Source organism: Anoplopoma fimbria, chromosome 23, assembly GCF_027596085.1.
Source record: "Anoplopoma fimbria isolate UVic2021 breed Golden Eagle Sablefish chromosome 23, Afim_UVic_2022, whole genome shotgun sequence".
Classification (NCBI taxonomy): Eukaryota; Metazoa; Chordata; class Actinopteri; order Perciformes; family Anoplopomatidae; genus Anoplopoma; species Anoplopoma fimbria.
The window spans coordinates 13,674,172-13,793,208 of record NC_072471.1 but is presented as its reverse complement, the minus strand read 5'-3'; the positions used below and the strand labels follow the sequence as shown (position 1 = coordinate 13,793,208).

Here is a 119,037-nt window from a genome sequence, read left to right as displayed (position 1 = left end):
AACATCCTAACGGTATGCCCGAGGGCTGCTGTACCGCGAAAAATTGAAGGAGTGAGAGCTCTCGCCTTATATCCTGTCTGCTTAAAGCCTGTGGAACAAACACTGCATCACTGCGTTGCGTAAACACACAAGCCCTTTAATTCATGACTCAATCATTACCATACTGTTGCAGGCTGAGAACTTAATAATTACCTTAACATTTCACAACCTTCAGACAGTGATGAGGCAAACACCAGCATTAAAAAAATGATGACTAAACTGTAGTTATGTTGGTTTGACCTCCTGCGTTGAGAGTGTGGCAAAGTAATAAGAAGGGAAGTAGAGGAGGTGCTCTCTAAGTAAATATTTTATTTCTAAAAGTGAAGTAATAGTGCGTTTTAATATTCAGGCCAAGTCTGGCCCTTAGGTAAGTATACTTGACTCTAGCTGAAGTTAAAAACTTTTACATTATTTTTCCTCAATAAAAAGACTCATCTTAATAAATGTGACCTTGTATTTTTTGCTGAAATTACTGCTAATAAACTTAAGAGATAACACACTGGTGCATAATAATAAACTTTACTGAACTATAAATACATCCTCCTTATATTAGAAACTGCTATGGAAAGAGCAATATTACATGGTGGGCATTTTTCTCTCCTTACTTCTGGTCCTGATGCTGATGGTCTCTATTTTGATTGACACACAGCTAGTAGTTTCTTTCAACAAAGCAGTGACAGTCATGACGTCGACAGCTTGCCATGCCACCTACCAGCAGATCTCACTTCTGATTGGCTCACATCGCGGAAGTGCCGGTTCAGCCAATCACAGCAGCGCTTGCTTGCCGACTAGGCAGTATCAACATGGCAGCTCTCTGAGTTTTGGAGGAGGGTACCTGGTGTAAATAAACACAAATTTCACGTTTTACATACAACGACAACGTTTGGGTGTTTGTGTTTGAGTCTGGTTGGACCATAGAAGGAAAATGTCGAATGAGGGAAATAAGAAACAGTTCTGGAAAAGAAACGCAGCGAAGGTTCCCGGCAGGTGAGTGACGTGTTCCCTCCTGCTGGCTAGCTTAGCATAGCTAGCCGTAGTCCACTGACGCCGCACTGTTGAGCTTCAAAACGCAACTTTCACTTTCACTGACGGCCCTCCGATAGTGCGCAAAGTTTGCGAGCCCCCCCCCTTGTAACGAGCCACTGTCTGGGGTAAATGAGTCTCCCACACACGGGTTACGGCTCTCTGCTGTTAGCCGACTTGGAGCTACGTTGCTAACAGCAGCTAACAGTTGAGCGACTTACCCACACCGCTGTCACAGAGTTTTAATTAACAACATAATAACCAGTTTATATTGCGAGGAAGCCACAGTGTAACGGCACAGAGTGGTTTTCATCACACTTAGCCCCAAAGTTACAGTATTAACGTGCATTGTTTCCTGCAATAAGAAGCTAACGTGACTAGCTTGGCTCATTCATTTACAGTCTCTCTTCTTCACTTCCTCAGCATTCAGCATGTATACGGCGCACAACATCCACCTTTCGACCCGCTCCTCCATGCTAAGTAAGTTAAAGTCGTTCACTATTGTAGTTGAATGCACTATGATGTAAATGGAGCAGTTTGGTGTGAGTTTGGACTTTTGCTTACCTCCGGTATTTAAGTTTTTGTGCTGATGCTAACCCTTTGCCTCAGTTGCTGATCTACATAACACCCCAGCTGAAGTTGGCATTCTCGCCTCTCCTCTACATTTGCTCCAAACTAACTTTCAAGAGCTGAAATGATGTATTAATTCTGCATGAAACCAAGGAGGAATATGTCTTTCCTAATCATGCAAGATCAGTTTTCATTAATCACATATTTATTTTTGACAAACAAACAAGTTCATCTGATGTGTATACGGTTAAAGGGTTGTCTTTCTCTTCCTTTACGAGAAATACTTCCTTGATGATCAGCAGCACTGACTTTATGGATGGTTACGCAATACTTTTATTGAACCGTTTGGCCATTGGTGAAAATCAGAGGACATCAGCATAAGACTTATTTTATCTACTCTCTTCAGCTCTTAAAGTTCATTTCAATTCACAATTACCAGTAAAGGATGAATATTTGTTAGAAGACAATAAAACAAGTCAGAAATCTTGGAAGGTAGCTACCGATCCACTCAGAGAAGACCGAACAGTTCTGGTATGGATTGATACAATAAAACATGTTATACTTTAAGTGTTTGTTCTGCTACTTGACAAAGACACCAGCTGTGGCATCATATATGGGGACGTGGCAATAATTGCAACATGCTTAAATGTGTGAAACTGCATACATTGAGTCTCGCAGTATAATTCTGATGACATTTTGTTTGCACTGTATGGCCTAAGCCGTTCTGCAGTGTCCATGGAAGTGCACCAACCGGACAATCTAGTTGTTCGATGGCTGGTTTGACAGCTTAAAAAACTAAATACATGCTTTCAGTTAGTTTTATTTTACAGGGTACCTACACAGGTCTATGGTGTGCGGAGCTATGGGAATGAGTGCATTTTTGATTGAATTAATTAATTTAAAGAAAGAGCCTGGACCTGAAAGAAATGTTGTATGTGCAGCTAAAAAATAACTTGAAATGTTAGGTGTGTACAAAACATTTTTTTTTAATTTAACCATTATTTAGTTCTGCATATGAAATATTTTTGACTTTTTGGTCTGTACCTATCTCATTTTACTCACACTCACACACACAAAGATAGAAAAACACCCTATTATTTCATAAGAATCCCGTTATTCTTCTGACTAATGTTTAATCATGTACATTTCCACAGAAGGTTGAATTCAGTTTGCTTGTTTTTTGTTCGGGGTATATGTTCACACTCCCTTCTAAGTTATGAATGTTGTAAGCTAATAAGGACAAGTCTCTCCCTTTTATTATATTATGAGTAATCCTTGTCTTTGTAAGAAATCAGAGCACCTCCCCTCCTCCCAGCTTCCTTTTTCCGCATAGCATGATAAGGAAAGGTTAAGTTTAATTGAATTCTCTTTTTCTGTTGCATTTCTTGTTCCTGCTGAATGAAATGGTGTCCTTGCACCACAGAGACAGCAATTCAGTTTATTTTGAACATGACCAAGATTCAGTCTTGTTAGGTCTTGAGACCCGCTTTTGACTTTAGTTCTTAAGATTAAAAGTCTTTGTATAGAGGTGTGACTCACTTCATTGTGTGTCTTTTGTGTTGTTAGTGGTAATTATTTCAAAAGCTAATCTCACTGAGTAACGTGCATATTTTGTAGACTTTGACTCTTTTTTTTTTAAAGGGCTAGTGTAATTTAAATTCTTTGCCCACATGTCAGTGTCAAAATGATTCACTTCTCATCTCTGTCTTTCCCCCCCTTATCCTCACTCCTCTCTCTGTTTTCATGGCTCTCTCTCTGTCCTCCAGCCTGATTAAAGCAGGCAACAGGCCTCCTCCGGCCACGCCAGGCAAGCCCAAGAAGGCTACCACCTTCCAGGAGTTCGAGAGCATCACGAGTGATGCCTGGGATGTTGGGGATGATGACGACGAGTTGCTGGCCATGGCTGCACAGAACCTTAACATTGAGGTTGTCATGGAGACAGCCAATAAGGTAAACAGCCAGATGCAGTGGTTTTCTATACTTAAGTGTTTTTCAATAAAACAAATGTTTTTCTGCCACAGAGACTTGGCCTAAGGATTATCACCCACCTACGATAACAACATAGTTAATCATGCAGTCTTGCCACTCAAATAGAAATCATTTTCATGAATGTTAGCGCCATTTAAACAGCTGCCTGTTTAACTACATTGTCCATTTTACATAAAATGTTTTTTACATTGAACTTTTTTTAGATATTATCCATAAAAAAAACATGCTTCAAAATGTTATGCAGACTTGATATCCTGAATATAATCATAAACATTTGCTAAAACAAATTTTCTTATGAAAATATGATTGTTTTGGGGAGGGATTGAAACAACATTTTTGTGACTAAATGTACTTTGTTAATGGTTGTGCTTCACTTTTAAGATTGGTGTATACCAAATAATGTTTGGTATAGTCCCTCATGTGCTTTCTGCTTTAATGTGAAACTTCAGGGGAAATTGCACATTGTTTCCAAAATTTTGCAGTTTATGTTTATCTTAAAGAATACATGCAGGGAAGACATATTTTTTAGGCCAACCCTGGAAGTTAGCATCGCACTGGTTCAGTTCGACAAAAAGGCAATGGGAGTTTTCTATTGGATTCTGGATTATTGCAGATAATAAGCTTTGTGGAAAACTAATGTATATGATACATACACGCTATTATCAGCAACATAACCTTCACAGATAAACAAAACTTTATGACTTTTGAAGTGTGAATGCAATCACCAGAAGGCTAAATTTAGGTTATAAACAAACATCACAATGGTCACATAAGCATGAGTGTACACAAGGGTGTAACTCATTTCTGGGTTTTTTGGACTTAATCCTGCAGCACTCTATTAATTAATACACAGAATCTCAAGTTGCTGACTTAGTTTACAAATGACAGAGTATTGCACACTTTTGTAATATGTTATATGTTGTAGTACGTTCATGGAGTTCTCTCTCTCATCAGCAAAACCTGAAGCTCACCAGTGACACACCTTGTTTTTCTGTCAACTGAACAGGTCATCGAGAATCACAGCAAGCAGCAGGAGAGACAGAGGCTGGATGACACGACAGAGCTGGAACAGAGAGAAGAGGACACACAGGAGGAGGTGGCAGAGGACGAGGAGGAGGACGAAGACGACGAGGAGGACAGGGTGGGGGAAGGAGATGTGACCAGCCCAGAGGTCTCGTTTGCCTCCCAGAGCAGCCCTTACACTGATGGCCGCCTTGTAAAGTCCCAAAGCGAAGCTCCAATTGGGTCACCTAAAGGTTAGTGAGCACCATTGCTCAGTGTCCAAAAAGTTTTGTGGCTCATGTCACCTGCATACTAAAAGCTAGACTGCATTTACTTTTAGTGCACTAGTGTGGTACACTTTCGTGTAACTATAAATAGGGTGTTCAGCCATTGTGTCCTGTTTAAATACGGGCTAACGTAGAGGAAAAACATAGGAAATGTCACCAAAACTAATTTTCTTTGTCTATTTAGTTACTGGGGTCTCACATTCAAATGGTATAAAGGGTGAACGGAACCATCCAGCATCCAAACAGCAGAGCAATGAAGAGAAAATATTTGCACTGCCAGAGCTGTGCTTTGATTGAACTTGCTTGTGGTTTACACAAAGTGTACAGTGCTCATTGTTGAGTTGACACAGTCCCAGCACATGCAAATATGAAAGCCTTCATAACAATAACATTCAGATTTCAAACATTTCACAGTACGGATATAATCGAGATATCTATATAAACATTTTTTTTAATTGATCCTTAATTTATACGAGTGTAGGGAGGTAGAGAGAGCCTGTGACTATAACTGCCTATATAAAAAAGGATTGAAGAGGTGCTGGATTTTTTACACAAATTATGATATATATATATCATATATACATGATATATGTGTATTATTAACATAATATCAATATTTCATTCTTAAATATGACAATTATCGCAAATACCTGTATATTGCAACACCCCTATGCTTAAGAGCTATTCTTCATTCTAATCCCTGAGTCATTTGTTTATGCCCCTTACTCTCTTACCTTCCTTTACTCTTATATATAAATAAATCTTATAAATATATATTTAAAGATGACAGTAGAGAGACAGAGACACTTCCCCTTCAACTCCTCCTCTTCAGTTAGTCTGTTTCCCCTGTAATACACAACAACTGCTCTGTGTCATTGCTCCTGTTGGTCCTGTGTCACCATTCAAGACCTCTTCCAAATGTCACAGCTACAAGTTTTTTTAAAACTTAAAACGGGCACAGCAGCTCTGTGTAGCAATACCATATCCCTGTGTGAAGCCATTTTATCCTCTCCCTTGTAAACACATAGAGGAGACAGATGAGATGGTTCTACTGCTGCTTCCTAGATTATAACATCAGCAGCAATAGCAGCAGACGCTGAACCTAGTGAACGTCTGGCTCACTACTGTCCTGTCTGCCTGGCTGTCTGCCATTCTGCCTTTCTGCCTGTTGCTGCATTCAGATGCAGAAAACATAAGAAGCCCGTTGCCTTCAGGCAATTCCTCTTATCTCCTCGGAGAAGACAACACACACAGGCCTGCATGTACTCCACGTCTACAGATGGATACAGGCATAGGCGCCTCTCCGAACATGTTGCAAAACACTGAAGCTTATATAAAAACCTTATTACATGCACACTCAATGCACTTGGCAGGTGGGTAAACAACTTGATATGCACAGTTCCAGTTTCTTTGTAGATTTGATTTTGCTCTACTTTCTTTCCTCTTCTCTTATTCTCTGTGTGAGATGACAGCCATGAATAGCGTGAACACACTTGCTCCCTTCTAATTAGATAGTGGCACACAGCATAGCTTTCATTAGTGAGGCTCAAACTCCCTCCATATACTTCAACATTACGTACTCTTGCTTGGCACTGACCATCCCAGTGCCCTGCAGAATAAGAGAGCAAACGATGCAGAAACACTCAGCTTGTGGTCACTTGGCTCTGTGAAGCTTCTGGAGAAGTACTCTGTTTTTGTGTACTTCCGTCTAGGTGTTTATCCTTCCTTCTCTTTAATAATGATGCAGTAAACTGTGACCGATAAGTGAACACTTACTTCCTCTATCTTGGCTTTGTCTTTTACAGCCCTTTTAAAAGTTAAAAGTTATTAAATGGACCATAAAAAAGGGCTTATTGTTAAAATCGCACAAAAAGGTTCCACCACAAAGAAAGCCTCCGCAGGCTTTGAGAATCTGTTTTAATTTTTGTAAGTGCAAATAAAGCAGTTGAGAACAGATTTGTAGCTTTTTATTTGTTCTTGTTAAAATAGAAAAGGATAATAAAACCGTCAGCATTCCAGTTTTCTTAATTGCTATGCAGTGTTAGTGTGACTCTACGCGCAGTATATGTGGCGTTTTGCTACAGCGCTGAGAAATGTTGGCAGTGCCGTTCACAGGGATCTTTATGAACCTTTGCTTAGTGCCTAGTGTGACAGAAGGAGCATCCCTCTCCACTAAGAAGTCCCGACCTCACCAGCTTGTTCATAAATTGTCTGTGTGGTGCCTCTGTTTTCGTTCCGTGTCTCGTTCTGTCTTATTTTAGCACATCTGGGGGAACATGTGGCACTCAGCAGACTGAATAAATCTGTTTGTCTACCCGTTATAAAGCCCTCACAGTTGAAGCTGAAGTTTTGCCGTAACCACAACTGCTGCCTTCCTGGAGGCTCGTTGCAAAAATAGACACTAACAGTAACTGCATTCATCGCCAGCTGGTTAGGAACCATATCAAAATGCTAAAGAGCAGTTGTTACACTTGTTTCTAAATTTATGTTACTGTTGCATGATGTAATTCATCGTCTTTGACAAATTCTTAGTCAGGAGTACTTTGTTTAAAACAGATTTCATTTGTAGATTTAAAAATATCAGCTCCCTTAACCTGAAAATGTAGTTCTTCAACTTAACTTTGCTAACTAGCTAACTAGTTAGCATGCTAACATTGAAAGTTGCTGTTCACAGCAGTTTCTGTGCAACTTCTAATCACTGATTGTCACTTTACTGCTGCTGAAATGGTAGCCTAATGTAGGTTGTGAACATTTCTCCCTCCACAGGAAAAGACTAATCAAAGTTTTATACAGCAATACAAAAACTGACCTCCAAACAGATTCAAGGGAATGCTCTGTTCAGGAGAAGCTGGACTCAATAATGTTGGGCCTTTTTTAGTGTCAAGTGCTCAGAGTGATGTTTACTAATTCAAGTGTTTAGCATTGGCATGGGACTAGAGATGGCTGTGACTGTTAGCTGAAATATCTCAATAATCATCTGATGGGTCGCCATGAAATTTTGTACTCGCATTCATCTCCCCTTCAGAATGAATTTTAATAACTTTGATGACCCCTTAACATTTCATCTAGTGCAGAGCGGGAGACCGGCCTCCCCAGGGAGGCTCCAAACAGATTCGGTCCAGGCTCAGTGCGTGGAAGTAAAAAAAAAAATATATATATTACACTAGTTATAACTTTAGTTGTCAAAAGAAGATTAAATATGTGTGATTTGGTTAAATAATAATAATAATAGACTTCAGTAATCAGAAACTAATAAATGCCTTAGGACAGAATGTATTTGTTGTAGTCAGAAGTATTTGGCAAAAATCTTCAGGCCGCAAGATTCTGTGCTGCATCATCTGAAAGCCCTCTGTTTACGGAGTGCGTGTTTTTGTAACCCCTTCGCCCCGTCTCAACACTTTTCTCCTCCCACCAGATGCAGCAGGTGAGCATGCGGGCCTCCACAGACAACGGTCGCTGCCCCACCGGCCCCCCCTCATCCCGCTAGTGGCTCGCATGGCCGACCAGAACACATCAGGCACCCCGGCCATGACCGAGAGGGAAGCATCCCGTCTGGATAAGTTCAAGCAGTTGTTAACCGGCCCAAACACAGATCTCGGTAAGAGATACTCATCCCAAAGATCTCCACTTATCTGTCAGCGCGTATTACACAGTGCACTCTTGCACAGTCCACTTCTCTAAGTGTTGCTCCGTCCAACTTTTGTCTACTTCTGCCTTTTTTCTTTTCGTTTTGTTCTCTAAGCTCTTTCCTTGCACTCTCTTGCTACTCACTCTGAGTTTGCTCACTCTCATTCCGCCAGCTGTGCAGCGCTTTTAACGATGCTGTGAGGGGGGAAAGTCATCCAGCCATCTGGACATGCAGATTACAAGGAAAAAAAAAAAAATACCACCAACAACAAAAGCAAATGACAGGCCTTTGTTCTAACCAAACGACAAGCCTTTATTGTTTATCCAACCCCAGAGACTCTGACTGCTCTCACTGCCACCCCAGTGGCTGTGAAATCCTTGCAGAGCTCCCTGTTTACATTTGACTTTTTGTCCCCTGAAACTAACTTTAGATAACTGCCACACACCGACTTGTTGCATCAATCTCACAGTGTCAGTAGACTAACTACATCAAAGTGGCAATCAGACGAGTTTGCGAAAATGAAGCTGTCTGAGGGTTCACGTTGAATGCTAAGAACCAGCCAGTGACCAATTTATAATCAACAAAAGAATAGCATGTGAAGAAAAGAAAATGCTTGCTGTTAAAGAACAGTAGTAGCTGCCATGAATTTCAAGACTCTTTACATTGTTTTTTAAGCTAAGGTTGAATGGAATGAAGGTGGCAAAGCAATGATTTTTAAAGCCTAAATAAATATCTAAGTTCACAGCAGCGTCTAAAGTTTAAAAAAATGTATATAGATAGTGACAGGAAGTAGTATAATGTCGCCAAACGTCAAAGTTTTTTTTTAAATTTAGCCAGTCAGTAAACGAGTCATAATAACAATAGTATTAAATAAAAAAGGAAAAAAATCTAAAAATGTCGACAAAACATGCAGTACATGTAGTTAAATATTTTATATTACCAGTCAAGGGCCTAGGCAATCATGAATTTGAAATTATGTTTTTATACTAGGAATGTCCACCTCCTACTTGATAAGTTGAATTATAAGCACATTTCTGGTTGATTTGAAGTGATGGTTTTGTTTGATTCGTTTTACAGATCTGTCGATTAATATCATCTAATCGGTTAGTCGAGAGAATTGTATGAGAGTTAGTCGACTAAGAAATTCTTTGGTTGAGGACAGGGCTAGATTATACAGCATGTCTGACGTGTTCCTGAAAAAGAAATGCAGAAAGTAAATTCTAAAGACAGATAATTTGTCCAAGCTGTGTAAACAAAAATAAAGCTAGTGTAAGAAGTGGGATCCAATGAACTCAATCCGTTTTGGTAGAATCACAGAGACTGAATCATTAAAAATATTGGAGTTTTAAATGCTTGGTAAAATATCTGTTCCAATCTTATTTGAGTGCAGATCTGTTCCGTGTTATGAAAAGAAAATGTAAAGGAAGTAGTCTTTCAGTGGTTTTTGTGTGTTTACACTGCATTGTGTGTGTGTGTGTGTGTGTGTGTGTGTGTGTGTGTGTGTGTGTGTGTGTGTGTGTGTGTGTGTGTGTGTGTGTGTGTGTGTGTGTGTGTGTGTGTTGTGTGCCTGGCAGAAGGGGAGCATGAAGCGAGACCAGGGAAGAGAATTAAAAAAGTGCAGTGCTTAGCAAGAGAATGGGTTATGTGCCTCTCTAAATATGCTAAATACAAAAAGAGCGTGTCGGAGATATTTCAGTGCAGAAATGACACAGTTTAAATACCGTGTGCCCCATTCTCAAATAGTGGCTGTGGTCTTTATTTACTACAACTGTAGAGGCTACCGTGCATTAATTTGAGACAGGCTATTATTAGGAACAAGCCTTTTGTTCAGATCCTCTTGTATAAGTATACTTTAGCATATTTGTTTTCTTAGAATCTTCTCAGTTTTTCTAATCTGCTCCGTTTCTGCTGCTTGCTGTAAATGCACACTCAACACTTCCTCATCTGACATCTCACATCTAAAACCGTCCAGTGTTTCAGACGGCATAATCCCGTGACTGGAAGGTTTTATTTTAAGACATTTTCAGTATCGACTGACTGATACTGGATTTTTTTAACCAGATGCAGATATATATATTTAAGGGTTTCAGCTGATGTTATTGTTTTACATTAATTCATTCATTTTTGATGAGGATCCCCTAGATATTGCATTTTGTTTTTTAAAGAATGAACTAGTCAGTTCACTCTGATGGGAAGTAACTGAGACACTTTCTAAGTGACCTAAAACTCTAAAAACAAAACGTTTTTTAGCTGTTCGGCTATGACTGGTGACAGGCCAGTAAGTCTAATTATTTAGAGAATGCTGCTGCAGCATTTACATTTTTTTTTTTACAGCGGAACTTTCCGTTTTTTAAACAGTCTCCGTCTCAAATCTGCTGCTGTGGTCCGGGCTCGGGTCAGGCTTGGACAGAAGCTATGCAGGTTCATGTAGGTTGACCCTTTAATATATTGGGCCGGATCACAGCTCTATCGTCAATACCCATATATTTGTTATAAGATAATATTGGCTGTTATATTAGCGAGGCTGATTGATATGTCTGGCTCTAATTTCCCTTGTATTATGTGCATTTAAACGCTCAGATATTTCTCAGTACATATGTAATTAATATAGTTAATGATTAATGATAATCGCATTTGCATCGCCACCGATAGATTATCTAGACCAGTATGTTAACCTGCATCCACAAATCATATTCTGTCAACAGACACGGCTGATTGGTTTACAATTTGAATAAAAGTGAGAACGTTTTTATCACCCGATGCCACTGCTTTGGCTGCCACATGTAAATTACTTTAAGGTACACACACACACACACACACACACACACACACACACACACACACACACACACACACACACACACACACACACACACACACACACACACACACACACACACACACGAGGAGCGTTGGCTAAGATCCTAAAATGTAAATTGCTGGATTTCATTAAGTTTGAATGGTCTTAGTCAGCACAGTGCTTCACCTCTACGTGTGATCCCCTTGAAAAGTTTTTTTGCAAACAAACCGGTTCGCAAGTTGTCAGCGTTAGTCAACAGCGGTTGCGGCCCGCTTGCGCAGAGTGTACCCTGTACATCAGCAAAGTGTCTCCAGGTGTCAGCCCCCATTAGGGCCTGCCAGGCATCACAAGCCGGCTGTCTAAATTTAGTTTAGTCTCTGCGCCATGATTAGATAGCCCAGAACTGGTGGGCCACGCTGCTGGCTGCTGGCAGCATGAAAGATGAACTTCATTCACGGGACATAATTAAGTGAAGGATTGGGGAGGGGGGGCTATAGGGGAAGGGAGAGGGATAGGGGCAGATAAGATAAGATAAGATAAGATGAAACTTTAATGATCCCCGTGGGGGAATAGGGTCATTGCAGCAGCAAAGAATGGGATATAGATGAGAAAACAAAAAAAGGAACAAAAAGAGCAATCGCCACCATCTGAAGTTAGTTAAATTCTGGGACAAAAATAAATAATAACATTGTTTGCGCCTCATTTTAGGATCTTGGTTTAGAAAGTTGCTCTGATTTTTGTTTTGGAAATATCTGATTTGAAATACTGCTTCCACATTTTAGCAAATTTTTTAGCGTTTTTAGTAAAGAAGAAGATGACCAGACGGATTGAACTCCTTGTCCTTACAGCGTAGGTCATTGTCCCTACACGCTGTCTGTGACACACATATATACTCATACAAAACTCCCACACGTACCAGTGGACTCTGTCAGCGGGGACGACGCCCCCTTATGTAAAAGAGAAACTCGACCGTCTGTCCTTGAGCTCAAAGGAAGAAGGGGGCTGGGATGATCCATCGGTCACGTTCCTCACTTGAACGGTGTAATTAATTGCAGAGGCAGCCATGTTTGTGGGCCAAGCCCCCCGACATGTCAGGACTGCCAGTCTCTGGAGTCCACAGGTGTGTGTGTGTGTGTGTCTCTCTGACCGTGTTGGTCAGTGTGCGACTGTTTGTGATTTTCTATAATGGTAGACATAGCGCAAAACTTAGCATTATAGCTCCACCCACTTTGTTTTGCAGGCTTGTTAGTCTTGTCCGGGTAGCAGAGTGAGATAGGCAGCATAAAGTAACTTTCTTCATGCTTGGGTGATACGAAGCTTTGCCTGGAGAACTGTTCCTCAGAAGAAAACTGGATTGAATTGAGTGGGATAAATGGTGGAAAGACGCAACAATATGCACGCTTGCAGACACGATACCACCTGTTTATTTCTCACCTGTCATTGTTTTTTTGTTTTTTTGGTCTGCCTAACTCGCCGTCATGATCTCCTTTGTACTCGCATCTTTAACATCCTTGTCAGTTCCTCTCTCCATCTCCCCCCTCTCCCTCTCCCCATCCCTCTCCACTGAGCCTTGCGACAGGTTGTGATAGCGGTCTGTTTAGCATGTAAGGTCATGTAGAAGGTCGACGACCTATGCGTGTGTGAGAGGAGGGTGATTGATGTCGGGTTGATTTCAGCTAATTATTCCTGATGCCCTGAGGCGAAGCCTGTCTGTCGAGTGATCCTGATCACAGCACCCACTGAACAGCTCAGTGCGGAGGGAGTAATACTAGCTGGGAAACAGAGAAAAAGCGATAAAAGTCCCCTCACCAGTTTCACTTACCGCAACTGCATTATTTCGGACGGGTGCAAGTTGCAAACTGCCCGTTGGAGAAACGTGCTTGAATAAATAGCCAATTACTTGACTTTTCAGCTTAACTCAACCCAATCCAGGACCACTCTTTTGACGAACAAACTTAAATACAAAAAGCAACAGAATTGATCTGTTTTTGTGGTCATGTGAGCTCTGTCATCTCTAAATTCGTGGTCTAGGAATAGGCAAAAAGGACTTTTAGCTCCTCATTTAGAACTTCTGGTTCCATAGTTCCTAGAACTTGTTGTTAAAAAGGTATATTAGCTGTTCATTGTTGATCGGTAACAGCCCATGACATTTTAACTGCAGGCCAACAACGAGGGGAAAAACTTCACAAATGCAACACTAGATGATCTGATATATTTTCTTATTTTCATATTTGTAATCATATTCAGCTGTTCAGTTTCCTCCTACTAAACAAAAGGTATTATTTGTCTGCCAGCTCTGTTATTATAGTTCAGGCAGTGTTTGTGTATATGATTGACTTTGTGTTCAAGTGTGTTTGTATCCATAGCAATGCATTTTATCCAGAGACTGTGTTTAGTGTTGTATACTCTCTGTAAGCTACTCGCTCTATTATGGGCAATACGTCACAAAGCCTCATTTTACAGACTCCCTGCATATCTTTTTCCTTTTTAATTGATTATAAGACCAAGAGCTGGCATCTGACCTCAAGCAGTTATTGCTGGATAGCAGAAATACTACTGTTGCTATGGCAATGGTCCTTTCCCCCTTCCTCTACATCCTGGCAATTTATCCTTACTCTATCTTTCACTTCCCTTTTTCATTAGTTGCTGTCTTTGTTTGTCCGGCCTTCTTCCTCTCCTTGTCTCTTTACAAAAAAAACCAACCACTTTCTATTTGCTCTCTGTGTGGTGTTTATACGAGTCTACCTCACACATGTACTCCACACATGTTCACAAACATGTGTCAGAGTCAACTTATGGTGTTGATCCATGCACCATCAACCCCATAAATAACATGAAAGATCATACAGACACAAATAACTTGCTAGCCACCAAAAAGAAGGCAGAAAACACAGCAAAAGAATATATACACTTGCTCCCATTGCCTTGCTGTGTGTCGGTGTGTCTCTACTCTCTGTTGGGGGTGCTGCAGCTCTTTGTTACACCTCCACCGCTACAGTTCGCTTCTCCCCAACCACCATCGCCCTCACTGCAGCAACTAAGGTTAGGAGGCCGGCTTCTTTTTGCTAAACAGTTACGCTCGCTCCACACTCTGTAGCGCTACAACCCCGCAATCCTGTTACACAGCAGCCGCCATATGACAGGCTTACCATCAGCGCTGTTTGCAAAGTTAATAGCCGCCATCAAAGTGGGAAGTGGTGATGTAATTCAATTTAACTCAGTCCTAATGCCTCATTTGAAAGCCCTGTCCATGTGTGATAATTCCAGAGGTGCGTGTGAGTGTGAGTGTGAGTGTGAGTGTGAGTGTGAGTGTGAGTGTGTGTGGTGTGTGGTGTGTGTGTGTGTGTGTTAGTCACAGGTGTGGAAAGTGTAGAATGGGAGATAATGAAGCATTGGACAGGTTACATTGGTAAATCTACGGCAAATGTGGCAACATTACAGAGAAAACTTTTCAATGTGAATTTTAAGAAGCTATCTAGAGAGCTAGAGAGAAAAAGGATAACGCACAGTAGGTGGATTTCTATATAAGTGTCCTATCTTGGAAAGTGGATTCTGGGAGAGGCCAACTCTTGACGTCATTGCATGTTGTTATTTCCCTTTTCTTTCTGCTTTAATAAGTGTACACCACTGTGTTTTCCTTGCACTCTGCTATGCATGCGTATGTGCATGGATGTTCATGCGTGTGTGGGCTGATTCCTAGCATGTCCCCGAGCAAAACACCTGACTTAATAAGGTTGGTCCAACCTCCAGCTGTCTCCCGTGTCAGTAGCCTCGCAGCTTGTCAGGCTTAGTTTATTCCGTTGTTACACGCTGGTCTTCCATGTGAATTTTTCATCCTTTTTCTCTTTTATGGGAAGCTTGACTGAACACACTTCAGTCCTTGCAGACCACACCTGTTCTCTGCAGGGCCCTAGGAATATCTGCTTTATGTGCAGGGGAAGTCATATTGTGTCCACTGCCAGCAGTTTCCGATGAATCCGGCTGATGGTTATCTATATTAAGGGATTTAGGAAAAGAATGATGCCTCCATGTGACTACTAAAGCAACAAAACGGCCGAGCGTGGCCAGCTCATGGACGTAGTTATGCCGTTAAGCTCTGGAAACTGCATTCTTTTAGATGGAACAGGGTAAAACAAAAACATATGATTCATCGATTACTCACAGCGTCATTGGAGACCAGCTCAACTTTGACTTGCAATGCATCAAGCCCGTCACACAGCGACAAGTGTCAGCCATCAGTTTGTCGGCTTCCATTGAAAATGGCTTGTAGAATGTTGCCTTGTCGCTTGTGGTGTGAATGCAGCAAAAGCCAACCAAAAACTCAAAACCAACAAATCACATGACGCTGGAATATCCTGTTTTAAATTAAATTTTTGTCAAATTTTTGTAAAACGTCTAAAGTGACTGCTTCAAACAGCTTGTTTGGCCAACAGCACATAATGTGACAATATTCAATTTACAAAAGAATATCTGAAAACATTTACATTTGCCAATGTGGAACCAGTGTATTTCTGTTCAAAACATTGCTGATCAAATGTTTCCAGAATATATATATTCTTTGACTAATTGATTAGGTTGTTTAAGTGTAGAGGATAACATGAGTCGTGTGTGTGTGTGTGTGTGTGTGTGTGTGTGTGTGTGTGTGTGTGTGTGTGTGTGTGTGTGTGTGTGTGTGTGTGTGTGTGTGTGTGTGTGTGTGTGTGTGTGTGTGTGTGTGTGTGTGTGTGTAACCTATTAGCATTACATTATTTTAACAACTACCGGTTGCACTTTGGTAACTCGTATCCTTTGAATCTGCACTAGTTTCATTCAGCAGATGAATGAGGTATCTTTTAGAATAGCTGAAATGTGGAAATTAGTTCCTTAAAATATAACCATTACCTGTAACAGTGACATAACTGAAATTCAAAATGTCTACATATTCCCATCATAAAATTCTGTAAAAACAATAACAAATGTGACCAGGTTAGATATTTTGGAACCTGTTTCATCTAAATCAGTAAACAGTGAGGCATGCCTCAGGGAATTGACAGTGCACGTCTGTGTTATAGCACACAAAAGAACACACACACACACACACACACACACACACACACACACACACACACACACACACACACACACACACACACACACACACACACACACACACACACACACATTGTCACACCTGTACACTCATCTCTGCTCGGTGTCCTCTCCCAGCCATCTGGGCCATCCATCAGGCCTCCTGAGCAGGTATAATCCAGAGGGGAGTATCTTTTTACAAGAGTCCCATTAGTTTATGAGCCGTCTGCTCCCCGGCGCCATCACTTTGTCCTCTAGATGAGTTAGGCCGTTCAGGACTCTCTCACAGCATTCAAGGTTTATAGGAGGGGAGCTTAACTTTTTTAATGAACTGCATGATAAAGGCGTCCGTCCTGATTGTATTGTTTTTCTGACCTCGCCGGCGAAATAGCTTCGGATGACACTGGGACAACGCATTTACCTACTCTTTTTTTTTTTTTTTCTTCCCCATTGCAATATTATCCAAGGCTTTCATGGGTATCACACAGGTGGCAAACATTGTAACAGCAGAGAAGTACTTGTGAGTAACACCTCTAATTGCTGCATTTAAAAGCAGCTTGGGCTACTTAAGGTGAATATGGCAGTAGATGTGAAAAAGTGTCTTGATTTCTGGATTTGCTGAGGTAGCTCCTGCTGCAGAATACAAACCCCAGTTTTGGCAGGTGTGCGTTTTGGTTTTCACGTGCGCGCGTGTGGCCGAGAACCTTGTGGTGTTTTGCCCCAGTGGTCGCGCGCCGTCTGAATGATGCCTGAATAGTGCATGGCTCCGGCCCGCCAACCGTCTTCGCTCCTGCTCCCATCAGCTCCCTGCTCAGCCAGCACTGACTGACAGCGCTACTCGCCGCCTTCTATTCTTCTCCCCGGCCTTCGTACACAACCATGCACACTGGCAGGTAGACTGACTGACTGACAGGCAAGTAGACAGGCAGACATGGAAAAAGTGCAGGATCACACACACACACACACACACACACACACACACACACACACACACACACACTCACAATCAAACTTATACACACACTCTCATACTTACTCCGTTTGATTTTAATATTTTTTTCTCTAACACAACCACCTCATATTGCTCGGTTGCTTACAGTAGGAGCCCTCACTCTCAGTGCTCCACAGTTTCAGTCCACCCAGGAAGTAAAGAGTCCTTTATGAATGCATGCATGATTCTAGGGGTGGCCCCTTGACTGTATATCCATATCCATAATAGAACTGCAACAATCATTCAAGTAATCAATAAGTCGATCGACGGCAAATTAATCAGCAATTCATTTTGATTATTATATGATAATTATTTTGATAATCAAATAATCGTTTGTTATTTTTCAATGGCAACAATAGTGAATTGAATATCCTTGAGTTTTGTACTGTTAACAATAACAAAGCACGAAAGTAAGATTAATCACCTTAGGTTTCGAAATATCTTAAGGCTATTAATCACTACTTTTTGACTTTTTGAATAGTTTATAGATTAAATGAGAACATAATGTACTGTAAATCTATATAATTTTTTTCTTTGGTTGCAGCTGTAATCCATAATATCTGTCAATGCTAGTGCTATAACAGACTGCAGCTGATCCATAATCCCTATGGCACACATGTAAACGCAGACTAGTTACACAATTTAACTGTCATAATGTGAAAGAAGGTTCCACTGTTGATTGTTAGTGGGCGATACACTGGAAAAAATATGCAATCGGGAGATCGGCATTAATGCTTTTTAGTCGCTGTTGACTGATAATGCTACATTGTGAACAACAAATCCGTGTTTGAAACAACAGGAGAGCTAGTTAACTTTGGCAGCTTTGGAGCTAACAGCTTACGTACAGAGGTTCCATTGATTAACATTACGATGCGTTAATGGTCTACTCAGAAAAAAATCTGTATCGGGCGCAGGTAAATCATTAAGTTATCATGATGTGTTCAAATGTTAACTTATAAAATGTAGTTTTGGTGAGAATTTTGAACAGCATTGTATATCTTACCCTCCTCTGTCCTGTTGTCATTACAAACATTGTAACAAATGTCAATGGGATTCTGATTGAGGTGTTCTCGGTTGTGGAAAAGAAGGCCCCTGTTTTGAAAATTGGTTATATAGCCCAAATGGTAAAGAAATGTCCCTGTGACCCACATGTTAATGGTTCAAATTCCCATGTAGGCTCAGTTGAGGTGGTCTTTAGCGAGGCACCCAAACCCCAACTGCTTCACTGGAGCTGCTGTCAGTGCAGACACATGAATTCCTGCAGTAGGAAACTCAATATGATGTTACCTTCCCTCACTGAGCTGCTGCTTTCAAAAATACGTTTGGTTATCTCGGTTGATTAAATAAGTCAAAACGGAAAAACAAACATGGTATTTAGTTCTATGATGCCCTCTGAATGTTTCAAGAGTCATTGAGCATTCATTACCTCTGAGGGTCCCACATCAAAGCAGCTGTTGTTGGGGGTGTTCAACAGAAGGTACATGGTGTCCTAATCACCCCCTGTGGTCCCCAGCTTAACTCCAGCCAAGACAAAGTGCACCCCTGTAAGTTCATGCATAATGGAATACAGTAGACACACACAGGAACGAGTAGCAGCGGCGCCCTTGAGTTGCGCGTTGCTGACGTTACAGGTGTTTTTAATGCCTGTAAGGAATGTAGATCCTTCAGGGTGGTGCCGGTTTCCCCAGACCTAATCCCGGAGGTCTGTGGCTGCCAGCATGATAAACACCCACAATACTGATAACACTAATTCCAAAGCATGTATATAATAATGTGATATTTTATTGGTCCCACAAGGGAAATTCTGTTTTCCGCCTGCCCCCGCTTGCACTTTTTTATGTACATTTTGAAATGATTGCCTGTGGGCTGAATTGACTATAAATTGCTTTAATGAGTTGCCTCTGCATTGTTCCTGTAGAGGCCTGTGAAAAGAATGTCTTAACAGCTTCAATTAGTATATATATATATTTTTAAAGGTTGTACAGATTACTATGTTTAAAGGGGAGTGACAGATTTGTCAGCTAGAAAAAGCTTGTTTGCATTATTAACTTGGCTCACCGAAAATGACGGGGACAGCTAGTCCCTCGTCGCCGGCGGGACGATCGTGGAAAACGTTTTTTTTTTTTTTTTTTTACCCACATTGTGACAAGTGCCTGCTGAGCGAAAAAAAAGAAAGACAACAACAGATTCGTTTTCAAAATGTCACGAAATGCCTTTAATTTATTCCAGTGGAGCTTGGGGCTGTCTCATTCCTAATGCACAGGAGATGCCCCAGAGAGTCAGATATGCTCTCCGCGAGATGAGCCAGCCTCACACTAATGAAACGACATCTGCAATTTAGCCTGCACGTCAACCATGCTCACGCTGGCCTCTCTGTCACTGCCCACTTTGGGGAATGGAGATTAGTGGGTATAGACACATTTCCTATGAGAGTGTATTTGCATTAGAATAAAGCATTACCACAGAGTCTATTCATAGATGGATTATGGATTACATATTGTCTTATGCAGGTCTCCTTTCAAAGCAGCGTTTCAGCCAAGGACTAATTAAAATGTGTGAAACTGGAAACACATACGCTGGATATATCGTACATTGTCCTTCCATGTACTTTACCAGCGCAGTGCATCAGTACTGCGTGGGTCCGTAGGGCATCTGGGCTCACGTTGGGGTAACTGTGATTGGGATTCTGCAGTGGTCCATCTCTCTGCTGGAGAGTGCTTGGAAGACAGTGATTTTCAGGGGGCAGCGGGCTGTGTTTGCACTTTTTCCGTGTGTGATGTATGGCTCTAACAGGCACATCTGCTTGTTCCGCTGGCCCACACGGTGCAAAGTAAATATTTGCCCCTTGCCCTTTTCCGCACTCTTCCACCCACACACAAAACCTGCCTCTTCAGTGCACACATTTGTTCTTCCACAAGCTTTTTCCTGCAATATAAAAGCGTTTGCCCGAAAGGGGGGACAGGGCTTTTTTCCTGGAGATCACTGCAGCATCGGGATGTAAAGACTATTAGCCAACTTGTGCCTCGCGTCCTCTCACCCCTCCGCTCTGTAACCCCCCTATGGTGAGATTAATGCCATGTGGGGGAAATATAACATAGTTTAATTAAGCCCGAGGCCACAAGATTCATGGACTCATTTCTTTGTCTGACAGTGCAAATGAAGGTTCAAAAAGGTGCAAGGCAAGAGGACAGACACCCTTGATTAGCTGTAAGGAGAGTAATGATATAGAGGTGCACAGAGGATAACTCTTTTTTTGGTTGTTAGTGCCTTCTACATGACTTCACTGTGGCTGTCCAGCTCTACAAGGTTGAAGTCATTGCAGTCAATCAGACATAGGCACATGCAGACATGCAAACACACAGGTACTGGCCAAAGGGATTCGAAGGGGTAAAAATGATTCAGGCAGTTTTGCAGTGGGGAGCTGTGAAAATTTGTGCAAATTTGTAAAATGTATGCACATTTTTTGATGTGCAGAAGTTACAGTTAATTGCCACAGGTCTTTGAATTAGTCTTTCATGAGCCAGCAAAGAAGGGATGTACTCTAACGAACCACACTGGGACTGCAAAACGATTTCACCACAGAGACGGGACCATAGTGGCAATTAAACTCTGCCCATTCCGCCATCAATATTGTATAATACTGCGTCAGGCGCATTAGGTATTGCTTGATAAAGAGTTTTCCCAGCTAAAATGAAAAACCAGCAGAGATGATTTGTAAAAAGAGTGCTCCAGTCAATTATGCATTGAACTCTTATAACGTCATCTTATAGAAAGTTGAGAAATGATCAACATTGATGAAACTGAACCAAATTTTCTTCTTCCTTTTCAAAACCGGTTGCCTATTACCCACAATCCATCTCCCAATTTCTGGCTAACGTATTTGCGAGCTTCAAGCAGAGATGGGGAGCAAGTTTTAGAGGTCTAGTAGGCTCAGCGCTTTCTAAGTACAACAGTTTTTTTGCATTTTCAAGCTTGTACTCACCAGACCTGACAGATGTTGAATCAAGGATGCTTCCTTGGTAGGACGGGTCATCCCAAGTAGGGTCCACTTTAAAAAAAAGCCTCAATTCACCGAGTTAGACGTGGAAATACGCTGTCTCTGAAACGTTGTCTCTCTCTGCCATTGCCGGCCTCAGTGCTCGCTCAACGAGTCTGTAACCGACAACGGAAGTCAGAAAAAACTTTTAATTAAGGCCTTATTATATCTAATATGATGATCTAATATGAGTAAAGATTCAGCAACTGGATTGGTAATGTCTCGCCTCTCGCCTTGTTCTGAAACAGTTTTTAGCGGATGGCTGAGGTGAAGTAACTAAAAGTTTACTAGCATAGCATTTCCTCGTTAACAAACAGGCGGACAGGATATGCTTCGTGCGCATTGTATTGTGTTTTTTTTTTAGGAGCACAGTGGCTACACAAATGCATCTTTTGAAAATCTTCTGAACGAAGGACTCAGTCCTCCAGTTGAATTCGGAGGATCCTCAACATAAGAACAGTTCGTAATTCAGCGAGTTAGATGACGTAGCTTCTGTGAAATTCAGCGGTAGAAGGATCTTTCCTCGACTTTGAGAAACACCCGTCGACTCGAGTGACTTCACTTGAGGCAGATTATAAGATTTCCCTCGTCTCTCTCTGGAGCCACAAAAGCTTTACACAACCTTTTCACATATGCAGTGATACTCCCCAAGGCCTGTAAGCATACTTTGATGTGTAAAATTGATGGACTTCACCTTTCTGAGTGTCTCTTCATGCCAATCTCAGGAAACTGGCAAATTGAATTTACAGGCACAGTCCTATCTCTGCCTGAAAGCTACAGATTCAGTGAGAGGCAAAAGCTTTTAATAGACGACAGCTTTTCCTGTTTCTGTACTATGTCTGTGAATGAAATGATGTCTGCACTCACCATTGCCTGGTAGCAATACACACACACACACACACACACACACACACACACACACACACACACACACACACACACACACACACATACACATACATACACATACAAACACAAACTTTCACACATTGCCTTCTCCTCTAGGCCTGAGGTGATGGAAGGGAAAGAGCAAAGAGACATAGAGATAATCTGTAGAAAACCTGCAGCGACTTTGCAACTTTTATGGTCGGTGTCATATCTGGGAGAATTTTTTTTTTTTTTTTTTTTTCATCTGTGCTTTTTAGATGCGACTTGCTGCTGCACAGGTAACCTCGGGGTATTTTGAAAACCCTCCCATAGTGTAGGGCTCTGACTCCCTCCAAACCAACAGAGCCGTGCTTTGCACTACATCACCGTATTGGATTTCTATATAATTAAAGTCACTGGGGGGACTAGGTACGGGAGAAATCTTAAGTGGAAGATGCACAGGAACTATAATGAATAAATAGCTTCTCCTATCAGATGAACAAGCTCTAATGCGTTTCACTCAATTTAGCCAATGGACTTAGCCCATTGCTGTTTAGCTGATTGTTATTTCCTATTCTGCTATCTGTCTCTGGCTCTCCATTGCATTTGCCTTGAAGAACAGGCGAGGCCGAGTCATTTGGCAGCACTAATCAATACCGTTCACTCTGTGCGAAGGGCTTATCAATTTCCAGCCTGTGCCTTGAATACGAGTCAAGGAAGAATTTGGCTTATTCATGAGGTACAGTTGTTGGTTTTCTTTTCCCTTTTTCCCTTTTTTTTAAAAATTTTTTTTACTTAGAAAAGTATATTAATAAGGCAGTGCCATTTCATTTCGCACGGAAATCAATGTCCCCCTCTTCCCCCCCTTCCTCTCTTAAAATGCAGGTAAAACAGTGGCAGCACAATTACAAGTGAAGAAATTTCCATTGTGTTTTTTAAGTTTGCCTCAGTTTGGCCGTGGCAACTTGTCTTTTTGAATGTTAATGGGGGGTTTGTAGACTCGTAGGACCCGGGCATAGGGAGACCTATCTGTGAATAATGGATGAGTTAATGTTAGCGAGAACTCATCCAGAAAGCTCCTAGTCCTTAAGAAATACTAATGAAAAACGAATGCAAATGGACATTGTTTATCTTGACTATCCTAAGCTGCCTGGTCCTGGTAGACAAAGTCACTCAGGGATTTAATTTCCCTCTAGGAACAGTTAATAAAGGTGAATAACCATGTTGTGAAGAAGAAGGCACTGTGTGGGTCAGAATATCATTCTTATTGGAATATAATGAACTGGATGGTGACATCATGGCATTAGTGAGCATGGAGCATAAACTTGTTACAGAAACACAACTATTTTTGTTGCAAGGAAGTGACATCCTACACCTTTATTCTTGTCTAGTTATTATGTGGGATTCACTAGAAGTAGGTTGACAAAGAAGACACAGGTTATATAATGCCACAAGACAAAGACTCCTCTCCTGTCTGATCTGTTGATCCCTGCACCCAACCCCTCCCGTCTTACTGTGTGCGTGTGCGTGGTTGTGGGTGTGTGTGGGTCTTCATGGACCCAAAGGGAACTACTCTTTACTAATTTAAAAGTTCAATTTTCACCTCTCCACATTTATTTTACATTATAGCCTTCCGGATCTCCCAACCGGCCTGGGGAGAATCTAGTTAATAATCCACTTCTTACCAATCAGACGATTTCAGTGAAGTAGAAGAGATCGAGGACGGGAAGTTTTGACAGTGTGGAAATAGTTAGTTCTCTAGGTTGTTGATTGATTGATGATTGGTATCCAAGAATGACTTCACTGACTAATTCAATAATTGTTTTTTGGGCTTAATTTAGTGCCATGGTAAATGGATTCCTTTTATCACAGTAATGCTGCATTCACATGGAATCAGGAAGACGGAGAACACCTTTTAGACAGCACCATATAAACAAACCAACAGTCCCAAAGATTGGCAGGATGGCAAAACAAAACACTTATGTAGATACGGTGTTATGGTGATTTAATAAAACATATTAAATTGAACTATTTTGTGTCTACTGTTTTATGAAGTTATTCTAGTAATGATCTTAATATCTCTTTGGCTGTTAATTGCGTCATTCTTTATCTGTGGTCAGAAAATTCTAAATGAGGGAAGGGAATAGAGTTTTACTGGTGGTGGATTTTTGAGGCTGACGCCAATATCGATATTTGAGATTAATATTTGAGATATTGGAAAATAAGCATTTAATGCAAGGGAATCTGTTAGTTAAAGTCAGTCAGTAAAATAGTATTTGTTTGACAGTGTTCAGCAATTGTTTTCTTTATTATTAATATTATGTACCAACATGTACAGAACAGGAGGACATTATGGTGTTTAGTCTATTGACTTTTCAGAAAGACTTGTCAACACTCTCTGTTGGATAAACTATATAACTAAATTACATCAAGCATATCTTTGGCATTTCTGTACCACAGTCTTCCATTCTGTATAAGTTCCCATATCGACGTATCTCTGATAAGCTTATATTGATGGATACTATTGGTGACAATTTAGCTTTGGTGTCTATTATCGGCCTGGCATTTATTGGTGGAGCTGTAGAGGGAAATCAAAGTCTTTGTATAAAAAGTTCCAGTGGTGAATCTTAAATAACCCCTCTGGAATTTCTGTTCTTGTCTTACAGAGGAGCTACGGAAACTCAGCTGGTCTGGAATTCCAAGACAGGTCCGGCCGATAACGTGGAAGCTCCTTTCAGTAAGTTTCACATACAGCATACACACTCACACACATGCCGTGTGTATACACTGTACATTCAGGCTCCAGCAGACACACATAGAAACACACAAATTTGTGTAAAACATAAAACACACTTGCATACAAACACGCTTTAAGGCAAAAACCTATGTAGCCTCATTGATAAACCCAGATTCATCAAGTGCACACACAGGCACATACACACACTTGTCCGCACACACACAAACAGATATTAGCAAAACAAATGAAGAAGGAAAAAAAAGCATTACAGAGGATCTTAGGCACACACACGCTACACAAACACACAAAGCTGCTGTCATGCTCTCTCCCCTGACTCCCTCCTTTTTTTGATTTATGAAGACTGGTACCAGTCCTGCTTTTTTTTCAAACTTCAATAGGGAAAATTAATTGCGAGGCACTAATAATTTATTCATGAGACACGCAGTGTATTTACTCATTAAGCCATTGTTGTGCTGTACAGCTCCTAGTCTGCAGAGAGAAGACTGGCTTTTTGAACGCCATGACTCTACCATTAATTATCGCACAATAGCTAATGTGCCGCAGAAAAGATGTCATTAAAGGTGTGTGTTTGTACGTGTGTGTCTGCCTGTTTGTGTTTTGTGGTGGGGGGAGGGGTTACCAACTGGGTGCTTTAACCGTTAATGGCTGCTTTGTTTGTTACTCTACTGAAGTCAGGGCTCATATCGCCATATGAAGTTGCAAAGCATTGGGTGCAGTGTAGGCATCAAGGGAGGGGAGGGCAGGGGCACTTTAGCGTGTGTGTGTGTGTGTGTGTGTGTGTGTGTGTGTGTGTGTGTGTGTGTGTGTGTGTGTGTGTGTGTGTGTGTGTGTGTGTGTGTGTGTGTGTGTGTGTGTGTGTGTGATCGAGTTTGTGTTGGACGTGCTTATATGTGTACATCATTTCACAAGGACCCTAACATTTTGCACATTCTAAAGTTAGATGGATAAATCTGGTGCACTTTAAAAGCAAAATCAAGAGGCTACATCTATAGAAAACAATTGTTTGCGTTCTAGCAGTTGTGGTATGTACTAGTTAGACTACTTTGCCTTGTCCCCAGAGGGGCAATCTTTGCAGATTCAGATTCTTAATGAAAAATGTCAATCAACTAATAAACGATGACGTATTATTAAGTAGTATATAGCCTTATTAAGTAGTTTAACTTAGCTCCAACTTTACCAGCTGCAACATTGATATAATGAATACATTAATGCATAAATAATTGTAATTCAATCATATAAATTGTATGACTCTAATACTTTTACGTTAAGTTTGTTTGGATATCAGTCATTTTTTACTATAACATTTTGAATTCCGGACTTTTACTTTTCGTATTATGACAGTGTGCTCTAGTAAATAATAAAATCATAAACGCATTGGTTGTAAAGATATGAATGGCGATGACACAGCAAAAAAGTCACACTCATATTGCATGGTAAACAAGTCGGGTCGGGTGGGCTGCAAGCATTGCCACTGATCGAGTACTGAGGACAGTCCAAACCAGTTGACAGTGGCAGCGGGAAAAGGGGGCTTCCACATTTTTGGAAATCCATCTTTAAGGCTTTAGAGGTGCTGGTAGTCTGTCAGAATTGGGAGCTTTGGAGGGAGTAAGGCTAGCTTTTCCCCAAGCCTACAATCTCTATGCTCAGCTTTGATAATAAAAGCTAATTGCCCACTGGCTCTGGCTCCATATTTATCCTGCAAACACGAGAGTGGTATCGATCTTCTCATCTTACCCTCGGCAAGAAAGCAAATGAGTTTGCCAAAATGTCAAACAATTTCTTCAAAGTCATGCTTCACCCAAAATCTTTACGTATAAAATATTCACTATATATATATTAAATATTCAAGTCAAGTCGATTGGCAATTGGTTGTGCAGCAGTGAAAACGATAATAACACAATATCAAAAACACTAACAAGGCAGTTAAATACAATATATAATAAAAAGTGAAAACATAGAGTGCAAGTAAAAATGTAAAAGCAAAATTCAACATATGTGGTTGGGTGGTCAAGCTGATAATTCCCCTTTTCTACTAGAGTTAAGCAGTGAAATGGCTGAGGTTAAGAAGGCATGTTTGTATCTGTTGGTTTTGGCTAGGTGATAACAAGCGTGATCAGATACCATATATATATATAAAGGCCATATATAATTATTATTATTTTTTTTAACAGCTGTATACTACTTACGCTGTTTGGATGTGGTTTCATTGTTTTATGGCTTGGCTCTGATTAAAACCATTGTAAAACATAAACATATACTGAGAACAAATGCCATAGAAGGTAGAATTCTCTTGATATGTAGTTGACAGATTTCCCAGGGTTAAATATTGCCAAATTGCTGTTATTTTGATAGGGCTGGCTAACATTACACTTTCCGCTAACACCTGCACATTTGCAACTCTCAACATAGATGAGAAATAGTCCTTTTATCGCAAATCAGCTTATGAATTATATGATAATGTGAGATCGAATTGCTGCATAGACTTGCGTATCGCCTCCGATCCAGCATTTTGGCTGTATCTGAGGTTTTTCCAATATTTGTATCGGTATCAGAAAAACTCTTGTTTTTTTTGAATCGGCAACTAGAAAGCAAAGTCTGATTCAGCTGTCTTTAACAATTGTCTGTTATACAGACTTTACTGTTGGGTACCTATGATACTGCTCCAGCCCTTGATCACATTTGTCAAGGCATTATTCTGTTTTAGATTGAGAGAAACAAACCAACAGATTAAGGAAAAATTAAAAATGGACTCAATAACAGATCTATAAAACAAAGAGAGACCTGTCAACCACAAACCTAGCCAGCTTCCTGAGACAAAGACGGTGCTGCTGGCTCTTTTGCACAACATATTGGTGTTGCGATCAACGCACAGCTCACTATTGATTATGATGCCCAAGCCATCTCAACGATTTCTACATCCTGACCATTAATTGTAGTGTTGACAGGGTTGGGGTGATGACGTCTAAAATCAATTCACATATCCTTGGTCTCTGTCACATTCAATTAAATATAATCTGTGACAGGAGCATAGGACGTTTCCTCCTCCTTCAGCAGGCTCACTATAACCTCATCATCTGCAAACTTCACAATGTGGTGGTTTTCGATCTCACTGCGGGAGTCGTTAGTGTACAGGACGTACAGGAGAGGAGAGAGGACACAGCACTAGGGAGAGCCAGTTGATGTTGAAGTATGTCCAGAGAAAAAAAAGTCCATTCACTCTCTGAGATCTGTTGGTGAGGATATCCAAGATCCAGCCAACAATATAAGTGTACAACCCAAACATTTTCAGTGAGGCGTGCTGGTTAAAAGCCATTTTACTGTAGTCAACTCAGGCGTGAAGTTAGTTTTTTGCTGATCGTAGGCTTGGTACGCTTAAGAAAAATGTCTCTGAGGTTCTAAATCTTGTTAGATTGAGAGTCAATGGGCCAACATTCACCAGTATAAACACAGCAGCGTCCAATCCATGTTACCAAACAAAAGCATGATTTTACAGCAGTGCAGGTCGACCAGCGACGTTAAACGATAGCAAAAATGATACGAATTTAAGGACGATACATAAAAGGAAAAACACAATGTAAACTGAACAAACAGAAACCACCTGCCAATGAGTGCGCATGCGCTCAACTCAGGAGAACTTAGAGAAATCAAATGTGGTCAGCTTGACTACTTTGGAGGGGGTTTAGGCTTCTCCTGCTGTAGTCTACTCCTCTGTTGTGAAGCTATGAAGCCACAAAGCCTTGCAGCTCATGAAGAGCTAGTTAATTTCCTCAGTTTAGGAGACACTTTCAGTATTGGATTTACAATCTGTTTTGTTACAAAACCAAGCTGGTGCTTTGCTATCCAACGAAGTCATGGACAGAGACTGATTGGACATGATTTCAACAAGTTTAAATGCAGTACAATTGGAATACAAGTCATAACTTCATTGCGGACGTGTATGTCCAAATGACTTTGAAAAATATATATAGGGGACATTTTGACAACTCAAGATCTATATCTGAGGTTATCTCCGGCTTACGAGTCTTTTTCGATACATGTTCTAGTGTCTCGCGCAGCGTGAATGAATTGTCCCCAGGTTAAATCCAAGATTTGGATTAAAGTGAAAAGTGGGCACAGTGTCAAAAGCAATCATATCTTCTGAAGTGTCATAACACTCGACTGCCTTTTCTGTCCTGTCCGTGGCATGATCCAGTGGAGAAATAGATAGGAGGGATCAAGCTCGAAAAAATCTATTCGCACACACACACACACACACACACACACACACACACACACACACACACACACACACACACACACACACACACACACACACACACACACACACACACACACACACACACATACATTCAGACTCACAGCCCACGCTTGTGTTCCATAAACTTGGCTGAGGCACCTAATAAAACTTCACTCCAGTGGTGTCCCTTGTGCCATTCTCCTGCTCACCAGCGTGCACCAACTTCTTTTTTCTCTTTCTTTCTGCCCTCCAGCAGGCGTGCTTGAGCCACACTCTTCTTTACCTGACAGAGACCAGAAACAGGTTTAGAGCTCTGTAGTGCTCCCCCGACGTTCTGCATTCACCACCGCATCACAGAATACGTACATAACTGTCTTAAACTGTCATTGGCTTGTGTGGAAATAAAACATTATTATTATTTGATCGAGAGGCTCCACAGGTTGCCCCCGGCTTCAGAAACACATCCTGTTGAACTTCCTATAATTTCAGAAGTAATACCGTTTTATTTCATTATTTTGAAGAGCCCCTTGTGTCCGAGCCCAGAAGGAGAATGAAGAAATGAAATGGCTTTTTTGGCTTTGTGAAAGAATGTCAGCCCGTGGCGATATGTACATTTGCTAATGGAGTGTGGCTGTTAAATGTGAAGTGGGAGAAAGTAGAAAACCAACTGGCTGTGGAATTATTGACAAAGCCAAAGGGTTATATGAGATGTATCGGGGAGCAGCGGCAGCAGGGACAGATTTAGATATTGTTATGCTTAACTGTTACCTTACAACAGCACACCTAATTATATTGCCTGAGAGAAAAAGAGCAGTGATTTTTAATTTTCTTTTTTTTCCCCATGTGTCACTGTTTGCGAAATCCTAAAAGGCATCTCACACCTTGGCTAGGACATTTTGTTTCTTTTCTGTTTGTACGCTTCAACTGTAATTCATGAGAACTGTAGATGCGCCTTCAACTTTCAATATCCACCACAGCAAAGTGCTTTTTTTTGTATCCAGATCCAGGGAAATATATCCCTTTTGTGTTTGCGTATCTTTAGTTTGTATATGTGCAGGGAAATGCATTCTCTGATTTTGACCTACTCGATCTGATGAGGGTTCAGAAATCCCTACTGAGCACCTTTATGGATGGGTCAACTTCAATAGAAAACATGAGTGATGAGCAGCACTGCTTACTGTGTAGTATCTGTTCCTCTTCTGGATTATAAAGGAGGATCTTATTTATTGACCAAGCGAAGGGTGAGCAGAATACATGAGATTGAGTCAGATCAGTTAAACAGTGAAGCCCTGCTGGTTCAAAAATAGGATTGTATCAAATATCAGAGAAAGCATTTTAAATAATTACATTTTTTGAATAGATTAACAAATGAATACACACAGTTCTGTTTCATGTAGGTGTATCATGACTCCCCTAATCCATGCTTCAATTTTATTTTCCCAGCACTTATTGCCATCCCAGTGTTAGACTGGTAAACATCACCCGATTTGTTTTTTGCCCTAAGAACAACTGTCATTTACATCTTCATATTCTTCTTTAAAATGACCTGGTATCAAGTCTGATACAGCCATCATTTTTGTGAAGAATATAACACACTAAGGCCATGTGGTCAAATTCAAATAATGAATTTAAAATGTAACGTAAAATTAGCGTAAATAAACAGGAAGGCAAGATGTTGCCTCCACGCTGACTTCAGGGAAGCAGGAGGATTTTCCAGTTCTGTTGTCTCAAAAGGTGCAGCTGAAGGCTACCAGTAAGATATGCTGTATTGTTTTATAAACAAAAACTGGCCCATGCGCAAGGTCAAAATAAAAGGCTAATTACCACCAATATTTGATCCGAGAAAATGGCTTCATTGGAACCACAGTTTTCTGCTCATTCCATATGGTTGTGCAAAGTTTGAGACATCAACATAAACCCTTCTACTTCTGGTTGGGTGATTGCACCTCTTAACTTGGCTCTTATGGTAATTAAGTTTAGAAAGCGATAGATGCAGTCCAGGAAACATCGTCGAACCAAAACTATTCACCCAAATAAGTTTCTGAATAATTTCGAGATAAGAATAAGTCATGCAGTTGCAGACTTGTGCTTCATTTCCTCCGTACAAGTTGCAGTAACTCGCGTTATGAAACTGATTCTCATGTGGATGTTTCCAAACTCAAATCATGCAGTGAAACTCTTTTTTACCAGTTGTAACTATGAAAAATGGACACGTAGAGACAAGAGCAGTTTAGAAAGAAGTAAAGTTTTATGTGTTCAACTTTGTCTGTGCCCGTAGTGGGACAGTTTGTTTCCAGTCTGCTTCCAGAATTATGTGCGCCTGCTAAGTAGAAATCAATTTAAGTAGCGCGAAGACTAAAAAAACAGAAAAACAAAAAAAGACCGATTTAATCTAAACTCCCCAAATGGATTCCCCAAGCATATTTCCCCAGTTATTTTTTTTTTACAGAGAGCTTACTGAAGTGGAGGATCCATTAGAGGGATGGAAGGATGGAGGAGTAGATTGATTCAAGGAAGGATGAAGAGATGAGGTTTATGTAGACTGATTAACAGAGGCAGGAGGAAGCACTTGTGCTGCCACATTTTGTACCACTGGCCGGTCATGCGGACGCGTTTTCGCATTTACACTTCACTTTCTGCCTTCCATCTCTCTATTTAGGAAAAAAAATAAAGTTTCCACTCACCCTTTTTAACCAGCGGACCACAAATGAAATGGAAATTAGTCACTCAGGTTCAAGCGTAATTACACTTGGATCTTTTGCACTTAATGCTCTTTACTGTGAGATATACCCAGTAATTCTCTATTTTCTAAAAGAAAGGCGTGCTGCTTGTGCGGACTGCATCCTTTTCCTTCTAACCAATTATTCTCTAAACACATACAATTATGTTAGAAAAGTACAATTATCTTGCATAGTTTATACCCCGGCTAATCTGATAAACCACAGACCAATATTGACACGTGGCAAATTAAAATATTTTCAGATTCCCTGTTATTAGCGATACAAAGTAGTCATAAAAAAATAAAATCACAGCATAGTGTGTGACCCCGCATGTGTCCTCTTTATAGTCTTCAAATCCCCCCCGAAGTGTGTGTGTGTGTGTCCTATCGAGCAGTAATGCAGCTGCAGTGTGATTGACCTCCACTAAGCTGTCCATTAACCTTCAACACGCACATTCTCTCCTCTCACTCATTTGGCAGAGTGCACACCACGCACTGCTTTGTAGCTGGCCTGTTTTTGGTTCGTGTGTGTGTGTGTGTGTGTGTGTGTGTGTGTGTGTGTGTGTGTGTGTGTGTGTGTGTGTGTGTGTGTGTGTGTGTGTGTGTGTGTGTGTGTGTGTGTGTGTGTGTGTGTGTGTGTGTGTGTGTGTGTGTGTGTGTGTGTGTGTGTGTGTGTGCATTTGCATTATGGAGCAGTTTCAACATGTGACGCATGGACATTTTTTGGCAGAGACGGGGCCGTGAAAAAGTCCCAGTCAGTGCTGAGACTGAGTTCTGTGGGCACGAATGGGACCGTCTGGCAGACTGGCAGCAGTCGGGTGGATGAGTGAGGAGTTTGCCTCTTTCACAGTTTATTTTTTTGTTGTGAAAATATTCTTCAATTTCTATGTTTTTAAGGGTTTATGACCAAAACCCAGGACAAAAATACTTAGAATGACGGTATTATTGAGGTTGGAGAGGATAGATGGGCTGGCAGAGGATGTGGAATGTGATGAGTGTGTTTTATGTGTCATTGCAGACACATATGTTGTTTGGAGTAAGCGTATTTTACCACAATTGATGAGTATGTTCGTGTGTGTTAGCCAAGTGTCTGCGTTTGCAACAGATAAGCCTCTAGACTGTACAGGGTTCTCTAGGGGCCTTGTGTAGGTAAAAAAAAAACACTTTAAAAACTTTTTGCTGCCGCTCTTATTGATATTCCTCTAAACAGCTGCCTAAAATTGATACTTTGTGTCTGTACCCTCAGGATTTTTGATATGCACGCTTGCTTGTTACCAAAAAGTGGCGGCCAGCTTCCGAAAACAACAAACAGCAGAGCCACAACAAAGACAAAGATGCACATAGATAACAAACACACACACACATATAGCACACACACACACACACACACACACACACACACACACACACACACACACACACACACACACACGGTCATTATCAGCCTGCTATTTTTTCGTGTGAGACCGTCTTTGACGCTGCAGACGATGACTTTAGTTTGATGGCGATTTCACTAAAGCCAGTCCAAAACAGAGTGGCTCTCAGATGGGACTGAACAGCAGCCAAATGCGTTCTCAGAAAAAAGGTTTAAATTGAAAGCAATGACAAATAAAATGTAAGAGACGGAAAGAGTGATGAAGAGACTGAGCACTCTCTGCCTAAACATTGACTAGAAACTCTTTAGGTTTTAGTATTGAGGTTTAGTCTTGACATTTTGGAGCTTTCAGCTGCACCGTGAGGTCTTCTTAAGCAAATGGCCTTGGATTTTTTTAAAGCTAATCTAGCTGAACTTAAAGCACTTCTACTCTGCAGGGCAGCACGGAAAAACAAGTCCTGGGAAATGGAAAGGAGCAATTCTTCTCACATTGAACGATGCAGACGGAAAAAGAAAGATCTTTAAATTACTACTTTTAGCGAAAAAGTGGTAAAACCATTTTACATTAGGCTCTACATTGTTGTTTAGAATAGTATTTATTTGAGGTAGGGGGTGCAACTTGCAAAGGTCTTGTTTTCTTCAGGACCCAAAGATATTCACTTGATTATCACAAAAGACCAGCTAGTAATTGATATAGTTGAAATACATTTTCTGTCAACTCACTAATTTATTAATGGACCAACCTCTAATTTCAACCATATATATTGTGGTAAATATTGGTTGAGTGGCAGATATAAAAAGTTTTTAACATAACATATAAATATAAGTATATAAATATATATATATATATATATATATATATAAAAGACACGTAAAGAAAATGGCCTTTTGTAAGTGTAACAGCTACACTTTCCAGCTTTTTATCTTGGGGAGAAGTTCTTTGAGCCAACAGTCATGTTTTAGTTCTGTTTTGAAGAACTTAAACTGTGTGAATATTTCAGAGCCCCCCGGTACCATCTCTCGCTTTTAATAGACTTTAGATTTGTTGTTCAGTTTGGAGTTGACTTTCTCCTCATTGCATAAGCCTGACTGCACAAGAAGGATACACACTTTTCCCAAATGCGTGCTCCCATGAACTGTCTGACGAACACATTCCCAGAAGCACACACACTCACACTCACACTCACTCACACTCACACTCACACACACACACACACACACACACACACACACACACACACACACACACACACACACACACACACACATACATAGAAAGGTAACTCCCCAAAGAGGCCCAAAGCACTTGGTCAAGCAGCAGAAAAAGTTTTCTCTGCAAAGTGAAGTGTGTCATTTACAAACTGTGTAATCCCAGGGGCCTGAGTTTGGTGTGTGACTGAACTTGGCCGACAGACTTAAAGCCGAGGGTTTTAAGACCCAGAGGCTCATTAAATAGTATATACTGGCAGACGAATAATTACAAGAGAGACACAACATGTAAGGGACTTTGAGTTTCAGACACGGAGAAGACGGTTTTACTGAGTATCTACAGAGCTGAATAAATGAGTCCCATGTGGAACACACACAAGCGTGTCTCTGTCACAAACAGACAGGTATATTAGCTTGGAGACTTTTACCAGTTACTTGCTAAAGTTTATAAGGGCCTGTAGTAGAATAAGTGCAATGTTTTAAGGATTAATAAATGTTGATAGCACATTTCAGAAACTGTTACATTATTGAAGTTCAGGGCAACTAAATGAATGATAAAGTATATATAAAACAACTAAAAAATAATAATAAAAAGAATTATAAAGTCATTTTTAGTGAGTTTACAAAGTGCTTTGACAAACGAAGCAAAGCAAGATACAAGGTAATATAAAAACAAAAAATAAATAAAAAATGTAAACACAGATAAAACGGTACAATACATGAAAACAAAATCAATACAATAAATGCAAAGAAAATGCAATAAAAACATCCAATAGTTCCTTGCAGACAATTCAATTTACGTGCATATTTTTCCACGTCTCAATTTCATGGTATGAAGATTTTTTTTGCAGTCCTAAATAAATCAGATTATAAGACATTTGAGGGATAATTTCCCATTTTGGGAAATGTGCTTGTAAACTTCCTTACTGAGAGTTATATTAGAACACAGTACCACTCGCACGTCTGCCAGTTAAATAGCTAACAGAGGATGGCTAGCTTAGCGTAAAGACTGGAAACAAGGAGACACACAAAGTACTTCCAAAGCTCACTCGTTAACATATCATTTCTGGTTTCTTTTAATCCGTACACAGGTGTAAGTGTAAAAAGAAAAAAAGAATGTGTGTAAATTATAGTTGAGCAACAACAATCCTCACCATTTGTTACTTTTTTATTCACTCTTTCTTTCTTTTGTCCTTCTCCCACCCTCCTCTAGGGTTACCTACCAGCTAACGCAGAAAGAAGAGAGAGCGTCCTGCAGAGGAAAAGACAAGAATACTTTGGCTTCATCCAGCAATACTATGACTCCCGCAACGACGAGAACCATCAGGACACATACAGACAGGTATACAGTATGCACATACACACACACACACATTCACAGGTCCTGTTTACTTGTCGTGTGTTTAATCAATTCTTTGACATTTCCAAAAAAAATAATTTAAACACCTGTCTGAATTCCACTACCTGAAGGACCGAATGAAAGAAACTACAAAATGTTCCATTTTCAATTACAAGAACAGCTTCTCGTCACTGATGTATTCCCTCAGTACAGACAGGAGGCGCAGCTGCTTGTTTGTGTGTGTGTGTGTGTGTGTGTGTTGTGTGTGTGTGTGTGTGTGTGTGTGTGTGTGTGTGTGTGTGTGTGTGTGTGTGTGTGTGTGTGTGTGTGTGTGTGTGTGTGTGTGTGTGTGTGTGTGTGTGTGTGTGTGTGTTGACAGGATTCCGCCCCGCAGACAGGATTACTGGAACCAGTTCCCTGCTTTTTCCTCTCTCTCCCTCATGTCCTCATAGAGCTGCTGTCTGTTCGTCTGCCTGTGTTTTCCGTCTGTGTTGACACGGCGGGAATGTGGTCGAGCTGTGTTCACAGAGTAGAAACAGCCAGCCCCGAGCTTCAGAGAGCTGCTCAAATGAACACTTTTCTTTGGCTTTGAAAATAATATCTACTTTAACTCTCTCTCTCTGTCTGTTGATCTGTGTGTCTCTCTCTCTCTCTCTCTCTCTGTCTCTCATCACCCCACACACTCTTTTTATTTCACCACTCGACTACTTCCCATTAATTTCAAGCCGATAAGAAACATCAAAGTGGGCTGTCGATAGCAGAAAAAAAACACACATTTCACATATTCCGTCCAATTTCCCATTGATCTGCTCTGCCCTGTGCCAGAAAGCTGGCATACTTTGTTTTGATGGCTGTTTGGATCATGTCTTGATGCTTCTTTTTCTGCCAAATTCCTCTTGTTCCAACACTGTTCGTGTTGACGGACTGAGCAGAGATTTTAAGCGAAGTCGTTTGTTTTTTTTCCCGTGTGAGTGGTTATGTGTGCTTGCACATATGTCAGTTTTGGCACTCAAATTGCACTTGGCGTTGAGTTTGTATTTGTGTTGTGTCGTGTATATTATGTTTAAGTGGCTGTAAAAATATTTGCACGCGTTACATGTATCTATATGTCTTGTGTTTGACTGCGTGTGTGCTCACATTAGATGGTCCATCAGCTGGTGAATCTGTCCCCATAGCTAGTGTCTCTTCTTGTGTCTGTCCATCTGTCTCTTTTTTTGATATCTGTTTATGTTGTTGGTACCTGGCCCAAACAGCTTGTGTGTGTATATGTGTTTTATGCATATGGACTTCATCATTGTAGATGTCCCAGCTTTTTGAAGTACTGCTGCTGTTTTGTACCATTCCAAGAGTTGGAAAAAAATAAGAATCTAGCTTTTTTTTTTAATCAGAGGATGTACACTGGAGTTGTGTGTTTAGAACAACTGATTGAGTTGTACTGTTGAGATGGCATCAAACAATCTTTTTGTCCCCACTAGGCGGCTTTTGAATTTCTCCACACACTCACAGTACCATAGGCTCGTTATATTGTGGGCTTATCAAGTTCTTGTAGCTACACTGGCGACTCCCCTAAATCCTCTTCTCCACCTATCGATTTTATTTACTCATTTACTTTGCCATTCTGCCATTTTGCCCTTTTGGAGCGTTTGTTCGCTGTGTGATTCTGTTCCATGGCAGTCGCTACAGTTTTATATGGGAAAGTTGGAACCATATTGGTGGTTCCAAATGGGCAGAATGCTGCTAAATTTTGCATAGAGGGTTGTTGATTCCCAGTGTGATGAGCAGTACAAGCATTACAGAGTCATCCAATGGGTATGAACACATAAAGACAGTAATACATGTGCTCATTCTGCTCAAATATGATACCAGCTGAAGTCCAACCAAAAGTAAATGCAGACATTTGCCCCCTAATTACCCATTGTGGATAATGGCATGGGTCTATGCATTAGTAGGAAGGGCTTTGATCATGAGATTATGACCCAGGTTTGAAAAAATGGCAGAACTTGCTCTGCCTGGGAACATCTGGGGAGATCTTACAGCTGGCCAAAAACAGGTTTAAATGTGGAATATTGAGGTCAAGTACATGTAGGGGGACTTCTACGTTGCAACTCTTGAGTGTAAATGTGTGTGTGAGTGTGTGTGTGTTTGTGTATGTGTGTGTCTCTCTAACACCCTTCTCTCCAATGTCGCTGTCAGATCCACATAGACATTCCCAGGATGAGTCCTGAGTCTTTGGTGCTGCAGCCAAAGGTGACAGAGGTAAGGTGGGCCGAGCAGACAGGACTGTGAATACAGCTCAATCCCCAGTCCTGTCAGCATCAAGCCGCACACACACACTCTCTCAAAAAATAAAAAACGGTCCGTGCCGTCCAGGCCCGGACTATTTCAGCCGGCTTTCTTCCAGCCGCTGTCCTGCATCCGTCCAGCTCCTTTCTGATGAATCTGTCTGCCTGTCGTATCGTCCGTCCTGCGGGGCAGACACTCTCTGAAATGGTGTGAACGTGGTCCAGCACACACAAAATGTAATCTCATGCACCTAATATCACAGAGACATCTAAAAGAAATCTGCACACTTTCCATTCAAGACCACCACTGCTATCCATTTCAGATCACCAGAAGCCCCGCCCGCATTCAATCAAGGACACCAATCCACTAACTGTTGCTCTTTCTCTCTCCGTCTCTGTTTGTGATGCCCAGATCTGTGCTAACCTGCCCGTTGCTTCAGTGTTTGTCTTTTTTTTTTCTCTTCCTCTCTCTGCAGATTCACATTGACATACCGAGAACTAATCCTCTTATTCCTCTCTTTCAACAAGCTTCTGTCCAAGAGGTGAGACCTGCTACACACACACCACCTCACCTAGCAGGGTTTCCCCCTCACCTTCCCCACCTCTGATTTTGGGCAGATATGGGCGGTAACATCATCAAATTGTGGGGCAGTAGTGACAAGTGTCAGTTGAAAAAAATGAAATCACAATGGCCTGAAGGACATAAAGTGATTCAAAAAGGGTTAATGCTAAAAAATTCAGCGTTAAAGGAAGTTTGTCTGCCTAGGAGTTTGAAACGGGAAAACCCTCGCTACAATACACTGCATGCTCTGGCATGGCTGCACACACACAGAGGCACAAACTATGATTGCATATAAAAGGATACACTACCCGCAGTCATGCATGTGATCAGATACACACAAACTCTCAGCCTGCATGGTTAGCATTCTTTGTTCCGCTCTGTTAGCGCTACTGAGCAAAAGCATTTTACTGTTACAGTGTGGCGTTTAAGGGGGTATAAGAACTAATTAACCTAAAACCCTGTTAAGCAGTATGTTTGATAAAACAATAACAATCAGCGGTAGTTAGGGCACATTAGGAAAACATACGGCGAGGCATACCTTACTGGAATCCTTAACTACTAAATCGCTGTAAGCTGCTTCGGATAACAGTTAATACTTAAATACTTACAAATGTAAATGTGATGCAAGACACTTTTGTCTCTGCAGCGGTGTGAGAAGTTGCCTCGGCCAGCCTAAGGGACTATCAGCGCAGCTATCCCAATGCAACTTAACACGGAAATGAACATGATTCCCTTCATTTATACGAAGTTAGGTTTATCTTATTATTCCAGTGCTTCTGGGAGGTCCTGTCACTCGTATACAACCAGTGGCCTGAGAAGCAGAGAGCTGAAAAAAAGCCAGATAGTAAAAGAAATCCCAGAATGAGGCGCAGGCAAACGAGGTGGTCAGGGCTCTGGACCGCTCCATGTATACACCTACACAGAGGTGTGGGCAAACACACACACACACACACACACACACACACACCCTGTATACACACCTGAAAGAATACACAAGCACGCATGCATGTGTACACACGTAGACAAAAAACGACGACGAGACGTACTAGCATTCATCAGTTCACACATTCGTGTACAAGCACATTAATTCACAAACACAGTCACACACACACACCCGTCTTGCACGGGATACAACTTGGGGCTGTAACCTGGTAGGTGAGGAAGGAAATAAGATCAGACAGGACGGATGTATAGTATGTGTTATTACTGTACTTGTCCTTTTCCCTTCTCCCATAATTATTTCTGCCTCTCATCCCCACACACCAACTCTCCCCTCGTTGAAATGCAAAAAAGAAAAGAAAAGAAAAGCCACCATTATATTCAAGCAGCGTGCACCTCATATAGTTTGGTATTCAACAGACTCCAAAGGCCTCCTCTTTTTTTTTTTTCTTTATATGATTATGCTTGCCAAGGCGCCACCTGAAAATCACCTCTGCTTCATTTCATTCACTTGTTTGCTGGGCCTGGAGAGATTTAGCCGAGATGGAAGGCATTCAACAGTCTGTTCCATTTCGGGGAAAGAGAGGGATATTGAAGCAATTCTGCTGCGATTTCCTAAGTGGTTCCTAAGTGTTTTATTTTTATTTTTTTCTCGTTCTGGAGAACAATGCGGCCTTCACGAGAAGTTGATAATCAGCAATTACAAGTTACCAAAGTGAAAAGAACATTATGTTATCTGTCTGCGAATTGTGAGTCTGAAAGAACAGGATTTATCAACGTCTGACATATAAAGGAATCTTTTTTTCACCGATGCTTTTTCAATGAATAACCGGTTATTGATGAACGCATCTGATATTCGAGCGATTGAGCCTATGATATTTTGTCAGAGGGGGATCATGTTTTACGCCCTTAACCCTTACTTAAAGTTTTTTTCACTTCATGTGTCAGATGTCAGTGGAGAATTATTTCACTCTGCGCCATTTTGTTGCATCCATTCTCTCTCTCCCTCTCGAGAATACCCTTATCAGGGTCCTTGGGGTCTGGAGCTAATTTGATGGAGCCATGGCGTCGTGACACAGGAGACAACAGGGAAGCCGATTTCCCGTCTCAGAGATGCACCGCGTCATGAGGAGGATCTCAAATTAACTTGCGATTAACATCATTTGCGGCTAAGACTTAGCTTGCCGTCTGTCGAGGACTGCGTGAACTCTGTTTAAACCTGAGGAAAGTTTTGCGCTGTCTGCGTTTGAAGCGCGTCGCTCCTCCTCTTCTTCCACATGCAAACATTCTTTGCCCGTTGGGGGTAGGGGTAACGTGTGTGTGTGTGTGTGTGTGTGTGTATGTGCAGGGGTTCAATCACAGTGGTTTCGGTGTGTGTGTAGGTGCCAGCGTGAAATATGCATGTCAGCTTTTGAGGCTGCACAAAATGAGAGTCCCATTACCCACACTCCTCCCCCCCCCCCCTGCAAGCAAGCAGCAGGTCTCCATGTTTGATAGATGGGGCTTTGATAAGGAAAGAGGAGGTGTGAGGTGTGGAGGCTGCCAAAGGGATTTGAAGAGAATGTGTAGGGGAAAGCCAGAGAGAGTTCCATCTTACCAATCTTTCTGGCCATCTCAACATTGATTGAATTACTTCAAATTGAAAATAAGTTTTGCACACACAGCTCCCCCCAAAAAAACAAAACAACATTGCCATATTTTTTCCCCTCTCCATAAAACAATGAGCTATGAGGTTATTTAGAAAGTGACAGGGACATGACATATCCCCAACACATAAGAAAGTGCTCGATGGGTGTGGTACAGCAAGGTGCGTGCTTTGGGGGGGGGGAATCCATTTGAGAAAAAAACAAGCTGAACATCAAGCCTCCTCTAATTCACTGAGTCTGACAGCATTAAACAGCCATCCATAACGAAGATGGAAGTGTTTGCTGTGTAAAACTATTGAGAATCAGAGAGAGAGAGAGAAAAGATGGAGGAGGAGACGGACTCAGAGGGGAAGATACAGAGACTAACTAAGGAGGAGACCAACACCAAAGCAGAGAATAAAGTTCAAAGTGAGACTTTTGTCGTGCAAAAAAATGTAATAAAAAATGCAGCCTGGAAAGCAAAGACTGAGGTGTTGCTCTGTGCTGAAAGAGAAAATGGAAAATACATTTAAATTGGGCTCAACCGATTCTATCTAACTGCAAAACAACAACAGAAGTTTTGGTTAGCATTTTGTGTGTCTCGTTTCACCACAGACAATAAATACCAGGATTGATACAGACGAGGTCCAGATAGCAAGGAGGGTAGAGGTGGAATAGAACCAGCACAGTAAATGGCACAAACAACACGCACATTAAACATTTAACCAAAGGTTTGAACTAGGATCATTGCTTGCAATTATATGATATTTAACTCAAGTAATATCATCTTTAAGGAAGTGCATTTAATGCATTCAATATTAATAAACGGCCCCCTGTGGAGTTTGATTGTAAACAAAACAAAATATGTACAGTCAGTGTTTCTAACAGTGTGTATCCTTGAGGTCCAACAAACAATTTAAATGCATTTCCTGCATCATAAAACATTTGCAAAGCGGTTAAAAGAATAAAAAAAAGAATTGAAATCGTGCATTGTTTAATCTATATATTTTTTTTGCTTGTCTTTGTAAGCGCATTGTTGCACTACTTTTTGCATTATCGCTGTCAGTAAAGGTCCATGTGCGTCCTCAGGGTACCTTTTTAAGGTTTGTTTTTTTTAACAAATCCAAAAGAAAAGAGGGGATGAATATACCCCTTACATTCTGTGATCAACTAATAAGAGGTGATTAGAAAAGTCAGAATTTAAACCAAGTTAATATCAACTTAAAAGTCAATAACCCTATCTGGAGTGTTCCAGCCAGACTCCCACAGAGGAGATTGCGCTGTGTCCAATCAGCTTCTCTCCTCCTCACCAGCTTGGCATTGTTCTGATTTCTACCACTGCCTTCACACACCTCGCTCACTTCCTTAAATGAATGCCTCTATGATTAAAATGTATGCTTCTATTCAGTCATTCTGAATGGCCTAATGTTTGGCTGATAATTACTATTAAAGGTGTCAGTGATCATGCTTTATTATTAATGACAAATTGACATGGTTTTATACCAAACACTTTTAGTTTCTCTAACACTATTTATTTTCTTTCATATCATTATTAATTAATTCAATAACGTTGTGCATTGGATTCTGTAAAGTAGATTGATTTAAATGTAGTGCTTTGTCATCGAGCTACCGTTTTGACACTCTGTCTCTTGTGTGCGTTTGTGTGTAAGATTTTCGAGCGGATCCTTTTCATCTGGGCCATCCGCCATCCAGCCAGCGGCTATGTGCAAGGCATCAACGACCTGGTCACGCCGTTCTTCGTCGTCTACGTCTTTGAGTACATCGGTAAGTCCCCCCCCCCCCCCCCCCCCAAATTCCCAACCCCATCTTCTTTTTCCTTTCCACCTTTTTCCAACTCCCTAATCTTTTATGTGATACGCTTTCGATGGGAAGATCGGTCCTCTCTTTTTGGCTGCGAGACTCAGTGTTCACTCGCCGGTTCATCACCACAGGTCAAAGAAAATTAACCCTTAAGGCACTCTCTCTTCTCACAACTCTCTGTCCAAGGAACTCCTCTTACAGCTTTTGATTTACCAGACACTTAAGTCTCTATTTGTGTTTCAATGTGCTTCTGTGTGAGTTCCCACTCATCCAAGCATACACAAGGTGTGTGAGACAGAGCATAACCTGTAGGCGTGCGAGTGCTTGTCTGTTCTCTCCAGAGCCCTCCCACTGTGTGCATTTATGGTATGCCACATTCATTTTAATCTCAATCTTTATTTTTTTCCCCAGTATAAACAAACTGCGTCAAATACAAAACACAAAACAACTGTTCTTTTGGGGTTTTTAAGGAGTGATTTTGCCGAACACTCCTCTTCTTTATGAGTGTCTCTGATGATCGGTGGGAAAGTGTATAAACGGTACGCTATTGGGAATTCCCACCCTGCGGTCAGGACAGTTTTTTTAAGTGACCATACAGCCCTCTGCGTTTCTGCATGCTTCCTCTGTGATGTGATCTTCTCCATACATTTCAACGTGAACGCTGTGTGTTTCTTTGCGCCGTGTTTTGGCTCATCGAGCTTCGCTTTGAAGCCGGTCAAAACAGAGCCGCTAAGTGGAAACCGCAAGGCTCTGCAGAGTTCCTCGCACGCTCCAGACTCTCGAGCTGTGGTCGCAGAGACACAATTAGGATCCACAAGTTAAGTGGTGTGAAGCGCGCACCAGGCTGGACTCCCTGACTGTGCTTCTCTGCACTGCTTTGGACATGCAGCATTTTTAGTCAGAGCTAAAGAGTGCTGGTTTTAAAGGGTTTTTATTGTAACTTTCGTTCACTTCTTTTAGTATAATGCAATCTGATGCAACGGGTACCACAAATAACAGTACAGCCTCCTTAATGAAGTTGGATCAACAATTAACACTAAATGAACATAACAAACTTATTTTAAAGGTAGAATTCATTTTTGTTGTTGTATTAGACTGCTTTCCTTTTAGCTTGGTGAACCTAAAACACTACAGTTTCCTGTGACTTTCTCTTTATTTATCTTCTCTTGTCCTTCACTTTTTCCGCTCTTTTCCTTTATTACCATGGTTTGTTTCTCTCGTGTCTGCTTCCTCTGCCTTTTCTATCACTGTCATTTTCTACATTCTTTATCCCTGCATTCGTTTCTCCTCTCTCTTTGCCTTTCTCTGTGGGCGAATGACGCTCTTGTCAGATCTTCAAGGCATCACCCTGCTCTTTGTTCCCCTGCATCTCCAGTGCTGATGAGCCTCGAATAACACACACACACACACACACACAGCCAGCCAAACCTTCAAACGTGCCTGGTTTGGCATCTTACATGATGGGTTGATGCGCTGCGTTGTTGTTGTTGTTGTTAGGTGTTCTTGTTTTCTGACGCAGAGAGAGCTTCGGCTCTTTCATGAGGTAGGACTAATTCTGCTCCTTTTGTGGAGGGGTAGGAAGTGTGAGACACACTCTCTGGTGCTGTCGTGCTCTCTTGCTCTCTCTGGCTGCCTTCTCTTCTTCTTCTGCCATCTATTTTTCCTTCTTCTGCATTGCCCTTCCTCCTCCTCCTTTCTCTTTTCCTCCCCCCTTTGTACATGAGCTCATGAGTGTACAGTGAATTTAGGGAGTTAATTCTCTAGAGTCATAAATCATGTCTTCATGTCTAAGTTATTACGAATGTATACTATTACACAAACACACACACACACACACACACACACATGGGCGATGTACACAGGCTGCCTGAATACCACTTACACAAACAAGTATTAAAATAGTAACATTTGAAGGCGTTTGTAGGTCAAACACCAGAACTGTCCATCTGTCTTACTTTTCTTTAACTCAAACGTGAGTAGGTGAAAACACTGCCCTCTTAAGAAACGCAGCCCCAGGCCCTAGATGTAGAGAATCACAAGTAAAATATATACATGTATATTTTAACTGCTACTTCTAGCCTTTCTTTTAGAATAGTAGGAATATTTGTAGTGAGGAATGTTCAATTGTATCCTAATGCCAGGAGATGATCATGATACAATTGACCATAGTACAACTGCATTAATATATGTTTTGAGCCGCTTTTGGCACTGGAATTAAGCTTTAAGCAAGTTGTAAACACTGACATCTGCTTGAGCATGAGCTTTTTCGAGACACACAAGCAAATAGGGAGCAACATCAGCACTCATTGAGAGTCATATTTCTGGCCACCTGGAAATTTAAGTCCAAGGTAGACCCTGTTTAGCTCTGTTTTGGTCTCCACCAACTCCTGAGGGAAAGCTCTAGCTCTTTAGCTGCTAAATGCTCCACCGTGTTGCTGTTTGCCTTCTGTTGCTGAGCAGGTAGTGCTTTTTTTTTTCCAGAGCTTTTTCACAGCCTGCTGCATCTGCAAAAGAACGCTGATGAGAACGGCTGACACCACAGTAACGACATCATCCTGTGTATATTTGGGGCTGGAAGGTCCTGTGCATTTATGTGCTGCACCAAGCCTACTCTGCAGATGTCTGTTTAATGGACTCAACATTGGCTGTTGTTGGAAGTGGGCCTTGATAGTTCATATTACGGTACAGTGACCCGATCAGTGGCCATTAAAGCTGTAAAACTAAACGGAGAAGTGCAGTCGTTGAGAAAGAGGCTTAGATCAGCGTGCAGCAGAAAAAGAGCCATATAGGCGTATATGTCCTGCGGAGCCAAATTGAGTGACAAAGCAGCCAAACCCAGAGACAAACGGTCTTTAGAAATGAACTTTGTTTATTCACACTAATGCAAGCCACATTTTCTTTCACGAAATATTCAGATGTTCATCACACCGTGTTGCTGTCTGAACCGTGTAAAGCCTTGTCAGTTTGAGTGACAGCCGATCTGAAGATTAGAGTTCATTAATTGGGAACCTGATTAAGACCTTTGAACTGTTTGCAGCTGCTTCATTTACCCTCTTAACGAGTCTTTTCTGTCTCTTCTCTTTTCCTTGTTGTGCTTAGTCTCTGTCACTGACATTACTCTTTTTCCCTTTCCCTCTCTCGACTGGATGTCCCTGTCTAGTTGTCTTTTTGAGATTCTTAATTGATTGATTCCCATTGTATTTTTGATATCATATTTTGTATAGGCTGCCCCCCAAAAGCAGGTAGCGATAAAGTAGGAAAAAGATATCAAATCACACCCACTCTCTGCTGCCCACAAGATTCCCCTTCAGATATTTGTTTGGTTGTCTTCCTTTTGTTCCACTATTCATATCTGTCACTTTGTTAGTGTCATTTCATTTTCTTTTTCCTTGTAGCTCTCCCATTTTTTTTCCTCTGGCTTCTTTTACTAAGTCAGAAAACAGCCTTGGTCTGGCACCGCAGAGCTTGTTAAGCTGCCATACACTCCATTTACCTTTTGATGATGCAACCGCGGAGTGATGGACCCGACCACTTAACCACTCCATCTACACCGCACTCCCCCATTTCCCCCCTGTCAACCACTTTCATTAACACCTGACTGTTAATCCACATTGAAAAGTTCCAATTGGTAGATTATTGATAAACTCTTCTGTTGCCAGGGAAGGAATAAAATACCACTAAAGTTGTTGTGTATCCACCTGGACTGTTAAGCAATCTAGCAGCCCTCCTTTGTGTCAAAGGAGAAATTGATTCGGAGAGTCTATCGTTCTCGTTCTCCACCTGCGAAGGCATTGCTTTGCTTTGGTCTTACCCCGGGTCTTCCACAGTGTAGCGCCTCTCCCATTAGCCGACAATAAAAGTCATCTAATTAAGGCCAGGATGGGGCATGACGGGCCAAGGAGCAGGGGCCAGCACTCCTTTAATGTGGAGCGGCCATTGATCGGCCCAGCGGATCCATAATGTAATCTGCATGCCAGTGTCTAAGTATGGATCCACTCTGAAGAAAGATGAAGACAAGGGAGCAGGTTGGAGAGGCAGGGGGAAAGAGATGAGGTAGTGCCTTTTGAAACTAAATTCAGAGAGGTAAGAGGTTTGACAGAGTAGCACAGCTAGAATGAAGACAAAGTAGTAGAATATAACAGCTACCTGAGTGTCTCCTGGCAGCGAGACGTTGTGACTTAGGAGAAAGAAAGAGTGAGGGCATGGGGAATGACAGAGCAGGAAAATAAGATTTTCAAAAAGGGGGAGAAAATGACCGACTTAGAAAGTGCCCCCATGCTGTCAAGAATCGGCCGAGCCAGGCAGTCCTTCCTCCTATCAACTAAGAGATGAATGGCCTGGTGCACCCGATCACCATCCTCCGTTGTGAAGCTGTACTTGTCGTAGCAGGCAGAAAGTGGTTAGCAACAACCTCTCTGCTGCACCGATTTCTTGAAGAATTCAGCAATCAACATCTATAGTGTTGTCCACCGCTGCGGTAAAGCAGTGCTTCCTATCGAAGGAATTTGTCTTTTTGAATGCCCAACCAAAAATGTCACATATTTACTATGGTTAAAAGATTAAAAGTGGGTCTTAAGTTTTCTTATCTCTGCTGTAGGCCTCTGACAGTGAAATGTTTTTGCTATTTATTTACACATGGAAAAAAAGAGTTGTGAATATTCTGAATTTAAGAAAATATACTGTAAAATAAGGTCCAAAATTGACCCTTAAACCCACTGTAGTTGTATCTAATATATAATTAATATAGTGAATGTTTGGCGAGAAACACAATGTTGCTTCATATCTGAGTATGTAAGCAGCTGCAGTTTCCTAGCGAAAGAACAACCACTCTGTCTTGTGTTGATATTTGAAAAAGAGTCTTTTTTAGCATTTGACAAAAGTGCTTTCAGTTCTTAAATGGCTTTCTACCATTTTGTCGACATATGTTGTTGTCCCTGTAGAAGTAGGATAAATTGCTCGGGGAGAAGGAACCCCCGAGGAAGGAAGGAAGCAGGAGGACAAACACAACATGTTCTAGGTTAATTATGTTTTAAAATTTAACTGGGTTTTATTGCAACAGAAGCAGAGAATCATCTCCAAATGGCAATGTGAAGTACTGAAGAACAGTTTTTTTTTTTTAAAAAGGGGTGTCTGACATTTACACAACACACTGTGTCCAACCAGCCAGAGCCGTCAGTAAATTCAGAAAAGCTTTTGGAAAATGTGTCCTTGTGGTTTTAAGGGAAGATGGAGGGGATGAGGAGCTAAGAGAGCAATATGCCTGTGTGATGGAAATCCCAATAGCGCTGTGTATATTTGTGAGTGTGTGTGTTTAAAACATAAAGTCTCCTCAGATCCCTAGACACATGCCTTTTCTCCACAGGCTTCTCTAAGCTTTTACCAGCGAAAATAAAGTGTAGTTCCTTTTATGCTCTTTATCACTTGCTTATGCGAGGCAACTTCTGTCTCCTTAGGGCACATTTGTAAATTATACACGCAGCTTTTAGGGAAGTAAGAGCTTTAGGTCACTCGGTGTTTCTCATTAATTACCTAGACTGGCTGCCCGCCATAGTCTATTTTGTCCCACCTCAGTTTCATAATGAACCAAAAAATCTTTTTACACTTTTCAACGGGTGAAGCTGGCTGACCCTCGCTGCACGCATTTCCTACACAGCAGCACGCAGACTGGCTTTTGTACAGCCCAGGATGAAGGAGGCTTGTGGCTTCGTTCATGCTTTGCATTAACCCTCACCTGGAATTCAACGCTTCCCTCTCTCCCTGCTACTTCAATGTTGCAGCTGGTAAAGTTGGAGCTTAATATACTTAATAATAGACCATAGTTTATCGGTTTATTAATATTTTTTATTAAGAATCTGAACCAGCAAAGCAGCGAGTAACTAACATCTCAGATAAAGTGGAGTAGAAGTATTACGTTACATAAAAGTACTTGAGTAGCCTAGTTATACTTGGTTACATTCCACCACTGTTGGAACACAAAATTGTTTGCAAGAGCACAAAGTTCTTCATAGATCCAGCCTCTTAATTTTGCAAGACCAGATTCAAACTCTGTTACAATTTCAGTGCCAGGAATACTCTAAACGTTTGCTTTTAAACATTCACTTTACGACACCATCAGCCAAACGTGGCGATTAGTGGAACAAAACAAAAACTGACTGGGCGGCGAGGTCTTCTCTCCACAGCATTCAGGCAGACTTCCACTGCATGTTCAGACAGTGCCAAATCATTTTTGCTTGTAGATGTGTAACTTACAAAAATGCACGGTTAAATTTGTATCTCTGTTTAGGGGCCACGGTTTGCTACAAAAAGAAAAAACTAAGAAATCACATTCATTTAAAAAAATGTAAACATTCAACAATTGCTCATTCGACATAATTCTTACTTTAACTTACATTTTTTTAAAATTGCATATAAATGTTATGTCATTAGAATGTGACCCAATTTTCCCCAGGGGATCAAATAAGTATTTCTGATTCTGTAATGCCCCATGATAAGACTCTGATCTGTGATAATTCCTGAAATTGGTTGTAGCTCGACAGGCATAACCAATTGACTTAAAATGCACATGTGAACGCAAATTGTAGCGGGGCTCAAACTAATTTGCCCATATGCTTTTATTCTATAATATCTAAGTGTCGTCGCACCTATACCTCTATATAGAACCACGCATTAAACAATGGAGAGAAAGGGCTCGGCTGCATGTCTCTTTGAGAAAGTCAAGGTGCGACAGGTACCTCTTATACACACACACACACACACACACACACACACACACACACACACACACACACACACACACACACACACACACACACACACACACACACACACAGTCTGTGCATTGTCAGTGTGTGTGTGGAGAGAAGAGGGGTATAACATTGCAGACAGACTGCATCCAGGGACAAAGCTTGGAAGATGGAAACGTACTGTCAGTCAGCTGTGATGAAATGCCTGCAGGAGTGTGACACCACACAAACACACACACATACACACACAGAGCTCAGACTGGCGAAGTGAGCTATTAGGAATACAGACTCGCACAGGGAAGACAGACTGAAGCTGATGCTTCCTTTAAGAGGAGACTCTCATCAGACTGGATGACACTAGAAACTGTGTCTGTGAATTAAGATTCCTTCACTTCTGGAACTGAAATGTCATAGTCATATTCTGCCAGAATGGTATTATCTAGGTTGGCAGTATATCTCGCAGTAAGCAGCAGCTTGCTTTACTTCACGCATTCACTTTTGGCCCTTTCAGCATTATGTTGTATCTTCCGCTGTCTTGTCCTTACATCTCCCCTTCTGTTCTCTGCATTTCCCCTCATATCTCCCCTCTGATCTGCTGTTTGTCTGCTGGCATGGAGCTTTAGCTGTGGCACAGTGAGCCCTGCCATGCTGCGCTAAGCCACACTCATTTGTATTTCAATTGCATCCTCGCACCAGGGGATTACAGTGCTGAACTATTATGTGATGATTGGGTCAACATGTGTGGTCATAGAGAGGAAGTGCCAATCTTTGAAGACTTGGTCTATTCTGGTGTCACTAACATAGGAGCCGCTGCCATTTGGTGTTTTTAGTCACACCAGTGTTACTATTTCTTACATCATCTAACAGATTAGAGCCTCAATAAAGTTTTACTCTGTTGTTAAACTAATAGGGCTTAACCTTATCTCATGTTTAAATTTTTTTTATTCAACACTTCTATTGGGGTTTTTTTTGAATGAAGATTTAAATGTCTGTCATATTTCATAGCGTCATTGTCACTGTGGTTTTATAAATGTAATAAATGGTGCTGTTAGATTGCTGCTAGTTCGCCCGTTAATTCAGGTGCATGCCTCTTCTTGTGTGCTGGAGCAGTTTTTTAAGTTTTGTTTTTCAAACAAATATGGATTGAAGCCAAATGTTGTGTAAGATAAAAAAAAAAAAAATAATAATTTTGGAAATGATTGCATTGGTACTTTTGGAAGCAATCCCATGCACTCACCAATGAAATCTTATTCTACAAATAGTATAATACAAATAATTTTAGTGTCTGCAACTGTGCATAAATACCAGGTTTGAACAGAATGGATATCACAAAAAATAGTTGCACAGCATTAGAATGTTGATTTAGAAACTATTCAGTAGAGCCCTACAAACCGTTTACTTTTATGGCTGCTTTACATTTAAAAACTAGTGATTAAATGTAATCATTAGTTTTTAAATGTTTTTCATTTATTGTGAAAGGTTAGTCTTTTTTGCTTATCCTGTTGATTGGTCTCCTCTCCATCTTTGCATCCCCTCATCTGCCCGTCGGTCCGTCTATGGATCGAGCGATCTGTGGAGTGGATCTTGGCCAGTAGGCGGTTAACTAATATCGGCTTCTTTCTCCCAATGGTCTGACCACTGTTGGTCGAGCCTTCTATTCTAAGTCTCCCACTGATTAACGGCAGAAATTAGCTCTAATGAGCTGCTTCTTGATTGCCCGGGCACATCTGCTGTCTTCCAGCAGGAGGACTGTCTTTTCTACTTTGTTTCTTATCAACTTTTGCTTTCTCTAATTTCTCCTGCTTTAATCATTGGATGAGATTATTGACTTGGCGTCGGCATTATTCTCCCCGTGGCAGTTTGTTGGAGATTTGTTCTTCAATTTTCTTTGAAGCCGTCTCTCTGTCTCTCTCTACCGGCTAGAGCTTTGTCTCAGTCTCCACTCCTCTATTTGGTTTAGAACGCAATCACCATGTTTCTGGGGTTAAGTAATAGCATTTGGACTGGCAGAAATTGAATCAGATGTGTGCTTCTGACCCTCAGTCGCTGTCTATCTCCACCTTTCTCTCTATAAATGTCTCTCTTTCATTCCTCTGAAATATGTGCTTTTCTTTCAGACACACGTCCGAGGGTTGACATTTTGCATTCAGAGTTTACTTCTTTCTCCATAAAGAGGCTGCACTCAGTATTCTCGTATAGAGGTGGGCGATATGGCAGTCTAGTTTCCCTATTTAAAAAAAAAATAGACCTACAAGGATAGAAAACATATTTCGTTCTCGAATGTAACACTTTAAAGTTATAGTGCCACCAATTGGATAGAACAGTGTCAAAGTTATTTTTTTATCCGAATATTCTCTGGTCCACATCAGCTTAAAACACAACAATATAATTTATATTCCCCTTTTTTAAATGTGTCCTGATGTCCAAAAATATGTGACTGGAAAGGCACTTCATGACGCAATAAAAGATCCAAGTAATTTCTCTGTCCATAGTCTCAATAGGCACAAATAGGGTAGCTTATAGATTGTACCAAATGATTAATCATAATTTTCTATTACAAAAAAAAGAACCTACTTAAGGTCATGTTATGTGATGAAAATGGTTAAATATTGATAATAGGTTTCAGTATTCAGCAGCAGGTTGTTTGGAAATTCCTAAATGGCCACACAGCAGCCTGTTTGTGGTTGAGAGTACTGGAGATCAGCATTGGTATAGTACTCAACAATAATCAAGTCCTTTCAGTGTGTTAAAAAGGTGGACAACCCTTTTATTAAAGGACATGGAAAGCAGAGAGATTGGTGAATATTCTTAGTATTTGAGTAAAAATGTACGGTTTGTAAAATGAAAAATATCTACTTTAACTGAAGTCTGTAATGTTGCAGAGGCACAGCTAAATTGTTGTAATGATATTGTACAGGCAAGGACCATTACGGAAATAAGTTTAGTGTTTATTTGCCTTCTTTTTTTAATAACACTTTGTTTTTGTTGTATTCTTTTGTTGTATTTTAAAGCTTGTTTAGTTATATTCATATTATATTCATTTTGTATATATCCCGTCGAGTGTGTAGGTTGTTTACGACATAATCAAACCAACCAAACTACACCCAGCTACTGAAATAGGATGCGGTTTCAACCCAGAGGTGAAGAAGTAAAGAAGTGTTTTAGCCATTCAAAATGGATTGATTTCTTTGGGCATGCAGAAGTTAACTAAAGTCAAAACATGTGGCAGAGAACAGGACACAAATGTGGTAATTATTTACAGTTATACAAGAGAGTCATACATTTCAGACCGTAAACATGATTACAGAAATGGGAATTCTCTTCAAGCCGTGTCATAACCATTCGCAAAGGGATTGTACGGCATTTGTTGTTGTTTTTTAATTGCGTGTGTCGGGAACCTTCCATGTTTTGGCCTACGGTGTGGAGATGACCGTTGAAACCACGGAGACCATTGATGGCGCTTGACAATAGGATATATAAAGCTGAAAATCAATAGCTGTGCTTTCATCTCCATCCGGCCTGATCTTATTTCCCCCCGTCTAACCAGAGATCTTCTCATTGCTCCTGATAAAAAGCAATAGAGCTCTGAAATGATCCAGAGAAATAGTTCTGTCAAAAAATGATTTATCTTCCGTGAATAATCGCTGGGGTTATTGAATATTTTTAGATTAAGTTAATTACTTGACTATAAAAAGCCATAAATTGAAGCTCTCCTCGCCGAGTAGCTTCAGATCTCTCCAAGTCTCTATTTCTCGTTCTCTCTGTCATTGGAAAAAAAAAAAAAAAAAAAAAAATCTGTTTTATCATTCTGTCACCAGCGAGACGTGTTCCGCTTGACCTGATGCAATTGGAGGCAATTGAAACAGTCATCTTACCGTGCTGCTGCGATGGTGGTGTGTAATGTTTGGGAGTTGCATCACCACACTCGAACAAAGACTCATACACATTTCAGATATGTGGGCACGTCTGAAACAAAGCCGTCGCGCACAGAGACACACTCGCCCATGCGCACACAAAGGAATCTGGACACTCGCGCACCGTGTCCTCACACATATTCGTGTACAGGGACACTGCTTTAGGTGTCTCTCTCAGCACTCCGCGTGTCGACTGCCTGTGTGTGTTTCAATGTGTCAGCTGTCATTTATAATGTCTGCCCATTACTGTTCCCCTAATGTTTTTTTTTTTCGTTTTTTTTTCCTAACTAAGCCTGCAGATTACACACACTAATGACTTAATGGATCTTACATCTCAGGAAACTTTTCCCGCAGCTCCCAAATGTGTCTTGAACATTAGCCAGGCAGATTTACAGTGCCTTGAGTGGATTGGACATCTTGCGTGATTAAAAAAATGTTTACGTGTGTCTGTAAAAGGAGGCAGCCTTTATAAAGTGACGGTGAATACGTGATTGAGTTACTCACATTATCTGCTTCACGCTTTAACTTTTAAGCCCAGGTTGTTACAGTAAACCTGAATATAACGCATAACCTGCTTATGCATATATTACACTGGTTATAGAGATAGAAGGACATTGTGTTATATGAGCTGGTTACATAAATGTTGTTTAAACACTAATTAAGTACCAATGCTTTATACAAACATATGACTTAGTGGGGGTCAAGCTGGCTTCCAGAACAATGCTTCATTGGGATTGTTTTCCCCCCTCAGTAACGCTTTTTGTGGCATACTGATAACAACAAACAAGACGCTCATTTGGGTTCAGTCACATGCATTAAAACGCATGTAACTAGACAGGCTTCACTCAATCTTTTGTGACATTATAATAACAGTAATTTCCAGAGCTTTTGTTGGATCAAAGTAGGGATTCAATTTTTCTGCTACTCTTTGAAAAATGTCCATAATAAATTCTCAGAATCCTGTCTCTAAATTGGTTCTTTTGTGTGCGTCAAACCAAAAAGTACTTATATCTTTCATGCCTAAACTACCCATAGTGCAACTTTTATTAGATCCTCTCTGCCTCATAAATGCCCTCAAAATTGATAGAATAACCCTACAATCAATTGATTGGTAAAAAAAAAAAAAAAAAAAAGACCAATTGGTGTCCCCTGTTTTAAATTATCCTCACGTTTCTATGCCATGATGTTTTGGCAAATCAACCTTAGCGTCTCTTAGCATAAAAGTCTTCCTCATGTGGGCACGCCTGCACTGCTGTTGATCAGTCACCCACACCCACGCCCACTCCAACCTTTAAGTGTTAGCACTGTTAGCTGCGGAGAAAAAAAACCACAAACACACATCATCCCAGGCATCGTTTCGTCTCTCTGGCATCGCCACGGTTACTCAATCGTAGAGCGTGTCGCCAGCTGCGCGCATGTTGAATGGCACGTTTCACACACATCTGTGCCGCTGAAAGCATCCCACAGGCCCAAAGCGAGCGGGAGGGTCGAGGTGCTGAATGGAGATATTGGCAGCAGCAGAAGCAACAGTTAATGCGGCGCGGTGTAGCCTTACTCAACATTACACACTTAACGCTTCCTCATGCAAGACACCATCTTACCCCGGGGGCCAAGTGGATCATTACGTGTCTGCACATAGGCAGATATGGTATTAATGGCCGTATTCCATTTGATGTCAAGGACTTGCATTATCTCGCCAACAGCTGTGGGGCCCCCGCTGTTTGATGTATGGACACATGGCTTGTAGCACAGATAGCGGGAGATGAGAACATTGTTGGAGTGATTGTGTAGATTTTCTGGCCCAGAGCGTTCCTTATCACTGGCGAGGCTGAAGTTCAGTGCTTTCAATGAGTAAGCTCCGTGGTGCACTTTGAAGAAAAAAAACTCGGAACTTCTAAGAACTACGAAGTGAAGACGCTGGATAACATCCCATTGATTCGATTTTTTTGAGGGAAACTAGACAGGAGACTTTAGATCAGTTTCTTAGTCTCATGAACCAAAAGGGAAGGAAAATTATTATTACTTTCACCTCCACTCATATCACTTCCACCTCCAGTTCTCTCTCTCTCTCTCTCTCTTCTGTCCTTACCTTTCTTCACATCCAGCCGTCTATTTTCATATCTTCACATCTTGTTTCTCACAGCCATAATTCTATCCTCGTAACACTCTCATCTCCCGTGTTTGCGTGCGTGCGTGGGGGCGTGTTTGCTCCTAATGTGTTGGTGACGCCAGGTCGACTCTCTTCTTAATTATCAAGCAGTATGACTGCCACCTCCCTGTAAAGAAACAAATATAAAAGATGTTGAGCTTTCATTACCAACGGTGTTATCACACTAATTGTGCAACGGTGGAGAAATAACATTTTTTGTCGTTCGCAGAAGCCAGAGTGAGAGGTGGTGGGGGTGATGCCGTGAGGTAGAAAGTATTACATGTCTAGCAGCTAACATGTGTCTCATTTTTAACTGTCAAGCCTTCTTTTTTTTTTTTCGGGCTGTGTCACCTGGGTGTCATTGTGAAGGTGGAAAGTGGATTGTGACATGTTTTGGAAATTCGGCAACCGTATTGTCAGTCGTTAGATTCATTAGATTTAACCCGAAACTGCCACTGTAAATTATAAGTAATGACTGCACCACTTCATGTGATCTTATGAGCTTTGGATGAGGAAATCTTGTTAAAACTCTCTCTCTCTCTGGCGGTCTACAACTCAGGTTGGCTTGTGATTAATCTGAACCAACAGAAGGTTGTCAAACGGGACTGTTTTTTATTGCCAATTGCTGCCTGCAAAAACGCTCACACACTCACTCACACACTTGGGACGCACACGCTTTATGATTACATCAGGCTAAACTAGCTCGTTTATCATCTTACATCACGTTACCTTGTGGCCCATAGTTGTAGAGGGCAGATGGCAGCACTGGCACGAGCGTGTTTGTGTGTTGTGTACACTCGCAAGTGCGTGTGTGTGTGTGTGTGTGTGTGTAGGCGCCCGACACTCGGTCTCCGGAGGTGTAACCCCGGCTCCGCATGCCAAGCTGTGCCAAGTGCTCACAGCTGGCAGCGACCAAGCAGTTGGTCTCCCTGGACGAGTTGCCCCCTGCGCCAGGACAAACAGGAAATAAGCCCTGAGGCCTGGCAGGAAGCTGGCTCGGCAGCCAATGGGAAGAGAGGTGAGGAAGAGGGGGGGTGGGGCGGGGAGGCGAGGAGAACAGCTTGAGAGAGGCAGGGTAGCAATAGCAACAGAGGGGATTGTCAAATGACTGTATAGGAGGAGCAGAGGAAAGGAGGGAGGAGGGAGAATAGAGAGGCGAATCGTTGATGTACCAAAAGAGAGATCAAGAGACCATCGGAGGAAAATTGAGGTTTAAAAAGAGATGGGAGAGGCAGATTGATGGGGGAGAGGAGATTTGAAGTGGCAGAGCTAAAAACTATGTCAATAAGAGAATAATAGGTCACCTTATATTTTGGGTTGTTGGAGAAAGTTTGGATTCCTAAATGAAACATTCCCGTCTGTAAATAAAGGATTTCAAAGAAGAAGATGATTCTCATTTTCAAGCAAACAGTTGCAGCTTAAGCGACCAGTTTGAATGCAGTGTGTGTTGTGTCTGCACGCATGTGATGCTTCCTTTACTTCGCTTCCAACACTGCGATCTTCAGCATGTCTTTTTGCTTTTCTGCCAATTTGATCACAAAAAAAAAAAAACACGCCCACCTTCAGAGGCCTACGCATCTGTGTTTGTGCACAGACATGAGAGTTTGACGCCGGCTGTATCAAACGAGTTCGCCTCTGCTGCAAAAGGTGAGTTTGGTTCAGACCGGCTTTCTCCTCCTCTGAAGAAATATCCTCAGAATATCATTTGGCGAGAGGTTATTTTGGAAGGCACATCTCATGCAGAACTAAAGCCGCTGAGACTCCCAACTCGCCGAAGCTTGAACTTCCAGAAATTCCCCAGGTTCTTATTTGTGGAGCATTTTCTACTGAGATACGGATCATGTCCCAGACATGTATTGTCCGCCAGTCCTCTGTGCGGAGGAACTGCTCCAAAAGTAATCACCAAGAGAGTATCTCCAAGGAATTTCTACTGAGGCAAGAATCCAGTGAAAGCAATTAGTGGTTTCTTCTTTTGAAGGCAGGTCAGCTGAGACAAACGGCCTGTTGCGCCATTCAGGGTGGCCTCGAGTTAGTATTTTTTGTTATTTATGTCACCAAAATGCTTGTGATTTGAAGGTAGATCAAGTGGATCATGATAATTTAATCCAGCCACAGGTTGTGTTATCATCAGGCATTCAGCACACTGCTTTGATTCTTTTGTCCTTTTAAACAGGGAACAGAATGAGCTGTCTGGACTCCGCGGCCATGAAAGTGACTAATGACCTGAGCTCCGACAGTTTTTTAAGCATTCATCAGTTTAAAGCGGGTTTTGTGGGGTCAGCGTCGGTACCACCAGCCACCACAGGGGGCACTGTTGCCTTGTGATCCAAGCTGCACTGATCCAGTGCAGGCAGTCCCGCCGCATGGCCTCTCCTCCTTCTAAGCCCTTCCTCTTGTGTGTCCTTGTTATTGTGATGAGCTGTGCCCGATTCCAGCGTGACCACTGGACTCCCGGAAGCCGTCCCTTCTAATCTGCTCCAGAGTCAAGGTCTGGGTTTGGAACCGAGCCCGACAACGAGGCCCCAAAGCCGTGACAAAGACTGATTTGAGACTTTGGGATACCCACGGTCCCCCAGAACGCAGGAGCGGCGGCCGCTCTCACCGCCTTGTTAATCAGCAAACGGCACCACGCGGATTGCCAGTCAGCCTGTTTACAATCAATCTTTTCAACTACAAATTTAATGGCATCACTGTTGCCCAGAGAGACAGAGGGCTGTATTCATGTGTTGTCATTGTCTTCTGCAGCGCTATAGAGAAGCTATCAAACCGAATACTGACTTCAAAAATTGGTCAGATGGCGGCCACTTTTGTCTCTGTGCTTTTCCAACAGCTGCGCCGACACTGCATTTATCTTTAGCTGATTGTAGTTGACTTCTTCTGTAGCCTCAATTTAAGCGAGGCAGAAATATTGCTTCCATCCCGTTCATTTAGATGTGGCTCCAAAAATTGGATTTCAGAAGACTATATTTCAGAATGTGTGCACTAATAATGTCAGTTATGTGTGGCCTGCGGCTGTGTTACGTTGCACATTACACCGCCTGTTGATGGTATTGTGGTTAGAATGAACTACGCTGGCTTCTGATCATAATCCGGCCCGTCGACCACTTCCGTATCTGGTATTAAAGATCTGGTAGCTGTGTGAACACAGATCCCGGACGCCTTGATCTGTCCACGGTGTGATGGGATGAAAGGTCTCGGTGAAATGAAGGAACCTTCATTGCCTCTCTGTCCGGCTTCTCTCCATCCTTACCTGACTTCAAGCAGACAAGACAATGATGAGAGTGCATGCATGGCAGAATTGTTGGACGAGTGCACGCACACACACACACACACACACACACACACACACACACACACACACACACACACGCAGCCTAGTTGTAACTGGCTTTGTAGTCCTGGCTCGCCGCCAGCTCCCTGTCTGTGCGTCTGTCTGTCTGTCAGACGGAGCATGCTCATTACAACCTTGACAACATTCCACCGGGGTTGCCAAGGATACCAAGCAGAGCTGGCAGGTCTTGTGTGTGTGTGTATGTGCGTGCTAGTAGGAATACAAGAACTCAAACATATACATAACTCGATGTAACTTTTTTTGTATATGACCAAACACACACACACACACACACACACACACACACACACACACACACACACACACACACACACACACACGCAAGCACGTCCCTTTTCTCTGTCTCCCCTCTGTCCGTCTCTCTCCCCCCTTTTTCTGTCTCTCTGTAGATCATTGTTAATCAGTCTCGTCCCATCTCCTCTCCACTGGCTGTCAGTGGCTTGTCAGAAGCCCGTCAAAGCCCCCTGCAGTCCGTCACACACTGCTGCCGTTAATGACATCTGATGACACCCGTCGTTGAAGTCACCCGCTGGAGATGACTGGGAGCTTTGGGAATGCTCACTGCTTGGAAATTGTTATCTCCTGTGCAGTCTGCAGTTCATTTTAGGAGGATGTCCTAACCTAATACTTCTGTCTTTACCCGACGCTTCACAAATGCGGTTGTCCCTATTTGTATAGCCGTTTACAAAAGGACTCGCCAGTGGAATACAAATGTAAAAAAGAATCGACACAAATAATGGATGAAATGATTTAAATTTAACTTAAAAAGCGTAGTCTAGTGTCATAACTCGTCGTGGTTATTTTACTTCCAGCAAGTTCAAAGAACGAGCAAATAGAACAGAAATTAAGTTAAACACTCTCACTTAAAAAGTACATATTATGCCGTGTGCGTGGAGACTGTGTGACATTTCCTGAAAATTCAATGCAGCTGCGGAAAAAAGGTTAAACCACAGTTTTTTTTTTTTTTTTAAAAGATCCTAATTATTCGGCTGCTCGATCAGTTTTATTTGCTTCCCACGCGCTCAGCCGCCACTCTGCCTCCATCGCTTAGTTCATCCCTCCTTTATTCTTGTGCTCCCAATTTGTTGGCGTCTTCGCTCCATTCCATACATCTCTTTCATAACCACACCACCCTCACCTCTCCCCTCTGCTCCCACTCTTCCCATTGAAATTTCTCACCCCCGGCTGCACCTCATGTTCTTGTTTTCCTGTCTGAATGGTGAGCTGATGACGCCCCCCCGCTGTGCCGGTAGACCTGGAGTGCTTTCTGTTTCTTCCACTCCTTCCACCTTTTTTACATTTTTCCTCCCATTTTTCTTTCACCTGTCTCTTTCCCCCTCTCCATCTCTTTACCCCTGCACTAGTTATTACTCACTCTCTCTCTCTGTGTCCCCCTTTGTCTTTTCCAGAGGAGGAGGTGGAAAACTTTGACGTGTCCAGTCTCCAGGAAGAGGCTCTGAGGAACATCGAGGCTGACAGCTTCTGGTGCATGAGCAAACTGCTGGACGGCATCCAGGTAAGCATGCAGATTTGTTGAAAAGATGTTGGCTTTTCTTAGAACAAACTCCAAATGCCCACGTATGTTTTTTTTTTTTTACCAGCCTCTCTCCTCTCCCTTTACATTTCTGTTACTCACTTCTCTGATCTGGTCTTAATAGAGAGAAGTGTTCCTCTAACTGCATCTTGTTTACCTCAGCTCCCCACATTTTTTGCCCAAGTCAGGAGCTATACGATCGGCTAGCAGCACAGCAAGTACAGTGTCTAGAGTTTAATGTGAGGTGGGTCGGATGATAACCTGAGGGTGAGAGCTCCCGACCACAAAGACCGCTGATCCGAAACAGTGAGCTGAGAGTGGCTGGAAGCTGTGCTCAGCTCCACACCAAGTTGTTGAGTCTAGGTGGTGTCAGCCGCTCTAGCAATAGTTTCACATTACATGTAGCAGTACAGTTGGGTATACACACTTGTTGAGGTCGAACTGCACTGCACAATGAGCAAAGAAGTAATGACAAAATATCGTAAAAATGAAGATCTCCTCTGGTCTGTTGTTAAATTTGCGAGAAAACTGGGACCAGATCACTGCTGTTCATGCAGCTTTCCTACTCACTCATTTTAATCGAGGCTTATCGAACATATGTGCAAGTTGCCATATTCTATTCTATATCCAAGGTATACATGAGCGAAACACCAGTGACATATGGTATATGTTGGATGAGGAGACCCAGCAGACTCACAGTTCAATAGATATATTTATGCCCAGCGAAGCACATGTTGTTTGTAAGTATTTTTGCTATATTCATTATGCAGCAGCACACAGCTGACAACTGGTCACGCTCATATGCTAACTTAGGAGGCAATTTGGCCTTTTGTGCTCTGATTTAATTTGGCATGCGGTAAACACACCAGTCATAATTTTTGTTTTTATGAAAACTCAACTTTTGGCATTTGCTCCTGGTGTTCTTCCCCACGTTTTGAAAGAAGGAAATAAATCAGAAACTAATTGTATTGCCATGAATGTAATCATGTCATCACTGAGAAGAGGTTTTTAAAGTACATTAGACTGTCTATTTGCTCAGTTAAGTGCATGTGCAAACGTTAAAGTCCTGTCCGTTGTAAAGCCTGCAGGACGTCACAACACTGTGAGCAATATGTACAAAGCAGCTTTCTCTGTGTGGGTTTAGTTAATGTGATTGTCTTGCATATTCTAAAGCAGGTCCGAGAGTCTGGAGGACAGATAATTGCTTACAGGCCTCATCACCAAACTTCATTTTGTTTCATCATTTCTTCCCAAACCCTTTTTGCCCACCAGCGCTCTGATTCGACCTCGCTCTCAGCGGTCACGGTTGAGCCATCTGTCAACTCTAAACGTGCCTGTCTTGGTTGACTGTAGATTTGCCCACAACGATGTAACCATCTAAAATATGTTTTTACCATTGGTATCAATGCTGGATTAAACTTTGTAGGCACTAGCAGAGTTTCTCCCTTTGTTGATGCTCTATGGCCATCAGGAAATGTGGAAAACTTAGTTTGTCATCCACATTTTTGCTACATTTTGGTACTTTTTGACCCCCTGTTGATGTAAGAATACACTATGGCTCTAATAGTTATGGCCTGGGTGTCACTGGTTGTCTCTCTGACCATGCTTTAGCACAGCTACTCTAATAATTGTTTCCTGGCACAGTTAAAGAAGCTTCTGCCAAGTCTCCCCCGGTCTGGTCAATGACCCTAATCTAAAGTAACACTTAAGACGATGGCCACAGCAGTTAGTCTTTAAGTGTATTGATTGGGCAATATGCTTATTGTTGTATGGAAATAAGTGTTTTAGGGGTGAAAGAAAAACCCTGAATCTTGATGCCGAAGTGCCATTTTTGCTGAGGAAAGAGAGTTTTAATAGATCATTTCTGATCAGTTTATGTTGTTTAATACACTTGTGCATTAAAAATATACCCAATGTCGTGAAAGTCAATCTATCGCCCAGTCCTATACTAAAGGGTAATTAATAGTGAAGAGCATGTGGTGTGCATAAAGCGTGATCATCCATAAATAACTATCAATTGGTTGGCTATTCATTTAGGAAATTAATAGAGGCTGTGCCTTGTTGCCCCTGAGAGAACAAGACATAGAGAGAGAGAGCTTGAGAGCAGAGGAAGTAAGAGAGAAGAATAGAGTGTGGGTCTTTGTGTGTGCGCTTTGCAGACGTTGTTTGTCCCCGCGCTTGTGTTTGTTTGTGACCTTGGCTCCAAACTAATTACGTGCAATGCACCAGGGAAGCCCATGTTTCCCCCCCCACCCCCCTTAATGCTTTCTAAACAATCTGACGGAGGCTGAGTGCCTCAGCACCATAATTAGTTGGTGATCCTTGTTCTGACCTCGTCTCCAACCCTCTCACATCCACTACACACTATTACACTTAACTGAGGGGCCTGAAGGTGGGGGTCCGGAGGGGTTGGAGAGAAGGGGGAGTCCGCCCATGCAATTACATCTGCTCGCTGCCTTTTAAGCACCGTATATAGATATATATATATATATCTATATCCGGCATCTCCTGGAACCGGGGCCACGCTGGCGTCCACTTGTTTCGGAACCAATTTGTGCAAAATATTTAACGGGTTTTAATTGCGTCACAATGCAGAACAAACTCAAGAGTAGGGAGGCTCGAAAAAACAGGGTTGGGAATTTTTTGTAAGGTAAAAAAAGATTCTTCCATTCATCCATGAATCAGCTGGTGTGGTTTTCCCTGCAATTTTACATAATTACAGTGCCTGATGTACAGCAGAAATACTTTTGAAAGTTTTCCTCATTTTTAATGCAGTAAATTGGCCATTAGCTCTGGTTTTTAGTGTCTCACTGCCAGGCCTCTCTCCCACCTTTTTGAAAGAAAAGAAAAAAAGCGAAACAGGCTATTTTGGCTATCAATTCGCTTAAGCAGCTTCTCTAATGAGCCGCTGCTTTAATTGGCAACGCTGCAGCCCACCACCTCCTTCAGGAGCAGGCCTGGTTATGAGGTACGTAGGTGTCCCAGCTGTACAAATTAGTTGTTTAGGAGGATGTTTTATTTAATGTTAATCTTCACACTTCAAAAAGCACTAAAATGTTGAGAATTGCTTCATCTTTGGCTGACCCCTTTTAACAGCTGGGGACTGGCTGAAGAGCTACATGTGTGTGTGTGTGTGTGTGTTATTGATGAAATTAAAGCTGTGTTGTCAGGCTGACATCCAGGGCTACACACCCACACACCACGAACAACATGTCGCACACTTCCCCCACATCGTGCTAGCAGACAGTGAGAGACCGTTTCAGGGCTTAAATGAGTGAAGACAGCCATTCTTCTGTCCTGGCGTGACCTTTAAGGCACTGTTAAGTGGACAAGCGTCAACAACAAGAGAACAGCTCGCTGCCCCCCCCTGCAGTGCATTTACACATCAAACAGGCAGCACACGTTGGCCACATCTAGTTCTGACAAGATTAAAAAAAAAAAAGAACACAGCATTGGACTGGAAATGGGCCAGTGTTTACTTTTGTTCATGATTATCCAGCCATGTGCTTTTATCCATGGCTCTACCACCAAGCCGATACATGAACTATCATCATCTTTAAAAAATGTCGGTGAATTCAAATGGCAGCTAAACATAAAATAAATGGACAAAAAAATGTAAATGATATTTCTACAGATCAGTACGTCTACCCATTTGAGACGCATCTCTGTTAAATTGACCTCGATGTTACCCCCGGTCTCCAGCAGCCAATTAGTCTTGTGCTCTGCTAAATTGGACAGCGCCTCTGGCTAACTTGGCTAATTTAACTTGTTAAAACGGTTCCATATCTGCCATTTAAATGGAACCGTCATCTCTGCCTAATATCTTGTTGTTGATTTTAACATGTCCTGTTACCCCAAACAGTTATCCATTAATATGCGCTCAGTAAATTAATCTTTGTCCCAATTTTTTAACATATTTAGGTAGCTGAGGGTGCTCATGACTGTCGCAGCTCCAGTATGCGCTGTCTGATAGCCAGTGTCTTACCTGCCATGCCCAGAGAGGAAAATGAATTCAGGAAGTTTAAGAAGTCCATTATTCCACAAGTACACCCCCAAGGGCTCTCAGTTTTAAAGCCTCACAGATGAAAACCTGCCTTTTATGTTAATTCTGCAGATATGCCTTTTTACAGCGGGGGCTCTTAAATATATTTTTTCCCATTCAGGACCTTTGAGAAATGTTATTTCACCCCGGGATCTGAACTTGTTTTATTTCTGCTGCGGTCTCTAACACTAACCCTAACCCTTAACCCAAATGGGGGTCCAACAGAAAAACATGTCTGACCCCATGATGCTAAGTTTTTAGGAAATGTTAATTTTTCTGATTTTTTTACAACAACTTTTTGACTGGAAAGCTTCACAAATGACCTAGCCAGAATAATATTTGGCAAGTTTTCAATTCTGTTTCATGTATTGAATCAGGTTAGGATTACTCATTGAAGTTGAGATACCCCTGAGGCTGAAAAGATCTTCTATTCGCACAAATTCTTACTAACTTGACCCACGTGAACCCGTCTCCAGCAAAGTCACCAACAAGATAAATGAACAACACTAAATTAATGTAAAACACAGAAACGATTCAATGGTGGCCAGCTCCCTCTCCTGCTGCTCTACGTCTGAGCTGCCTCCAGCCCCTCCCTTGGACTGTGCCTGCTCATTGTCAAGGTAGCCATCTGTTTCCACGGTGCCAGCTAGAGATGGGGTCTCCCTCGAATGGGAACAGGGGTCCAAGGACCGACGTCTAGCAGACGGTAGCCTGACCGAACCAGACGCCGTGTCCTGTTCTGGTTTCCTCAAGGGTTCCACACTGTCACAGTGGGCTGTCACTCAATCCACCGCCAACGCACACACACACACACACACACACACACACACACACACACACACACACACACACACACACACACACACACACACATACACACACAAGAGGAGTGATCTGCCAGCTGGTGTGTGTATGTATGTATGTGTGTGTGTGTGTGTGTAATGCTTGACAGCTTGTTTGTGCATGTGTTTGTATTGTTTGTCTTCCAAGTCTCATTGGTTCACGGGTAAATGTAGCCACTGTTCAAAAATAACTCTGTTGACCTTAAAGTCCCAGTGAAACGGAAGTTAGAGCGTCTTTAGCTCCTGCGCTGTGACGCATTCCCCGGTGGAACAGAATGTTTGAGCGGTGTACATACACTAGAGGGATTAAAATCGCTAATAAGTGGGCGGGCTATGAATGTTGCGCGATACAGAGCTGCAGAGGACTATGTCTGCACACAGACCTCTCTTATCGCTAAAAGTTGCAGATTGATGGATGGATGGATGTCATGATCTTGTGAATGGTTTAAATTGGTAGGTACTAGCTCACATGAGCAGAGCTAATATTTAGTTTTATAGGAAGAAAAGATAATTGGATTTTCATTCCAATTGTGTTTTTTATGTATTTTTATTCATTTATTGTTTAATATGTGCACAATATTATTCAGCATGTGATCTGAAAGGTTAAAAAACACATTTTTTCATTTCACTTCAACTTGAACCCCTGCTCCCCCATCTACTTTTTTTTTAAAACTGGAATTCTCTGTCCCCCTCTTCATCTTTCTTTCTTTTAACAGATTTATTTGTAGCATGTTATCTGAGCTAGTTCACCTGCAGTTCAGTGGAGATGATGGCATTAACAGCTGCTGGGAGGGGAGAGGTTAGAATCAAGGCTGAGGTTGGATGGAGACATTTCTGCAATAAGAACGGCATAAAGGAAAGAGTGTGCACCCTTCTGCTGGATGAAAACTTTGTTAGCAGAGAGACAAGTGGTGCTGATCACGTTAGAGGCTGTGTACGGCAAGGCAGGTTTCTTTATAATCCACCATCCGTCCACCAAGGCAGTCTCAAAGTGCTGGTTAAACTCTTTGCAACAGTTACTTCCTTGTACTTCCTTGTGATATAACAAAAAAGCTTTTACATTTGCTCTTCTAAGTAATTGTCATTGGTTCGCTCTTGGGTAAACACTTCACATAGTATGTGCTTTGAATAAGGAAACTTAAAGGTGTGGGCGATGTTTCCTTGTCTTTGAAATGATAACTGAATTGATAACTCCTCAGATCTAATTGTCCAAGAGACATGGACCCGGATAGCAGTTTACATTCACATTAGCCAGGTTACACCCTGCCTTCAGCAGTGACCTGATTTCTTAAAGGTCACATAATTGAGAAACATGGTTTCTGTAATTGGGGAAGGGAATAGGAGAAACCTTGTGACCGGCTTCTTACATTCGTCCCTCACCTCACCTTTTCTTTTTTGGTTTCACCGTCCACATCCGTTCCACAGTCTGTCTAACAGTCCGTCCCATTATTGTGAACGTAGAACGAAGAATGTGGAACAAAAGTCCACTTTGGACTCGTTTTTGGTGTTCGAAGATCGATGTGACCTCACAAAACATGTATTTGACAAAAACTCAGGAAAACAATTAGCTATTTATTACAATTTCACACAAACATCTAGGAGGATAAAGTGATGACTTGACTGGGGGAGGCGGCTTACAACCACGAAGCGTTGATTCTAGTTTTTCCATTTACTTTATATTTTCTAATGTAACTGGGTTTAAAGAATAAGCAAATGTACAGGAAGTCTAAAATTGGCATTTGGCAAATACTATGGATTTTTATGCAAAACCGTCTCATCAAAGAATAAGTGAAGAGGAGTAGAAATCTGGGCAAGCATTCAAGTCCATCTTTTGATACTTGAGTTCTTAGTCATGCTAGCATCGTGGCTCTAAGGACAGCCATGTCGGTTGATTGGTGCACCACTTTGTTTGGACCAGACTTTAATTCCTCATTGGATAGATTTCCATTGATCATGTGTCTTACTGACTTTGATGGTCCTCTGATCAGTTTCTAGAGCCACCATGAGGTAGACTATTATTGTTAATCTGTCAATTTCTGGCTAGATTGTCATGAAACTATGTACACTTATACATTCCCCCTGAGAAGGAATTTTAATATATTTTTTGATCACATCACATTTTCTCTAGCCCCATCTTCCGGCCAAACTTCCTTTGTGCAAAACTTTGGTTTTATGATCAAATATGTATATTGTGTTAAAGTGCTATTTAGCAAATGGTGGATGCTGAACATGGTTAACTATACCTGCTAAACATTAGTATTCAGCTCAAGTACAGCCTCACAGAGATGCTAGCACAGCAGTGCACTCTTAAGTGTTGTTGATACTTGATACTGTGCTATAGACACTTTTTTGTCAGTATAAAAAAACAAAACGGATTTAGACCGTACATTCATACTTCCGCTGCGTCTCAAACTTATGGACTACCTACCTTTGGTGCTGCCAATACACATTCAAGTTCACCGCCCTCAAACTAAACACAAACACACACTAAAGCAACAGAGTGAAATTGGGCCAATCCTCCCGTAGCTCTGAACAACTGTAATTGTCCTCACCTTTGTCTCCACCTTATCGCAACCTGTCATCTCTCTCACACAATCACTTTCAGCTTCTCCTTCGCACACACACACACACACACACACACACACACACACACACACACACACACACACACACACACACACACACACACACACACACACACACACACACCCTAGGATGACAGATCATAGCCCTGTCCTTCAGTTTATTGTCTGCCCTTTATCTTGACCTGTCATCTCTCTCTCTCTCTTCCTCTCTCTCCCTCTCTCTCTTCTGTCCTTACGTCTGTTTCTCTCTCACACACCCTCGCGGCGTTGTTGTGTCGGGTTCTGTCCAACTCACTGATAGACATCCTGTGCCACAATAGGAGGCAATCTTAGTCCGGCGTGGAGCCATTGTTGTCTCTAATAGAATGGACTGAGAGGTGAAGAGCTATTGATTCAGCTGAGTGAGAGAGAAGGGGGGGGGGACAGGGGACGGGACGGAATGAGTGGACAAAGAAGTAGAGAACGAGAGGCTGTTGACACCTGGCCGAGAGAGAGAGAGAGAGACAGACAGTGAATTTATGTTTAGTGCGTCGCGCATCTGTTCGTTCATGCGGGTGAAACGGGGCCTTTCGACTCACTCGCCGGGTCATATGTAGTGGACGGACAGGTGGCGGCAGAAGAGGCGAACGTATGAATAATAAAGGAGTACGAGTTGATTTCCTCCTGTTGCCTCAGCTGATCAAAGATCCGACATATTGGAATTGAAAGGAAGCGAGTGAGGACCGGCATACGAAGGGGGAAAATAGAAAATGGGACAAAGGAATAAAGGAGGTGAGAGAGTAAAAATTGGAGAGAGGTGAGGAAATGGGAGAAGCAGTTAACACAGAAAGGATTAAAATGCAGAGGAAGAGAAGACAAATTAGAGTAAAGGCACAATTCTTATTAGTGCCTTAAACTTGTCACAAAAAAAAAAAGAGAACAGATCCAACTAAACAACAATCAGTCACAAAAATAAAATGCAGTGCAGCATGGAACAAAATGAAACACCGGGGAACAAAACAAAGCAGAGGACACATAATAGCATGTTCAAAACACTTAGTCAAGTCTAGCCTCATTAACACCACCAAAGTGATGAAAATAGACAAAGAAATAGAGAGCAGAAGGTGGGAGAGGAGAAGAGCGAGAAATTGATAGAGGAAGAAATGAGAGGGGGGGGGGGGGGGGGATGTGGAATGAGTCAAAATGAAGAAAGTAGAGAGGAACAGAGCGAGATTTAAAGGGAAATGAATGGGTGTGGAAAGAGAAAATATGCTAATTCAAAGAAAGTGAGGGAGACAGAGGGAGAAGTTGGAAGGAGGAAGAGAGAGAGAGAGAGAGAGAAATGATGAATGGAAGTAGGCTGTTTAAAGCACTGACAAATATGAGTTTTGAAAACATCCTGACCCTCAAATGTCTCTTTTTTTATGATGATGTGGAAAAAGAAAAGTACAAATCCTTTTCTAAAAGTAAAAAACAACACAATAGCACAATGGAATGATATTAAAGGTAAACGTCCCGCTCCTAAAATTCAAATGGAAGTAGACGGATGGATAGATGGATAAGATTTTCAGTTTTCTCAGTTTCCTGGCTGTGGATTCTCATTTTATTTACCTGGACCATCTTCTCTTCATTCCTCTATATCAAAACATGCCGTTGATTTTTTTTTTTTACCAGAATCCATGACCCACTCGGAAATATAAAATAACAGTGAAAATATAGAAGCTAAAAGAAGGAACAAGCTTTATTGAATCACCAGTATACAAAAAAAGAATGAGTCATCCCTTGAAAAACAACAAAACAGTTTGTGTTCCGTACAATCAATAATATTACAAGTTGAAGGCAAGATTTTGACAGACACAGAGATAGCTAAATGGATAGGGATGAGAAAGAATGTGTTTGAGAAAGCCATACAGAGATATGAATAAAATAAAGTGGGAGGCACAGTGAGGGAGAATAAGTGTTACAATAAGACTGATTCAAAAGCAATAAAGACGCTGACGGGAAAGAAGAAGAAGAAGAAGAAGAAAAATGTGAGCTATTGCTCAGAAGTGTAGAGGAAATTTGTATTGTATGTAAAGAACTAGAAAATACCACACGATGATTTTGAGACAGACAGACAGCCACGAGATGCTGAGAGAAGAAGCTGGTGAGAGAGAGATGGAGAGAAAGTGAGAGAGAGAGAGAAGGAAGGCCAGTTGATTAATGCCAGCAGCTTCAATAATGCAAATGTAATTACTTGTACTGGGCCTCACACTCGCTTAGCACCTAACCACATTAACACCGGGGCGGTGGAAAGAAAGGGAGCCAGAGAGGGAGACAAGAAAGACAATGTATAAATCTAGAATCAACAACAACGAGGAAGGAAGGATGATGGGAGTTGGAGTAGGAATGAGTGTTAGAAACAATAGACCAAATGGATTTTTGAGGGACATTATTTAAATCCATACTTGGTAATGAAAGAAAATCTGATTGTTTTGTTTGATGTGAACAAGCCGTATATTGAGCAAAAAAACCTTTTTACTGTTGTCAGTGCTCTGGGCACAGCTTTGGAATAACCTTAAACCTAGTTTGTAATTTATGTGCTACAATATTACAAAATATCTACGATGGCTGATGTATTGCCCTGGCAGAGTTCTCGATTTAGCTGTAGTCGAGGTGCTTGCTGACGATAGAAAACGTCCCAAAATTCCGTCAGTTCTCTTAAGAACATTAACACCGTTGTTGAAACTTAAACCTCTTAATTGGGAGGTGAAGGGGATATGGCACATGTAGAGACAAGGAATGGGTGAAAAAAAAAAATGATACTGTAGACGGAGAAATTGTAAAATAATAAAAAATAGTTTTTTACCCTTCCAACCACTGAAGGACACACTCGCCTCGGTTCTGCTGAGCCTGAAGGACAACTAGAGCTGTTTATTGCTAAATTACTTTTCTCCTCCCCTTCTCTCTCTCTCTCTCTCTCTTTTTCTTTCTCTCTCTTTCTCTTTCTCCTCATTTTCTCTCTCCATCTGTTGGATGGTTTGCCACATCAGCTGTTCTCCGGCCACACTGAAATGACCCTTCAAGGAAACGTAATCCTTGTGCGCGTGTGTGTGTGTGTCTGTGTGTGTTTCTCTGTGGACACACACATAAAATGCTTATGTGCTGTTCTCACATGTATTGAATTCTGCAAGTTCAACCCACAGACACTGCCCACTCGTATTCATCATGTGATCATATTCAGGTTCAGTTATTGTCTCCATTTCCCAAAATAACTTTCAATCATGTTGTGTCCTAAAATGTCAAAATGTATGATCTCCACAGCGCCCCTCTTTATTCAGTCAACTCTTCTTGCTTAAGAAGTGCCCATCTCCCTGTAGCGGTTACCATAACGATTATCCATAAGTGGGTTTCTTTTGTGCCAGTCAGTTTATGGCTATATTTCACCGTCTTCTGTTGAAAATGACTCAAAGCCTGTTGCTTGTGTGAACACCGTTCAACCTTTATACACCAGAGGAGTGATGTTCAGAAAAAAAAAAATACTTCACTTTATTGTAATGCAGGCTTATAATATTCCAATATCCAAAATCTAAGATGGTTTCAAAATGATCACAGTGAATTTTCTTCCCTCTGTTCAACAGTCACGCCGTGTCGGCTAAATGACGAGGGGCTTTTATTTTAAAAGGTTAGAATTGAAGAAGTGGATCTGTTAGCACTGCCTTTGTCAAAGTTAAGGGGGACATTTTGCCATTTTGGTCAGTGTTGAGGCGCCTTCCTGATCTTACACGTTTTTGCCTTTTATTTGTGGTGCAAAAGCTTGTTGTTGCTCTGTTGCTGTGCAATATTCATTCTCTTTGTGAGATTATTAATGACAAAAGTTATATAGTTCAAAAATATAAATTGACTTGCATAATACCAAATAAAATGCCCCCCAATGTTAAAGCCTTTAGTCACAGCGTTAATAAAAATATTTATAATATCTAATCTTAATATCGTCTGCTATCTTCTTCAATCCTTGCACACAATGGAGGGAGTTATTACTAACAAACTTTATGAACCAGCTGGTATTATGTCGTCCACATGAGGCTCACTAACTACTTGAAGGGGACAATAGTGAAAAGAAGTGCTTCAGCTCTTTGGAATATTTTATTATTCCACCACTATCTGAGGCCAGGACCCATTCACAGCTCACTTGTTATGTTCTTCAGTCAGCCGTCAGCCGTCTCCTTTGTCTTCAAGGCCACAGCCACGCTGGTTTTGTCATGCCAGTGTTCATTAGGTAGCCTATTTTCTCTGTTTGCTGTTTTTAAAAGATGCCTCGGGCTTTTGTGTGAGGTGCGAAATGAGCCCCGGCAAACACTTCAAATCTTTTTAACGGCTACTGCCCTTTTCTGAGAATGGACCCTCACAGTGAAAATGTGAGATTTTCAAACCTTTGTCGTGTTTTCTGTGACACACTGACTCTCGGGACAGATGGCTGCGAAACATCAGTGTGTAACATCAGTGTGTAATCATGTTAGTTTTCTCAACGAAGGATCAATTTCACAGCTTGTCTGAGAAATTACGGAGAAATATGACCAGTATACCTGTAGTACAAATTTCTACTTGATCTCATTTGCTCTTGTTTTTAATGCTTTTCTTTGCACTTTTTTCTTATCTGGTCATTTCAGGAGTTTTTGTCCACTGAGTAGTGTGACCTTTTTACTGTTTGTTGTTGCTTAATAATGGTTTAATTCTTGCAATCATTCACTTTAAGCTTAATGCTTAAAGTATGAAAATAGGATATTATACAGACTCACTGTTTCAGATTTTTCCAATGTTTGTAAATTAAACCTCTGTCCATATTGACTTTGTTTGGTTTTCTTCTACTCAGGACAACTACACGTTCGCACAACCAGGCATCCAGAGGAAAGTCAAGGCCCTGGAGGAGCTTGTCAGCAGGATTGATGGTGAGTTACCTGCCTTCAACCATCCATCCACTAACCCAGGGGTGTCCAAACTACGGCCCGCGGGCCAACTGCGGCCCGCGATACATTTTTAATTGGCCCGCTACAAATTCTAAAAACATAATGGAATATGGCCCACACATGAAACTTGCACTTAATGCTGCATTCACACCAAAAGCGAAGTGAATATTTCGCGCGTCTAGTTTACATGTAAAGTCAATGCACAGACGCGGATATTCGCGAGTAGATGCGAACTCGAGCCTGGCGGCGCGAATCAGGTGAAATATTCGCGGGACGCTGTGTTGCGACAGCCAATCAGCATTGAGCTTCTCCTCCTCTCACTCTGTCATCGATTAGCCAATCAGCGTTGAGCTTCTCCTCCTGTCACTCTGTCATCGATCCGAGCTCCGTTCACAAAACAGGCATTTTAAAAGTGATTTCCTTCTCCTCCTGCAGAGAGAACTAACAAAACATGAATTCTGACTTTTTACAAACCACCATCATTATGTTGTTATTTCAGCGTCCCTTTTTGTACATTTATTGCAATTAAATCACAGTAAAATTGTTTATTTTCGGTTCATACGGCTCGAATAAATCCACGTTAGTTAATTTGTTAACAACCCCAATAACTTATTTGTATAACTAGCTTAAATATACCCATCCCTTTGCCCCCCTATCCTCCCCCTCTCTGTATACAGGGCTGTGAAGGATCACCATCCTGAGTAAGAAGCAATCTCAGGCTGCTGTTTTGAAAATGAGCTGCCAACCATTTTTATAACAAAATAAATGAAAACCCATTAATGGAAAGTTGTGATATTTTTTTCTTTAAGCATATTCAAATATCAAGCATAATTTACCTACATTTGATTGATTTTGTTAACTTTAATAGCCCAGCCTTTCGTATATTTTTCTATATGTGGCCCTCAGTGAAAAAAGTTTGGACACCCCTGCACTAACCCATCCGTCCATCTATCCACCCATTGACCCATCCACCCATCCATCCAACCATCACAACCACACACACACACACACACACACACACACACACACACACACACACACACACACACACACATCCACACACACACACACACACACACACACACACACACACACACACACACACACACACACACACACCACATCCATCCACCAATCCACCCATCCATCTGTTCAACTATTCACACACACCCACCCACCTATCCAGACACCCATACACCCATCCATGCATTCGTCCAACCATTCACACACACAACCACCTATCCAAACAGCCATCCATCCATCCATCCATCACAGACACACCATCCACCATCCACCATCCATGCATCCATCCATCCATCCATCCATCCATCCATGCATACACAGACACACACACACCAACACACCCATCTACCCATTCATTCATTCATCCATCCATACACACACACACACCCATCCATCCATCCATCCATCCATCCATCCATCCATCCATCCATCCATCCATCCAATTATAGAACCATACACACACCCAGCCATCCAGCCACCCTCTTATCCACCAGTCAATCAATGCATCCATTCATCCTTTTCCTTGTGTAAGTTGTATTTCCAGTCCCTTTCATGGCATACACTCGACACAGACCATATAATGATCGAATAACAAGCTGTGCTGGCGGCACCAGAGAAGGCCGGGCGCCGTTTGGGCGTTGTTGATCTCGACCCACATTGCAATGATGCAGAGCTGGATGAAAAATCTGTTAAATTTCCCTTTCATGAGGCTTTCATTCCCCTTACAGTTTTCCTAACACTAACAACTTTCTTTGATAGTTTGAAATCATGTGTTAGAACGAGATACACAACAGAAAGTAACATTTGTTTTCACGCCTTCATTCCTCCGCAATTTGTATTCACATGACGACATGCGATCGCTGATTGTCATTTCACCCGGCTGTCGGGGGGAAATGTGAACGTGTTGGTGATTATTAGCGCAAAAGTAATGGCCCGCTGAGGACTGGATGTTAATGTATGCACACTGTGTGTACTTATACACAGATCCTTAGTGTTAATTGGCAGTGCTGCTTTTCCCTCTGTTTCCTCCTTCTCTTTTTCACATTGTTAAAACAATAAATGTATTAATAATGTTTAATGGATTTCCATACAAACTTGCCGTTGTGACTTGTGTGCTACTCGGAGCAGCCGGTCCTATCAAAGGAAGCCTTTTGTACAATGGTCATGTTCTTGGCTAACCTTGGTTGCTGTCCGACCATCCTGTCACCCGCTCTGTCAGCCAGAGGGAGGGGAGGACTCACCCGCTGCATCCAAATGGATGGAGGGAGAGTTCATACGTGTGTGTGTGTGTGTGTGTGTGTGTGCGGGGGTGTGAATGTCAGAGAAAGTTAGCGTGAGTATGCGGGCCTGTCCCCTTGTGTGATCGTGAGGGAGTAAACTTGCCGATAGAAAGGACGAGTGTGAGAGTGTCAGTGCGTGTTGTTGTATTCTGTGTGTGCAAAAGAAAGTGATATACTGTAAGTTTGTGTACATTGGAGTGAATGTGTGTGTTTGTCTTTTCTATGTTTATGAAAAATAAAACGATAAAATGAAGAAGCAATGTCCTCCCGAGCGCCGCCACACCACAGGCAAAGACATAAAAAAATGACTTGACATTTTTACTGTATCTTATTCCATAAGTGCCCTGTCATCATAGTTGGGGAAGAGCCATTTTATACCTCGCTAGCTTGACATTACCACCTCTAATGAGATCACAGATAGCTTTTATCTCGTGTTACGGGATTGTTTTTCGCCCCGCTGTCGACACAGCATCTGTTTTGGGAACAATGGCCTCTCATCTCTTCCAGAATTACCTATCAGCGCTTATCAGATGCAGGGTTATCCAGAGTGTTGTGCAGTTGGATAAAGGTCGGGGTCCTTTTCACAACAGGCAGATGTTGTAGCGACTGGTACAGACTTACCAATATCACCATTTCACTCCTGATAGAAATCCCATGTCGGATAATCAGATTTTACGATCATTTTTATTGTTTCTTTATTGTTTTTCTCTCTGTGCTAATGTTTTTTTGTATGTTTCTTTTGAGAAAACCAATTCATTATATTAACAACACTAATTGTACTTAATCTTGCAGCTCATTAATTTTAGATTTGTTGGACAATTTTTTTTGCAAAATGAACAAATGTATTTTGCTCCATCTGAGCGAGCTAGGAACATTTCCCAAGAAAACAAGAGGAAATGCTGAAGCTGTTGCTGTGGGTTTTCTGTTTCAGCCTTGTATCAGTTGGGTATCTGATACAGGGACATGAGTAGTTGATAAGGATGGGCATCATTGAAAAAAATGACGTTACCAGTATACCAATTAGGGATGCACTAAACCAACTTTTTTCAGTCCTGATAGGGATATCTAGACTTTGGGTATAGGCCGATACCAGTAATAAATTAATAATCTGTATGCTTCACTGTGTGGAAGTGACTGGGATCATCCTTATATGTGTACCTCGAAATCAAAATGTAACAAATAAATACATTATTTATATATTAATGTAATGAATCGTGATTAATTATCCAAACAATTCTATCAGATACCAGATCAGCACATTGTCAAAGACACCCGATCCAGCTATTTGTCAGCATTGGAACGATATCAGTATCGTTATCGTTGCATCTCTTGTACCAATACGTGTATCCTAATGGGGATACCATTACCAATAGAGAACTTAATTCGATGAACATTCATGTGAATGTAAGCTGTGTGTGTTCCACTGGCTAGCTGACTATAAGGAGGGTGAATTTTCATTTAAATCACCTGTTAAAATTATAGTGTGGCTTAAATTTAGGCATAATTGCGGACGTGGCTACTTTGAGTGACACGTGGGTGCCTTACAGGGTCGCTAGCTGTCTGCTCTGCTTCGTCTCCAGGGGCCGCCTCAGTTTCCACTGACGATCCGATCTGTCAATATTTAGAATTAGGCCGTGCCGTCACTGCCAAGATGGCGGCAGTTGGAGCCCCCAACTTTAAGCTTCAAAACTGCTTTTCTGAAACCTTTTGCTGATGTTGCAGAGACCAGCTGTACATATTTTATACAACATGGTTAAAGCCCTGTTAGCCATGCTAGCTGCTACATCACTGTGTTCAGAGCCTGTGCATGGCTCTGAATCCATTCTGTATGAGTTGTAGCTGCTGTGGTATTGGACCAATCGCACGTCACATTAAATCAAAGAACTCTTGCGCTGATTGGCTGCAAGCAAAATCATACAAAGAATTTTTTTCTAAATCTAGACAAAAAGGATGGATTCCAGGTATCGTTTGACTGGAAAAGTTTTGATGGTGCTTGGTAATGAGTACTGATATCTGGCTCTAGTAGTTGAAGGGATATTTGTTAAGCCACTTGGAGGAGATTTCATTCCAGGATCAGTAGGGATAGGACATAACTGATCTGTCATCTCGCACAACTGTCTCTGTCACCTTCTCTCTGCTTCTTTAAACCGACTGCACCTAACTCCACGTATATCTGTCAGATAGAGGGGAAAACACACATGCACTGTTCATTCACAGAGATAATGTACAGGTTGTATGACCATATCCCCGCTGGTCATTACCTGCTATATCTTTTAGCACAGTGGGGGAGAAAAACGAAAGACTCTGGATTTGTGCCCTGAGGTCACAGCCATTTCCCCACAATTTTCTCCTTCTATCCACTCCTCACCATTTTCTCTCCCAGTTACTTTTTGGAGGGAAAAACTCCTCCACCCTCTAAAGGTCACATTTGATTGATTTAAATTAAGTCATATAACCGGGAAAAAATTGAATTATCGACTGCGTCAAAGGCAGCTGATATGTCTAACAGAATCAAAACAGCATGATTTCAAGGGTGACAAATAAATTACAAAGTTTCCAGGATATTATGTGGTCACCATAGTACCACCCGTTAACTCCTGAAAAAGCTGAATTAAAAAAAAGTGTTTTGACTTTCACAAAGGTGCCTCTTCCTCAGCTCAGTCAACTTCCCCCGTATGACACAGCTCAAAAATACCTTTATGACCAAACATTTTCTACCAATGTTCTCGGGACATTCATTCTTTTTGTTTTATGTGAATCCAGTCCTATAGTGTAAGCTCTAATAGAACATGAAGTAAGGAATTTGTTAAAAATTCAAAAAATCAAAGCTGTTTATGGCTTTACTTTAATCCTTGAGATGAAAACAGTGGATAAGATGGTTGGAAGGCTTTTACTTTGAAATCTCTTTGTCTCTCTCTTACTGTTTGCCCCTCCCTCCTCTGTGTAATTATCCCACTTGTAATAAGTAACGCTAACTCCCATTAGCCCTGCTTGACGCTAGCATGTGTACCCCCTCAAAAGACAAGCCTGTACGTTTCTCTGATCTCTTTATCTCTCCCTTATCTCTTTCTGTGAATTTGTTGCAGGCAAGTGCATTAGCACAAGTTCATCAACATGCAAATTGCCCAAAGGTGAATGTGTTTATGCAAATGAGAGGACGCGCTGGCAGCGCACGCTCTCAGCCTGAATCGTGTAAAAAGGCTGGTAGCCGAATGGTAAAACCTTATTGCATAATTGAAGGTAGAAAAAGGCCACAGTGTGTCTTTATGGGTTTGAAATTTGCCCTTCTCTGGCAGTAGTTGCCTTTCGAAGTGGCTTCGCATTTTGCGTGACAGTCTGTGTATATTTACAGTTCTATTTGATTTCTATAATAATTCCCACTTGTGCATTACAGAAAAAGTTTGCTGATGAGTGGTGAAACTTTTTCAAGCTGCGTTGCATTCGGTAGACCTGCTCGGGTGTCTTTTAACCGAGCCCCGAGGTCAATCACACCATCTTATTTCCTGTCTTCCCACACAGTCCTCCACTAACTCCAGACATCACCACTACACTGTGCATGCACTCTGCTCTCTCTGCCTCACAGGATTTAACATTTTTACATACTTAAAATAATGCTTGTTGCAGGCTTTTATTTCAAGCATTTTTTTTTAAAGAAATCCACAGCTTTCTAACAATACAGTATTGCTTTCAAATATTCTGTACCAAAGCTGAATGTGATTTTGGCTGCCATCACTTTTGGTCTCATTTAATATTCATTTCTGACAGGGGGTGGTTGTTGTTTTTACTCATGTAACATGGCATGTCTTGTATGTTAATTATGCTAATTCAGTATTCCTAGGAACACACACATTGACAAACATATATTATGTTTACCCATGTCAGTTTTCTGAACTTAAAAGCATTTGCATAATTTAAGACACTTGGATATAAATGTATAGCGCACTTTCAGGAGGCCTGCTGTTCCTCCTGTTTTCATGCACCAGGTGACACAACATTCTTTTCGTCCTGCGTGTTTAGGGCAGAGAGAAGCACTGTGGATGTTTGACATTGCACGCACATACAGTATATGTACAGAGACGCCATAAAGAACGCATCAGATCCACAATTGCTGCGGTCTCCCTCGAGCAATCAGTGACAAATGTGTGACCTTCTGCTTGTTTATTGTGTGAGAGGAATAAGTAAGCAAGCATCACCCAGCCGACCCCATCCTTTGTACTTGACTTGGTTATTAAATATTTTACCTGTTATAGCCACGTTCCGCCAGAAGTTGTTTTTCTTTGTGTGACACACAAAGAAAAAGAATATTCGGGGCATGCAAACATATGTACACCCAATATTCTATACACAAATATATTCTTATTTAAATACAGTAACACTAAGGTGACAAATACATGTTATCACACAAGTACAATAGGTCCGCAATGTGCGATAACATTGTTCAGTATTTCCATAGCAATATGACCTGAGATTTATAAACAAATGTTGAAGTGTGCATATTAGCTATGCATTTCCTATGATGAATTTCAGAGAGCCAAAGAGTGAAAACACAGACCTCAGTCAGTACCAGTACCAGAGGCTGGCACAAAATGCTGCATGTACACACAGTGGTGACTGACTTAGCGTGAAAGAATCTTGTGGTAGAAAAGCAAACGCTGTTGAACAAACAGGACCCCGTTGCCTGGTTTGTATCTTTAAATCTGGCCCCTCAGTGGTGGAATGAACTCCCCACCGACGTCAGGACAGCAGAGTCGCTGCCCATCTTTAGGCGCAGGCTGAAAACTCACCTCTTCAAGAAGTACTACCCTGAGCCTTCCTCGTAGCACTTATTGCACTCGTATTAGTTGTTGCACTTACTGTATTTGTATCAGTTCGCTGCACTTACTGAATTTGTATTTGTTTACTGCACTTATCCTATTCGTAGTAGTTTGTAGCACTTACTATATTCGGATTAGTCTGTTGCAATTATTGTTTTCGTAGTAATTTGCCTCTGCACTATACTTTTGCTCTGGCTTATGCTTTAAGATGCTTGTTTAAGAAAGGAGATGCACTTATGACTTCTGGTGACTAGTAGTTCTCTTGAATACCTATGTTGAATACACTTCCTGTAAGTCGCTTTGGATAAAAGCGTCTGCTAAATGACTGTAATGTAATGTAATGTAATGCTAAAGCTGGCAAGAGTTAAAAGTTAAATGGTGAATGAAAATGCAAAAAAAAAAATAGCCAGCAGGAGAGTGGAAGAGTGTAACTATAATTACGTTTTGTGCCGCGAAGAGCATGAAGTCGGGCAGAATTGGCCTAAACAGCAGAATCTGGCGGGGAAGCTCACTAGTCAGTGTACGACCTCTGACCTCCCGCCGTCCACCAGCACTTCGCCGTCTACGAGCTACAGTCCACTGTGGCGAGCAGACTAGCTGGCAATCGTGGCCTCCGTCCTAAACTTTAACCAGCAGTGGGAGGGAAGACAAGACTCATCAGTCAATCATTGTCAATGAGGTGTGTCATCCTCAACCTCCCTCAGCCCCCACAACTACGCTACCCAGCATGCCGAGCCCGGTGCCAGCTGGACCGCAGCCTAAAGGGTTTAAAATGTCACAAGTTTTTAGCGGTTTAGTTCATTTCATTGTTTCATGGTTTTCTTCTGTTCTTTTTTTTTTGTTTTTTTTTTTTGTTTTATGATTATTCGTTTCTCTCCTCCTCTCTTTTCCTCCCCTCCTCTCTCCTCCCCCCTCCTATCATCTTCTCTCCTTTACTCCCCTCCCCTCTCCTCTCCTCTCCCTCCCGTCCCGTCCCCTCTCCTCTCCTCTCCTGTCTCCTCTCATCTCCTCTTTTTTCCTTTCCTCTTCTTTCCTCTCCTCTCCTCTCTTCTCTTCTCCTCTCCTGTCTCCTCTCCTCTCTCTCCTTTTCCTCTTCTCTCCTCACCTGTCTCCTCTGCTTTCCTCCCCTCTCCTCTCTTTTCCTTTTCCTTTCTTTTCCCAGCCCTCCCCTCCCCTCTCCCCTCTTCTCCCACTGTGTTAACTTCTCATGACAAACGACTCTCCCTTCCACCACTCCCCCCATCGCGCCCCTCTCCCTCTCTGCGTGTTGGTGAAGTTGCTAATATTAGGCAGAGCAAGTTCATTAGTGTAATTTAACATTGTCTAAAGTTGTTCCCCTCTCTCGCTCTCTGTTTGGCAGCTAGCTAAGATCTGTCACCATGATGCATTTGCTGTTAATGAGCTCGCCTTGTTTATGCTTTTACAGCAGCATGTGATAATTAAACTGCAGAGACGAGCGTGAAATAATCGCTTTGTGTTTACTTCGCGCTCCGCTCATGTGGTGGAGTGTGTGCATAATTGTCAAACATGCATGTGCGAGCAATGGAAGACAGGTGCCATTCAAGTTGCGGTGTGTGTTTGAGGGCACTAATGCATGTGCTCTTGCCTAGAAATACCCCAACATCATTTTGTTGGGGTATATAAAAGCTTTATTAAAGCTGTATACTTGTGTGGGTGTGTGTGCTTTGTCAATCAGCCCTGATTAAGAGTGTGTGAGCAGAGGATGCTATATTCCGTTCAGGCATTTCTCATAGATTTTCTGACAGCTCTTTAATTACAGCTCTATTGTGAAGTGTGTGCGCGTGCCTGTGTGTGTGTGAGGGTGAGAGAATGAGTGTCATCGGTGGGATGACAATGAAATAGGGAGTCGCTGAATACTGAGTGGTATTTTTAATCATTTTTCATGTAAAGAAGCATAAAACAAACATTTATCAAGAACAGAGAAAGGAACAAAGGCGGCCATTCTCCCTGTCACAGCCTCACACGCGGCAAATCTCCAGCCGACACTTCTGCAGCTTGTCAGCGAGCGTTCATGCCAGCCCGCCATGGCATGACCCTGACATTAACGCTGACTTTTGAACTCTGCATTGAGACCATATTGAGATCGGCAGATGCAACGTATGGCTCTCTCTCTGTGCGGTTTGATGGAAGTGAGAACATCATTTGAGTCGATTACAGGAGGGGAAAACGAAACACATTTAATGGGTTTAGCCAGCTGATCTTAATGTTTGGAGAGTTGAACTTAACGAAACAATCAGCCTTGACTGATGATTAAATCTCCGCTATTAATGGTACAAAAGAAGTTAAATTACAGTAGCAGGCACAGAACCTTAAAATCTGGTGATATTCTATATTTTATCCAAAAACAACAATAAGCACTTACAAGTGTTGTTTGTGCAGCTCAAGTCTGATATAGCTTACTCTTCATTGTTTTCCCAAAAACAATTGAAAGCAAATCAACGAGCCAGTTACACAAGGAGACGACATTACAAGAAACATGGGCATTGTAGTTTAGTCTGAGTCGAGTCCACATACACCGTTCTGGTGCGAGAAATACATTAAATCAAACCAAATGTGTATTAATCCGCTGCGAAAATAGTTCCTAACAAATGCATTGACTCCTGTTTGGAACGTTTGCTAAAAACTACAGTGCCCAGCTGTCTTAGGAAATTCTTAAGCCCTTTTTTTATTTTTTATAAAAGCTTTTAAAGATGTATGTCTTTCTTGTCTCTTATCATATTGAGTGATCGACAAACAGATTTTTTGGTCCTGGTTTCTTCACTTGATCACCAAAACCATATACATATATATATATATATATATATATATATAAAACTTACCCTTTAAGTAAGAAGGACTGAGACCTGATTTGTTCTGCTCCTCCTTTTGCCAAAGTCTGTATCGTCACAGTGATGACCTGTTACTGATTCTCTGTCCAATAAACCATCATTTTATTTGTTAATGTGACTTGTTGATAAGCCCTTTCGCCTGAAATTCAGTAGCAGAAGCCTAAATAAACTAAACACAAAATGACAGTAAAGGCTCAATGGGACATGATTAATATTCCAGAGGCAGGTGTTCAAATATTTGCCATTCTCCTTAGTAACTACAAGCATTGTTACCATTGCCAAATTACTGTGTTTTCTATTCCCTCAGGAAAATCGTGTTACCATTGGCAAACAAAGAAAGTGAGGCTTAACAGGAAATGCAGCCTGATTCACGGAAAGCTGAAGGGATACATTTTATAATACAAACCGTCTGTTTTGACACAGTTTAAATGATGGCAGGTCCAGTGAGTATATGTCCTGTATAGGGTTAAAATCAGTGCTGAGCTTTTACAATATTGAAATCATCCTACTTCCACTTGTGAAAAAAAAAGATAAATAGTCACAATTTTATTAAACCCCCCCCAGGAGTTCGAACAGATTTTGCACAGATTGACCTTGTGTGACAAAGATAAACAAAAATACAGTTCTAAACAGCTCCTACTAAAAGCAAAAACGTCAAATAAATAACACATACTATACTAAACAGAAACATGCTTCCTGTCCTCACCTCTGGAAGCTTTTGACTTACTGTATGTGAACTCCGTTCCTCACTGAACTGACATGCTGTGGAATTTTATTTAATAACGCATACACTCCCTTTTTTTCTCATCTCAGTTTGCTGTGTAGCTTTTCTCTGACAGTTCTGATAGCTCGGTAATTACATCTCTATGATGAGGACGAGGCTGTGTGCTGTGTGATGGTTGAGCGTGCGTGTGACACCAACCGTAGTGGTTATTAACACAGAGCGAAGCTATGAAGGAACCTGTCCACACACACGTCACCCTCATCATAGACATCTGCATCTCTACTATTTTGATATGCCGATCTTTACATGAAGCAGTGAAACTTCAATCAATGTGTGATATTAATAGCTATTATAATAATCATTTTCACAGAGTCCGTGCACCGCCACATGCAGCAGTACGAGGTGGAGTACCTGCAGTTTGCCTTCCGCTGGATGAACAACCTCCTGATGAGGGAGCTGCCATTACGCTGCACGATCAGACTGTGGGACACCTACCAGGTAAAGAAAACACACACACACACACACACACACACACACACACACACACACACACACACACACACACACACACACACACACACACACACACACACACACACATACACACATACATACATACATACATACATACACACAGCAAAAGCAGCTCTTATTGAGCTTTTTGTTATCTGTCCATTTCTATCTATCTGGCGTTGCTTTGGGTCTCAGAAACTGAGATATTCTCTGATAATGATATCTATGATTGCCTCAGAAGTTGTGCTTTTGTCATTCCTACCATTTATACCCCAGCCAAACAATCTGTATTATGCTGCATGATAAAGAATGATATAAATTGTATTTTTTTTTTTTTATAAGAAGGTATTCAATCATGACAGCCTTTCCCTGCGATAGTCTTAATTATACAGAGCATATAATACAGCCTAACTACGCTGCTCAGCCCCATCATACAGCCAGGCTACTGACAAATTTACACTTTACTTGTTAGTTTAACAGGAGCAGTTGATTCTCACAGAAAGGTTTTAAAAAATATGCAAATAAGACTTTGCGAATAAGGGATTGCAAAGGATTAGTTAATTCAGAAATGAAACAAAAGATGTCAAAGGCCCCTTTCACGCCTGAAACAAAAGTTGTTTTTTTTGCAATTGAACATGTGGTTTAATTTTATGGCTGCTCCGTTCTTTTGTGAGAGTGTCAAACTAAAGCCTATTACGGTGTTGACCTAGATGTGTAAATGTGCGTGAGAGAGAGAGAGAGAGAGAGAGAGAGCAGGGTCTTAATCCCATTCAAACACACCTGGACCTGCTCATTCCGCTGCCCTTTCACATTTACACACAGTTTAATAGGCGGCGCCTACAGTTACACCAGATTGTTAACCTCAGTTGGCGTTGTCAATAACACCTAATGTCTGCTATTGATTCAGTGGGGTGTGTGCACAAGGCTGGAACGTGTGTGTGTGTGTGTGGGTAGTCCAGGACTTGAGCTAAGTACATATAATGGATTTTCCAGCTGATCCAGAGGTTGAGTGTAAGACACGCCATCACACTGTTTGATCAGATGGGGAGAGAAGAAGAGGAGGAGGCCCCGAAGATGAATTGAGAGTTGAGGCAGAATTAAAAATGAACTCTCCACTGGTGGCACTTTCCAACTGCGGTGGTTGTTTGCACAAAACATATGTATGTATCTTTTCTGCTGTCATCTTCGCAACAGTGTCTGCAGCTGTCTGCCCCTGTTGTTCTTTCTGCTGCCGGTTCTCAGCATCAATTACAGTTTAATCATTTTCTCTGCATATTTTTATCAGAGTTTGCAAATCGGGAAGATAGGAAAGTATAAAATGCAGATGTTCTTTTTATATTTTCCGTTGACCTTTGCTTAAAGTCTGACATTTGCAACTGTAAAGGCCTTTACACACCTGGAGGTGTTACAGGAAAATGCGGAATACTTCGCCTGTCAATATTTTCCATCAAAACTATTTATACCTGCAGTGATGACAGTGTGTGGCTGTTCGCAATACTTTTTCAGCCAGAGAACCAACTGCCAGGATCCTGTTGACCCAGAGTAGCGTCTGGCAGTCTGTCTGAGCTTCAGTGTTGTAAAGTCCAAGCTAAATGTTCTGATTTTATTTGAAACCCTCTGGTAAACGGTTTTGCAGTTTATATGTCTAGAGCTTTTATTGTGAAAGGTAAGGACCGAAGGAGTGGATCTGGTCTAAGCCGCCTTTGTCAAGGTCTAAAAGAGTAATTAAGTGTGCCGTCTTGGTTGGGACTAGGAGCCTGCCTGTTGTTGTACACTATAGTGTACATTTTGAGTATATGAGATTGTCCGTTACACAAAATTACACATGAATGGTTAATTACTTTTTTGCGCGGTGCAAAAGATCAGAAAAATCCTACTGGTTCCAGGAAAATAATTCTATTCCTTTTATGGGAAAATATTCGTGTGAAAGGCATGTAAAGGCCTTAAGTCTCAAGTAGGACATTTACACAGCTCTGAGGTCAGTGTGTGTAATGTAGTACAGTTGCTTCCCATTTACAAACGCAACAATGTAAAAAATTCAAGTAACCGCACATTGCTGTGTATGTGCATTTCCGTTGCAGTGAAAAGCTCTAGCAGAACCAGATAAGTCAGAAGATGGGTGATGGGAAGCCCATTTAGATTAAGACAGATCAAGGAGTAAAGTGGGGTGTTAAAGAAAATCGAGGATGAAAGGGGAGAGAAAGAAAAAGAGTTGACAGTTTGAAGTAAAAGAGCAAAAAAGAAACAGGAAATGTAGAGATGGAAAGTGGAAAGACTTAAAAAATTAAAATAAGGACGCATTACAGTTTAGAGCAGAAGTGCTTAGTCCACAGCTTTCTACAAACCATAGCTTGGATGAATAAACACCAAATGAATCTTGTCTAAACCGTCCTGAACTTTAACTGACTTGAACTTCGGGCAGCTTGAAGCAGATTGCAGCTGACAGGTGAAAGCCACGTAACTTTTCTTGCCTTACTTGAATTAAGAACCCCCACGGCCATTTCGGTGTCAGATTCAGTTTGTGTTAGCACCATCGGATGCTGATAGAACTCCACTGCTGGCTGGTAAAAAATATATTTTACTAATAATATATGTTTTATTTCATCGCAAGCTCAGGGTGGAGCAAATATATTAATTGTTATCATCTTATGAAACATTGAGTCCTTGTGCCTTTTAAATTGTAATAATGCAAACTATCACATGAGCATTACCATTGCTTCTAAATATTTATATTACAATAAAGCTACTAGGGCTGCAAATGACTGCTATTTTGATAATCAATTAATGCTAGAGTTGTGTTCGCTTTGATGGACAAACGGTCACAAGCTGATTAAAAAAAACAAACATAACAGACTTGAATATGTTCAGATATTTTTCTATCCTTTTTGTGATGACTCAGTGTAGTGTTCAGTAGTAGTCAATGTGTTCTGTCCGCCTCGTTTGTATTCGAATTACAACCATGCATTTGTCTTTTCTCTGTTGCCTCCGACTCTTTTCAAATGCTCAATCCGAAGACGAAAGAGAAACCAATGACACGCCGTCGTTTCCTGTAATTCGTCACCTGAGCTGCAGAAGCCCCGCCATTGGCTGGTTTGCTGCCACTAAATGGAGATGTTTCTACAGCGCATGTCAAGCATAACACAGGCCCAACTAATCAATGATCAGATTTGTTACCAGCTATTCTTCTAATCAATTTTAATCAATTAATTGTTGCAACCCAGAATCCTACTCGCACTAACTGATCCCTGTGAGCATAGATTGAGACTCTTCACTTTCTCTCTGCTCAATGACATAAAGCTGCTGGGTCAGCTACAATGCAGTGCTAGTATACTTGAGAATAAAAACAAATCCTGAACACTCCCAAGTCCTCCAGTTTAAGTGCATTCCCTCCACTCACATGACTTATGTGGACATCCGTGATTAGGCAGCCAAAGAAACACATTTTTCTCGGGTAGAACACTCTGGCTGATCCGACAGCAGCACTTTGTTTTCATGGATCCGCTTACTGGTCAGCCCATCCCTTAAAGATACCGATGGGCATTGCGCTTTACGCTAGTGGAGGATTGATATTAAATCATTACATCTCCCATTTAAGATGGGTTTTTTTTCTGGTGCATTTTGACTGAACCACAGCCAGCTGGCTGGAAAGACAAACATATCTAGTGGTGTAGAGCTAGATAGGGATGTTGATAGTTTGGACTTTTCTTTTGCCTGATTGATGGACATGGTGAGTAAGTGAGGAGAGGAAAGGGTGAGAGGTGCCCATATGAGGAAATGCTTTCCTTATATGCTTAGAAATGCATCAAGAGAATTAAGTTTGGAGCTAGAGTGGGTGACCTTTACAATACTCTGGATTACTCTGATAAAGTAAATGAACACAAAATTGAATACAAGCTTGAGGTTATTAAGACATACTAGCAGGCCTAGTGCCTTAGCCAGCTCTGCTGTCTCTATTATACGTGAAGTCTGCATGGTGTCCATAGTAACAAGCAGTTCTTTTTCATCATGCATCAACAGTAAGGAGCTCAGCGATAAATCTAATCATCATCTTACTGAAATATGGAAAGAAAATAGAGAGGAAAAAAGCAAAAAAAAGCCAATGGAAAAAAATATAATTATCGAGACACTCATGGAAACAGAGAAGTGCTGCTTTCAAAGTGGATTTACAGCATCGTAAAAAAGAACACCTTGTCCAGACATTTAATTACGACTCGTGTCACTTCGTGAATATGATTTACACCTTGTTGTCAGAACAGTGGGAACACTGATGGATGACTTAAAGCCACTTGTACGCCTCAGTTTAAGTTGTATTCATTATGAATTATTTGGTTTACACTTGATTTACACAACACCTGTTTGTTTAAGCAGCAGAGAACAGGATATTGATATTGGACGGTTCCTCAGGTTTGGGGGCCTCGGGGTGCCTCTCTGCATTATGTGGTCCTGCTGGCTTTGTTAGACGGTGACCAGTTGGCCTATGCCTTAAAGCTACATTATGTTGTAATCTTGGGAGCTTTGTTTACACACACTTTTTCACACACACGTAACACTGCTACAGAGACAGACAAGAGGCATCGATATATCAGCCACCTTTCGTGGAAAGCCATAGTCTTGAATTTATAGGTTTGAGAAGTGTGTGGAAGCAAATCCATCTAGTTAGCTGGATAACATCATAATAGCTTTGTGGCACAGGCTGCTGGTATATACTTTTTATGCTCACATTTCAAATAGCAAATAACTTCAAATCCAAAACATAAAACCAAAATATGGAAATGAAATATGGAAATGAACACATTTAACCACTAACAATGACTTTATGTTTTTGCTGTTTTCTTTAAATGTAAAACACCTAATCTCTAACAATTATCAGATGCCCAGTTGGATCAACTAATGTAATGGTGGCACTGCAGTAACAGTTGAAACATTTAAAGATAATAATACAAATCAGAGCTTAAGCCTACAGCGATTGCTCCTCACTGCCTTGGGACCCCTTTTTGTTTCCTTGCTTACTTCACTTGTTCCTTCATTACCTCTTAATTCCATCCCTCTCTTTCTATCCTTCTCTTTTTTGGCATTTGACATCTTACTTTCTTTAGTTTCTAGTAAGTTTCGACCCACGCATCAGGGGCACCGTTGTGTGTATGTGTATTGCAGATTTAAAAAGAAATGCAAAAAATCGGGCTAGGGGCTGAGAGATGAAACCACGCCCACTTTCGTATGAAGAACTCCTCGATGCAGCATCGACAAATATGGTAGCTACAGTAGATTGTGAAATAGAGTCGGGGCATTGGGCACTGAATTGGATACATTTACTGTTTATCAAAAGATAAAAGCGACTTGCATTACACCCCAATCTCCTTCCCCCTCACTCCCATCTGCTCGGAGACTACTCCTCCAGGTAAGGAGTGGGTGATGGAACGATCCGGTTGTAGCAACTCAAATTCAGCCAGTGCAAACCGTACCAGTTCCATCTCCCTAGCAGCTGTCTGCTATCCTCCCAGCTGTGGCCTCCTTCAGCGGGGAGAAGGGACACAGCCCTGCTGCTGGCCACCAACCTGCTGTTCTGCTTATTTTCTGTAACCAGTGTAATCTAAGCATGAAAACGTGGTGGAATTAGCAAGCTAACATTACTTGGCTAGCTAGCCAGCTGCTCAATAAGTAAAATTTACACAGAAAGGAACCAACAAGCTTGTGATGTGCTGTGATTGTAATGCTACACAGGGGTTACTGAAAAAAAAAAATGACAGATGCTGTGTAGCGAGGCGGGTTGAGGGTTCTGATAAGACGACGTTAATATTCTTCACTCATGACGTAGATAAGTCAAAAACGGTCGACTCTGTCCCTGTAAGATTAGGGCTGGTTTCACCAGTAGATGGCATTTTGAGCCATTTTCAACTCTGAAATGCAAATTGTTATACATTTTTATAAAAAATGCAAATATTAACACCAGAATGAATGTGTTTCATCACAGTACAGTTATCTCATTTAATTTACAGCTTAGAAAACACAGTACCTCTTTTAAAAAGTGGTTGATAGCTGAGTCGCCCGTGTGAGGGAAACAACACATACTACTGCTCTACTTGGAGAAAAAGAAACCAGTGATGAATGATTAAACAGTGTTGTTTCTTTGTCGTGACTTGACAGCAGCCCAAGTACACGTTGTACTTGTAATCCATCCTCTAAATATTTGATGTTTAACATTGTCGTTTGGATCGCACCCCCACGCCAACTCGGCCCTTCAGAAACAACACGCACATGCACCTTTTTTTCGGCAGGTCCCTCACCTCCAGTGCTACCCTGCTAGGTTTATTAGGCCACTTTTCACTCATGAAACTTTCAGTGGAGCTGTCAGCAACACACAGCGCTGTTCTCCGGTCTATTCTGCTATTGTCCTTTATAGAACTTTTCCCATCATTCTTCTCAACTCATCCTAACTTTCCTCCTCTATCCTATCTTTTCTTGCATTTTCTCAGACCTTGCTCTTCTCCATCATACCTTCCTGTGAATGACGCTTTTGAAAGACAGTCACAACAACAGACAACAAGGTGGAGATTTTGGAGTGCCTCAATTAATCGGATATGCTGCACAACAGAGCCCATTGCATGTGATTTCATCCTTTTTGACTCAGTCGGTTCTTTCGCAAACTTCGGCTCAAGGGACAATGCTCTTGAAGCTATTAAAACCTTTTATGTTCCTTGCCTTGTCAGTAGGTTTTTCCCGTGTTTGTTTGAGCTCTTGTCGTGCTTTACCGACTTTACCTCCGAGGCAAGAAAGTCTCTCTGTTCGGCAGATGATTTGGTTGTTGTAGAGGGCCCCTTTTCAACACGACAAAAATATGTATTATTCATTATTGTCTAAACAACCTGGATTTCCAAACCAGATAAATGCAGCTTTTTTTTTGAAAAATGTCCTTAATGCACATCCACGAATCACCAAGAAATGGGAAAGATGTTGGCCTTGGTAGAAGAAAAAACTTTGAGTGTTTGGGTCTCTCTCACAGATGCAGATAATAAACAGAAAGACCTTGCCCTTTGCCACTGAGCGTGTGTGTGTGTGTGTGTGTGTGTGGGTGTGTCTGTGTGTGTCTGTGAGTGTGTGTTCCAGGGGAGATTTTAACCTGAGTGTTGTAATGTCTCCGCTGTGGTCCTCTCTCTGCGGTGCGGCCATCTGTTCAGCAGCCTGATCTGAACAAGAGAGGCTTCCTTCATCACCTCCTCTTTCTGTCTGCAGTCTCTTCTCCATATTTGCTTTTTTGTTTTTCTCTTCATTTGTTTTTGTCTATTTTTCCCTCTGTCAGATTCCCATCTTTGTCACTTTTTCGCCATTTGTCACTATTGATTTCATGACGAGGAGGAGAGAGAGAAACGTGGGTGGGGGGAGAACATGAATGATGTGGAGAGAAACACACTCACACATGGAAAGACACGCACCTTTTCTCATCGGTATACACACACACACACACACACACACACACAGGCAGACGGACAGACAGACAGGGACCAAATTATCCCTGTTGCGTGGAGCATGAAATTAGCAAGTAGCTCAGTGTGGCAGCATTAGCATGGCTGTTAGAAGGATACCGTGACACTTTCAGGTTCTGAAATATGGTCCTTTTCGATATGGACGGTTGAATAAACTGGGCAGGGAGCTGTTCAGCGTTGTTAGTGGCCATGTTTTAAGAAAAAAAAACATTGTGCAAGATGTGATCAAATGTGTCAATCAGTCAGAACATTTGCTAAGACTGAGATTAAAGAGCACAAACTACATAAATCAAATGTACGCAATGGTCCGGGTGTGTTGCTTTGAGTCCATTCCATTTCAGGTGGCTTTATACTTCCACTCTACTGCATTTCATAGTCAAATATTGAACCTGTCATCGTTCCAGCTTTTCTAAATGAGCTTATTTAGTAATGAACTCCATATCTTTTGATTTTAGACTGTTAGTTAGACAAAATGAGCAGTTTCAATCACAAAAAATAGATGATAATGATGTGTAATTTTCTGACATTTTACTGACCTAATTAATTGAAAAAGTAATCAGTAGAGTATTCGACACCGAAAGTAATCATTAGTTGCAGCTCTATTACTTTATTTCACAAATCTGATTTGGAGTTTAAGCAAATATTGATATATGTGATTAATTTGATTAGTGAATCAGCATATCATGTAATTCATTAATAAAGTTTAAACTATAAGCTCCACCTGACCATCAACAAAAGTTAAATGCTGCTCACACATAGATCCATCATTATTAACAATCTAGCAATGTTGTATATGATAATGTATTGTTCAAATGTCCCATTACCTGCAGAGTGAGCACTTCAACTGTTGGTACTTGTAGTAAATGTGTACTTTTACTTGAGTAAAGGCTGTGAATATTTCTACAACTGATCTGAATCTACCTTCTCTTCTAGCCTCAGTCTAATGTTGTATAACTGTCATTTTGCTTTCCTTCATCTTGACTATCAGGTCAATTATCTTTGTTGAACATATTTTTGTATGCTCCATTTCCAGCGCTGCAGCACTTTCTCTTTCATATTTTAATGTCACAATGGAGGTCTCAAATAAAATCAAAAGTAATGACAGAAATTGAATTAGATTAAAGGTTTCTCTGTAGGACATTGATAAAAGATTAAGCCCATGCCAAGCTATTTATTTGAGTTTATATATTTCTATCTCTACCTTACCATAATTAGCTTGCCTGAGATTTTAATTGTAACCTGAAGGGCACAGGTTACCAGCGTGCTTTTTTCCCATTCACTATTCTTAAACAAAGCTCTACACAAATTACATATGCAATCTGATACCACAAGAAAAGAAGAAAAAAACCAAACATTTGTACATTGTTGCATGGCCTTGAGTATTCACCAGACAGATTAATTCAGTGTTGGTGCCACGGAGAAGAATGATGGGAAAGAAAAAAGCTGCTTTCTCAGTGAAATAAACGCTCCCATTGAGCTTGAATCTCTTTGACAGCGTTATTTAATCAAAAACGGGGGAATTGTTTCTTTCAAGTAAAACCAAGAGATATGACCTTTCTAAATGCAGTGCTTCAGACCTCCATATCTTTATCAGACTACACAAGGGTCACATGCACTCTAGAATATGAATAAAACACCTGCCTGCCAACAGAATCAGAGGGAGATTGCGTGAGCATCCCAGAGGGAAGTGGCCCTCCTCACTCCTCCTGACTGCGTGTCTCCTATCTGTCGTAGCGGGTCGGCCTTGCGGTCACGGTCAACAATGAGACAGGCCTCTGCAGACAGGACCCCGATGATAGACACACACACACACACACACACACACACACACACACACACACACACACACACACACACACACAAAGCCTTACTCTCTTCCATAAATGCACACGCCCGCACATGAGATTCTCCTCTCTGTGTCCCTCCGTCACACTGCTGCTGACATGAGCATCACTAATTCTCCCTGTTTCTCTTTTTATTGTCTGACTCTGACACAGTCTCAGCATGAAGCGCACAGTATAAGTTTCTCAAACGCAGCATTTATCGCAGAGCTAATGTACTTGTTGGCGTTGCAATGTTACTAATTTTCTCATCACTGTACGTTTTCCCCTTATTTCCATTTTCATATACGCACTTTATATTCTCACTCACTCACATTATGGACACAATGCTTTTCTTTCAAATACAACATAGACTTAGTGAGGTTTGAGGGATCTGAAATGGACCAAATTGATGGCAATGTGTGAATTCTGATTATTTTATGATTCTTTTCCCCCCTTTGATTAACCTTAGTGCTTGGCAATTGAAAATGTACCCTTAAGCAAGACACGGCATAGGAGAGAGAGAGGCACACACAGGGACAGAAACTATGCTCAAGTTCATTTCAACATATTTAGAGCAACTCCTCTGGCATTTATTCCCTAAATAAGCCCCCGTTCTTGCTTTTTAAATGGATTTCATCATCACCAGACGGCTGTCTTCCTTGTATTTATTTTCTCTGAGATCTTTCACTGTAATTAACATTTTACAAAGCTCCTTCTTTGCCTTTGTTTAGTGTTCTAAATCTATACTGCAGTCACACACCCACAGCAATCCTGCGTGCATACTTGTACAGCTTGTAGCAGTTAATGTCAACCATCTCCAATCTCTACCTCCGACTCGTTCATGTAAAATGAAAAGTGCTTTGAAATGACCTTTATTGAGTGCCGGCATTTCATCGCATCCTATCGGTTAAAATCTGCTCATTTATCATCTTGCATCACCCACCCCTTCAGCAACATCACCTTTTCACCTTGTCTGGAGTCGGTCCGTCAGGGTATCGAGTTAGTCCCACGTCAGGCTGCTTTGTTTGGGAGGGATGAGGCTAGTCAGACAGCCAGCGCAGCAGTTTAAAGACACCGTGACATTGCAACACTCCTTCCCTTTTTTCCTCCTCTGTGCACCTTTAGCCTTCTATCCTCTCAGGGCTTTCATGCACTCCCCCTTACCTCTTACCCCTCTCCCTAGCCACCCCCCCCCCCTCACCCTTTTCTCCCCACTTTTTCCCTACTTTGATCAGCAGGAGTTCTCAGTCAAAATCTTGTGTGTCTCTTGTGTGTCTCAGCCAATATGGCTGACCAGACACAAGCGTATTAATAATCCAACCCCTCTTAAATCCTTTTATATGCAGTTATGGTTACAGAGTCTCTCCAACTCCCTATCTTGTATTATGAGTGTAATACATTTGCAAAAAATAGACAAAACGAACAATAAACAAAGTGAAAACCAATTTGGCTGATGACATATGTTATGTTATTTGTATTATTATTTCATTTTTTTATTGTAGCTCATGATAATATCCTTTTTTCAGAAATTATTTTGTCCAAGATCGCGTAGTGAAAATCCGATATGGTGACAGCCCTATGCCAGAATTACATTAAAGTCTGCAACATGTCACACATTCTGTCATTAGTTAAGCCGCCATTCCTGCCGCAGCCACAATTTCAAATTAATGGTGGAGCGCCAAGGAATGAGCGGCGACAAATCAGAAGATCAAGATAACTTGTCAACAGAAGTTAGTTCTTGATAAAGACGAATCATTTTGTAAGACGCGAAATATTCCTCACAGTCATATTAATGAGAAAGAGAGAGAGAGAGAGAGAGGGGAGGGCAGGTGACAGAGATTCGTTGAATGAGACTGAAGGAGTCGAGAGATTGGGGAGAGCCGAGGATAGATGGAGAGGTGATTGAAAACGCGGGAGAGGGAGGCGGACAGAGAGAGAGCGAGAGAGCGAGAGAGAGAGACTGGATTTCAGAGTTTCACAGTCCCTGAGGGTTCATCGGCGCCTTCAACCATGAACTCTCTCACACACACTCACACATACACAGAAACCCGCGGAAGAAAAGGAAATTAAAAGTGCGCGAAGCTTTGGGGTCTGATAAACACTGCGCTGCCGTATGCCTCTCGTATACCAACTCATCTGTTTGTGCGTGGGAGTGTTTGCTTGCTTCTGTTGTTTGGATTGCAGATGCAAGGTTAGACCAACAAGCCAATCACCTGCCAGTTTACAACTCGCATCACGCTTCGCTTCACTGTTCACAAACACCCCTATTTTTTTTTCTCTCTCTCTCTCTCTCTCTCTCTCTCTCTCTCACCAAACTCTATTTCTATTACTCACTTTCTCCATCCCAACAAACACAAACACTCTCAGTTGGGAAATTCTGAAAATTGGTTTAACTAAGTGGGTAAAGTAAGAGGAAACCCAAACAACAGGAGACGTACAAAAAAAGCGACATTCATCTGGTGTATATATATATATATATATATATATATATATAAATATAATTTTTCCGACTATTTCTGGGTCTCGCCGCGTCTCTTGTTTCAATCTGTCCATCCTCTATTATTTCTTGCCTCGTTCCTGGAGGGAAATTCAATTATCACAGCAGAAAGGCAGTTCCTGTTAATTCCTGCGGAGTTATGGCTCGCTGTTACACACAAATGAGTGCAGTGGTTAAAGAGCAGCGCCTCGCTTACTCAGAGAAAGTGGACCTAATGCTACAACCACGCCCATCTAATTGCAATACTGTAAATTAGATGTAAAAATGTGATAAACATGGCTGATTTATTGGAACATGTGTGCAACCTCAGGCTCTTTTTCTATACTCACCTGTGCCAAAGAGTCCACAGAGCAAAAATAGTGCTCGAAGTCGGTTTCCTTAAACCGTAAATGATGCCCGGGTAGTGAAACGTGGGCGTATATTAATGTGGCATCGCTTCTTTACCACGGAAAACTATCCAAGTAGACACATCAGAGCGAACGCATGAATAAATTCATGATTTCATGCTATTAGTAAGAGTGCGAGTGTGATTTGCATGTTTCTTCCACTCAAGTACATCTGCGTGTTTGGGAAGCCCACATACAGTAGAGACACTGTATGTGTGCAATTCCACATTTTAATTCCAGGAAATTTTTAAGCTAAAATAATGCCCAGCATGTGGTTAACTAAACCCCCAGACGAGCGTGCCAGAATGTATTGAGAAAGGCTCACACATTAAAATGCTCTTTTGATATTCTGTCCCACCTTTAAGGGGGCCATATACTCCCTATTCACTTACATTTAAAGGCCCTGGTAATTATCCTCCCTCTGATAGGGCTCCGGAGAAGAAAGAAATAATGAATAGAACAAGGAACATCTCATCCTTTGTGTGTCTCTCTCTCTCTCTCTCTCTCTCTCTCTCTCGCTCTTTAATTCCCCCGCTCATTGCCGAGTCATAAAAAAAAATGAGCCGCCAAACATAACGAGGGGTTGAAATAAAAAGCTGTGCATAGAAGAGGGGATTTGTATCCTTCTTTGTCTCTGTCGCCCTGCGAATGTAAATTTCTGGATTGTGACAGATAAATGTTTTATATCCTTCTTTCTTTTAATCCTTTTTCCTCTTCTTTTGGTGTATACTGTAGACTAAATAAATCAAGTTCAAATCCTTCTTAATCGTAAAAAGGGTGATGAAGGGCGATATGAGGTATCATGAGCTTCTGTTTGAACGATGCAACATAGCTGTGTGTGTGTGTGTGTGAAATGTTAAACTTGTTTGTAAATCAACATTTCTCTCTCACCAGGCTGAACCAGAGGGCTTCTCCCATTTCCACCTCTACGTGTGCGCCGCCTTCCTGGTGAGGTGGAGGAAAGAGATTCTAGAGGAGAGGGATTTTCAGGTAATGTGCACAGAAGACACAGGGGGCGCCGTAAAGCTTTTGTGTTCCCCTCTTAGCGCACAGACTGGCATGCTCACATACATTAATCCATACATGTTTTCATACCCAGCTGGTGAGGTTAATGGTGATATACTGTACATAGCTTCATATCGATGCAAATGAGTCTCGGTTGTCCCGGTTGTGTGCATTAAAAAAGAAAAAAAAAGACCGTAGAGCTGTTTTCGTGGCCTACATCCCTCTCCATTACCTCCCTGGTCATTAACTGTGAGGTTCAAAAGTCGTTGTTGAGTGCATTAGTAGATGACAGTAGACAGCTGCCAGAAGGTGACTTTGGTTGCCAGCTCACTGGGGGACCTGGCTTCTTAACAGTAGCAACACAGTCTAATATCATCACATACCAAACATCAGCTATGCTCTTTGGGCTGCTCTCTCTCTCTCTTCGTCTCTTCTTTTGCTTCTTTGGTGTATTTTTTCCCCCCGCTGTGTCATGTTTCATATACTCCCTCTGTTCTTGTTACATATCGTTTCTCAGCTTTCTTCATCGTTGATTCACTTTGCACGGCACTTGTTCTTTCCTCAGCTGGTCCAAGTCTTTTCATGTCACCCTTCTTTCTATTACTCACCAATAGAAATATTTTTAAAAGCGGCGAAAGAAGAATAAAAGAGTTAAAGGAAATGCCAGACATATGTTATTAGTGCAAACCTGCTGTACTGATGTTAGTCAGAGTCCGGTTGATCAATTCCGATCTCTTAGTTAACTTGAACTCAATGCAGACCATTTTTCTCCCACTCACATTCTCACCTGACTGAAAATCTGTGCCAGAGGAATTTTTTTCCTGAGATAATCTTAGATATGTGAACTCAGTAAGGGTTTTGTTCACTGTAAGAGTTTCAAGAGAAAATAGAACATATTTATGTTTTATAAAGAGAAGGCTGAGTAAAAACATATTTAGGTAAAGTGAATTTTATATCAGCAGTCCTTGTTTGAATTGCCATCATGCTGGTTTTTTATTTATTAGAATCACATTATAGAGACATTATTCAGTACTTGAATGAGAAATTACTCTCAGCACTTCAGATGTCCTGCACATGTGATTTCTACTGTAGCTCCCCTCAGGTGGAAGGGATGGAACCAATGAAATTACAGCTTATACAAGGCGGTCACTCCATCTTTTTTCTGTCACTCCCACCATGTTATAAATCAGAAGAGGTCTTCAAAGGCGATAGCAGTCAGAGGGCTACAGTTCTAAAGAACCTGCGTTTTAGATGGAGGCCAGTTGATTAAAGCTGATTCACCCACTGAGTGAGACACTGGAGGCTGTCAGAGTCTGAAGATGAGGCATCAACTGACTCATCTGTTCTTACTTTCAGGCTCGTCTTACGCTCTTTTCTCTCGCCCTTTTTTCCAAAACCGAGTTCAAATAAGATTGCTACTTTTCGTTGGATCCCATTTCAGATTGAACTTAAGATGGTTATGGGTTTTTTAAATGGATTTCTGCAGCGTTTTTGAGCTATGCACGCAGAAAAGCCTCGCTAACCTTTGTGTAGTTACAGTGTGTCCGCTCTTGCGAGAAAATGGTAGAAAAAAATAATGATAATTATGGTAATGTTCACAATTTTGAACAGGACTTGGCAGGCATACTGAGAGCAGACAGAGCCTGTGGGGGAGTCAGCTATGGCAGACTTGAGAATCATTATGAATTCAGGAAGCTCCTAAACACCATCAGCTTGAAGACACATGGGTCAGCTTCATTTCTTGCTCCCACAAGTATTATAGAGTCTTGTGACTAACCATCGCTGAAAAAATGCACTTTATAATTTCCTTCTTTCTGCTTGTTAGTCATGCTAGCAGTGTGACTCTCTGCATGGCAACGTCAGTCAGTCAGTCCACCAATTTGGTCCAGAATGAAATATCTTAACAATTACTGGGTCGATTGCCATGGGTTCTTTTTTCTATGTTCATGGTCACAAGAAGATTGATCCCAATCTTCAGTTTTTGTAAAAAATATTTTTCAAAAACATTATGTGATACAGTTGTATAGAGAAATTAAAGTTTTCCCTCATTCAATGAAATATCCAAACATCTACTAAATAGATTGGCATATTTTGTACAGACATTCATGGTCACCAGATGATTTATGCTAACTGAATTAACTTTGCCAAAATCCTTCAAAAATAAGGTCCTCGCCATCACCATTACTGTGTTTAGTGCAACATAGAAAAACTAACATGGGGACCTTTACATTATACCTGCTACGCATTAGCAAGTTAAAACTGTCTCTGTGTGCATGTTAGCATGCTAATGTTAGCATTTAGCTCAAAGAACAGTTGTGAGTACAGCCTAAAAGAGAGATTTTTAGTCTGGTTTTAAAAATGTAGCTCTGCTGTTGGACAAAGATCAAATGTTTGAAAACTAAGTCCACAGTGGCCCTCTCCAACATGTTCTCAGGCATGCACACTACTGTCAGTCCAAACTTTTCTGTGGTATTAGCACAGGACTCGTGTGTGTGTGTGTGTGTTCTGTGTGTGTTAGCACAGGTGTGTGTGTGTGTGTGTGTGTGTGTGTGTGTGTGTGTGTGTGTGTGTGTGTGTGTGTGTGTGTGTGTGTGTATATTCAAAAAACAAGTTTGTCACGTAATAAATATGAATGTTCAGTCCCCTTTGATGGTTTTGTAGGGGTTGTTAATTTGAGAGAAAATGGTTAATTTTCACAAATTGATCAACCAAATATAAAACATTTTACTAAGAATTTTTTTTTTTTACACAGATTAGTGTCAGTGAGGAAAGAGAAAAACTAAAGATTTCTTCTCTTGTCAGCTTTAGAAGTTTAATTTCAAGAGATTTCTGCCTGGGATCCACTGAGCGTCTGAGTTCAAACGTGGGTCTGCCAGGTTCTTAAGGGCCTGTTGAACAGCTCTTATCTCAACATGCTTCATCCAAGAACCCTCCCGGCATCACTTTCCTCTCATGTTTGCCTTTCTTTCTCTTCCTGTCTTTCTCTGTCACTCTGTTTCTCTCTCTGTTAATAATTCCCAGCCGATCTGTTTTTGCCCCTCTTTATTGATTTGCTGCTCCTTTTCATCTTTTGTTTTGTCTTACTGTTTCTCCTTGTCTCTGTCTTTCATTCTGTATTTCTTTCTTCCCCCCCCCCCTTTCTTTCCCATACTTGGCACATCATCATTGACATCATCATTAGATGGTGTCTAGGGATGGCAGTGTGTGTCATTCGGTTGGGCCACTACTCTGGCGGCGGCAGATGACTGAAATATGAACTTTGATTGATTGCCACGGAATTTGTACGGAAATGTATGTTTCCCAGAAGACCAAGCATATCAATGTGATACTCTCTGTTTTCTTCGTGGGCCACCATTAGGTTTACATCCATGGTTATTTGTGAAAAGTCTCAGCAACTATAAATAATCGAGCTTGACATTTTGTACAGCCATTCATGGTTCACACCAGCAAGTCAAAGTTTTCACTTATCTAGTGAAATATCTCAACATGTAATAGATGGCTTGCCACAATAATTTGGTCAGATATGCATGGTCCCCAGATGATGAATGTTCTCTAGCGCTACCATGAAGATGACATTCCTGTTTTATATTGACAAATATTCATAGTCCCCAGAGGATGAGGCCTGCTGACTTTGAGTTTTTTATGCTACAAAAAACTCCATGTGTGGTTTTAGTGTAAGTTATCGACAACTGTTAACACGATTGACATAACATTTTGTAAATATTCCTCACAGGATGAATTTTGAAACGGTTGCTGAAAAAAGTTTGTTGCCAAAGTTTTAAGATGCTTAAGAGAAATCTTAAACTTGTCTGCTTAAGGTTTGTGAGAGCTCATACAATAGTGTAAAGCCTTAAAACTGTCCCAAGGCAATAACAAGTTGGCAGTCCAACACGCATTAATGGTTTACCAAAATCAGTCGTGCCTTTTCAGCCTTCAACATGCATTCACACAAACAATATGCCCTTCCAGCAATATAACAAAGCTTTCTTGTTCTCATCAATCTACTTATTATTACACTGAATTGCTTCTCCAATTTTCCCAGGCCTGGAGGCTAACTAGACGTGTAGCTGCTAGTTAGCACAGCACAACATTCATGTGTTATAGCTTGAAATTAAGGTTTTGATTGATTTGTGCTTTGCTGATTTGGGAACCCATGTTCATTCTGCTGAAATTCATTAATTACATACATCCTGGTTTGAAATCTAAAGTACTCTGTCATAGATTCCTCCACTTCTCAAAGCTGTGGAGACACTAGATTGGAAAGTAACAGGTTAAACTCTCGATTGCATATGTGGAAGTTGAAAACATGTTGTTCTTTAAAGGTAATTTTGATTGACACATATAAGCCTCAACATCTGCTGAACCATTGACGTGTAGTCATGCACTGTATACAAGTGTGAGCTAATTGTCTTTAATGTAAAATGTAGAAAAATCGGGTAGCAGCAATGGATGACAAACTTCTGGCGAGTTACATGCTTGGGGTCCTGAGAGGGAACACGAATTATTAATTCACTTTAATAGTTTTAATTTAAAATACCACGCAGAAAAGTAATTTAAAAAGAATAATTCGTGCATTGTTATCAAACATAGTAAGGAGTGTGAGTGTGAATCTCCTCCCCTGGTTGTGGGATTGGATTGGTTAAGCTGCTTAATGAAAAGTAGGAGAAGTATTGCACTCCTAAAGCAATCTGCCTTCCACCGTTCCACCTCAGCTAGCACACCACTGCTAACTGCAGGCCTGGACTGCTTGGATAAGTTTTGGGGTCCACCAACACACACACACACACACACACACACACACACACACACACACACACACACACACACACACACACTAACACACACATTTTCATGCATTTTACTCTGTCACTCAAAGCCACATGCTCATACACACAACAACATAAAAACGCTCATACCAAATTCTCTCTCACGCTGTACAACTGTATTCACACATTCACTTCTGAACACACAGTGCACACCGTAATGGGTGGAGATATTATGCAGGTTTGCTGTTTTTGAGTAGGGCCAGCACAGTCAGCGCCATTTCCCATTAGGCGGTGCCACCTGCAGACACCACTGCAGTGCTGCCTTTAAATTACTACGAAAAAACCTCTGCACTCTGGTTACGTAACCCTGCCGTTTTTGTGGACCTGTACCTCATCCTGGAAATTAGACAATTGAGCCGTCAGCATTTGAAACCCGCCTCAAGGTTCAGATGCAGCAAAATCCTTGTGTTACAGCGAAATGGAGTAATAAGACACAACCCGACAGCCCCAATATTCAGGCTTAAGCACAAATGTCAACTTGTTATGCACGCCAGAATGAAGGGAATCATTGCTCTGTTTGCAATTTAGCCATTTTGCAATTTGTTTCCAAAGATGACAGCCTCTGAAATAGTTGTCAAAATTAAAATATTTCCCGGCGCTTGAGCAGGAATCTTTTGCTGCCCGTATAAACAACCATTTGCTTCTCTATATATGTTCAAATTATGCCTCTTCATTTTTCTCAAAGTACTCAGAATGTATACGTATGATTCAACTTGAGCTAATATGATTTGAAGCTGGCAGTGATGCTCAGCAGAGGTGCTACATTGCATTTCATCCAGAGTTTGGAAAAGGCACATACATATGCAAACACACTCTATATTCTCTATATGCTCTCTGTCTGCATCCTTAATGTTTATTGACGTGTACAACTCATATTGGCATGTTTTTTATGCATCAGAGCACCTTTACAGACATTATTTAAGACCCCCTATGCACTTGATAATGTAAAACTAAAGCCCATTTTCCAGCAGCATTACATATATTTAATGTTTAGCACACATGTCATGCCTGTTGCTTTTCATCTGTTTTGCATACCATACGTTGCCTACTCTTGCATGTTAAAATTATTAAGATGCATATAGCCTGCAAACTTAAGTCCTTGCACATAATAAAATGTGATTAAAGAACCTGCTGGCTGTTAATACCTACCCTATTAATGTTTACTAATGGTATCTTTTCTAATGTATAAAGTTATTCATCATTTCCAAGGATATGCGACTACAGTATCTGTGTTTCATTTTTTTTATGTCAACGGTCAAGCAGCACGGAAATTAACCTGCGGACTAACAAGGACATGCTGACATTTATGTCCATTCACAAACATAACCTGGCTCACATTTGTCATCCTTGATTTCATGGCTGTCAGTGGAGCTTCTTGATCTTGGGCCATCTAACAGTTTCCCTGAGATTTCATTAGCGAGCGTTGCTGAATAGTCCCCGTCGTGAAGTTTCCCCCCCCATTGCGATCGTTAATGTGAGGCCAAGCGTTTATGTGAAAGCAAACCTATTAGTTCTGTGTAAATGGAATCTGACTGTCGCTACAGTTTTCCCGCAGACATGCAGGAGGAGCTGAAGTGAAGACGGAAAAGCGAGGGGTAGAAGAGTGAAGGAGGGAGGCCAAGATTTGTTTTCACTTTAATTAATGGTGTGTGAAAAACTGTGGACCTTTTGTAAATGTCAGCGTCTGTCCTCAGATCAGTTACGTGTGGAGAACGCCTTGGGTTAGGCAGCCTCGGTAATAAAGGAAAAGAGGGCACTCCGGAGGAACTGGAGTGTTCTGGAAATGTCAGCACTATTTCAATCACCGTGACTGGCGACATTTTGTTAAGGATGAGTTCTTGTAGTCTATAGAAGATGGAAACCTCAAATTCTTGCAAAAAATCCAATTTGGGAAATGTTTGTTTGCCAGTTAGTGGATTAAAGTTCTTTTATTATTTTCTGTAGTGATGGGACAGCATTTATGTACAATTTATTTGAACTACATCCTGGGGCGGCTGTGGCAGATGAGGTAGAGCGCTTGTCCTGTAACCACAAGGTTGGTGGTTCAAACCCCTCTACCAGCAACATGCCGAGGTGTCCTTGAGCAAGACACCTAACCCCAAGTTGCTCCCCGGGCGCTTCATTGCAGCCCACTGCTCCTCCGGGATGGGTTAAATGCAGAGAAATAATTTCCCCATTGTGGGACTAATAAAGGCTTAATTATTATTATTATTATTATTATTATCCTCTGCACCAACAATGTATTAGAGCCCATACTGACACTGAAAGCATCATTAGAGAATAAAACAAAACTCCCAATACATTCATACAGAGACACAAAGTACAAGTGAAATGCGCCGCAGTCTTTTGCCCATCTGTTTTCTGTTTGGAGTAAATGGTATGCAATTAACTTTACATTTTCAACTTGATGTCAGTAGATAAAAAATCTAATGTTATGCACATATCATAAATATGTGTGCATTCCCTGCCACTGCTCTGTGTGCTGATGAAAGAGAAAGACACATTAGAGTGTTCTTTCACACCAACCATTGTCCTAATAAAACCATTATTGTGCTTGGTGACACATTTCACAAAGACCTCTTTTAACATTTATTTTGGGAGAAACTAAATTCACTCAGTTTAATTATGAGAACAAAGTGTGTCCCTGTCAGGAGGCCAGGACAAATGCTTTGAAAACTGGAACTCGCACGGTTTAATCGGGACATCTGGTCGCTCTAGATGTTTTTACTTTGCCAACACAAATGCTGCAGTGGGTTTCAAACAATCCATAGGGCCCTCTACTGGGAACACATATATTCCCCTTTATATTGTTTTACTGCAATGCATTATTGTATTACTGTCATTTTATGATGTGATATGTTGAAAAGATCAATCATCCCATAGAATCTGGCAATCAATGCCTTGGTCAGTAACTGTATTATGTATGTGTCTATAGTACTATCAGTTGTCACAAGGGATATTACTTAGTAATTTCCAATAATGGAGGGTAATATTCATTGTTTCCTTGCAGCTAATTTGAGTTTAAGTGTCAATCATCTTGGGCATGCATTTCAGCTTAAGCCCTCCTCTGATTATTCCCACATTTTCCCCCCATTTATCACCACAAGACCTCCTCATTTCCTCCCCCCATAACTTTCTCCCCTAACTTGGCTGGTATCAAGCAGACCCTCTCATGGGGCTTGCAGCTTCTCTGATGGATGGCACCGTAGTCAATAGCGTGAAAAGTGAGACAAGGCCACCCCTGGTAAACAACTTTTAATAATCACCCCCGCAGATTGAGTGCTGCACCGATGTGGCATATGAATCCATTTGTGCCAAAACAATAGGAGAAGAGAAAAAAATGAGGGGTGGACTTGATGTGGAAGTCAATTATGAATCCCTGACTATTTATCCTGTGACATCCGTCTTTCATTGCTCTCCTTCCACCTACATGCTCTCCATCACTGACAACTAAAGTTCACTATAAAGCTAACTCGTGTGGGCACGTACGCTGAATCATTGTCGCGTACGGTTTTGATGACCGAAAGTCGGTAGCGCTCAGTCACGGTGTGGCATTGAGGTAGAAATAATGTGATTGAGAGTGTGTTTTGTGCTAAAATATGTGCACAAACACAGTTGTTTATTAGCAGCACCATGGCGACGTGTTGTTTTGTTGATCGATGCTTGCGAGCACATGTGTGCCGTTGCCTGGAGACATTTATCAGCCGAACAATCGTGTGTGTGATTAGCTTTCCGTTCCGAGTTCTCATCCCCGACATTATCATTGGCTGAGGTTTATCCACAAAAGAGAGGAAAATAGAAATAGGCTCTAAGATAACGGATAGCAATAGTTGTGTCTGTCAGCCCATAAGCCAACAGCATGCTCCCCTGCTCAACTCAGTTAAGACACAAAAATGCCAAATAAACAGCAATATCGACCCGCTTGTGAGGAATAAACAGACTGCAGCAGCAGCAGCACGAGGAGGGAGGAATGGATTTTTAAGAAAACAAGAAAAAAAGGAGATTTGAGGAATGGGCTGGGTCATGAACTGTGACATAAATATTGAATTCTAGATTTAAATGCTCTTATGTGCAGTCAAAGCAAGAACTGAGGTGTTTCTGCTCCTGTTTTTTTTCTGGGATCATGAACTGTTGATTAGGGTGGCATTCAACTTTCTGAACTTGGCAGTGGGTGACGGCTGGAGTAATACTGTTGAGGCACTATTTTTCTTTTGTAGAATTTAGTAATGTTAAAGTTCACATGACCTCTTCACGGTCAAGTGCCCGTTGTGTGTTTGTGTGGCCAGTTTTGCGGAGCAGCAGTCGGCGTGATATTCAGCAAGCAAAGATACACATTGCATCGGACTGTCTCACATATTTCCGAAGAAGTTCTGCGTGTTTTAAACGGTGCAAAAACAAGACCGTGTGGGTGGTAACGCTTGAAGCAGAAGTGCCAAACGGTTAAATATCGACCGCTCCTGAACTTTGAAGTTTGTACGTGCCGAAAAGTGAAACTACTCAAGCTAAGTGAAATATCACCGTGAATGCCTCAATACACATAGGAGAGCACAGACAACTGTTTTTAGTACTTAGATTGCTTCTGGCTGCATTCTTTCCAGAGGTTATGAACTTGTCATTGAGCTGGCATTGACTGGTACAGATTGGGTACAAGGCACCAGGCCTATGACTGCGAGCGTGGACTACTGAGAGCAAAGAAATCACAGTTGTTTTTCTCTCAGAAGAATATCTATTTACTCTTTTATTTTTCTGTTTTTAATTAAGACCATTAAAATACATAATTCTATGAATTGTCAGTAGGAGTTAGAGTATCACATCGCCCACGCTTTCGGTTTCATGGGTACTCGGAGCTTTCAACCAATCTGTCATCCATTCTCATCGACACTCCCACAGTATTCAAATGACCAAAGGTTGTACCCACATCCCACATGTCCCCTTATCCTTTCTCTCTTATAAAGAAACAGTGCAGGACTTAATTAATTAGTTTGTTATGCACAATCGTGGACTGATGTTGAACTACGGCACATTTGGCACGTTCGAATTTACATGAATGTCAAAACGACGCTTGTTTATTCACACATTCAACTTTTTTCTCTCCAGTACTTCTCAGGGCTTCATAATATAACTTCTAAAACAGTGTCTATTAATGCATATTTCATTACTAATTGTGCTTTCTCCCATCAATCTAATTAAGTGGGGACTCGATGGGTTTATAAAATGCTTGTTTTGCACCTATTTCTGCAGCACTTTGCCTCTTTTGCTTGAATTTAGGTCTTTATGTTCATGCGGAGCTTTAAGATCGAATATCCTTTCCATGGGAATACAAACTACTATGTACATTATATACAATGTTATGTGCAGAGCTGTGAGCTGAATCACAGTAGATGATTTACCTTTGAAAGCTGGGTGCTCCCACAGCCTGATAACCCTTTAGTGTAACAATGGCATACATTTGTACTGTGTGGAGGTTGCTAATGCTTAGTTTTGGCTCAGTACTGTAAAAAGGGCGAGAAGCTGCACCATCTCCTCTTAACGTTCTTTAAACAGCTTGAACCACCTCCCTTGCCCCAGGTACAAAAGAAAAAGCTCCCCCAGAGACCGCTGGTTGACACTGCCAAGACGAAAGACAGGCGAGGTGTGAATGTGTGTCTCTGTTTTCCGTCCGCTAAAACCTGAACCTGACACGCCTGCACAGCACCGTGGTCCCTTACTGCAACAATAGAATAGCTTTTTACTGCATGAGTAATTTGGCACTGCTGTTTTAACTGTAATATAGTAATGTAATGCAAAAATGAAAATTAAGTAAATGGCAAGAATGTGTATTATGCATACATATTGTCATTAACTTTTATTTATTTCTAATGAAATAAGGATTTTATCAGAACAGCAATGGGTGATTAAACTACTATTTCATACCGATTCTGTTAACTGACAACAGGAACGTAAAAATATGTGAAATGAAACAACTAAATAGGGATTTTGGCTGCAGCAAAACACACTACAGGAGACTACAGAGAGCAGTAAGGGGCTGAACGGAGGTCTAACAGGCTAACAGGTGTATTGGAGTAACGGGTGACTGTGTGGCAGCAAAGTTAATAGACAACTTTCTTTTCTTTTTTAAGACAATAGATATTTCAAAGACCTGAGTAAAGCCGTGAGTGAGCTTGCGGTATACTGTAACACGTGCCGTGCTGCGGCTCAAGGTGAGCCGTTCCCGCGACAGGCTGCCACCGGCGTATTAATCCGCCGAGCGTTATACCAGCCAACCTTTTTTTGGTTTTTTTTTTTTTAAACAAGACAACTTGGCTTTGCCATCCTACGTCAGCTCCTACCTCCTGCACGCTACAGTGCCCCACTCCTACATTAGCACCCACTGTTTGCCAGAGTGCCCATTTTATGTAATTATACGAACTACAGCAAGCTAATGGCCCTGACTGAGCCGTGCCTAGGCCCATTACACCTCGGGGTGCTGCAAAACACCATTACCGCCATCCAGCAGCCCTGCAGTGTTCGTGCACGTTAGGTGACAGCCTGTGTGCGAAGTTGGCCCTCATCTCCATGCGTGCGCTCATATAAATGTGTTGGTTGAAGGAGGTCGCAGGTGGAATTATACATGTCGGCGGACTGTTGCCATTTTAAGCCCCAAAAGTGTGTCTGTTGGTACGCTTGTGAGCCACACCTGTCATCTCGCCCCCGATTAATTTCTCCAGGGCTCTTGTCGCTCGCTGTGGGGAGCCGTAGTCGTGAGTGACGGCGAGGCACCTCTCAGGACTTTGGTCAGTCATTGTACTCACTTCACTTAGCACCATCCCCATTCTGCCAGCAAATAGACTATTGAGTTCACAGGAAGAGTGGGCTTTAATTATGTGTTTTATCTACCTCTCTCTCTCTCTCTCTCTGTGTGTGTGTGTGTGTGTGTGTGTGTGTGTGTGTGTGTGTGTGTGTGTGTGTGTGTGTGTGTGTGTGTGTGTGTGTGTGTGTGTGTGTGTGTGTGTGTGTGTGTGTGTGTGTGTGTGTGTGTGTGTGTGTGTGTGTTCGTGTTCAGCAGAGGCCGCCATTACCGCCGACGGCCTCAGTCACTGCTTTAATGGTGTGCAGAGTAATATTTTTCTCAGGCTCCATTTGAGGCATCAGCTCTTGTAACTAATAGTGGTCTGTAACTCACGTTGCATGCACAACTTAGTTTTATCCGACTCGGTGCGGCGCAAATGTGACATTCGCCCCGGCGGAGCGTATTTTCAAAATGCGGCGTCCTCGTGTCCATCGGCTCGGCTTTTGCCTCAGGTTGTTGCGCGGCTTTTGTTTTTACCTAATCCACTCCCACGCTACGTTCCCACAGAGTGAATCAGCAGCTGTATTCATTAACGGAGGTGGAAGATCTGCCACTGTGCATGTGCGGCCTCCGCAAATGTGAAGCGTGCATTGAGGATGGAGCGTATTGAACTGGCTCACCGCCGGTCAGATGCAGGTTAAAACAATAACTGTACACACGGCAAGCGCATTTCAGGTGACATTTGTCTCTATGTGATCATTATGTTATCCCGTTCACTTTTTTGAAGAAAGCGCCTTAGCACTGACTCTATTGACAATCTGCTTTCCCCCTCACCATCAATAGCCATTAACCACTTTAAGCCTTGCCAAGCTTAGGAGATGGAGAGCTAATTGCCTTCCCTTTGTAGCCTACTGTATACAGTAATGGTGGATCAATGTGTTTGTTAGTGTTGTGGGATAAATGGATATTCATGCCCGGATAACCACAAGCATCCCCCCCCACACACACACACACATAACAAGGCTACTTGCATAAACACACCTTGAGTGCACATACACACACATCTCTGTCTCCTGCCTGTACCTTTAATTAACCGTATCATCTCTTTCACTAATGTCTTCCTGTTGAACAGAGACACACACACACACACACCACACACCATAACATACACACACACACTCACACCTTTACTACCCAGAAACACAAGCTTAACATACATCGACTTTAATTCACGGCACAGATTCGTATTTTCTTCTTTTTTTTTTCTCCACGCAAATGCACACATTCATTCAAGCAAACACTCGTGGCCTCTCAGCTTGGAGTGGTGCCACCTGTGTGGAGTGGAGTGGAGTGGAGTGGAGTGAGTGCAGCCGCCCCCCCCGACAGCGAGATGTATGCAATTAAACCATATTAAAGTCATTAGCCCAAGAGTAGTGATAGCCAGCAGATGGTTGCCACGCAGAAATGCGCTCCTAATGAAGCTCCTCAGTCACTACGGGTGTGTACTTGTGCGGCGCACGATTGCATGACTGCACGTGCGTACTTTGTTGCGTGTGTGCGTCTCTTTGGGTGTGTTGCCCAACGGCTGTGGCGCTCGAAGCAGGACTTGATTAGACACCCATTGTGGTTGGTGCTTCTTCTGTAGCAAAGACAATCATGCCTATTGTTGATTTGTATAATTCAACAGGAAAAAGGGTGGAGGGAAGGGACTTCCACCAAGATGACAGGGACAGGGGAGAGGCATAAGACCGCAAAGTAGCAGTTCTGAAACAGGATCACTCACCAGTGACATAACAGAAATGGTTTTAAGATCTATTTATACACTATTTATGAGATATTTTAGCAAATGTATAGACTTTTCGAATGAATAGGCATTTACAGAGGCCCTCAGTCCGACGTGAATCTGACATGAATTACCCTCATGGTAAAGCTGATACTGCGTTTACTGACCGTTTATTTTTCCACGACAGGGCTCCCAGTGCAGCTGTATGCAGCTTGTGACTTTTTTTGCTTTCATCACCATCATATTTATACAACCAATGTGTTTATGATTAAATTGTGTACAAAGTTATTCACAGATCTAGCCTACAGTGCACCAGACTGATGCATTTAACTTTAAAATGAATAAAATGTAGCGTTAAAAATAGTTGCCCTTATGCAGATGTCATGACACAGAGTAATATACAATAATAATATATGTACCTTTTTTATTTTAGCAGTTCTTTTTTATTTTAGACCTTAAGTTAATTACATTACTGTTGCTGTCTATATTATAAAAGCCAACATTTCCCTTCTTTCAAAGGTGTGCTTTTAAAACAACATCAACAGCATCTCAATTGTCTCGTTTGGTGATTAAACCTCCACTGAATTCAAGCCTTCAAAATGGGTTTTAAAAACCGAGGAAAAGAGGACTCTCTTAGCATAGCGATGCTCCTCAGGATATATTATTTTCACTACAAGTCATGTGTATCCAGGATACAGAGTTGTTATTCAATAGGGAAGCTTTCAGGTTTTTTTTGGGGGGGGTTGTTCTTCTGAAGAGCCTGCGGCAGTGAAGTACAGTAGGGAGAGGTACACGGTGTCTAGCCCCAGGCATCCGGGACCCACCGGGGCGATGCATAGAATACTTACCATACGCACACATTCACATAAATACATGCCACACATGAACCGCGCTCTTTAAGCCTGCCTGACACACGACCAACATGCGAATGAGTTACTAGTCAAATGAACATTTCTCTGATGGTTTCTGTGAACCTGCTCCCTCTTTGTTCTATGTAGATTAAATAATTATTTGTATTCAGCTCAATGCACCTGGCAGATGTTCAGCAGGTTTTTTGTTTTGTTTTCTTTAGCATCCGATTGTTGTCACGTGAGCCGACATAACATAATCATAAATACGCAACGCGTGAACCCGGCCGTGTTGACACGCAGTCCTTTAGCTGTGAGCAACATTGTTGGATTTCCAATGTGTGTGTGTTTGTGTGTAAACGGGAGAGAGGGTGAGTGATGAAGGGGGGGGGGGGGGAGTGCTGATAGTGATGCTCTATTGAATACAAATGAGAGAAAGGCGGGCTGAATTCTGATCAGGCTGACTCTTCTGTTTCCTCCACTCTCCATCCCTCACAGTGGAAAAAGAAATACTTCAGAGAAGTGCTTCTTTTTGAACCTAAAGGGGGATTTTATAAGTCCGGCCTTTCAAAGTCAAGGTCCAGGTCTCCTCCTCAAAGGGGCTTCTATTATAGCGTTTTTGAAAGTGCAGTATTAACAGGCAGCTGGAGTTTGATGGTAGTGATAAGGAGCTGTAGTTTAGAGGGATTCTGGTCATACTGTTTTATGTTTGACCACACTGGCGGCCACATAAGTTTGAGCGTGTCACTTTAAAAAAAGTCAGCCAACAAAATAATCACAAGCTACTCTTTCACTTAAAGTGGCCCTATTATGTTTTTTCCACTTTTTCCCTCTTCTTTAGTGTGTTATATATATTTGTGTACATGTAAAAGGAGTGTAAAACCTGAAGTCCACGCCTAAAAGGAGTTACCCTCCCCCTCAGAATCACTGCTCCTGAGCTCCTGAAACGGCTCCATTGAATTCTCTCCTTCACTGACGTAAAAAATGGCAAACGTAAAACTCTCCGGCTAGTTTGGCCTTCAAACAACAAAAGTGAGAGATAGAGCTGAAGCTCCGGAGGGAAGAGCAAGCGCTACAATGGAGCATTTCACAGAGAGGGTGAGAAGAGGTGCTGCAGGACAGCCAGGATGAGAAAAACAAGGAGGATTATGAGCATTAGCGCATGTAAACATGTTGTAACTGTAACTTGAGATAAAAAATATGCAGCCGGAAAATAGCATAGTAGGACCTGTTTAAGAATACGAACAAAATTTCAACATTTAGTTTATGTCAAATCCGAGATCCGCCTTTTAAATTGTTCAGAGTGCAGAGATGAAACGCGGCCTAATCTGTAGAATCTGGCCAGGATGGCAGATTTGAGCTTAATTAGTTGAAGAAAACTTGTACTTTTCCCGCCCTCCCTCGGAATACAAATGTTCTTTGTTGAGAAGTCGTCAGGGTCGTCTCACCGGCTCATTAAAAACGTGCAAGGAAGGAAAAAAATTAATGGAGCCAAACGCCATCAATTTAATACGTAGGAGGGTAACATGATACAAAAAGGGGCTCTCTCTGTGGTGAATATAAAGTTTTTGTGTAGTTTCACTTTCTCAGCAGTTGTAGAAAGATGAGTAATGGGAATATGCTTTTGAATTTACTTTGACACAGATGTAAGGAAGATTTATTTAAAATTCAAATACGTCAATCAGTGTTAAAATACCGTTTCATAACCGGGTCCTCTCAGACAGCAGCGACAACTCGGGAGTCTAAGAGTCAACACCAGAAGACACACCGTGATTTGTCCTTTCGATGTGATTATCAACACCGTGATTGCTTGTAAACCCTGTTGTCACGGCAATGATTTCAGCCATGATGATGAAAGCTCCTGGTACACTGATCCGTAGCATGCACACACACACACACACACACACACACACACACACACACACACACACACACACACACACACACACACACACACACACACACACACACACACACACACACACAGAATCAGTCTGTCTCCCTGCTAACCAGTCTCATTCCCCTTTGAGAGAGAGGCATTAGTTGGCGAGATTGAACTTGTGTGTGTGTGTGTGTGTGTGTTGCTCTTCTTACTTACATAGTAATGTACAGCACAAGAAACAGGGGAAAGGCTTCAGCTTCACTGAATTGTACTTGACATTTTGTTCTGTCTTTCCTGATATATATATATATTTTTTTTTCCCCCATAACCGCCTCTTTATCTTCTTTCTCTCACAGCTGTTATTAAACCAATTTGACTGAGTTAATAACATCTGTGTCACACTCAGACACACAGGAAGGGGCAGAAAGCAGGTGGAACTGTGCCTGTCTGCTGCACTAGCATTACCCCCAGAGGAGTGTACTTTGTGGGATCCTAATTGCAACTGCAGCTTGTACTATTACTGTAGATGCAGTTGGGTAGTTTAACGCAGTTTTGGGCTCTGTAGTTTTCAAATAAAAGTATGTTTGGGCCCCATTCATACCAGATATTAGCATGCAATTTTTATCTGGATACGTTACACAGATAATGACATCTGATCACAGGCTTTTTAACCTGGTAGTAGTTAGTTGGTTACTATTGTGTCCTCATTTAATGCTCCATTCCATTCTAACCACCATTTATAGGTTTGAAGGAGAAATGTGTTGCATGATAATACATTTAAATGAGAGAGAGAGAGAGAGAGAGATTCAGTGTGGAAAAACAGTGTGTAGGGTCGGCAAATTTTTAAATCCAACTCGATTATTTTCTCTATTTATGTTTTGGTCGTTTGATCATCAAACATAAGAAAATAGTGAAAAATGGCTATCGCAATTCTCCAGAGCCCGAGGTGACATCTTAAATTGTCTTGTTTTGACTGCACAACAATCCAAGACCCGATGATATTCAATTTACAGTGAGATGAAACAGAAGAAAAAAAAATCATCACATTAGAAAAGCTGAAATCAGCGAATGTTTTAAAAAATGACTTGGATGATTAATCGATTATCAAAATAATCCACTTGGCTCTAATTGTATTTTTTTTTTTTTTCTTACCAACAGGGTCTGATGATCCTCCTGCAGAACCTTCCCACAATGCACTGGGGCAACGAGGAAGTGAGCGTGCTGCTGGCTGAAGCCTACAGGTTGAAGTTTGCCTTCGCTGACGCGCCCAACCACTACAAGAGATGATAAGCGTGGCTCTCTGCAGCCGCTCTCCTCCTCCTCTCGCTCTTTCCTCCTCCTCCTCCTCCTCCTCCTCCTCCTCCCCGCCCCCTCCAGTCGTCTACTGAACTACGATGCCTCTGTTCCGAGAGGGAAGGACCTCCCCCCTTTTTTCTTAACCTCCCTTTTCCATGTCGCCCAATGGGCCTTTCAGCTACTAAGAGATTTGAATCAACCAATGACCGAGAGGACGTGCGGTGTAGCATTTTAACATGATGATGTGAAGCCTTGTTTTTTAAATTATTATTTTTTCTCTGATGTGAACTCCTTCAGTCCAGTGCAGAACCCTCTTCATCACTGACGACCAAGACTTTTTGTCCTGTCCGCCCATGCTGACTCCTTAGAGTACAACCTCGAGCCTGACGCAGGACTATGAGCACAGCGCCGCGGGGAGTTCAGTCTGGCTCCGAAAAATGTTCTTTTCTGCTCAAAAAAAAAAAAAAAACAAAATCCAATACCATGGCAATACATTGTGTTTTGTTTCCCGAGGCCAAAGTGTGACCTTATTTTTTTTTCTTTTTGCAAAGACAAAGAAAGATGGCAAAAGGGCACAGCACAAGATGGTTTACATATGTGAGCCCGCTCTCCTGGTCTCAACACCACCTGGAGGAACATGACCTCTCCTGTTTTTCTTTTCTTTTTTTCCCTCCACCTGCTGCGTGACAGGAGCGACAAAGTTTGTTTTTCTTCTTGACAAACTACCACACTAGGACTTTACAGAGAGAGAGATTGTCAGTCTGTGAGGGGAAACGTGACTCCCTCCTTTTTCCAACCACAAACACCAACTCAATCCATCCCGTTATCCCGTCCGCCTGCCGCGCTGCAGCATCACGGTGTTAGACAAACAGTGGTGAGAGGCTAATAAGCCATTTTATCCCCACTTATCCCCGCTTACACATGAAGGGCCAAATCTTATGTCTTATAACTACCCGAACCCGGGACTACCTCAGAATATAATATTAAGTAACATGCACACCATTACGGGGTCAAATTCAACTTTTTGAAGTTCAGCTCCTACATCAAATCCCCCTCGCCGAAGCTAAATTTTGAATTCACAGATTTTTAAAAAAGTGCTTCTTCACGGGTTTGTTTTCTAAGTCAGGGTTCCAGATGAACAATTTTGCCTTAATTAAGAAACATACTGTCTTTGTTTACTCTCCCATCCTCTCCATCTGTCTTTTGGGGCCATATCTTCATGGATGCACAAAAAAAAAAAGCGAAACTCAACTTTACATTATAGGCCCAAATGAAACGTGTGAAGTGGATGTGAATCGGTTACAGAATGAATCCAAATAAACCCTTTGATTGCACACCCTCCAAAAACCCGAGATGTGGTAAGAGAACACCAGTAAGGCCGTCTGCACTGAACATTATTCACAGACTCTTATTAATCTGTCATCCACAAGGCCTTCCTTGTCACTTCGATGCCTATAAACATTGTATATTATATTGGTTCGATATCCTCCAACAGGTAATCAGGGTGTAGCTGGGTGCGCCATTGCCTTTTTTTCTTTTACCCCAACAGATCCAGCAAAATTTGTTATATTTTCAAATTTCAAAAAGCCTTTTTATTTAACAAGGTAAAGATTCTTTGCTGTTAATGGAACTAAATGGAGTAGAGCAGAATAATGGCTTTAGATGTCAATGATTACAGTTAAACTCACCCTTTAATGTAGAATACTTTTGCATATAGCGAGCTGCACATGAATGAACAAAAGCAGCGGTTGAACAGTGCATCGTGGACATGACCTCCTGCTTAACACTGTGTCACAGTAACAATAACCGTGTCCGTCTCCTGTCTTAGCTGCTCCGTTCATATAGACCCCATGGGATGTCTTACCCAAAGTCAGTAGCACCATATTGGTGTAATGTTGGGAGGAGGAGGAGGAGGGTGTGGGGAATGCCGTTGGGGGGGGTATAATCAGACATTCATGACATAACACAAAGCTGTTAACGTCTGGAGTCTCTTGTCGCGTCTCCGCCAGGTTCCATTATTGTCACCCTGGCCCTGCAAAGACGGCGTGCGTAGGTGTGTGAAGGGGAGATGGAAGGGGGGAGGTGGTGGGGGCTCTGTATCTTTTTGAAGTTTCAGCGCTTTTTCTGTGAGAGCTGTCAGTCTTTGATCACACTTGGGATATTTTTTTTTTCTTTTTTTTTTTTATACACAATCTGCACCAGTTTCACCAGCCCCTCATCTCCCATGCTCTCTGACAAGGAAAAACTGCACTTAATTTTAAAGTCTATAAGCCTTTTTTCCCCTCCCTCTCTCTCTCTCTTTTTGTATGAAATTTATTCTTTCATCAGCGTTTTAAAAGATTTGTCTTTGTTGTTTTGTTTTTTTGTTTTTTATTTTTTTATGCTGTTTACATGACAAGCCTATTAAGTTGTGCCTGACTCCGGAGACATGAGCGAACGTCTTAGTTCTTATTTTTGACCTCAAATGAACTTGAAATGGGTTTTTTTCGGGGTTTTTTTTAGCCTTTCCAAAACCAAAAACAAAAGAGGTAAAGTGTAAAGAACTCTAGCTTACTACCTACAGTAGTAAGCTAGAGTTCCTGTCACATCATCAGCTAACTACATTAGTTTGTGCAGTCACAGATTACGTATATAAAGAAAGGGGTACGCCTGAGGCACAAAATCAGTCTGACAGCTACTGTACTCTGTGAATGTGTGTCTGTGTGTGTTTGTGTGAGTCACGGGCAAACAAACAGGGTAGCCCCGCCCATCAACTTCAAATCATTAGAAGTGTTTCTCTATTTCTGAAGTGTCGTATTGCAGTAATTCCCCCTTAAAAAGACGGAGCTGCCTGCTTTGTGAAAAGAGATGATTTAATAAACAAACTCACATTGCTACTGATCTCAAATTAGCCGGCCTGTAACCCATTGTATCCTCGCACACAAACACAAACATACACACGCATCTCCATGGTGATGAAGGCCTAGGTGGTATCTGACTGAAGCCCGTTTTTCTATTAGCCCCCCCCCCCCCCCACACACACACACACACAAACACACACACATACACACAGGCAAGCTTCAAACATTCTTTGGAGCATCTTCAGGACGATATCCTTAAGTAACATTTTCAGCTGCTTTCATTTCTTATTTTTTCAGTTGTTTTTTGGGGTTTTTTTTTCTCTGCTCGCTCTACTTCTCCAGATATGAAAATATGTTTATGAAAACCAAACCTGAAAGAAAGAAGAAAAAAATTCCTCCCTCCATGTCTTTTGCCTCTTGAGTACTCAGAAAAAAAAGTCTAATAATACTAGAGCGTGTGGGTGACAGGAGCCGTGGTTCTCCAATTTAAATGTGTACAGAGAAGATTTTGAAACAAAAATCTGTAAATAGAAAGTGTAAATAAATCCTATATATGACAAAATTGCTTTGAATAAGGCGTCTTGCTGTGTATACGTGTTTTTCTTGGAGTGTGTGTGCATGTGTGTGTGCATGTGTGTGTGCATTTGCAGTCAAACTCGATTCGTGATATACTTCACTGCTTCAAGAATGCCGCTGTTTTATACGCAAAACAATGCAGATGCGTGTGTCTGCATATGCATTAGCCGGGCCACACATAGCTAATTGTATCCGTTGTATTTGCACACCATTCCCATTTACACAGTGTAACAGGTAAACACTTCTTGCCTGATGCCCCTGGAGGAAATGGCAGCACTAGCTTGGTTAATGAGACTCTCTCCGTGCATGTGTGTGATTCAGAGGACGGGAGGGAGACAGAAAAACACAGAGCCAGGCTGCATTCACTTGCAAATGAGAGTACATACCTGTGTGTGTGTGTGTAGTTTGTGTGTGTGTGTGTGTGCACATGCAGCAGCCCGCAGTAGAAGCTCCCGCGCTCTCGTTAGGCTGACTGATGTTTACACAGGCAGCCAATTATGGAGTGCCGGTCACTGAGGACTCCAGTCACTTTGTGGGAAATTAAAAATACATTAAAACCAACAATGGTCGC

At 41.6% G+C, this 119,037-nt stretch overlaps 1 protein-coding gene across 2 annotated transcripts; it reads left to right on the top strand.

Moving 5' to 3' along the window:
- The first annotated feature begins 805 nt into the window (after window positions 1-805).
- On the top strand, window positions 806-115,113 carry tbc1d22a (TBC1 domain family, member 22a). Of its 2 annotated transcripts, none has more exons than XM_054624373.1 (14): window positions 806-1,026; window positions 1,486-1,542; window positions 3,399-3,582; window positions 4,628-4,877; window positions 8,326-8,508; window positions 24,966-25,036; window positions 35,811-35,939; window positions 38,695-38,760; window positions 43,015-43,129; window positions 60,733-60,839; window positions 73,158-73,233; window positions 84,312-84,439; window positions 97,536-97,631; window positions 114,913-115,113. In XM_054624373.1, the coding sequence occupies exons 1-14, from the start codon at window positions 965-967 to the stop codon at window positions 115,039-115,041; spliced, it is 1,653 nt and encodes a 550-aa protein (XP_054480348.1). In that variant the 5' UTR covers window positions 806-964; the 3' UTR covers window positions 115,042-115,113. The 2 variants fall into 2 exon arrangements, with proteins under 2 accessions (XP_054480348.1, XP_054480349.1); XM_054624374.1 differs by lacking the exon at window positions 38,695-38,760 and adding an exon at window positions 38,130-38,192.
- Window positions 115,114-119,037: the final 3,924 nt, after the last annotated feature.

Excerpts from the sequence above, each read along its gene's own strand:
- tbc1d22a (XM_054624373.1), top strand. The coding sequence starts at position 965 with ATGTCGAATGAGGGAAATAAGAAACAGTTCTGGAAAAGAAACGCAGCG. Across the intron at positions 3,583-4,627 it reads TCATGGAGACAGCCAATAAG|GTCATCGAGAATCACAGCAA; the intron begins GTAAACAGCCAG and ends TCAACTGAACAG. Across the intron at positions 97,632-114,912 it reads TAGAGGAGAGGGATTTTCAG|GGTCTGATGATCCTCCTGCA; the intron begins GTAATGTGCACA and ends TCTTACCAACAG.